The sequence below is a fragment of the Sesamum indicum genome, linkage group LG13 (genome assembly GCF_026168435.1).
Source record: "Sesamum indicum cultivar Baizhima isolate 11 linkage group LG13, ASM2616843v1, whole genome shotgun sequence".
Classification (NCBI taxonomy): Eukaryota; Viridiplantae; Streptophyta; class Magnoliopsida; order Lamiales; family Pedaliaceae; genus Sesamum; species Sesamum indicum.
The window spans coordinates 1,498,254-1,642,432 of record NC_142669.1 but is presented as its reverse complement, the minus strand read 5'-3'; the positions used below and the strand labels follow the sequence as shown (position 1 = coordinate 1,642,432).

Sequence of the window (144,179 nt, the reverse complement as noted above, 5' to 3'; positions counted from 1 at the left end):
TAGAAGGGTGTTGATAATTTTTCAAACAATAAAGGGATGTTTATAAGGGGAAAAAAATTTAGTCCATTAACTTAGCTTTCGTTAAATTTTAGTCCACTAACTATGATAATTATCACATTTTACGCACTATATTTAAAAATTACTTCAATTAGGTCCAATTTAGGGTTTTGGTGTCAATTTTCCTATCAATTGAATGAAAATTAATGATGTAGCAGGTAATTGCTTATTTGTCCGGCAAAATGAGTCATGTCATTATCTAACATGGCTAATATGTACACAACACATCCTACGTGGCATAATTGAATATAAATATATACATAATTATAAAGCAAAATTATATATATAATAATATAAATTTAAAAAAAATAAAATTCCTACCCTCCAACTCCCCCTCCTATCGGTCCACCTCCGCCGCCCCCAGAAGAGGAGGCGACGGAGGTCGCCCAGTTGTGCGTCCCTAGGTGTCGGCAAGTCACCTAGTGGTGGCGCGTCGCCCTCCGTCTACTGGAGGCGGTGTCGCCACCTTCTGTGGCGGCAAGAGCAAGCGAAGGGGAGGGGGAAGGGGGTGGGGGGTGGGTGGATGGGTTATTTTTTATTTAAATTTATATTATATAAAATAATAGTTTTCTTTTTCATAATCTATAATTGTATATAAAATAACAATTTTTAGTTTTATAATTTTATGTATTATATGATATAAAATAAGAATTTTATTTTTTATAATTTATAAGAATTTATAATTCCCTATAATTTTATATACTTTTAATAAATTAAATCTAATGTATTTTTTCCAATAATTTTTTAATTAAATGAATAATTATCTGTAATAAAATTATTTATAATAATCTTTAATTATTTATAAAATAATAATTATTTTTATAATTTATAAGGATTTATAAAATGATTATTTATAATTATTTACAGTTTTTATGAGTTTATATTTTTTTCAATAATATATTTCTTTGAAGCTAATATATTGAGTTATATATTTTATTCTAATTTATGATATATTTTAAAGTGTGTAAGATTATTTATTATAGGCATGCATAGACGACGTGTCACGAAAGTCAATATAAAATATAAATTCAAAGCTTATTTTTATACAATTTGACCTTTTGTTTATTTAAGTGTTTATGTGGGAGAGAAGGGATAAAAAAAATATATCCACTTCAAATGCCAAGGTATTCTTTAGTGCCAGATGTGACAATTAAACTATGTATAAAATTAATGGACTAAAAAATTTAATTATTCAAGAACATAAATCCATCTCATCTGCTACGTCAGACTTTAATGCCACGTGGGATAAAAAAATCCTCAAATTGAAGCAACTACAGCGAAAATTAAAAAAATCAGCCACCGAAATATCTAATTGAAGCAATTTTCAAATAAAATATACAAAATGTGATAATTATTATAGTAATGGATTGAAATTGAATAAAAGTCAAGTTAATAGATTAAAATTTTATTTTTTATTTATAATTATGTCAAACGTCAGAAAAAGTTACTGTAATTTGCCCTATATATATATATATATATAAATGCCAAAATAATACAAAAGTATTTACATACAATAACAGAGTTGGGTTGTATTCTAAAATGTTAAAGGATTATCTTATCATACTATCATATTTGTGTGACTGTGTTTATATTCATACATCATACTATTAATCCCAAATCACTAACTAATTGTTTGGTTGAAAATTGTTTTGAAAATAAAAAATATATATATATATATTTGGAAGAAATATGGAAAAAAATGTGGGTGGATAAAATAAATAATTCATAAGGTATATTACTCCAGAAAAATATTTTTAGAATATCTAATATATATATATATTAATTAATTATGATTTATAATTAAAAAAAATTGTTAGTTCATCATTAAAATTAAATGAAAAGCTTGTTGTTACATTAAGTTATGAATATTAAAATTAAAAAAAGTATTATAATTTATTAAAATGTCCAAATTTGTAGTCTGTCCACGTGTACGTAGATCTTCAATCATTCCTTGGTTTTCTCTTCCGTTTCTACCCTCCAATAGCTCGCAACGTCCAGAAGTACCCGTCTAGAAACAGGGGCACAACAGTAAATCATCGCTGTTTCTTGCCAGCCTCACATATTATATTTCCAGTTATTCCCCGACATTGTCGTCAGTTCCACCCTCATTATTCATCTGCCTCCGATATATCAGTCCAAATTCTCATCTGACGGCCATAAATCCACCAACTGTTAAAGAGCTCAAAACATCAAACGGCGTCGTCTCAACCTCACCAGCACGAAAACGGCCGCCGTACAGACAGAGTCATCAGAAACGCGCACCTGCACCTGTCATCCGCCGTACCGTCCGTCACCCTCTTGCACTCCGCCACGTGTCCCCCACCCCATATATATATATGTATATATTTCTCTTTATGTAGGGAGAAAATTCATCCATTTCAACTTGCAGAGTAATGGAGGACGAGTTTCAGTTTCAGATACAGCCGCCGTCGCTGCTCCTCAGCGGCGAAGCCTCCTCCGCCGTCGATGAGGCTTATATGAATGGCGTCTGTGCTGGTCTCAGCTTCCGCTCGTTGCTCGCTTACGGTTCTTTGGACAACGCTGCCGCGGAAACCGACAGGTATCCCTTCAAGATGCCGAAAACCGAACCGCTCTTCTCCATCAACGACGGCGTCCCCGCCGAGGCTCCTCCTTACAACTTCTTCTCTGAAGCGGCGTCATCTTCTCTTCATCACCAGCTACCAGGCCTCCTTTCTCTGGAGCTGCCTCAGAACACCGCCGTTGTTGAGTCCCCAATGATGAACCCTAGAATTGAAACGGCGCAGTACGGGAAGCAGAGGCGGAGGCGGCAGCAACAGAGGCTAAGCGACAAGACGCGGTGTTTACAGAGGCTGCTCCCATGGGATGAGAAGATGGACATGGCGACAGTACTGGAGGAGGCGTACAAGTATATCAGGTTCCTCCAGGCGCAGGTCAGGGTACTCCAGTCCATGCCCTGTGAAAGCGGCGGCGGCGCCGCCCCGGCTTCATGTGGTACAACAGCCAGCATTGGCTGTGGAGATTTGGGGAGGCTGAATAGGCAGCAGCTGCTTCAGGTGGTGGTTAACTCTCCGGTGGCTCAGACGCAGCTTTACTCCAAAGGCTGCTGCCTCTACTCGGTGGAGCAGCTGGTTTTGCTGAAGAAGAATGCTGAGAGAAAGGCTCTATATCATCAGATGATGTTAGAATCTTCGAACCCTAATCCCTTCCTTTCTTGAAAATTATATCTGGTGGGCCCCTGGATTTTGAAAAATACTCTTCATCTTCTTGTTGGTGTTTTTGTTTCAGACTGATTGATCTGTTGAGGGCTTTTGTGAATGAAATGGTACTTTGTGATGGAAGTGGCATTAATTTGTGTAGATGGAAAGCAGAACTAATAGTAGCTAAGTGAAACTGCAAAAATATGAGTAATTAAAAAAGATGATCAGTTTCTCAAAATCGGAGAATGTGTTGGTTTTTGGGTATAAGCATAATGGATCACTTGTTCATGTAATTCTCTACATTTTGCTTCCTTTCTTGTTCATCAATTTTCTAGACCATGACGTTATGTACATTGTCTGAAATTTCATGCATCATGCCATAATTAAAGTTTCAAACATACATATATAATTAAAGTAAAATCCAAAAATAGAACAAATCCCCTCAAACACAAACACTGATCGAATCAAGTCAAGTACGAATATGCATGATTCACCAGTTTTGTATTAAATCCTCTAAACTATATATATATATATATATATATATGTTTCTTTTGAGCTGCCACAACGTTAATATATACCTTTAGCAATAGGGTTAATTATTTTTTTATTAATAAAAAATAAATAAATTATATTAATATAATTTAATTAAATAACCTAATATTATTATGACAAAACACGACTCGAATTAAAAAATTATTTCTTTTTATAAAAATACCCATGTCGTGGTTTCATATTTTCTAATTTTTTTTAAATTTTATTGAATTAATTTTTTTATAAATTGATTATATAAAAATAATTTTTAACAATATATTAAAATCTAAAAAATTATAATATTAAAATTGTATTACTGTAAAAAATTACAATTAAGTATACAAATGTAAATAGTATATATTTTTTTGTACAACTGTAAAAAATACAATGAACTACACAATTATTCTTGACAACTCCGGACCGGCACATTTGATTGTGTAGAAGAATTTCTTTGTTGGGCTTGTTGCCTTGAACGCTTTTGTGTCCAATCCATCTCGTTTGTGAATACGTGATGTTTGGTTTCGATCAGGGCGTGAAGAGATACGAATAGTAGTGTCGTGGACCAACTCAAATTCTGGGACATCCGAATAATCTTCGGAATGCACAGGTTCAAATAACTTGGAATATATATTCCTGTAAGCCATTAAATCATAATAATCCTTCACTACTGATACAACATTAATCATGTATGCAACGCATACTTTTTTAGCGTGACTACAAGGAATACCAAATTGAGTCAACTTGCTACAAGAACATTCTCGGTTCGTAATTTTAAGGACATAGGTATTGAGTCCGTGTCCATCTGACTTCTTGTAACAATTGAGGCGAACTGTTGGAAATTATGGTATTTGGTGATTGCTTAACAGAATTTTTTGCCAACATGTGAACATCTTATATACAAAATCCATCCACAGTTGGTTGTTGGCCAACATTACACTACTTTTCGCTAACCTCTTACAAAAATAATGGACAGTTCGTTAAAGTGTCATCTCAGCTATTATTGTCAACGATAGACAGCGAGCCCCTTTCAATAATCCATTAATGCATTCCAACATATTTATCGTCAAAATACGGCATCGCCATCCACCATCATGAGATGTCCATTTTTTCCTTGTTAATCTGGTTCTAAAAATTCAAACACGACTAGTTTCTGGCTCTTTATCTCTTTCATAATTCGATTGAATTTTCTGATTTGATATTCAGAGCCAGTTCTCCAACAAAGATCCTTTAACACGATATTTTTGAAATGACTGTTGAAATTAGAACATACATGCCTCAAGCAATACTGGTACACGCCGTGAGGTGGCACAAAATCCAAACTTTCATGTACTGCTTTAATGAAACTAGGAGGACGGTCAGAAATAAGGCAAATGCCACGTCACCCCCATATAACATATATGCTTAATTGTCTAATAAACCACTTTCAAGATGAATATGATTCTTCATCGACATTTGCAAAAGCAAGAGGGAGTACCTATTGATTTCCATTCATAGCAGCAGCAATTAACATTTTGTACTTGTACTTTGTATATAAATGGCTCCCATCTACACTGATAAGTTTGCGAAAGTGTTAAAACCATTCAATACACGGCTTGAAAGCCTAGAAGACGTATCCTTGCACGTGCGGATGGTACTTTTTGGACCCATTTTTAACAACATAATCTTTTCGTACGTGTAAAACAAATCCTACACCAAATAGAATTTTATGGCGTCTACAGGTGCGGACGCCTTCAATTGAATTGCCATCTCATCACTGCATTGGTGGAGAGATGACGATCCGAAACACACACTTCTCATTTTCGTATAGGGGAATCCACAATTACTCTACAAGATATCCAAATAATATGGGCCCTCCAAATAGATGCGAGCAGGTGATAGGAGTTGATTTCGACCGAACAACACAATAATGGCAGGAATACTGCCTGACTTATTTAAGCTTTAGCCCGGATGTAAATGCGTTCAAGAGTTCTAGACTACAAACGCAGACAATTATATCCCATTTAGCGGCGGTCGAAATTACTCATAACACTCCCCAGGAAATCATCATCCAGTACACACGTGCCATTGTGTTGCTCCTATTGGGTGGGATGATGTGCCCAAATTCATCACGTAACCTGGTATCATTACTATATCTTTCAAAATTAGAGGATATAGAAATAGCCAGGAACTATAGCTGGGGGAGCGCTGTGCTGGCATTTTTATATCGTGAACTATGCAATGTCAGCGCAAAAGGCAAAGCTGTAATTGGTGGTGTGCTGCAATTGTTGCAGGTAAAATTTAATTATTAATGTATACACAATTTTTTTGTTATGAATATTAATTAATAACAAATATTTGTTCGTACAGATTTGGGCATAGTCACGGATCACTCCACTCAGCTCAGGACTTGGTCCGGAACAACTATTTATGGGCCAAGTCCAAACGGACAACAATCGCTGGCTCCTAGCACACCATATGGTGTTATTTGGAATTGTGAGCACATGTTCACTAGAACAATACGAGCCACTGTCCGGGTAATAAGAGACATATTGGATGAGATGCGGGTGGATCAAGTAACTTATATTTAATATTATACGTACATTTATACCGTGAGTTAAATGCGCATTAATTTACGTCTTTTTATTTATTACAGTTCATCTGGAAGCCATATGACATGGACTCAGATGTCATTATAGCTTAAACGGCTGATTTGAACCCCCAGCTATGGAGATCCTCATGTCCATTAGTATTCTATGCAATAGTGGAAATGCATTGTCCTGAACGGGTTCTTTGCCAATTCGGGATGAGGCAAAATATTCCAGAAGCGACGGATACTCGGGATATGAGCCTCCGTCAGATCTCCAAAAAAACTACATGGGCATAGACTGACACCTGCAGCACATACAATACATCACTAGATGACAAAGACGATATGACACGATTTTTCACCGACTCACGATGATTGGTTTCAATCGGCTCCATATATGCCAACCCAAACACAAGATTATTTTTCACAAGTACATTTTGACATTGGTCTTGGTATCAATCAACCATATGCACCAGGATACAATATTTCACCAATTTCATTTCCATCGTTTGGTGCATACAGTGATAATGTGGAGTCTAATTCTACAACAATATCAAGTCGGTTCGGTGGTGATGTTAATGAGGCGCAAAATGAGCCAATCCAAAATGTGGGCGAAAAAATAAGAAGATCTCGGTGTCAACGCCACAAACGCAATTGTGGAACGGGTGGACATTTTTGACATTTGGAATTGTAGAGTTCATTGTATTTTTTACAATTGCATAAAAAAATATACGCTATTACATTTGTATACTTAATTGTAATTTTTTTAAATTTATACAATTTTAATATTATAATTTTTTGAACTTTAATATGTTGTTAAAAATTAATTTTAATAATTAATTTATAAAAAATGTAACTGAAAAAAATTTAAAAAAATAAAAAAATATAACAAGTCGTGATTTGAAACCACGACATGAGTATTTTTATAAAAATAAATAATTTTTTAACTCGAGTCGTGTTTTCAATAATATTAGGTTATTTATTTAAATTATATTAATATAATTTATTTACTTTTTATTAATAAAAAATAATTACCCCTTTAGCAATATATATATATATATATATATTTATATATAAGATTTTACAAGTGGTTGCTAATTATACAATTACACAGTTCTTAATCTTAATCAATTGTGTTTTCCATATATTAATAAAAACACATCTATGAAATAGAATAAAGTAAATTGATGCATGTTCCAAAGATTTAAAATATTAAAACTTTCAAGACACTTAATCTTAATTATAAACATTAAAAATACGAATTATTTTGATTTTCAAAAGAATTACTTCTGTGTATTACATGTGATGCAAATGAAATATGTTCCTATTTTTTTTCATATATGCATAAATATAAGTAATAATAATAATAACAATAATAATAATAATAATAAGAAGAAGAAGAAGAAGAAGGGTAAAATACACTTTGCCCTTGGACTGGTACTGATATAATATTTATCCCCTTAAATTAACAAATATAACATTTACCTTCTTGGTTGGACGAAAATCCCCCTCATGCTTTTAATAATTTTAGTATATATATATATATTAATTTTTTGCATATTAAATCATTAGCAAGTTCTTTTTTAATAAGGAAAGAATTTAAATTACAAGTGGAGTATAAATGCTTTTTAAAAGAAATTAACAAATATATATATGCTTAACCAAAAGCTAAATATTTTTTAAAAAATAAATAAATATAAATATTTACTATATTTTTTTAGAAAAATAAACATTTTACTATATTTTTTAATTAAAAAAACTATTTAATTACTCATTTTTATCTAAAAGAATAAATAGCTAATACCTTAATTTTATTATCAAATAAATAAAATCTTTTTATGAAATTATTTTGTATATTTTTTGTACTCATTCATTACTTCTCTAAAATATAAAAACATTCAAACTATTTAATTTACTAATTTTCTATTATTATTATAATTAAAAGACATTTTTTTCAATTGAGAAAATTTGAGTTAAGCTTAAATTACAAATTGTCAGAAAAACAATTCTTTGAAATATACATATAATATAAGGGCAAGATTGTACAAAAAATTAATTATAGAGGATAAATATTATATTTTTTAGTTTATGGGGTAAATATTACTTTTACATATAATTCAGTAATACAAAATTTATTTTACCCTAATAATAATAAAAGAATCGAGTTCGAAACCTAAAATCCACTCGCATCGTAACCCAGCAGGTTGCCATGGTCGATCTCTTGCTCACTTATAATGAATCATGTGAATCATGTGAAGTGTTTACTTGGAGTAAAGACTCCAACATAATGTTTGGTTCAGTTTTGCTTTATTTACTAGATGTGCTAAAACATGGACAATGTTTGTCTTGATGTATTTTTGAAAGTTTTGGTGGTGTTTTGAGATGTTTTTGAATGGGTGCCTCATTTGTTTTTTATCAAAATAAGTTTACACTAATTATAGGCCATACAGCTAAAAAAAATTATATACATACTCATACATATATATATATATGATACATGATTTCACAATGAACATTAGTTTTCGTCTCCTACTAAACAACATCAAACATACCATACTTATTTTATATTATCTCCAAAAACTAATCCAAATATACACACCATCTCTAACAAATACTTATTTATCTTTGTTTTTCTCTCTCTATCTCCACAAAACACACCAAAATAAATTAAAAATGAAACCAAACATAGTGCAAGTCTTTTTCTCCTTTTTTCGTAAAAAACAATATATATATATATTTTTAAGCCAGATGATTAACAATAAATTTAATGTTTAAATGTTAATTTTTTTAATACTTTTATTAAAATTGTATATAATTTTATACTGTTATAAAAAAGAATTTTTTGTCGTACCAATTTGTGAATACTCAAATTTACCCTTAAACTCATTTCTTTTCTTAAAAACAAATTTGGTCAAAATAATAATTTTAAAATTTTTAATAATCTCACTATTTCACAATTTTTTTTTCTCTCACCCATTAGTTCTCAACAAACTTCTCCATATTTTCTTTTGTTACAAATTTCTATACTTTTAACAAACTTATTATTATAATATATTTTTCTTTAGTCATCCCACTCCACGTTTCTTTTTTTTTTTTTTATCACAAATTTTTATTCTTCTCCAATTAATATTAAAATTCTTTTTTATATGCTCAGGAAAACTACTTTTGGAAGACAAGTTGAAAATAGGTACCAACCTGGATCTGCTTCACTTGGGCAAGTCGTCGTAGGGAGAAGAAAAAAGAAAAACCAACCCCAACGACACACTTGTGGCAATGAAAGACATTATTAGTTTTGTAATATTATCTTTTTAATACAAATCAGACAATATTATCTTTATCAATTACACACAATTGAACAAGAATAAAAATTTTATTTTTCTTTCAGATTCATTACATTTTATTTTAATTAAATAAAATTGAATTCTAATAATGTTTAAATATCAAATTTATTATTAAGATTGCCTACTAATATACCAGCTTAGAAAGTGTTTTTTTTTTTTTTTTTCTTAAGAAAAAACTTGGAGTCGTTGCTATGTAACGACTTCACTATATTTTTCCATTCTTTTGGGAAAAAAAGATTGAATTTTGAAGTCGAGACAGACAGTGACTGAGGACTTGGATTAGGATTGTAATGCTCAGGTTGGTTTCATGTTCTGGCATTTTTTTATACAAGATATAACACAACCAATGTTTGTTTTTATATTTTTTATACCATATCTGTGTGTTTTTTTATTTTTCAACTTTCTATATATAATATATATATACACTTATATATAATATAAAATAAGCATGATTTGACATAAACAGTATGTTTTGCCTCCCAAAAATACAACATTAGATATACTATATTTTTATATATAAAAAAAGTATGATTCGAAAATGAACAGTGATTTTTATCTCCCAAATCCCAACATCACACCTACACCATTTATTTTAAAATATTTTAAATTAACTCAAAACACAAAACCAAACATACCATAAATTTCTTAAATTTGCACCATTCGTGCGAAGTTTTTCTTTTTAATATTATTTTATTATTTAGGCCTTTTATATTCTTTATTTTTTTTAATAATAGATCGATACAACTGATACATCAATATAATTAAAGACGGATAAACAAATTATATCAATTCAACAAATAAGTAAAAGGAAATAAATTACAATAATGCGCATAATGTCTACAAATACTCACATGAAGCGAGATAAATACCCACACATCCGGTGGAACGCTGACCTTGAACTTGTCTCTTAATACTCACATAATGATAGATGATCTGTTTCTTAATACTTTTTCTTGTTTTCTTTTCTATGCTGAAGAACAACTTTACTACACGATCAGTGTTGAATCATAAGAAGCTAACTTTAAGAATCACATGGATAGTATCTGCCCTTTTTTTTCCCTTTCACAGAGACAGACACCAACAAAGTTGTCTTAACTTTCCTGATTCTTTGAGGGCAAGCCAAGATCAACTGATCCAACTACTCAACACAAATTTACCAAAAGAAATCAGAGGGAGACTGGGAAATAAACTATATAGCTTGGCTCCCATGAGACAAAATGCACTAAACTTGCATGTTCAGAATTTAGGCATTTAAATAGTAATCAAACTTGCAAACATTCAGATCAACTTAGGACACAACTAAAATTCGTCTTATGCTATGTCTGCTTTGTATTCAGAAAGATGATAACCAAGTATTCCAAAAGATAGCTCAGTAAATAGAACCTTGAGCCACACAATGCCCAAAAAAAGGTCTATAGTACAACATAAGTTTGCAATTATTGTTTTGTTTACACAAAGGAACTTACAAGGCTGTTAAGAATGTCAGTTCTTAATTGTTGGGAGGTTTCAGACACAAATATGTTGGCAAAATATTTTAGCGTCCGAAAGCAACATAAGCCAGAGACCAAAGAGAAAAAGAAGGAGGAGGGAAACAATAGAAAAAAGTATGAAACTAGGATAAATAAGTCATATCTCGTGTGATTATTGAGGAACTAGTTCGTTTGATCCAGGAAGAGTATTGGAGTTCTGCACAGCCTGTTCCAACACCTTTTCAAATAGGTGCATCAATTTTCAAGCAAAACCAAAACAAGCACCATAATTCGACAGTTCCTCTGTTCAAAGATTCAAACTAAGTGATGCCCTACAACCGAGGGGAGGGGGGGATGGTGCCAGACATCAAGCTTTTCATTTGTCAAACTCCCAGATGACACCTCCATCCTCTGTCAGAGCAGTAGAAATAAACATTACTCACATAATTTTAAACGCATATCATGAACATTAAATGAAAAACGAGTCAGTATAAATCTCCAGGATCATGCAATTAGTTTTCTTTTAACGACAAACTTTTACTGGTGGAATAAAAGAATCAGCATTTTCCAAAAGCAAGTCAGTTAGATCTAAAGTTACATTGACGGCATCATATGAGATCCTATACTGTGCATCTATATTATATAAACATCAAATACGTACAGCAATGGACTTAGATTCAAGCCATGAAAAACATTGGAAAATGCTGGATAGTATATTTCTAAACAGTTGTAATGGAATCAAATACAAAATCAAGAGAAAAATATTGACGAAACACAATACCTTTGACTTTTTTGTTTATCCAAATTTCTGTAAGCATGCCAGCTCCAACTCCAGCAGCTATCCATGCTCCATAAAATACAATAGTAGATGGTAAAGATCTTCTGGGAAGGAAATAATAATCTGGAATTTGCCTTATCTTTTTTGGTAGCCGTTTCTTTACAGCTGCTCCTTCACCAGACTCACTACTTACTGATTCTCCAATACTTTTCCAATCCATTGTTTTAGATACATCTTTCTCTTCCATGCCCATGATGGAAAACCAGTCTGTTACTTAGGGCTCTGCTGCAGATCCAAGCATGCAACATTTTAACCGTAATGATAGAATGTGGCATAATCAACAAAATCACATTAAGAAACAAACACAAAGTTCGGACTATGAGAAAAGTACAGAAACCACCTCATTAACCTGCTTGTAATGAATGCTAAAAGATAGCATGTATGCTCAAGTAAATGAGCATAAAGAAGACCAAGGCTCGTTGCTTGGTATCCAATTGGTGATTGAGTAGTCAGGCAAGAAAACAGGACTTTGGAGAAGAGGTTTATTTTCAGGTGCATAAAGAAATTTTTTTTCTCACCATAGATTCAGATAACAGAATATAATGTGTTGCCATGTGGGTTCTTTGAATTTTTAAAATTATTAAATCAACGAAACAGGCAGTCAATTGGAAACAAGATAGTCCTTTGGACAATTAAGAAAGAAGCCATCTCAATATTTCCAAGCAGTGCAAATATGGTGACCTACGAACAATATTTATAGGCTCTGATTTTTTAGGCCGATAACTTAAATCTAGTTTTATAATTTTAGAATTATCATAGCATTTCTGTCACAGGATGACCATCAATCGATACCATCATAGACTAACAATTTGGTCATGGCATCAAGATATAACCAACAGCCAGCAATGGGAAGAAAAACATAGCATTTTTGCCATTTCATTCTCAATAATGGAGTACATCTCAGAGCAGTAACGAGCAACCGCATCATGCATCAGAACAGTAGAGCAAAATAATGAATATATCTGCCACAAGTATTTAAGAAAAAACTTTGAACAAGGTGTGGATAATAGAAGAAAACGTACATAAGCAAGCACAAGAGCAAAGAAGTTGCACAGAGAGAGAACGGCCGAAAGCTTAAGCATAAAACATGATAGATAAACAAAGTGTAAATTTTGATATATAACTCAAAACAATCAAGAAATCATCATTACAATGTTGCAAGGTCTGTTTTTGCACCTTAGCTTGAAAGAAAGTTCTTTCCAGAATGGCTCTTTAAAACTAGAATGCTATCGCTTAACCAAAGCTAGTCGTAAAATCATGAAGGGCAACGGACGCCGGGTGCATACCTAATTGAGAGCCATAGTTGTTACATGCGCGCAGTGCGCCATGGCAATTATGGATCGACAAATTCACAAATTTCACAATCAAACCAATTTTTCATAAAATCAGAAATCATTTGCAAAGTCACAAATTCACCCGTCTTTTTAGAAATTCACAAAAATAAACCCAATTTTCATAAATTCAGAAATTATTCACAAAGTCACAATTCACCCAAATTTTCAGAAATTCATAACATAAATTTAATATAAGAAATTCATTAATCTGAAAACAAAAAAAAAAATAAGAAACTGAAAACGTACCTGATAATTTGAGAGAGAGAGATATGATAGTGGCGGCTACACTGTTCCTCCGCGTTACCTCAGCCGGTTGTGGTGGTGGCGGACCGTGGTGGGAAATTCCGGCGGGGGTCGGATGGTGGAGGAGCACCGGCGTGTAGGGAAAAGTTAGGGCTCACGAGGGAGCAGAAATGAGGATTAAGAGAGGTACGAGTGACAGTGCGGTGAAAAATGGGTTTACATGTTGTGTAGGAAAAAAGATAAAAATTATTACAGTGGTAATTATAAATTTTAATAAAGTTCATCAATTCCACAAGTTTACATATTCAGTACACCGTTGATGTTGACGTCGAGATCTTCTTTTTTCCTCACCTATTAGTTCTATTAGCTCGTTTATTTTTCAAATTGCGATCAACAACTATATTTCTAAAATAAATTATACTTACAACGGAAATGATACACCTATTAAAATTGACGAGCGCTATTAAAATTTATAATTACCACTATAGTGTAATATTTTTATTCCTTTTCTATTTTTTTAATTATTACTAGATAATAATTAACAACCATAAATCACAAATTTAAAATAATAATTCAATGATTAGTACTATTACTTAAATATTAATAATTAAGAAAAAAAAGAAAAAGTAGACCAATCATTCCTAAATTGACGACTCACATTACAAATACAAGTCTACATCAATTTAGGATAAATATATATTTTATTTTTTTTATAATATTTTAATAAATAACCTGTGGAAAATACTTTTGCTTAAGTATGATAATTTTCCGACAACATTTACAATAGAAAACAGTCGGAAAAGTCGAGCCTAAGCTTATAAAGTAAACTAGTGATTTGTGACATATTTTATGTGTGTGTAAATTTTATAATATTATTTCAAATAATATTCATTATTTAATAAAGTATAGGCAAAATAATATTAAAATCAATATCATAAAAAAAATTATGTTAAAAAAGGATGCATAGAGAAATTGAAGTAATTATAAAAAAAATAATGGAAAAATGGAAAGTTAGAAGAGTGGGTGGGTGGGGAGTGAATAAATAAATTAAATTTAATATTAAAAATGACATACCAAATTAATTAAACACTAATTCACTTATCTTCTATTATATATAGAGAGTGTTTGCGCGCGTTTTAAAAATGTGCTTTTTAACTTCTGACTCCAAAAAAGTACTTTTAAAATATTTGGGATACTAGTTTTTTATTCTAAAGAGGTGAAAGAAAGCGTTTTTAGGCCAAAAGTTAGAACCATCTTGAGGGGTGCTTTTAGCTGCTTTGGTTTTTTTTGTAAAAAAATTCAACTTTATTTTTTACTACTTTACCTTTATTATAACAATCTTAATTTAATTTTACCATTTTTAATTTATTTCTAAAAATTTTATATTTAAAGTTGACATTGTAGTTTTTAAATAATTTAAATTTTAACAATAATTAAATTTATACTTTCACATGTTTAATATTTTAAATTTATGATATTTCGTAAAAAAATAATTAATAGTGACAAACAACAAGTAAAATGATAGTAGGTATAAATAGTCTTTCATCAATTAAGTTTATTTTAAAAGTGATTTTTCTCCAAACACTATCCAATTTAATTTTTTATTTGCTTTTGACTTTTTTTTACAAACACTGCCCAGTTTTGATTTTGTTACAACTTCTAACTTTTTTTTATAAAAATCAATTTTTTAAAAGTAAAACTTTTTACAAATACTCCCACAGTATAGATACTAAACACAACGATATCGTTTTGACAATTATTACAAAAGCCGTCAGAAATAGCAAAAATCCATCCTAAAAGTTGTTCCTAATAATTTACCAAAATTATTTAATTATTTTAAAAAAATAAAAAATATAAATTTAGGCTATGTAATCATAACGAAGTATATATTTCTATTACAACACAATTGAATGACATATAAAAAATAAGGTTGTGTTTACTAGGTAGTATTAGCATGGATATCTGGCATTATCTATACTAATGGTTTGTTTACAAAATTTTTGCATGACCAGGTACTTTTACCAAGGCCCGGTACTATGCTGCAATATTTGCTGGATTAAAATCCGGCCTCCAAGGGTGGGATTAAATTATCCCGTTCAACTTGGAAGACTCCTTCATTCTTCTTTCCCTAATCTACCCCTTTAGTTGCGTCAAATAATATTACCAATCGTGTTAAGCCCCACTTTTCTGCTACTTCACCCCCAATCTTGTGCCAAATCACTGAGTTGTTCTCTTCTTGGAAGGAGGAAGAGTCGAAGCAGCTTGTAGTTAATGGGAAGCAAGAAATCTGGGGATCGCCGGAGCAATGATGAAGTTTTCTCCTCCAAGAGTGAAACTCTTTTGCAACCGGAAGAAGTCATTAGCTTTCTAATGTTCTTCTGCAACCCCATCATTTCCTTCAACACCTTCATCTCCACATCTTTCAAATATAGCTGCTGCAATACTCAACTCCCTAACCCCACAACAGGCGTTGAGGATTTTCAACTCAGCTTTGAAAAATGTGAACCTTGCGACAACTTTTAAACTCCATTCAGCCATCGTTCATATTTTAAGTTAGGCAAAGTTGTATGTGAAGGCCAGGTGTGTGATAGAAGGCCTGATCGAGATTTTGAGGAGAACCCGAAAGCCCAAAAAAGTGTGTTCCTCGATTTTCAATGAGCTTAAGCATGTTCAGACATCAGGGTATCGTCCAAACGTATTTGGAGTGTGATTGGTGCTTTGTGCGAAAGGGATCTCGCTGATGATGGGTATTGGGTATACCGCAAAATGGGAAAATTGCCTGCAGTCTAGGCATGCAATGCGCTTTTGAATGGGATTCTGAAGACGAGTCGTGTTGAACTGATGTGGGAGGTTTACAATGACATGGTTTTAAATGGTTTATTGCCTAGCTCGGTGACTTATGAAATACTAATAGATGCTTCTTGTGATCGAGGGGATATTGTGAAGGCTAGATTGTTGCTTGAAGAGATAATTGGAAGGGGATTAAAACCGACGGTTGTGATTTACACGACCCTTATACATGGACTATGCATAGAGAATAATTTGCTGGAAGCAAAAAAAAATTTCACAAGGATGCGAGAGTATGGAGTGGTGCCTAACCTCTACACTTACAATGCTCTAATAGATGGTTATGGTAAGAAGGCGAGTGTTGAAAAAGCGCGCAGGGTTTATTATGAAATGTTGGATCAAGGAGTGCTGCCAAATGTTATTCCCTATAGCATCCTAATATATTTGCTTTACAAGAAAGGTGAGCTTGTAGCTTTTAGGAGCTATTTTTTGCATATGGTGAAGTTGAATGTAATTTCTAACGTCTATATATATAATTGCTTAATGGATGGCTTCTGTGAGGCCGGTGATCTATCTGCTGCTATGGACATGCATCGGAGATGGAGATATTTGGTATTTTGCCAGATGTTGTCATGTATGGAATACTTATGAAGGGCTATTGTAGAATTGGTAGAGCTGAGGCCACAGAGAATTCATTTTGCAAGATGAACAAGGAAGGATTGATGCTGAACTCTGTCCTATTCAATACGCTGATTGATGGGTATTGTCAGAAAGGAAGCATGTAAAAGGCTGTGGAAATTTCTTCTCAAATGACAGAGAAGGGCTTGCAACCTGATATCGTTACATTTTGTACACTGATAAATGGCTATTGTAAAGCAGGGCAGTTGGCGGCTGCTATGGGACTTTATAATGAAATGACAATTAAAGGTTACAAGCCTGATGTAGTCGCTTATAATGCTTTGATTGATGACCACTTCAAAAATGGTTACACTGATGCAGCTCTTCAATTGCACAAAGAAATGATGGATGCTGGTATAGCTCCGAATATTTTCACGATTAGTTCTGTGATTGATGGGCTGTGCAAAGACGGACGGATAAATAATGCATTCAATTTTTTCTTGGAACAAACTATAGTTGAATTTTCTGCTGAAACAGGTCAGGTGGATAGTAATCATATGGTTTACCGCTCCCCCAATAATATTACATATTCAATCCTAATCAATTATTTGTGAAAATGGTCAGACTTTTAAGGCCAGTAAGTTTTTCTCGGACATGCGAAGCAGTGGGTTACAACAAGAAGTGTCTGACTATGCTGCCATTATCCAAGCGCACTTTGGAGCTAAGCATGTGCTCCCTGTGATCATGCTGAAAGTAGATATGGTGAAGATGGGGATACTGCCAAATGCATTCATATATAAGGTACTAGATAGAGGCTACTAGGAGACGGCATACTTTGCATCAGCTCAAAAGTGTCATGATCATTTATGGAATTCAGGTCTGGATTATACAAAACTTTCTTTTACACAGTCCCCTGTATAATGTAGATGATAATTCTGCAGTGATTCGTGAATGCAGATCAAGTCTAGAGCAGTTGTTACCTTCTGAGAAATTCCAGTTTGATTCATACAAGTGTAAATTCAAGACGAGAATAATATTCCAAATTCAAGGGTACAAGAAAGTAATTTAACAGTTAAATGATTCCACTTAATCCGGGATGTAAACACGTTTAGGCAGATATATTGTGGATTGTGTATGCCCTAGTAAACGTATGTGTGGTCTGTCCCATTTGGGACAATCCAATTTGTTGTCCCAAATCAATCCCAGGTAAGTATATCCTGTCCCATCAAGTAAACACGGGCCTAAGTATATTGTTTTCATATGTTAATATAATTTAAAGTTCATACTTATAAGTACTAGCAGTCTACACACATGCGATGCGTGGATAAATTTAAAAAAAATATCGATCAAATGTTAAATTACACTGATAAATTTTTTAAATTAGTTTTAATAGCAGCCGCACGCGGACCCCCGCGTATAAGAATTTTAGATATAATCAATGCAAACACAAAATCTTCTAATTGTAAACAAAATGATCCATAGCACATAGTCTTTTGTGAGCATAATATAATGCAAAAATAATATGTATTCCTGACTTTATTATATGAATTCTTGACTAAATAAACTTCTTGAAGTAATTCTCACAAATATTAATCCTGTCTGATATTAATTCTCAGCTTAAATATTGGCAAAAATTCTATTGAAATAGTCAAATAGTACATTATATTTTTAATAATTTGAGTAATTGCATCCGATATTGATCCAAACAATAAAAAAAATAAGATAACAAATTATACCAAAGAAAAAATACAAAATAAAACATAAAAGTTGCCAAAGCTTTAAAAAAGTCCTTTCACTAAAACAAAGGCGGGATTTGGGGTGGGTCTTGGAACGATTTCTTTTTTGTCTTCAGAACGGTTTCCGCGATACCGAACTTATTTGGAGCGAATTTTTGAATGATTGAAAATTCGTCCTTACAAATGGCATAAGAAAAATTTAGGAATGGTTCAGGCAAAACCGTTCCTATTTGGGACGACAAATGTAACACACTAAAAATTGTTCCTAATATTGAATTTATCTAAATTTTTTTATTTTTTGAATTGGAACGGGTTTTACGGATTTTGGAACGGCTACATCATTTTTGTTAGGGAACTTTTGGAATGGTCTTTATTTTGAAACTGTTTTTATTTGTATTGGTGATAGAATAAGAAAGTTTTTGGAACTGTATTCTGCAACGGGTCTAGGAACAGTTAGTCTTAATTAGTTATACGTATGTAGAATTGTTTTAGTAATGGTATTAGGAATATTCTTTCTTAGTTTGAAACACGTATGTGAAACTGAAATAGCAATGGTATTTGGAACAGTCAGCCACTAATTAGGAACACCTGTTTGAAATGGTTGTAACAATGGTATTTAGAGCGGTTTGTGCAGTTTAGGAACACGTCTTGTAAATTTGCAACGGAAGCATTAAAGAAATGAGTAGAACTAAATATTGAAGAAATAGTAATCAAATTCTTTTCAGAAAGATTTGAAATTGCACAGCAATTTGATTTGAGTTAAAGTGGGGTAGAATAAAATAAGGGGGGAGGGAGGGGGTTGATAGAATTGATTTGTTATGTGCTTAAGGATAAGCATGGTTTAAATGTGGGGGAGATTTGATTAGGGAAAATTATATGGTTATTTTGTCTTAATTTCCATCTTTTCTGAGATATGATGCTTGTTTTTTGTGATATTTGTGACATTGTAGGTGCTTTCGTAAAAGAAGAAGAATCATGCAAGAAATAAACTCGAGTGAGAAAAATTGAAGAAATTTAGTGGACAACATTCTAAATAACCAATCCCAATGAGTTATTAGAGATTGGCCCCGCATAAGCAAATCCAAGATAACCCATACCTACAAGCTATCAGATATCCTACTTACAGAAGCACATTAAGTCTAACCCGTGACCACGGGTTACCAAGTATGTTGTGTGGCAAAAATTAGAAGGTCCCAACTTATTTGCTGCTATAAAATTATTGTGGAACCACTAAATTACTTTGGAATTAATTCTAATTATGGTAGGAAAAGAATTGAAAAAGGAAAAAAGAGTTTGATTATATAAGAAGTCTTTCCCTTTATTACCATGGTTAGAGACTATTATGAAAGGGAAAAGCCGAAAGGAAGCAAGGGTTGACTAAATTTATGCGAAAATACACGTTCCAAAAGGGAAGAAGAACAAGGAAACATGTGGAGAAGTCGATCCGCCACCAGAGTGACAATCGATCTAGCCTGATTTTCTACTACATGAATTTTTTTATTTTTTTTCTTTATTTTAGATTTACTTAACATGAACAACTTTATTTTTTGCTAACGCTTTTTGGAAGCCTAATTGAGACAATGTTTTGAATACTATTTTGATCCATAAATTATTGTGCTTGTTATTATGATTTGAGATATTAATCACCTCTTAGATTAAATTAATTATGGTGATGAAATAGAAAGGGATTCTGCATAGTAGTTAAGGTAATTCATAGTGAATTGAATGATATGTAAGCATATATTGACATGATTCATCTGGTCATATAGGTTTTTCATAGATCCTAATGTATTATTATCACGAGTCTTAGAAAGGAGGAATCTATTTTTGGTAATACATTAATACATTAATGTTACACTTATTGGATCAATTAGGTGGACATATAGCCTTAGCATCTCATCCATTCTTGAATCTTTTCCAACATGTTTGTTTTCCATACTCTTTTCAGTAATTTCTCTCAGTAGTAGTAGTTTATTGCTTGATCTTTGGTTGTCCGGATAATTAGAGATTAGTCATTATTTTGGTAATTATTTCGTTATATCCTCGTAGGATTGATACTTATTATACTACTTAATAGGTAGTGCACTTGCTAGTAGCCTATACACATTTGGTAATCAGTGTTGATGATATTTTCATACACATACTTCTCAATATACATGATATCAAAGTTGTGCCGTATCAAGTGCGTGACCCAATATGGAAGACCCCAAAAGATATTTTTTTTCGCTCACTCGTGCACTTTATTGTAACTTGATATCTGTTTTTAACGGTTTTTCAACAACAGTACTATATTGTTCCACCCAACCACGGATCTCCTCTTTGATCAATCTCAGCCTTGTGTCCTTTTCGGTCGACTTTTTGGGGAATGATCTAGTAGCGCGTCTTCCTTTCGTGCTGCAGATGGAATGCCCATGAACGCTTAGTTCGTGGCTTGGTCGTGCATCCATACACCTACATGCCATAATTGCAGCAATTTCTTGATTAATGGTTGCATGGACACATAGATCAAACATTTTGGATTGGGCAGACCGGGGATCACCAATGTCAGGAACATGTACTTGGACTTCATACACATTCTGAGTGGGAGACTGTACAGTATTAGGATAACTAGCCAATATGAATACACGCGACCATACAGCTCTTCTCCATCTGATGAAAGATATGCCACGTCATGTGCTCTATCGTAGCGGGTGAAGTATATAATCTTTGCAAACTTAGAGTCAATGACAACCTAAGGATGGGATATGCAGACTTTTTACGCTGGGAGTTTTGAGCCCTAGTTGGTTTGCAGTTCAAGTTATCACAAAACTTGCAGTAGTCAAGCTCATTATCATCCTTCCAGTATAAAATGCATAATCCTCTCGACAAGTAAACCTAAATCTCTTATCATTTTTCTCATGTTATAGTAATCGGGGGGAAGGGTGTGACAAGATAATAGGTCACCAGCCCACCGAGACACCTCATTGTAGAATTTATGGGGCATGTGTACTCAACCTTGATGTTCACTACTTTGGCAACTGTCAACAATTGGGATTGATCACAACCATTGTACAACAGTTGATTGACTGTTGTACTACATAAAAAATCGATTCGATAAGTCGGACACATCATAGTCGTATGAACTAGGTATGGCCGCACCACCATTCATTGGAAAGCAGTTAGCACCCTCGAGTTTGGGCTCGGGATGCACCAAAAAGAACTGTCGGCCAGCAACATCATAAACTATCCCCCGATCTCATTCATCTGTTCATAATCACCCAAGTGCATCGCCATGTCAGGTGGAACATGACTTGGTGCACGAATCGGTGTGGGCGAATCGTCATAGTACTCCATCGCTGCTGCCTTGCCATAGGCAGTCGAAGTGTAATATCCCTCCACAAAACCCTTCAACATAAGTCAAATAGAATATCATCCGTCATTTTGAACTTACGGATTTTTGCACTTATAACACGAACACCTTATTGTCTCGTGATTCATGTATGCATGTTAATCCTTAGCCCAATTTAGAAAATTTCGAACACCATCCTCAAACTCCTGCCTAACTTCTATATTCCTCGGCAGGTTCTTCTCATGCATCACCTCCTTAATTGTCTTAATATTTATGCCCTATTACATATACACATATATTAATTATTAACACCTCAAGAATTATAATATATTAAAAATAAGAATAATATCATAATTTCAATTGTTTCATTTTTACCAAGACAATGGTGTACCTCCTCCACCTTAAATTTTCATAACAGAATGATTGTTCGCAATTAATTCTAGATTGCGTGAATTTGATATTTATAATATATATATATATGTGTGTGTATATATATATATCTATAACACCGATACAAAAGAATTGGAGGATGATATATATACAATATTGGGAGCTTTGATAGGTAGGATGTAAGAGTGGAAACACAAATGAGAGAATTATTCAAATTTATACAGTTTTTTGTGATGAAATTTTCAATGAAATTAGGGACAACAGAGCTTTTGAAATATAGTGGGACCTGGTCTCCCATGTTTTTCCTCTGTTGCAACCGTTAGGCCATGATTCATGTTAAGAGGCCAGGATAGTCATAATTTCTTGTTATTTCATTAGCTAATTTTCTTTGTAGAATTTGGTTTTGCCTTCGGTTGTGTTGGCAATAATACCTTTTGGTTTCTTCTAAAAAAAAAAAAGAAATATAGCCATCAAAAGTTATTCCGACTGTTTTTGCAACGGTGTTTGGAACCGTATAGCCATTAAAATATTCGTTAAAATTTCTCACCAAATAAAACTGTCTGAAAATCCACCGAAATACATTTAAACAATTTAAAGAACAGTTTATTCATAAAGCATGGAAATTTTATTGTTACAATTTCAATTCATTAACAAAATAAATTAGTTTTATTTTATTTATTTATAGAAAACATGATGTGTTGGTTTATATATCTTTATTCATACTTATAATATATTTTAAAATATAAATAATTATTTATTGTATGCATGCAGAGACGACATGTCATAACGGCTAGTACTATTAATAAGAGAAGAGGGCTTCTAAACAGAAAGTAGTAGTTTTGATACCATTACACCAAAATATTAATACCAGAAATGCCCTTAAACTTCCGAACTCATTTTAAATTTATTAATATTTATTGTTAATTGAAATTAAAATAACATATTAGCATTTATTTTGCATGTATATATAATCATTATTATCAATATAACATATATTGTACAAAGAGATTAATTTTTAATTTTATTTGAATAAAATATATATTGACAATCAATGCATTACAAAAGTAAGCAAACACTTTTTGTATATAAGCTTGTTACGAAATGACAAATTTTAATATAAAGAAACAAATTATAAGTTTCAATAAAATAAAAGTACTACTAAAAATTATATGCACAGATTCTGCATGCAACAGTATCTAGTAATATTATACAAGTAAGTTTCTCCCTCCTAAAAGCCACATAAACATAGAAGAGTTTGAGGGTGTTTGGTTAAACTTTTTTAAAACATCTTGTAAGCTCTTACATCTTATCAGATGTTTTAGAAGCTTATAAGATGTTGGATCATAATTTGAAAATAAGTTCGTAAACTGATTGGATAAAATAAGATGTTAAAACTTATTAGATGTTTTCACATCTTATAAGATATTGGGGTGTTTGGCATAATAAGAATTTTTTTTAAGTAAAATGACTAAAAGGGACATCATACCATTAGAATCAAATAAGTTGTTATTTCTTGATATATTTTATTTTTAAAAAATTAAAAATGATTTTATATATAGTACACATTAGTTTAATTATAAATAAAAATTTAATAAATAATCTTTTTACAATAACAAAAAAGTGATAAATTATCGCCTAAACTTTTGGGTAAAAATAATATATATGTAGATCCGTGCTAGTTGAATATAAATACGGATATATAATTGATATTTTCTTTGTCAATGCAATGATTATTTTAGTCGAATAATTTTTAATATCGTGAATTTATATTTTTTAGTAAATATAATATCAATGCCAATCTTATTTTTATTTAACTATAATAATTTATTATTAAATTCTGAAGTATTTTCTCTTTTTCGAATATTAAAAAAATTAAACAACAAACATATTTCTTTAATTCCTAGAATGTGTGTGTGTGAGAGAGAGAGAGAGAGACAGAGAGAGGGTGTGTATGAGAGAGAGTATGTGGATGTATGAATGAAGATATTTTTGTCTTTCAACATATTAATTTTATATAGCTTATAAAATATTATAAAAAAAGTTAGAAAAATTAATTTTTTCTTAAAGAGCTAGCTTATAAGATTGTATATACAATGTTGATGTCTATCTCTTATGCGAGCTCCATAAGTTAATTTAACCAAGCAATTAGCCAATTATAATACAACACAGATGCTTGGAGGCTTGACTTTATCCCAGAACCAATGACACGCATCCTAACATGCTCTATAATTAATATTGACAACTCTTCAGCACTATATGAAGTCCCTTTATAGCGTATATTGTTTCGTTCATTCCATATGAAGTGAACCAAAGCAGCTAAGAGTGAACATGATGCAACATTTAACTAGTGAGAGTTCCTCCACTTTTTAGTTCCCCATTCTATCCCCTTCTGCCAACGGCCATGAGAATCCAACTCTTCGACAAGGATTTGTCAAGCATCTCCTCGTATAAGTACATTGGAAAAGAGGTGGGTGTGATTTTCTTCAAGCTATTTGTCACATAAAACGCACCTATTGTTCTCTTGTTTGCACAATGGTATGTCCAAAGTGGAAAGTTTTTTACGAATAGCAATCCATAATATGAAAACAATGTCTAGGAGTGTGAAAAGGGCCTTGTAGAAGAGCATCCCATCCCACATGAGCAAATTGAGGTTGGAAAAGTTGTAAACCATCAGATATTGTGAAGTTACCAGTAGAGTTCCTCCAACAAATATGGTTGGTAGTACCAACATGGATTATACAGACTCCATTTTTCCTTGAATAACCTATCAAGGATGTTTCACCATAACACTTGATTAACATGAAGTACCCTCTCCTGAGGTTTACAGCAATTACAATGTAGATCCCTTGTGATTTGAAAAATCACATTTAGCATTTTTGAGTTTGCTTCTGTCTAATAAATAAATCTCTCTGTTAGTCAAAGTTTACCGAATTTGTTGATATTAATAAAAAATTCAGATAAAATTTTATATTTACAAACGATTGACTTATTATTGATTTATTGTAGGTCAAAAAAATTTATGACCAAATTACCCTCATATGTCTTCACACGTTAATGCATGTGAGGCGATATATTTTTGCAGTTATAAGTATCAACACATGTTTAAAGGTGGCCTATTAAGAATATAATCCATATATAAAATACATAATATTCTAGCCTCCAAAAAGTGAGGTCCAAGTCACTAAATCTTACGTCCTGTCTATTAGAATCGGCCTCTAGGATGTAATACTATTCATATAGTAAAGACAAGCACATAATAAATCAAATTCAAAGCTTTGAGTTGCGAGGAAATATTGCAATCCCAAAAATTTCACATCTTCTTTGGCTTCCTTGATACCAAATTTCAAAATCACCAATTATTTTTTCCATAAATTGGAAGAAGATTTTGCATCCAAAAAAGATTTCAACCTCTAGATTGAAATTTGAAGACAAGAATAATTAGGGAAACAATCATCATTTCTAAATCCTCTTCAGAGATTGTAACTTTTTTAAATTTAAATTCAAAATTAATTTATCCATATTTTTTAGTCTTAAAATTACTTTTTGCAGATTCAAAATTTATGTCACTACAAAAAAAAAGTATGGGATTTGGGACGGATAACACGATCGTTCCGAAAATCGTTCCAATTGGAACTCTTGAGGAACAGAATCAATTCATTGATATCAGGATCCTATTAAATTCCATCATTTAAAACTTTGGAATGGCCAAATCATTACTAGAACCGTTTACAGATTTAGTGTTACAAGTTGTTTTCCTATGGTTGTGCCAATATTGAAACAGTAGTATATTGTAATACATTTTGAAACGGTTTCGCAAATGTTGGAACAACCCACCAATTGCACATAGTTATCTTTCCAAAATAAGGTCCAATGTCCGTTAAAAAATAGATAGTTGAAAAAACCATTCCAAGATGAGGTACAATTTGAGACGGTTTAAGTACTTAGAAAATTTTGTATTACAATATCCGTTTCTAAATATAGTATTTGTGGGAAATTATATGTGTTTCAAGAACAGTTTCAAAGTGAATTATAATTTGGCACGGCCTTGCAGCATTACAACTTTGTCATTCCTACACTTGTTCTAGGACCTGTTCCTAAATGTGTTGCAATGGCTATATTATAAGGCTTATTTTTGGAGTTCCAAACACCATTCTAATGCCCGTTCCAAATTTTTCTATATATATGTTACTTTCATTTCATTTAACCTCACTTATAAAATATTGTATTTTTTTTCCATTAGGAATGATTTTTTTTTTTAAATTATCGTTCCACCACAAACAGTTTCAATCTGTATGGTATATTGGTGGAATTTTAATTTGGAATGGTTTGTTTTCAATTTTACCGTTCAAATGCCCGTTCCATTCCCCCCAAAAATGGTAGGAAAACTCAAACGTTGGAACGATTTTTTCAATTTGATCGTTCCAAAGTATGTTCTAATATAATTTCATTTGGTGGCTCTTGCAAAAAAGGGAGGAAAGTTCAAACGTTGGAATGCTTTTTTCAATTTGATCGTTCCAAAATGATTTCATTGGGCGCCCTAGCAAAAAAAAGTGAAAAAAATAAAACTTGGAATGGTTATATATTAAAATAACTATTCCTAATTACATTTTTAGAAAATCGTTCCTAACTATATTCAATTACTGTTCCTAATTATAGATTATCATTAACCGTTTCAAAGGTTGCTGATAATCGTTTAAAAAATATGAATACAAAATGTATCTCAATATCCACTTGTCGAATTAATTCCGAACTTAAACACGTATAAGATTCTGTCTATTTGAATATATGTAACAGTATGCTTTAAAATCACATGGTCTGGTTAAAGGTTGTGCCATTTTGAATCTCGCTTATTATGAATCAGATATGATATCTCGATATCCATGTACCAAAAATGTCCAAGATTTCATCGAATTTAGTCTTTTGTCTATTTAATCATATCTAACAGTCTGATCAAAATTTTAAGAGTCTGATTAAGTAATATAGTATAACAGTTTAAGATTCTAGTTACATCTATGTAAGACTAACAATTTTGGATATACAAATAAACTTGGCCTTATGAACATGTATCATTTTCATGAAAAAATTATATGTTTTCAATGATCTTCATTAATTTATGGTCTACTTTTCTTTCATCATTAATATGTCCGAAATGATTTTTTATTCATTATTAATTCGGTCAAAATGCATAAAACCCCCCTGTGTTTTAGAAAGTATGCAAAAAACACCCCCTATTTTCAGAATAGGCTAAAACCCCCCTCCTATTTTGTTTTAGTCAGCAAAAAACCGCCGTTCTGTTAGAAACTAACGGAAGGTGGAGGAGACGCGCGTCTGCTGCGTTTGGTAGTTATTTTATGTGGTTTAGGTTCATATTTAATGACACTTTTGACTAAAATACCCCTATATGGGTTTATATAGCATACAAATGACTTTTTTTGGCTTGTTTTGTGTCTTTCTTTTGTCATTTCTCACCCTAAAAAACAATAAGTATTAAATTTTGTCATATTAAATTTAAGTTTAAATTCAAAGAATTTTATATTTGTTAATTGTTAAATCCAAAATTATTTTAATTAATTAAAATATATATTTAATTACAATAATTATCATTATAATTATTCTTAATTAGTTAAAATATTTAATTATTGTAATTATTTAAAATATTCTTAATTAAGTAAAATATCTTTTAATTAATATAATTAAAATTAATTAAAAAATTTAAAAAAAGAAAAAAAAGAAGAAGAAGAAGAAGTCAGACGACGAAGCATTCGCGATGCTCAACGATCGAAAAATTGAAATGCATGTATAGAGTTGACGAAAATCGGTGGGAGGGGGCTAATTCGATCCGCAAGGAGGAGACGACGCGATTGGTGGTGGTCCGCGATCGTGGGTCGTTCCGGTGACGGCGAAAAGCTTCGGTGGTCGTGGTGGTAGCCCATCATATGGTTGATGAAATCCAAAATTGTTGGAGGAAAAATATTCGCCTAATCAAGAGGATTCGAATGATATATGTGGCGCCCAGCGACTCGCCATGACGGCGCTGGAATTTTAGAAAGAAGGTGGCGGTGAAATATTGGGCGAACCAATGGATTTCAAGGGTGCCGTGGTGACGCGTCTGGAGGAATTTCATGAAATGAGTACTATAGCTGGACCGGTCGTAACACGGCGAGTCGAAAGGTGGTAGTCGTGACGGAAGACGCGTCGGCGTTCGGCCGGCCGGTGGCAGCGGGGGAAGGGGTGGGGTGGGGTGGGGTTAGTTAGTTTATATATATAATAATAATAATAATAATAATAATATATTTTTTAATTTTAAATTATTTTTTTAAAATATAACGGTTAAGATTAATTGAATAGATCTAACAATCAGTATTTGATCAAAGAAGATTCAACGGTCATTAAAATAAGAAATAATATATATTAAGTAAGGGTATAACGGTTATTTTCTAAAAAATTAACACTGTTAGTTGAATTTAACGGAGAGGGGGCGATTGAGCTGAGTTTTACAAAATACAAGGGGGCTTTTAGCCTATTCTCATAACAAGAGGGTTGTTTTTGCAGACTATTTAAAACATAGGGGGGTTTTATGCATTTTGTCCTTATTAATTCTTTTAGTTGAAAATAAAAATTTATTTGGCACTTAAATTGAAACGGTTTATTAAATATAGAGAACGGTCATTTAAATGCCCTCTATAAACAACGTCGTTTTCGGACAAAACGACACCGTTTGTACCTTTAGGAATGGTTTTACGAACTGTTATTTTAATATATGACCGTTCTAAAATGAGTTCAAAATGTGACCAGTCCACACTATATAAAACGATGTCGTATTAGTTACTTAGGAATGGTATTTGGAACGAATTTTTAATACCTGAACGTTCCAAGACCATCCAAAATTTTAGTATATAAGCGTTACTTAGCAGATTTTTTCTCATTTTCCCTCTTTTCTCCTTCTTTCTCCACAAGCAGCGCGCCTGCACCTCCCCCCACCCCCCCTCTCTCTCTCTCCCCTTGCCGGTCGCCTTCATCTGCCAGTCTCCACCGTCGTTAGCCCCGTCATTTTTAAATGTTAGTTTTCTTGCTATTTTTTGTTATATTTTGGAAAATATTTATGATAATAGATATGAAAATATATGTTAACATATATTTGTTATTTTTTTCTTATTTCACCTAAAATAAGGTTAGTAATTTTATTTATGTATGTAATATGTGTAATTTTTTGGACGAAATTTTTATGTATAATATGTGTGATTTTTATATGTAAAATGTGCAATCTTTTGGGCGAATTATTGTATATAAAATGTGTAATATGTGAATGAATGTTTACTAATGTTATGTCATTTTTCGGGTGAATTATTGTATGTGAAATGTATAATTTTTGGGTGAATTATTGTATGTCATTTCTATCAAAATATTTAGATTTTTACTAATTTTTTAGATTATTCTATAATTAAAAATTTAGAATGTACCTATGTATGCCATTTCTGTGATTTTTCATATTTTTCTGTAATTAAATCTTTTAAATTTTTCAGATTCTTAGAATATGCAACTTTTTTATAAATTTTCTGAAATTTTTTTAAGAATTTTCTAAATATTTTTTTAAGTTTCTGATTTTTTTTTTGTATTTAAATATGCATTTTGTATTACAAAATTTTCTGAAAATATTTTTTTGAAAATATTATTTTTTTTTAAATATAAACTTTTCTTCTCAAATATTAAGTGCGCATTTTAGCAAATTTATTTGGACTTAATACACATTTTAACAAATATGTATAAATATATATTACTTATAATGACAACATAATTATTGTGAAAAAATTATTTTTATATAATTATCTGAGTTTTTTTTTTTTTTGTAATTTGCTGCAATTTTCTGAATTTTTTTGAAATTTTATGTACTTTTTCTATTTATTAAAAATTTATTCTATTTTTTTGTTTGTTAATAAAAGTGTTTGTTGAAATTTATCAAATTATTTTTCTACTTTTTTTAATTTTTTTTTATAATTTTGTGTAATTTTTGTAATTCGTGTAATTCTATGAATATTTGTGTAAATTCGAATGGGCACCTGGAATGGCAATGAGGAAGTTGAAACAAACACAATGTCTGATTTAGATCAAGCTGAGGCATCTCCTGTCGAATTATGGACAACAGAGGGATTAAGTACTGTAGCTAGTGGGGTTGGCAAACCACTGTACCCGGATGTTATTACGAGAGCATGCACGAGACTGGATTTTGCTCGTGTATGCGTCATGCTTGATGTTAGCTCGAAGTTGCCGAGGCATATTGTTATCATGACACCTGACGAGGATGGAGGGGAAATGCCCTGTAAAGTCGATGTGGAATATGAGTGGCTTCCCCCAAAATGCACCGGTTCTATAAGCCTGGGTCATTCCGCTAAAGATTGTGTGCTCAATAAACAAACAAAACTAGCCCCCAATTTCCGTATATGTTCCTAAGGTGGGTCCTCCGAGGGCACCGCCTAAACCCACCAGAGTGGATGAGGATATGCAGCAGACAGTTGTTCGTGCGACAATGGATGATGGTATGGAGCAGGCTGTTGTTCATGAGACCACCATTGAACGTGGAGGTCCAAGTCATGAAGATACCATAGTTATTTATAACACATTTGATGCCTTACAGCTTCTTGATGATACAGATGAGGCTACCCGGGGTCCTAATTCAAGCAGCCCCACTAGTGGTGACCTATGTTGAATGCGGCGGTGTTGGGATGTTCGTGGGCTGAACAAGAGGGACCATCAGCTCGCGTTAAAAGATCTCGTCACTGAGTTCAAGTTATATTTTTTGGGTATTTTAGAAACATGAGTTCCCATTAATAATGTTTCTTGAATCCAAGGATTTTTAATGCCTCAATGGAAGTGGTTTGTTGATCATGTTTCGGCTGAAAATCGTATATGGATTGCATGGGATGATAATGTCCTTGTTGTGCATGTGCTTGACTTGGGTGCACAATATATACACAATGTTACTGTTAAAGCTGTGCAGGAGTCAGTAGTTATTACTGTTATTTATGGTGCAACTGAGGTGGTCGACCGCCGCCAACCATGAAATTCCTTAGTCACGCTTACTAGCCAGTCTGTGAACACTCCATGCCTCGGGGGGGGGGGGGGGAGGGATTTTAATGCTATCCGGGATCTCAGTAAGGTATGTGGTGCATCCGGGGATATAAGGATGGCTATGGAGGAATTTAATGCATGTATTCAGGATACCGATTTGCTACATACTGCCCACGCAGGGAGAATGGTACACGTGGCAAAACTGTAGTACGAGATTACGTAACCTTTGGAAGAGGTTGGATCGGATGCTTATTAATGATGCATGGCTTGCACGGTTTCCAATATTGTACTATTCTTGCCTGACCCCACGCACGTCTGATCATTCACCGCTCGTGTTATTTGGGGATAGGCAGCAACAACTTGGAGGTATATTTCGTTTAATAACTACCTTACTCTCTCACTAGATTTTATCCCTAGCGTGTAGAATGTGTGGCAAAGTGGGAGTGCCAATGTATACGGTGACAAGGCAACTCAAAGCACTGAAACCTGTTTTTCTTCAGCAGAGGAGGAATAAGGGGGACTTATCGCTAAATGTCCAGTTGGCGAAGGGGTTTCTCGAGTCAGCCCAGATCATCGTGAGTTATGATAGACAGAATGAGCTTTTCTTACTATTGGAGCATTGTTGTCGGCTTGTATATGTTAAAACGGCTAAACTTGAACAGATCATACTACAACAACAAGCCAAAATGCAATGGATGAAGGGGGAAGATCAATGCTCCCGCGTGTTTTTTCGTAAGATTGCTCAGAGGCGTACTGCAAGGAGGATCCTGCAAATTAATGATGAACAAGGGACCACCCATACAGACCTGGGAATGGTTATTCATGAGTTTGTCTCCTTCTATCAGAATCTGTTGGGTGGAGAGCCAGGAACCATGTGATCGATATTCGATATCTGAGGCCATGGGCGAGACATGTATTGACAGAGAAGGACACTCTCAATCTCCTCTCACCTATCACTGCAGCTGACGTGAAACAGGCAGTGTTTGATATAGATGAGGACAAAGTGCCGGGGCCTGATGGGTTCTCATCAGGTTTTTATAAAGTTGCATGGCCGATCGTCGGTAAGGAAGTCACGAAGGCCATACTAGAGTTCTTTGCTATGGGGAAGCTGCTAAAGCAAATCAATACGACACTTTGGTGCTTATACCCAAGGTATACTCCCCTATGTTAGTCACTGATTTTCATCCCATATCATGCTGCAACATATTCTATAAGATTATTGCTAAACTTATTGTCTAAAAGTTGAGTGTGGTATTGGATAAGTTGATTAGTCCTTGTCAGGCTTCCTTTGTTCCTGGTCGGAGCATAGGGGACAATATCTTGCTAGCACAAGAACTGTTTACTGGTTATAAACAGGCACGCCTACCACCTAGATGTGCACTGAAAGTGGATATTAGGAAGGCGTATGATATAGTAGAGTGGGATTTTCTCCTAGCAATGCTACAATTGTTTGGATTCCCGGTTACTTTCATAAGGTGGATTGAGGAGTGTGCCACATCCCCCTCGTTCTCGGTTGGGCTAAATGAGAAACCACATGGTTTCTTTGAGGGTGCAAGAGGACTACGGCAGGGTGATCTCCTATCGCCTTATCTCTTTGTTCTTGTCATGGAGGTTATGCACTTGTTGTTCCTACAGATGCGAGCAGGACCTGTTGTTCTCTTTCCACTGGAAATGTGAGGCTGCTCGGGTGTTTCAACTTGGATTTGCAGATGATTTGCTATTGTTCTGCAGAGCTGACATGGACTCTATTGGGATCTTCAAATAGGGGCTGGACCGGTTTGCTACCCTCTCGAGACTCACCCTTAATGTTTATAAGAGCCACCTTATTCTCTCCAAGTCAGCACAAGGGATGCGAGACCAGATGCTTGTTATGCTTGGCTTTCAGGAGGGGCATCTTCCCTTGAGGTGCTTGGGACTTCCCCTCCTTTCATCTAGATTATCCATTAATGACTGTCAGCCTTTATTGATGAAGATAGACCAACGCATTGCTGGTTGGGAGGGTATGGGATTATCGTATACGGGACGAGTCCAAATTATTAAATCGGCACTCATGGCTTTCAGTATCTATTGGTGTTCTGCTTTTCTATTGCCTAAAGGAGTTATAAGGGAGATTGAGAAACGCCTACGAGCATTCCTATAGAAAGGCACAAGGAACAGTGGCTATGTAAAAGTGGCATGGGAGGACGTTTGTAAGCCATTATCGGAGTGAGGTCAAGGCTTACGGGACGTCGCCAATTTGAATCGGGCTTTAATGAGTAAGAAACTATGTGACAACATTCGTTGTGATAGGACGTCCATCTGAGTGGAATAGTTGTACCACGGGCGATTATGAGAAACATTAGTTTGGATAGTTTCTGACCGTGGGGGTGGAAAAAACTCTTACGACTACGTACGATCCTGAGGCCGATTGTTGATTACCAGATTGGTGATGGGAATAGATTTTATCTCTGGCAGGATCGATGGCACCACCTTGGCCCTCTTATTGATAGATTACCACAAGGGCCAGGTCTTCTTGAGCTGTCGGTACGGACGAAGCTCAACAGTGTTATTAGGGAGGGGCAATGGCATTGGCCCCTCATCATTGAAATCGAGTGCTTGGAGATTACATAGGCATTGCCTCAAATCCATGGAGGGAATGATCGCATCATCTAGCACTTTGAGACGGGCCGACCTATAGCCCAAGCACTTTATCGATATTGGAGCCATTCAAGGTAGGCTGGGCTTCTCTACTTTTAGGCTCCCTGAAGATTCCTCGGCATACTTTCATCCTTTGGCTTGCTATCTTGGAAAAGCTATCTATGACTGATCGATCGTGGTTATCACACCTCGGTGACTGTGTTCTATGTGAGGAGGGGGCAGAGACCCATAACCACCTATTATTTCAATGTCGTTATGCCTGAAAGTGTCTCACAGCTATTAAAAGGGTTGTGAGCTTCGCCTGGCCTAATCGAGAATGGCCACGGGACGTTGACTAGGCTGCGTGAAAATGGAGAGAGAAACACATCGTCAACGCGGCTTACCGGACACTCCTGGCTGCTTGCGTATACCATATTTGGAGAGAACGGAACTTAAGACGATTCGAGTAGACTAGGCGGCCATCATCTATTCTTGCCGCCATCATAGTTGAAGATGTTAGACAGAGGATCCTTTGTAAAAGCTTATCATACTCAGTTAGTTCATTTGTTATATAGACTATGGCGTATCCCTTGGCCAGTCGAGGGAGAAACCAACCGTTGAATACTGTTGTATTGTACTATTGTACATTTTTCTTAATGAAACTTACATTTACCCAAAAAACAAAAAAAAAGAATATTTGTGCAAATTCTGTAATTTTATAAATGTTTACGTAAATTATGTAATTTTATGAATATTATGTAATTCGAAACTTAATATTTATTACAATTTTATAGATTATGTCTAGTGGTAACCCGCCTCCTCCTGGATGTGGTTCGAGAGCTTAAAGGTAATTTCTTTTAAATGCTTAATTATCGTATAATTTGATTATTTTTAATATTTTAACAATTTTGTAATTTTATGTAATTATTGTGTCATTTTCTGTAATTATTATGTAATTCTCTATATATAGTTTGAGTGTAATTTTTTGAAATTATTTATGTACTCTTCTATAATTATTCGGTATTCTTCTGTAACTATTTTATCATTTTTTTTGTAATTATTGGGTAACATTATGTAATTATTATGTCAATTTTTGTAATTATTAGTAACATTCTGGATTTTGTTTATTTATTTCTGTAATTTAGAACTATTTAGTACAAGAATTACAATGTCCTTTTATTTTAATATTATTTTATTTTAAAAATCACTAATTAACATGTCCTTTCCGGTTTGTCGAAAATTCCACGAGCGCATTAATGCGGTTGTGCGAGAACCCCCTGCCCCAATCGAGGACGATATGGACGTAGCTGATGAGGAGGGTATTAGATTAAATTTTTTTATATTTTGTAATTGAATAATTTTTATTTTAATATAATATTTTTTTCACTAATTATTCATGTTTTGTAATATTTATTGTATTTAATTATTCAATTAATTAAATTCATACATATATTAAATTTAGTAATTAATTATAGATTTTAAATTATTATTTAAAATTATACAATTAAAAAAATTAGAAATAATTTTAGTAATTGCAAACAAAATATTACAAAATTTCGAAAACAACCCAAGAACCATTACTGAAATGGTTTTATAAAAGTATTCCTAAAAGGAATAATAGTTCCTAAATATATTCCAACTCAAACTAATGCGTACACCACTATGTGTTCTAAAAAATACTCCTACAACATTTATAAAAGACCATTCCAAATAAATAATCAATCGTGCCTAATAGTATTTCAAAAAATGCACACAATACAATTACAATGATTATTCCTAAATATATCATCATCTTAAATAACAACAGTTTCAAATTTCAGCCGAGCATATTCCAAAAGTCGTTCCAAAATTATAACGATTTTATTTGTACAGCCATTCCAAAACGTATCCAATGTGTTCCAATCAATCAAATCAATTTTTCATATTCAAATACACTATTAGGATCAGTCAAGAATAATGTGGCACAATAACCGTTTCAATTTAGGAACAGTCCTGCACAAATCGTTCCTAATTATTAGGAACGACGTCTATAGCGACGGAACGTAAATTATTTCAAAATCCACTTCAAATTGATTTCTTCAATTTCCATCCGTTTCAAAAGATAAGAAGAAATCGTTCATAAAATCCACCCCTAAATTTCATATATTTTTTTTTTTTTTGTAGTGTGTGAACAATATAAACATCAAATGTAATTTGCTACTTGGTCCAAATTTAGGTGTAAACGGATTTATAATATATTTTGACCTAATCCATATATATATTTATAGTAAAAGTGTAATTAATTATCTGAATTTGCTTTTGGATCCCAATGATATAAATGAAAATTACTATTGGTGTAATTTAATTTCCCCCTAAAGGAAATATTAACTAATTATTAAATGTAGTCACTTCCAATATTTGAATAGATTAATCCATAATTATTTGGAAACTTATAATGGAATTAACGAATTTTTAATCAATCTATTGACAACCCTAATTTATCACATATAATGCATCCCCGTTCTTGTTAATTTTCTAGACATACCTATGAGCACACACAATTTTTTTCTATTTTTTTGGGGTTTTCACCGCAGGTTTTCTCATTTCACATTGGAGATGAAACTAATCATATTCGAAACGGGAACGAACGAGTTAAACCCGAGTTAAATTCCCATCAATAAGTGTGGCTTCAAGATTTCGAACGCGTTTATTGCTGTTTAAATCAATATATTAGGAGTCAAAAACCCTAATGCATATGCACCCAACATCAAAGATGCCTAACCTGCAGTAGTCACACTACTCCTTAGTTGTTTTATACCCTACTTTACTTCTTCCTCTATGGAAAGAATCCCCCCAAACAAAAGAAGGTTAAAGTAGGTATAAAAGCAAAATAAAGTCACCATTCTAGTGACAAAAGAAGCTTTTTCAAGAATATTTAGGTATAATTATTTATTAATAATTCTATTCATATATATATATATAGAAGTCCCTTGTTGCCCTATGTCACATTTCATTTGTCATATGATCTATAAAGGTGTTCTTGAATAGGGTATAGTTTATTACATTCTTGTTCGTCTTGTCCCTCAAGACCCCACACACATATTCTTGAGGGAGAAAATGAATAAATTTATAGGCATTTTTGCATGTCTCCTGATTGTGGCATTGGATGTCACTGCTGGAATTCTTGGAATCAAAGGCGAGGCCGCTCAAAATCAGGTGTTTTTTGCGTTTCAGATAGTGTTATAACAGTCAAAACACACACGGTCGGTACCATGTTTGTTAGTCATATAAGTGTAACACATCGGTTTATGCATATCGCTGTCTCTTTCTGGTACTGAATTTGTGTTTGTTGATCGTTAGGAGAAGCATTTGAGGCTGTGGATATTCGAGTGTAAAGAGCCGAGCCACGAGGCTTTCGTTCTAGGCGTAGCTGCCGCAACCCTTCTTAGTTTGGCTCATGTTCTTGCCAATTTGCTCGGAGGGTGCAGCGTCTGCACTACTCAGGAGGAGCTTCAGAAAGCAGCCCCCAGCAAGAAGTTGTCAATGGCATGCCTTGTTTTCACATGGTACTCCTCACACCTTCCCTTCTCTTCTTGTCATTGCAACGCCGTATGAATTTATATTTACATATTTAGATTTTTTTTAAAAATGCGAAATCATATTTTTTTTCCATAATCATTTTCGAAAATTCATCATTTATACCTGAATCTTTTTTTTTTCTTTCTAGAATTTGGATAAAAAATATTAGATCTTAGTAAAAACATTACATAAATTTCTAATTTTACCCATTATATAATATTTTCTTATAATAATTTTGTACTTATAAGGGAAAAAACGTAATGAAGTTAACCTCACTCCCTATATATATTGCACTTATCCCCTTACAGTATAAGAATATACATATAAATATTAAATGAGGAGCATAATTGAAATTTTATGTATTTTTTTTTATTGATGTCAACATTTTTCATCTAAATCCTAATGGAAATGGGTCAGATGTAAACGGAGAATTTTCAAAAGGGATGTAAGTATAATTTCGAAATATTTTTGGGAAAAACTGTAATTTCATAATATTTTAGAAAAGGTCTTATTGTAATTACCCCTATGTATATTTATTTTTGGTTAAAATCCAACAAAAGGTAATAGAAATGGGGTGATTTGAATTAAAGAATTTGAAATCAGGAATTTATAAATCTTGAAACCTTGACTAACTGTCATTAGAACTATTTTAAGTTTATTATAATAAATTTCAAATCCATCAAAATATAAGCATCATCCAATTTCTATATGCACCCCAAATCATTACTTGTGAATACAAATTAACTTCATCTTCAAAGATGTACTTGAATCAAATTACTGAGGGTCCAAAAATGAAAATCTCAGATGGCGAAAAAAAAAAAAAAAAAGATTTCATTTTTAAAAATATTTTTCTTTATTTTTAATATTCTGCTTTCTCTCTCTCTTTTGCTGATGACAATAGGCTGATATTTTGTGGGTTGTACGCATGTAATATGTTCAGGATCATCCTGGCGGTTGGTCTATCTATGCTGGTGATGGGAACAATATCAAACAACAAATCAAGGGCATCCTGCGGCTTCACGCACCACCATTTCCTATCTACTGGTGGGATTTTGTGCATGGTCCACGCCGTGTTTGCCGTTGCCTATTATGTTACCTCCACCGCCGCGCTCCCTTAAAACCGGCCAACATGTTTCCTTAACTCCCCCTTTTGTCTCCTAACTTTACCTGTTAATTAATTGATCCAAACCCAAATTCTCGTTTTTAACTAAAAATGACTCGATTCGTTTCAACTTTTTCATCACTCGTTTCCTTGGATAATATTCGATCATGTTCCCGATCTCCTGAGACTATGTCTTGGGTCGTAGTTTGATTTTTGGGGTGTTCATGTTGTCGCGATTATTATCGTTTGCATTTTGTTCTTGAGAAATTATGTCGCGGGTTTGTTAGGTGGTGTTTGGCTAATTTTGTCTGAAATTTTAGATTAATTATAAAGACTATTTCTGTCTGAAAATCATGTTGTGTGTCGTTACCATGCTTCTTGTTAAACAATTCAAGGTTTCTCATAGCATGTTCCAGGTGACTTTTTTTTGGGGTAAAAGAAGGTTTAAGTGGCTTATCTCCTATTACCACCACGGGTTAGGACATGCCCTAAAATTATAGGACTCTTTAAGGGTACTTAACATTATTCCCTATCAGTACAACCTTATAAAGAATATCGAAACTCATCTGACAAATTTCTATTTGGCAATTGAGAAGCAAGATACTGCTATCGATAATGCTTATGATCTTAAGAATGAGGGCACTGTGAACAACATTTGTACCTCTGATTTTAGGCCAAGATCTTACATCTAGCTCTATAATTTTAGGAATATCATAGGATTTCTGTCAGAAGATGACCATCAAAAGATACCATCGAACATTAACTGTTTGGTCTGGCATCCAGAGATGACAGGATAATATGAACAGCCAACAATGGGAAGAAACGGGTAACGGGCAACCGACCATCATGCATCAGAACAGTAGAGCAATATAATGCATAAATCGGCTGTAAGAATCTAAGAAAAACCTACAAACAAGACGCAGATAATAGAAGAGAACGTACATGACCAAGCACGAGAGCAAAGTTGCACGTAGAGAGAACTGCTGAAAGCTTATGCGTAAAACATGACAGATATCCAAAAACAAAGGGTAAATTTGATAAATAAATCAAGCCAAGCAAGATATCATCGATGCAATGTTGCAAGGTCTGTTTCCGCACCTTAGTTTGTGAGAAAATTCTTTCCAGAATGGCTCTCTAAAGCTGGAACGCTATCGCTCAGCTAATCACAAAACCATGAACCAGAGCAACAGACGCTGGGTGCATATGTAATTGTGAGCATGGAATCTAGAGATAATCAGTTTGCTAGGCGGCTAAACTTCAGATCGAACATGCATTGAATTGCACATAGCTTTCTGGAATCATCAAATCAGAAACTACAACATTCATTAATGTATATCGTTAAGTATACAACTCATCTTTTCATAACGCTAGCTTTGCTGCTCATCGTTTTGTCGACTGGCACTTCCACATAGTTAATTTAATTCACAAACTCAAAATTTAGTCAGTCACCAGAAATAGAAACTCATTTAATTCGCAAAGGATCAGGTCAATCAAAGAACACGTTTTGTTTCATGGAATATTGGTGTATTGAATTCAAAATGATCAGTTTCTTTAAAATGAATGTCAGAAATGAATGGAGTATGAATTAAACATTGGACTCTAATGTCACAAACCGAGAAAATAAGTCCATCCTAAGCATCAAAGTTCTTCATGGCTCCACTCATACCATATAAACTAGTGAAGTACGACTGTATCAATATTAAGGGTAACAACTTCTCATTTAACAGGCAAAATCAGACGTAAAGTAATGAAGTTGTATAAAGGGAGCAACTGCATAAACAACCTGAACTCAGACCAAAAGGATTTTGAAGCTCTGGGTGTTGGATATCTAGTCATTCTCCACACAAATAACATATATTATATCAGCAGGCAAAGGGATTTTCATGGAGAAATGTGTTTTAGCCAAGTTGGACTTGTTTATACACCATTACAACATACAATCAGCTTAGTCTTTATAGATACATTGGCAACTAAAAGTAGGCAACAGATGAGAAACCGGAGGAGGAGCATTTATTTTATCCCCATGTCAAAATCACATAATATCAAACACGTAAAAAAAAGTTAGTTGGACAGATAGGATTATTCTAAACAAAAAAGGTAAACAGCCCTTAAGAAGGTAAAGTGATCTCAAACCACACAGCAGGCGGAAGTATAATCCAAGAAAAGTGTAATACAAAGCCTAAGCATCTTTAGGCAATATAATAATGGGGTAACAAACAAAATACTTCAGGAACCACCTTGCAATCTGATTTAAGCAGTAAAAACGGAACGAGACTTTATTTATAACCTATTTATCACCTCGAGTGCTTTAAATGTAATAAAGAATGGGAAAATCCAAGCAAGAAGGTAGTTCTATTATCCAAAACAAATTGTGTTGCTTTAAAGATCTTGATGACAAGATTCCACAAAGATTCAACATTTCTTACTCATTGGCATTGAAGGTACCATGGGATTCAGCATATCGTGCCATCATTTTATGTAGGATATGCATCAGTCAGTTATAAGCCAAGCAATGCTATCTACTTATTTGACAGAATTGCTATAATAAGTAGACGGCACAGGTAACACGTCTCAACAATTTTTATATTTAAAAAACTGAACTCATCACCAAAACAAAGATTGCTAGACTACGAACATAGCATCCAGTTGGACAGAATCTTAAAAGCTCCATTACCCTAACGAAAAGAAAGATGCAGCCCACAACTTAACTCATATGGATCAAGAAAAATATGAACTTGTGACTACAAAATTATACCCCTATTTACTGACCGAAAGCCATCTTTACTTGTTCTGTCATCAAAGCTAACATCTTGTAATTTAGCTCAGCCTCGGCCGCAATCAATTGCTTCCATTTGTCATCCAATTCCTTGGCCTTCACGCTCCCAATCAAACTCAACCTTTCCCTCACAAAACTCATCCCAGCCTCGGACATCGCCAAAGAGGGAAAGTTCCCCTCAATATTATGAAATGACTCATTTACATATCGGTACTTGGACCAAAAATCCTGCTCTCCACCTTCCTTTTCCTTATTTGCAATCTCTTTCTCGTCCACCCCAATCTTTTCTGCCTTCAGAATACCTTTCTTTGCATTATCACCTTTCTTACCTCCTTCACTATTTCCAACAGCAAAATCCCAGATTTTCTTGGAGAGTTCAAATGTCATATCCTCATGTGGCTTGGAAAACACAGGGTCCAACCCATTCCCACCTTTCTTCAAAGCATTCAAGAACCTCTTCTTCATCCTACTAATCTTAGTTCTCAGCTGATCCCTTGCGAAATCCACCTGCAATTTTCCCTTAACGAAATCGTAAAAAGCCCCCATATCCGCATTCGGGTCCAGCCCTTTTACATTCGTGAAATCAATCATTCCATTCAGCAAAGCAATCTCATCCTCATTACTCCAGAGCCTGGTGATACACCCAACCCCTCCACCAGGGGTGGCAGAGGATTGTTTCTCTCCAGTTCTTGACTTTTTGCCGCTTCTCAAAGACTGTTGATCGCTATCACCTTCTTCATGGGCGCGCTTTGCTGAGACCACAGATGACTTAGCGATGGGCTGCAGCTTGTAATCAGAAGGGGATCCTTCCGAATCAGGGTCAGAATCCGACCCATTTTCTTGAACAATTGATTTCGAACCAAATTTGGCAACTGAGATTGTAGTTGTATTACTTTTCACCTTTTCCTGATCTTCTCCTTCATCGTCAGATGACCCTTCTTCCTCTTCTTCATCCGAAAAGTTTCCCTTTTCTTCTTCAGAAGGGTCTGATTCCTCCTCCTCCGAAGAGGGTTCTTCCTTCTCTTCTTTCTCTTTGGTGGGCTGACGAGAGTGAGAGGGGGCTTTGGGCGCCATAGCCTTCTTTCTTACTGTGTGGGTGTGCTTTGCTTTGTGAAGGAGGAGAAAAGAGCGTCCTAGGGTTTATGAAGTATTTATATTGGTGGTGTTCTGTGTCGCCCTTTCTACGCGTTAAGGTTATTTAATTTAATTACTAAAAAGAATTTACGCCATGTTTGAGTTAGGGATAAAACCAAAGTTATTTATGCAATTTTGATTCTCAAATAATTTATATTATAATTTTGGACTTCAAATTATTATATTTTTAGTGTTTTTAGTCTTTTTGTAAATAAAATCATTAAAATAAATGGAAAAAGTAATTATTTTCCTCCTATTTTAAAGTATTTTTCAAACTTTGGTCCAATGCAATTATTTCTTCCATTTTTCTCAAGTTTCAAGAGAGATTAAATCAAAAAAATGAATTAAATCAAGAGAGTTCAGATTACAATTTGTAGGCCTTCTTGAAACGCGTGTACGAATTACTATATTGCTCGTATACAATCTTTCTTACTGCCTCAATGGAAGTGGTCTGTTGATCCTGTGTCTGTTGAAAATCGTACATGAATTGCATGGTATGACACTATTCTTGATGTTAATGTGATTGAGTTAGGAGATCAATTTGTACACTGTCGTGTAACTGTTAGCGCACTCCATACGAATGTGATTATTACTGTTGTGAATGGTGCCACTGAAATTGTTGAGCAGCGTGAGTTGTGGCCATCATTGGGGGTGCTTGCGGGTCAATGTGTGGATGACCCGTGGATAGTAGGAGATTTTAATGTTGTTCGTGACCTCAATGAGGTGTGTGGTAATTTTGGTGATATCAGATTGGCGATGGATGAATTTAATGCTTGCATACAGGACACGGGATTACTACAAATGCCCATGTAGGGTGAATGGTACATATGACATAAATTGAGTTCGAATTCACGAAGTTTATGAAAGCATTTAGATCGGATGCTCATAAATGACATATGGCTTGAGCGTTTCCCTAACTCATACTATTCAAGCCTCACCCCACGCATCTCGGATCATTCACCACTGGTGCTTTGTGGAGATCGACAACAACAACTGGGAGCTATGTTCAGATTTGATAATTACCTTACTCTTTCACCAGGTTTTATTCCCAGCGTGCAGAATGTCTGGAAACACGACATTATTGGAGTGCCTATGTATGCGATTACACGGAAACTAAAAGCTTTAAAGCCAGTATTCCGACAGCAACAACGCAATATAGGAGATATTTTGGACAATGTACGACTGGTTAAAGGATTCCTTGAGGAAGCATAGATCTTGGTTAGCTCGGATAGACAGAACGACCTCTTTCTACTTTTGGAACACTGTTGTCGTTTGGTATACGCCAAGGCAGCAAAAATGGAACAAATCATGTTACAACAGTGAGCTAAGATGCAATGGATGAAGGATGGGGATTAATGCTCAGCGACGTGCCACTCGGAGAATCTTGCAAATAAATGATGAACACAGGACCACCTACTCAGAGCCAGGAGCGGTTATTCATGAGTTTGTCTCCTTCTATCAGGCTCTGTTAGGCGGAGAAAGATGGAGGTAGGTGATAGATATCCAGTATCTGAGGCCATGGGCTAGACATGTCCTCAATGAGGAGGAAGGGCTTCAGCTCCTTACACCCGTCACTGCAATTGACATCAAATAGGTAGTGTTTGACATTATTGAAGATAAAGCACCTGGACTGGATGGGTTCTCATCGGGTTTTATAAAGTTGCCTGGCCAATCGTAGGTCCGGAGGTTACGAAGGCAATCTTGGAGTTCTTTACCAAGGAAAAACTGCTGAAGCAAACAACACCACACTTCTGGCACTTATCCCTAAGGTACATGCCCCTATGATGGTCACAGATTTTCGCCCTATTTCGTGTTGTAATGTTTTATATAAGATTATTGCCAAACTAATTGTGCAAAAGTTGTGTAGTTATTCGCCTCCTGGTCAGGTCTCCGGCTTAATGTGTATGAGAGTCATCTTATCATCTCTCGATTTGCACAAAAGATACGGGAGCAGCTATTAGAGATGCTCGGCTTCCAGGAAGGGCATCTTCCGATGAGGTACTTGGGACTTCCTCTACTTTCCTCTATATTATCATTAACAGACTGCCAGCCTTTATTATTGAAAATTGAACAACGTATTAAAGGTTGGGAAGGAATGAGATTATCGTATGCTGGGAGGGTACATATTATTAAATCTGTCCTTATGGCGTTAAGTATATATTGGGTTTCTGCATTCACCCTACCTAAAGGTGTTATAAGGGAGATTGAAAAGCGTCTGAGAGCTTTTCTGTGGAAGGGCGCAGGAACCAGTGGATATGCCAAAGTAGCATAGAGGGATGTCTATAGGCCGGTGTTGGAGGGGGGTCAGGGCCTACGGGACATCACTACTTTAAACCGTGCCTTGATGAGCAAGAAGTTGTGTGATGTTATTCGATGTGATAGAACATCAATCTGGGTAGAATGGTTATATAACGGGCAGCTACGTGATAAATCTGAATGGACGGTCACTAACAATGGGGGTTCGTGGGGCTGGAGGAAACTCCTTCATGTACATCCCTTGCTTCGATCGATGGTAGACTATCAAATTGGTGATGGAAATTCATTTTATTTGTGGCATGACCCATGGAATCATCTTGGTCCCCTTATTGAGAGATTCCCAAAGAGTCCACGTCTACTTGGGCTTCGGACGGCAGGCAAGCTCAATAGTATTATTACAGAGGGGCAATGGCATTGGCCTCTCATTATAGACATGGAGTGCTTGGAGATTTTGTATGCATTGCCAATAATTCATGGCGAGATAGATCGCATTATTTGGCAATTTGAGACGAGACGACCTACAATTGCATCTCTTTACAAGCTATTGGACCCACCGGGACCCAAGGTAGGTTGGTCTTCACTACTCTCGGGTTCCCTAAAGATCCCCAGGCATAATTTCATCCTATGGCTTGCGATTTTGGGGAAACTATCCACAGCTGATAAACCATGGCTATCATACCTAGGCGCCTATATATTATGTGATGAGGGCGCAATGGAGACACATAATTATCTATTCTTTCGATGTCGTTATGCCAGAAGATGCCTGACAATGATTCGGTGGATCGTTCAGTTTGAATGGCCTAATAGAGAGTGGTCACGGGACGTTGAGTGGGCTGCAAGAAAATGGAGAGGAAAACATATCATTAACTTGGCTTATCGTGCACTCCTGGCTGCTTGCATTTACCACATTTGGAGGGAATGAAATTTAGGACGCTTTGAGCATACGGAGCGACCACCGAATATCATAGCCACCGCTATTGTGGAAGATATTAGATAGAGGATTATCAGTTTTATTTATCTCGTTCTATTAGTTCATGTGCGTTATATAGATTATGACGTATCCCTTGGCCTGTCGAAGGAGAAACTACCAGTTGAACACTGTTGTACTGTACAATTTTATTTTATTAATAAAACTTACGTTTACCCAAAAAAAAATAAGTGATAGGATAATTCAAAATTAAGTATAGGATAAAATAACTCGGAATTAATTGCATGTTGTCTACTTTATTTGATGCCCTCTATTATTGAACATATCAAATCAATTTGCAAAGTTTATTCAACTAAAATGTTTATAAATTAATTAAATACAAAATAATTATTTCAAATTTGAGTGTATAAATTGTCATATTGATAATTAGCAAAAAATTTCGAAATTCACTAATTTTAAGTTAACGAACAAAGATGTATTTTTGCATATTAAAATTTTACCCACTGGTGTTTTATTATCCAAACCTAAAAAAATTATTACCATAGATATGTGTCCAAGTTTGGATATAATGTAAAAATATTAGGTACTGAATATGGGTCATAATTATCAAAATAGGTTTTGGGTTTAGGTTTGCGTCTAGGTATTGCACACCAATTGACAGGCCTAACTTGTTGAACCTAAGGTTAGGTCAAGAGGTGAAATAGAGTTACTACGTGAAAAGACAAAAAATGAATAACCTCATTAACTCTCAAATTATCTTATCAGACATTTGGGTGCCAAAACAATATGTTCGACGACCACTTGCAATATTTTTGTCATTAAAATTATATCTAGTATAATGCACAAACACAAATTTAAAAATTTATTTTAATTTTAAAAGTACTAAGATTGAGCTTATCAATATGTGATTAATTCAATATTAATTTATTAACACATAAATGAATAAAAACTGAAGTCAATTGATTGATACGTTTAACTATAGAGGGCATTATAGTGAATATATCATATTATTAAAAGTCAAGAGTATTTTTGTTCATTTTTAGTTTAATGGATTATCATAAAGATAGGGGGGGGGGGGTACTTGAAGGTTTCTTTAGTTTAGAGGGTAATTGAGAAGGTGGTATACTTTAAAGGTATAAAATGTATTTAACCCAAGATTTAATCATTTGTATGCAGAGTATTTGTGTTCCCAAGAAAATGGTATAATGTTGGAGTATTAAGATGATTCGAGACCCATGGGTTCAACCTAACCCAACTAATTTTGGATTGGGTTGAATTAGTTATATTTTAAAATGAGTTGAAATAGATTGGAATTAAATAAAATTATATTTTATATGGTTGTTTATGAATTTAAAAGAGTTGTTGATGAGCCTAATATGGATTCTTAATCGATGCAACCCATAAATTAAAAAAATAAATAAAAATGAACTAACAATCTTCTCTTTTCTCAATTGGGTATACTGACAACTCTTCATACACACATACACACATCACATACACACACAACCCTCTTTCTCTACCCCACAAACACACATATACACACACACACTCACAACTCTCTTTCTCCATATATTTTATATTTTGGATAAATTACAACCTCTCCTGAAGCTTGGGTATAGTTACGAATATCCCCTTGTTATTTGAAAAATTATCAATACCCTTTTAATTTTGACGGTCGTCTAACAATTATCCTATTTTGTTAGTCTCAGTTAGGTTGCCATTTTTTTTTGTGGTGAACTAACCAAATGCCTCTGTGGACAAAGAATTATATTTTATTTATTTTTAATTTTTTTTATTTTTCTATCAACTAAGTGAAAATTTTTTTAATTTTTTTCATCCATTCCGTTTTATTTTTTTTATTTTTTTATTTTTTTAAAAATACAGATATGGCATAGTTAACAATTTTATACCTCCGTCCATGGATTACATAATTCCATCAAACATAACAAGGGAATGCTCATAGTTATGTCAAACCTGAGGGAAGGTCGTTGTAATTCATCATTATATTTTTTATTTAAGTTTTTTTTATTTCATATTACAGCTTATGATTCTGAAGGTGATGAAAATAAAATTTTCCTTTCAACAAGTAGAATTTAGTTGCACGACTTGGTGCTCATTCAAGATGAACATCCAAAATTTTATGAATTATTTAAAATTATTTTGATAAAATATAGTATTTTGTTAGATATTTAGTAGATTTTTTACATTATGATTTAGCTAATGAATCTTAACGTACATATCGTTAGTCAGAAATGACGTGCAATACAAATTTAATCGTATTGCATTACAAGTGAGAGCTACATGTTTTAGTAGTTCAAATATGATCTTTTCTTCTTTTCATTGTAAAATTTTTTAAAATATTTAGATTCAAATTAATAAAATGATTTATATTAACCCGATCCAACCCCAACTCATTTGGACCCATTTGAACTTGATTCATTTCAAATCCAACCTATTTGAACCCAACCCGAACCCAAATCCAAACCCAATCCAACCCGTCCATTTCCCACCCCTAGTTTAATGTAATGAATTATTTCTTGTCATCCGAGTCTGATAAAGACTGCATAACAGCAAACTAATAACAAGAACCCCAGCAACTGAAGCTACAGCATTAGTGTCTTCAGAAGAACCACCCAATACCTCAGGCAGAAGGCTTTTTTTTTATGGAAAGTTTCGCATTTGAATCTAGTGTTTGAGTGTGTATTTGAATCTTGTGTTTGTGAGTGTGTATTGGGTGCGTGAATGTAAAAATTAAAAGAAAAACAAAAGTTACGGCAGTAGTATTAACAAATAACAATAGACAAAAAAGCCTCCTTCAAGCGGCAAACCGTACTGAAGAAAAATGGCAAACACAGCTCTAGAGATCAATTTCGGTAACGCCAAATTAATACATCAGTGTATAATCCCTATGTTTGCATAAAGATTGAGGTAAACCACAACTAAGCTCGTAGTTGAAAGTGTCTTGACAACACTAAAAGAAGAGGCCAAGTAGGTGTAGGTGTATTCCAGCTGCTGCTAAGGGGATTTCACACTGTAAATAACAAATGTTTTACCTAAACTCAACATGTTAATTGTTGGACGAGCACACAACGCACTTCTTTGTATCCTCATCTTTGTGAAAATTTGGCAAAGAAGTAAACAACAAAAAACAGTAAGAGCGCAAACAGAACTACATGCATGACGTGGCTTGATCCTTCCCTTATGATGCTCTTGTTGAGTCTCCTCATGTTGTTTTTCATCCCTGCCTGAGCTTTGATCAATGTCATTTGCTACAAAGAAAAGAAACAGAGAAAGGTCATTCCTTCCCCATCATTGCTTTGCTTCCTAACATTTCAATATCTAAGTAGTAGAAGTACTAATCTCAATAAATCTGTTCAGAAAGCAAGAAATCGAGTAAGAGGAAATTAATGCGAAAAACTCTTTTACTCTGCAAAAGGAAATAAATAAAACGAATCCTCATCAGTTTTTTAAGGACAATTTATCAATTAAGAAAAATTCCTTCTCCTGCATAAATAGGTGCATCAAGAGCGCCTGTTCTTAGTAGATGAGAGGTCATATAACATATCAAAACATTCCCTTCCTCACCCTGATCGTCCACTAAAATGAAGCTTTCTACCTTCACCTTCCCTTGATAGCTCTCAAATGTGGAGCTTTAACAAGTTCACCAAGTTATTTCAAACAGGCTTAGTACGATAACCAGTTATCGCTTCAGCACCTTATTAAACTTGTCAATCACTTGATTCCTCCAGGAAAAGAGGGGCTGTTTTTTTACTAAAACCATAGCTGAGCATATCAGTTCTCAATTTCGTTTTCTCAATATATTTGTATACGTAACAGTTCAAGAATTACTTGAAGATCAATTCAAATTCTGAACTTATGAGTTCATGACATACCAGCTGATTCAGGAAATCATTTTGGAACTTTGCTTCGGTCTCAATTTCTTGAGCTACCTGCACATTGAAAACGTGAATAATAAGACTAGGCCAGTAAAAACAAATTATAAATGGAACAGAGGACTTGTAGCAGGATCTGCAGGTTACATGTTAGCAGCAAAATGTTTGATTTAAAGCCACATTGTTCCTCAACATGCAGTTTACCATAACTCTAAAACAGAATCTTTGGAAAACTTGATAAATGCACGTGGGTGCTTGCACATCGCGAAAGTTCTATAAATAAAGAATTCATTGCCCTAAATCAAAGCTACAATAAAGAAGAAAAAAAAATAACTTACAGGCAAACATCACCACCTAATAGCAACATGCTCATCAACATACTCATTGACTGTAGGGGTTTAATCTAAATTCAGTCTAAACCTTACAAAAGCTAATGACTTGAATGAGGTCTAGATTACAGGATAATTGCTCCTCTAAGTGATGCATGTACAATAAAAACATTCATCAACTCTTATACAGTATCCACAGCTTGCTTGCCAAGTGTCATACTCATGCAACCATTTACAGTGATAGGAGAATGCTCAACAGCAAAACAAATAGAAACAGGAAATGAAAACTGCGAGAAACTCACTAAAGGAAAAAAGTGACCGAAGGCGAAAATTTTAGGGCTTGAACATGAAATAGAAAATGAGCTAAAGGCATCACCAGTGAGCATGCACATAATATAATACAGAAACTAAAATGGGAATAAGGGCAAGAATCAAAGGGCACATGTATGCACCTAACCAACTCGCGATTTGTATTTATCCATTTACTATGTAAATATTATGAGAGTCACCATTTCCAAGTTTAACTACATCATGTATTATTCTCCATATGACCAAGAATCACAAAGTCATCCCAGAAACTAGATTTCGGATCAAAAATTGGAGAAACTAATCTTCTTAATATGCAATATAAAGTCACTTTAGCATACCAGATTCACATAGACATGAAATTAAAGAAAATGAATGGGGCTTGTAAGTTCAATCAACAATTTTTGAGACTCATTTCCATACCATACCATTTAATAATAACCAAATGACTAATATCTTCATGCTAAATTGGGCAATGCAGCATAAACGAGCTACCAATCTTAATCTCCTCCACTTTCAAGCAATCAGTTTGACAGAACCACCTATTCACATAAATTACGAGAATAACACTTTACTGTCTAAAGCCAAAAATAAATAAATAACAATTTAGACCAAAAACAATTACATCACGTAATCGCCGAACTTGCTTGCGAAGACCGGTGACCTCGTCATCAAAATCTGGATCGATTCGCACCTGAACCTCATCCGAATAACCGCCATACGCCGCCGGCCTCGTGCTCAATCCTTCTCTGTGTTCAATTGTTTCAATTCAATCACAGCCACAGGTAAAACTATCCATGACTAAATTCAAAATAATTAGCGGATATGCTTTGTAACAGGGTAATAGTTGAAATACCTCGATCGATACGGGTCAGCCATCGAAAAGTAATAAAAGCGCCGGCTAAAACCGGCCGGAGTTGCTGACGGGAAGTAATTCAACTGAGTAGGGGAGCGGAAAATTTCTCTAACCGTAAACTTCTCCCCTCACTTGAAGAGAAATTGCCTTTTTGGCATCATGGCGACGGGGTCTTGTAAATCAGGTACCACACTATATAAAAGTCATTTTTTATGTTGTATTTTACAGGAATTTGTATTTTAGGTATTTTTTATTTTTATTTTGACCCCTAAATTTTCTAATAGTATCAATTTGATCCTAACAATTTTTTTTCCCTTATGGGAGAAATACTCATGGCTATTCATTCATCAGGCATAATATGCTTTTGAAATAAAAGACTAAATTACCTTTTTCGTCCCATAAAGAAGGGATTTTTCCTTTTTAGTATCACGGTTTATGTGATTTTCATTTTAATCCCATTTTTTGCCAAAAAATTTTCAACTTAGTCCCCAACCCGTTTCCTTCAAATTTTAATGAAAGAATGGATAGCCCGTTAAAATATGGGACTAAAAAGAAAATCATTTGGACTAAAAAGGAAAACTTCCTTCTTTATGGGATGAAAAAGGTAACTTAGCCATTGTTTTTTAAATTAATTTTAATTAATTTAATAAAAAGGATATTGTATTAAAAATATTAAAATAATTATAAATTTACATACAAAATAACATTTTATTGTTAACAAATATCTATATGTTATTTTAAAATTTGTTAAGTTATAAAACTTAACAAAGTTTAATATTATATAGTATTATATAATGTTTATAATATTATATATAATAGATTGGAGAGAAAGGTAAAAATTATCAAAAAAATGTACTTTCCAGACTCATAGTCGTAAACAACGTGCGTGTACGACCAACTCTGGCCTCGATGGTTTTTTTGAATTTTTCTTTTCATATCACATGGGGTATAATTGATATTTTATTATTTATAAAGGATTTTTTGAACATTCGCAATATCATAGGGGACCTTGTATATTTTTTTGGCAGGCTCTTCTTTTATCCCTCAATTGCTAGTTGTTTGTTTTTTCGCCTAAAATGGAGGCCAAAAATATGGAAAAAAATATAAGGATAGGCCTCCTTACACCGTAGGCCTTCTTCTTCATAGGCTTTCTTTATTACAAAATTTAAAATCTCACCAAAAATTCTATTTTACTTTCATTATAATGGAAGAAAATACCAATCAAAAGTCGGGAGAGTACATAATTGGGGAGGAAATCAAGCCTTAATATTCCAAGACATAAAACGAGAAAATGAGAGATATAAAACAAGGGGCACACAGGCCCACCCAAAATAAATGAAAATACATACTAACGATCAAAGGGCTTTGTAATCATACGTTGTCATCCAACTAGCATAATAATCCAATTAAACATGCTAGACATATATCATGCATACCATGCATAATTGAAAGATATGATAGCCAATATAAAAGAATAATTATATGAAGAAAACACAAATTTAAAATTGCAGTTAAAAGGATGATCAAGACATGTGCATCCACAATCCACAAAATAAACCAAAATAATTAAGGAACTTAATCTTAGAAAAAATTCAATTTAACCCAAAAATTAAATCAGCAAAATTAAAATTTTCAAAAAATATGCAGAATTCAAAAAATCGAATTTTCTACAAAAACGGCGAAAATGGCTCAGTCGTTTGCCGTCGGCCTGCAGCTTGCCTAGTCGGCAATGCGTGCGTGCGGCCCTGCTCTCTGCGCGTTCCCGGCCAACAGTTCACTGCTACAATGCTTTTAAAATTTTTACTTTTTTATTCTACACAATAAACTGAAAATAAAAATCAAGTATTTATAGGAAAATTCAATTTTTCTTAAACATTTAAATCATCCAAATAATTACAAAATTAAACAAGTTAATTTCTACACATAATTATCAATAATATAAGCAATAAAACCATGCTTAAAAAAAATCGTAAAACAAATTCTCATACTTATCACACAAAACCAATAGCCTCTACATCGAACTGAGGTTTGATACCACTTGAAAGATGCAAGCGGATCGGCCCTGGAACGCGCTAGCGAAATCGAGAGATGAGAAATTGCAATTTAAAATTTAAACGGTTGTATCAAGGGGTGTACCCTTGGTGTTCCAGGCGTTCGGTGTAGTATGAAATAAACAACAATAAAATAATTCATATGAGGCTATGGTTGAGAAAATAAAGGGAGAAGCACTAAAATCGAAATTACCTCTTCAAATTTCAAGCTTCCAACTGGCTAATTTCGCTGAATAGTCTACTCGAGATTCCAACGTAGGAATCATCAAAGGATGATCCACACCACATCGAAATGAACAAGGCCTGGAACCCTTTGCTAGAACGGATCAAGCCAAGCTCTCACCTAGCGAGTGAAAAAGGGGCGGCTGAAAGAGAGAAGGAGAGGATAGATTTCATGTTGTGTATTGTGTAATAATTATTTTCTAAATAATTATGCACAATCCATATATATATATACCTTGTATAGTTAAATAGGAATGTGTCTAGATACATTCATTTATCTATAAGCTCTTCCATATATTCCAAATAAAGAAGATTCTAATTATGACCAAGTTTGTATTTTTCAAAAATACAATTTCTTGGTCAACTCTCTTTCCATCAATTTTGCTAGTGGGCCGATTTTATTTAAAATAAATTCAAGGCCCAATGAATTTTCATTAAATCCAATTTAATAAAGTCCATTTAACTCAATTAAATATATGAACTCAAATTATCTCTTATTAATTAATAAAATCTAATTTATTAACTAATAAGGAGAAGCCCAATTTAATTAATTTAATTAATTTAATTTTGGGCTATCCATCAATGGATCCCCATGTGTGAGTAATCTGATTACTTACACCTTGTGAAATTAATCCAAAAATAATTCCTTGTTCATTTCTCGGTAATTTGTGTGTGACTCTTTAGGTTCACCTTTCAACTAGACTTGGGCTAGTGTCTAACACTACCGATTAATTAAATCTAATTTAATTAGTCGTTCTTAATCAACCGTTGATCAAGTAAAGCCTGCTATCATGGGTGGCCGTCTAGGAACAGTCCATGGCACTAGAGACTGGGTGAATGCCCGTGTGAATATTTAGGCTCCCGATTCCATACGGGTAAGGTCCCCATCAACCGTCTCCTGGCCTTAGTTTAGGGCATGGAATTTGGTGCTGGTTTCCATCTTGGACTAGGTGTCTATGCTTAATATTCGAGACTGCGTTACACTAAGTTGCTTGACATAGGAACCTTTTTTTCCTATTTGATCAACTACTATGGCCACAGATTTATAAGGCGTGAACGTCATCTCCAAGTGCATAGGAAATACATCTGTCACATACTGACAGGGGAAGGATCCTCTTCTTGGAACTCACCGTCCTCGCTACATACTTCGATTGCGCTGGACAAAGCTTATGATATTTATGTCTGTGACACAGTCAGCTTTCATACAGATCCAAGATACAGTCATCGTATGCACGTGACTGCCAAGATTTCTCAAGTTTGACGACTACTCCGGTACTATCGGAGTTGGGGACTCAAGTTATACCGACCAAACCTCCAAAACTTCCATATGACAATCTCCGCGAGTCAGTTCAGTCAGTTGACCACCTTGTCAACTAACCCACTGAATTGCATAAACGTCCAATGTATGTCGCCAATGAAACACGATACTCATCCAATGAATGCAATACTCAGTGCAAGTCTCAATAGGATTCTCAATACCCAGTCTTGAGGTACTCGACTTGGAACGTTTTAGATGAACCCTCAGATGTTGGTTTCATAGCCGCCATCTAATGCGCAGCCCAACTACATGGTTTATCTACATGGTCTGTAGGCATCTGTCATGACGTCAAAGTAGTGCTTAACGTAATTGGTAAGCACAACAAACACATGTACCAAAGACAAATACTTACCATATTCGTTGGGACAATATTACTTAAATAAAATTTGTTTGAATAGTTCCCAAAACCGCCAATCGAATTGGCTTTGCTCACCTATTCCAACAGACGTCTGACTGCATTCCCTGGTAGTGTATGTTGGACATGGTAATTTAGCAACCAATATTCCTCTGTTTCTTCTTTCGTGAGAAGATCTAGTTTAATCCTTCCTGAACTGTTGTCAAATTTTTCAAGAATTTTCATAAGAAAAATCCTTCTCTGTATTTCGAGAGTCTAAAAATATTTTCTATTGTCATTGTAACTCATATTTTCATTCGATTCCATACTTTGAAAAGTCTTCTCAGTTAGTGGTTAAAATATCAATATATAATATAAACAACTATTTTTTCAATAAATCTATGCTCTGATACCATTTTCAAGCTATGGGACTAATCTGCAAAAAACACCAACTTAAGAGAGTAAAATATATTATCAAAAGATAGGGTATGGTACTGAAATTGTCAATCCAGAAGCTAAGATACTATAATCGTAACTTCCATAAACTACAGTATCAATTTTGCCATATCTTCTATTTTGGTACTAAATTAGGATATTTTAGAACGTATGTTACCGGAGTCGCAAAGTAGCCTATAGTATAGTACCAATTTTGCATTTATCCCCTCATTAACTAGAATATAAATAGATATATTATTTAGTATGAATATAATATATATAAATTTCACCGGCACCTTTTGAACTTAGATCTAAATACAGAAACATTCCTTATCTTTTCTAAAATTATATAAGGGTGTTAGTGTAATATACTTTAGGTAGTGTTTATGTAAATGTTGTGCATAAACAGGAACCTCAAAAAGTGTAACTATAATTTTAAAAAAATAGGGGTATTTGTGTATTTATCTAACATCAAAGGTTGTCAATGATATACCCAAAAAGTAAGTATATGTTTCAAAATGAGATAAGAAAAGTCATACATATTTTATGTTTCTTCTGAAATTGCCCTTCAGTTACAACACTAATTTGTTCTATGATTTTGATACACTACTCAAAGTTTTTAGAATCATAATGCAGTTAAAGTTCAGATGGTGATATCTACATACATACACAAAGCTGAGAAAGAAGTTACGAAGAAACCATGAAAGAAGGCATTGATATTGATGTAGTATAAATTTGTGACATTGCTATCCTGACAAGTAACAACCATTCAGATTCAAGAGACACAAAAAGGTTTGGACCTCATCACAAGCATGATCAACAGGTGTTCTCATTTACATCTTATAAGAGGAGGGAATTCCTTAATTTCGTCGCTTAATTTCTCATTTACAGAAGTATCGCAATAACCTTTCACACTTGTATATTCTTGTCATCGAGTGGCTCTCTATCATCCAACAGTATGATCACCTCCCAAGATCGCATCTCCACACGAGCCCAAGTGAGCCCCAAGTATGAGAACCTTCAAAAGTCAGTCCTGCATGGGACTATATCTGTTACAAAGTTAACTCAACCCCCACGGCAATCAACGAATACGGTTAGATAGTGCATTCACACAAGACTATTTGTGTTACAAGGAAAACGATGATATGATTAGCCGATGACACGTAAAGTTGGCTACAACCGGCCCAAAAGGCCTATAGCTGCACAAAGTGTAATTCCAAAACCAATGAAATTTCTGCTTACAGTGAAATGAAGAGGTCAGCTTTCATCATCCGAACTGAAGTCGTCATCCATTTGCTGCTCCCTCATTGACGGGAATAGTTGTCGGTGCATATCCAACGATGATTCAGACTGTGATTCTTGAGAAGGTGGCGAAGATGATGATGCTACAGTCTCTTTTCTTGCCGTCTTTGATGGCAACGCTGAGGAGCTTTTCACATCTTTACATACCTTGTCCAACATTAACAAGAAATCACGGACAATTGCAAAGACATGCAAGCCCTCGTCCTTTCCGGCCTTACCGTGGAAGTAGTCTCCTGTCTTTCTCACCAGATCCATTATCCGTTTCTCTTCTTCTGCCAGCCATATCATATCGGATTCTGATTGTTGAATAAAACCACAAAGATTACTGTGGAACTCACTCTCTCCCTCGATACTTTTCAAGTCAGTTTCAAAAAATTGTTTTATTTTCACAAGTGAATGATTGAGTTTCACCACTGCTTCACTTAGATTTTCGTTATCAAAGACTGCAGCCTTTCTTACATTCGCAAGCTCACTGCTAAGCCCAGAAACAACTTGAAGACCAAGGCTTCGGTGGTACTCTTCAAGTTCATGTGAAGGATCCTCAGCAAAATCTTCTGTCTTCGCACTGGACATACTCCGGCTCTCTTTTAATCTGCGAGCAGCTCTTAAACCTTCCGATTTAATTATTTCGTGGATGACAAAGTGAAGTAGTGTGGTCTTTCCATCTGTTCCTTTCACATCTGATAATTTCAAGAGAGTGTCGAGCTTGAAGGCCATAGCACCACCACGGTATGTGCCATCATTCATGCGGTTTCCGGTTTTGAGAACAGCTTCCAAGAGTTTCAGGAAGAGTCTGCTGTTTTTGAGCTCCGTGCATGCTACCTGAAAGCGATCATATAATGTTAATTCCACCAAAACATCACAGGTAGGATGATCTTGCCTCACAATAACACCAGTAAAAGCAACAAATGAGATAAGGGACGACACAAAATGTATGTGATGGTTTTAGCATACTGGAAAAATAAAGATATATCTGCAGGCCAATATGGTCCTCTGCTGGTAAGATGCTAGCCATGAAAAAGTAAGCAAATCTAATGGTAAAGCGTTATAATCCTTGTCATTCTTCAAATGATTTTTTGACACCTCAGATAATAAAATCATAATAGTCAGTGTAAAATTCTTATCCAAAGAAAAGCATCATTGTTCTTCCTAACTAGATTACACCATATGTATTTGAATCCCTGGCAAGAGTTCAGTTGGAAATTCATGGATTAGTCTGTCTAAGTTCCTATTAATGATATATTTATGAAAAAAAATTCATACTTGAAATGCGATTCGTATTAGGCAAAGGAAAGTGTGTTTTAGTAATAGGCTGCAAACAAACCTCTAAAGATGCAAAGGCCTCTTTGAGTGAAGAAAATTCCTCCTGGAATGTGCTTACAAACAACAGTGCTTCCAGACGTTTGAAGGCAAATGGAATCTCAACCAAGACCTTGAGGAACCTCTCGGCTGGGCCAAGAAGAGCAAGATCTCCAGTATATAACCTAAGCTTTAGCTCTTCGTCCGTTGTTGGTGCCATCTTCAACAAAGTCGAGACGAGCTCCGGTGGGAGCTCATTACCTGATGAATATTATTTATAACACTCCATCAAAGAAGTTAAAAGTGTATAAACTAACTTACAAACGGATAGAATAACTAAAATGGAATGTACAAAAGGGCTGGAGAACTAATAATATATTCACCAAATGATTCTACTGCCCTACTGAGGTCTACACTATACTCGGGGAAAAATGGAAACTAAATTCACTACTATGCTAATCTGTTGTTGTGGCTGTAAATTGTCAGTTCACATAGTCCTGTGCCTGTACTTCTCTCTTCCTTTCCTTCTTTCTTAGAAAGGAATAAAATGATCGCTTTCTGCCAAAAATTATTGTTATGACATGTTTAATAATTTGAAACGGAGGATTAGAGAAACAGAAGCAGCTATGATGTAAAAGCAACCGGTTCAAGCGATGTTTTGCTTAGTTAGACTGGTGTTATAACAGACAATGCAGCAGCGAAGTAAAATTGCTCTAATCTTTGTGTAGATAGAGATTGAAGTTTCAATATATTTTCCTGAGGAAATCCTAGAGGAGGTAATAGTAAGGATATTAATTTTAAGAGCATCCGGCATGGGACATACTTTACTTGTCCAGATAAACAAAGTAATTTCCTTTCCCATGTTCATCTCTTATACACTAGTCATCTAAATACAAGATAAACATTGATTCAGTGCATTTGAATGAATTGCCAAATCTATAGAAGGTACCTTCGTTGAGAGCTTCACAAACTTCTTCTGTTGTGACATTTAATGCTCTTAAAAGAATTGCTAGGTTCTGCGATTTTCTAGGATCAATAATCTTAATAAACTGTGGACCAGGGTCAAAGGAAGGTGAATCTTTTCTTTGCTCATTTTTGTTCTTATCAGCTGGGACATATCCAAAGAGTGTTTCCATCATCTCCTCATTAAATCTGCAAATTAGAAAGTGTCCTTCAGAAACATCATCCAAAATCTAAGTCTAGTCACAAACTCAGTAAAAGTACTTACTGAAATGACCCTGCTTTAATCTCATGCCAGACCATTGTTTGATCCGGGTTTGCAAGAACCTTATCCCAGAAGAATGGCTTTAACTTGGCCTTCGGAGCATCAGATTCATCAGAAACTACACTCGTCCCTCCTGTAGAAGATCGCCGATGGTGTGGGGGGGGAGGCTTTGCAGGCGCTGGTGGATTTGGAGGACGACGAACATTAGGAGGTGGTGGAGGGGCGGGAGCAGGGGGTTTAGGTGGAGGTGGAGGTGGAGGTGTAGGTGGAGTTGGTGGTGGTTGGAAAGTTGGAGGTGGAGGTGCTTGTTTTCCTGGAGGAAGTGGTAAGGTTGAAGTTTTTGTATCTGATTCTGAATTACCTTTAATTGACTGAGATCTTGACTGAGATCTTGACTGAGATTTTGACTGAGATTCTGACAGAGATTCAGCTTGTGAAGAATTGAGATTAGCATCCAATGAACCGCCAGCAGTTGAAGAAGGCTTGAAATCTTTACTGCCGGTATTACTATGCGTGGCTTTGGACTTTACTGCAGCACCTGAATTAATAAATTATACCTAGGAAGAATGAAACATAACCAACAGGATCTATGCTAAAAACTCAACCATGGTCGGTAAGATACCTGCAGAAATATTACTGGTGCTTAAGTTGAGAAGAGGCTTCACGTCTCTTTGCTCATCTTTTGGCTCAATTATCTTAGTTTCCTTCCCACAGAGAAGTACGATTAGAGCAAAAACTGCAAGTGCCGCTACTGCACTTGAAACTGCAGCAATTAGAATATACTTTGCATGACTCTTGTTTACTTGTGGGGGGGATGGAGGTGGAACTTGTTTTGGTAATTTTGGAGGACTATCCACGTCTGGTAATTCTGGAGGACTATCAACGTCTGGTAATTCTGGAGGACTATCAACGGCTGGTGGCGGTGGTGCACGAGCTCGTCCACGATCTGTAGGAGGTGGCGCCTTAACTGGAGAAGAAGGGGGCGCGTCATCTGAAGATGGAGGGGGCGGCTTAACTGGAGGAGAGGGGGGCTTAACCGGAGACTGAAGAGGTGCGGGAACTGGGGCAGCAGCAGCTCTTACAACTTGTTTGGGCACTTTGCGCCTCAGTAACCTTCTTGGTATACTAGCCAAACCAGAAAGCAGCTTTTGATATTTAGCTGACCAAGTTTCTTGCTCATCTCTCAACACACGGGATGGAAATTTTTTCTCTCTCAGACATGCCAAAGCAGTTTCCTTCTTCTTTGGAGGCAGATCAGCTATAGTCTTCTGTATAATTCTTTTCACCAACGAGGTTGGATCAAATTCAACTTCATCCTGACTCCTGATTGGCCAGTTATGTAGCTCCAAATCTTTTAACTCTTGTCTGCAATTCTTCCATACTTGTTCAGCCTGCCAGAAAAGATGTCATAAAATATTTTGGAAGCAACCTGTCATATTCTCCGACCAGAACTTCATTGAAGATACAAGTTCAGAAATGCAGTATCCATAATTCGCATAAATTGAACAAGTAAATGTGGACCTCGGTGGTGATTTGTATTCATTAAGATATCTTTGCAGGAACAAAGATACAACTTTATAGCTTTGATACTCTTTCAAGAATATTAACCTGATATATAACAATTTAACAAACACGCTCGTGCATCTTTGCCTTTTCTGTAAAATAAGATCCATTCTAATTTTTTGTTGTGTTTAATATTCATTTAGCATTGGCTAGCGTATGTACATGCGGACAAAATTAAAATCTTGCACATTGACTGTACATAGCAGTCTCACTGATTGTATCAGCTTACACATTACAGAACTATTTCAACACAACTAGTTCTTCATCTTCTGTTAATTTCTCATAAACCAAAACTCAATTTGCCAAAGAAACTGGTGCATTTGTAGCAGCATAACTTTCGTCCTGTTACTGAACTAAACCACTAGTTGAGGACCTCACTTGAACAGAAACTGCTGAGTATTCCACAAAGATGTACATCAGATTATGCAATAAAAACAAAGGAATAACAGTCATCCAATCACAAGGAAGTGATCATGGCACCATAATTAGCAACCACAGAATCTTAAACTACTCTTATTTATGGAAAGGTTGTAAGTGCCGCAAGATGATATGCTAGTTCTTCATCACCCAACTTGTTAATTCTGTCCGCTGGATCTTTTAACATACGTCGGTGATATGACTTCAGTTACTAAACTTTTAAACCAGTTCAAAATTAGGAAAAAAGTTACCTTTTCAAAAGTTCACTGAAATGATCACGGATAACATAAAATCTCTTGTATTGGCCTACAACTTAATATGAATTTATCGAGAAATCTCTAGCATAGAGCAGAATAAATGAGGAACAAGAGCAGCCTTCAACCCTGCAGAAGCATGAAGAAGTCCAAAATCTAGTTTTCTTGTTCACCTCCGAACGTACTGAAGATAAAAGGGTCGATATCTGTTTTTCTGTATATGGAGAATACACCTCAAGATATGCAAGGCAAGTATGACCAACTTGGACATAGAACCTCACCCGATTTTCTGTATGCTGCATTTTCTTTCAACATTATCTTTTATCAATAAAGCATTTTTTACAAGAGAATGCAGACTATAATATAGAAGCCAGTAATTTTCATATATCCAGTATCACAATCTGCTGCATAATGGTAACATCAACACAAAAGCAACAAATGCACAGACAAATTGCAATTTCTAGCACATTCAGGGGGGGGGGGGACCCGAATTCACATACCTTGTCTTTATCGATTTCCTGAACATCCAGAGAACCTCCATTGTCTAGGAAACTTTCTGCTAATTTCCTATTTCCTTCTGAACCATTTGCCGCAAAGACAGAGATAAAAGCAACAAAAAAGACCACAAATTTGATGTCCATCGCTTCTCAAATGATCACTATTCCGTCCTCATTGGATTGGACCCAAACGAGAACACACATAGCCATATCTACAGCTATGCATGCACATACCAATAAATCTTCTTTGTTTCAATGCGTTGCCCCCCACAAAAGGGAGAAAAGAACACCAAAAGGGGAAAAAACCCAGAAAATTTTCAGCTTATCTAGCAATTCCCAACCCAAAAAACAAAGGATGAAGAAAGATTCTACCTCAAGCACACAAATACAGGCCTCTTTTTTATATATTCTTTCAACGTCACAAAATTCCCAACAATGCTTCAACGCCCATTCCTAACCCCACAAATTTGCATGCGACCTCTTTGGATTCTTGCCTTCAATGCAAATGAAGTTCACTAATGGAACCCAGAAAATAATCCTTTTCTCTGGCCCTCCAAATGAAGGAAAAAATTTGGAAAAAAGAAAAAAAGAAAACAAAAATGGGGTCCCTTATTCAGAAACGGGTTTTGATTCAAAGAATTTTGAATAAAAATTCATCAAAAAGGGTTGTTTAAGGCTTCTTCTACAGAGGATTTCGGGCAAAAACCAATGCGTTATCGGGTCAGCAATTGAATTTCCGTTGGGAGTTTTGTTCGTTGAATTGCTGCATGTATTTCGGAGGCGAGGAAGAGACGAGGATGTGAAAATGACAAGAAAAGAAAAAGAAACGTGCGAAGAACTACGGGGAGAAGAAACACTTGCGATTAATTAAAAATAAAATTAAATATTTTTTTGTCTATTTTAATCAAATAATAAAACTTAAATTAATTTGCTGAGTTATAAAAACAAAAATATAATTCCCCCTGTCCCACTTTATCTTTCTTTACTCAAAACAAAATTTAGATGATCGTCCGGAAAAAAAATAAATAATATTCTAAATGTAATATTATTTTCAAAAATAAAAATTAAAAAGCATTAATTAAATTAATTTTTTATTTTTTAAAAATAATATTCTCCTAATCCCATTTTTCTCTTTGACTCGAATAGCAATTTACCCCTCTGATATTGAAAATGAATACATTACTTCCCCAAAAAAAATACAGCAATTTATCCCCCTATACTTTTAAAATAAGTAATTTACCTTCTTATATAGGGAGGTAAATTGCTCATTTTAAAAACAAGGGAGATAAATTGTTGTATTTTAAAAAATACAAGAATGTAAATCGCTATTTATTTTTTTTTATAAGGAGTAATTTGCTCATTTGCGATATCACAAGGAAATTGTTTGTATTTTTTCCTTTCTTAATATATATATATATATAGAAATTAGATCTTGGTAAAATAAAAACGCGTCAATGTTCTTTAATGTGAAGTACACTTGCCATGACCTTTCTGTCTTCGATCACATCCGCTTCCTTTTTATACTTTTTTTAATTTATTTAGTTGTAGAATTTATAAATTTAATTTTCTATTTAAAACTCTACACAATATTTCATTTATTAGAAAAATTCATTCATATTCACAAATACTGGTTAATGATATCACCACACCAATTTTTTATAAATTCAAAAGTATCTTTCATGATAAAATAACTAATTATTCAATTTTTCAAAATTTGCATTAATTGCTAAATTATTATTTCTTTCTTTCTTTTTATCAATAATTTATATATTTTATTCTTATTTATAATATATCTTAAAGCGTAAAAGATTATTTCTTATATGCACGTAGGAACGACGTGCCACAATGACTAGTAAAAAAAAAAAAAGTCCTACACTCACAAACAGCGGTTAATGACACTGCTGCATCAGTTTTTTTGTAAAGTAAAAAATGCCATTCATGATAAAATAACTAACTCATTCATCTTTTCAAAGTTTACATTAATTGATAAATTATTCTTTCTTTTTATTAATATAATATAATATACTGACATATATACATTTATCTTATTTAAGATATATTTTAAAACTTGAAATATTACTTATCATATTCACATAGAAATGATGTGGCACAACAGCTAGTATGTACAAAGATTATATCATTTAGTTTAGGCCAAAATCCATTTCACCCCTGTACTTTTTCGAAAAGACTAAGTCCTCTTGTATTTTAAAAATAAGCTAAGAATCCCTTTTTTGATAAAGCCTGCGCAAAACTTTTCTTCGGTTTAGGAAGAATTTTGCGCGGGTTCAGTGCAAAATAGATTGGTTTTTGACAGATTTTGACCCATTTTTGGAATCTGAATGAAATATTCTTGTTGATCTTATAAGATCACACTCCATTATTTCTTTTATTTTGAGGTTATTTTATGATTGTTTTTAGATTTTTATCCCGCCTAGCTAAAAAAGTAAATAATTTTATTTTTAAGTATATTTATTTAAATATAAAAATGCAAAAAAATTCTGATTTAAATTAAAAAAATTAAATTAAAATCACAATAGAAAAATTAATATACTAAAATGTATTTTCCAAATTTAAACATCTATATGAATATAAATCATAATAAATTATATTTTTTTAAACACAGGTTTTTGCCTTACCTATTTATTAAATATATAGGATTTTTTTTTTCAGGTAAATGTAATTTTCATCACATAAACAGTACCGTACAGTACAACAGTGCTCAATGAGTGACGTCTCCCTCGACAGACCAAGGGATACGCTAAAGTCTATATAACACACAAGAACTAACAGAGCGAGCTAAAGAAGCACTAAGAATCCTCTGTCTAACATTTAAGGGTATTATGCAATTTGACCTTTATTTTATATTAAAAAATATTTTGCATACATATTGTGTGTGTATATATATATATATATTAAATGATGAAATAAAAAATATAACAGAGTCTGAGATAAATAAATAAATAAATAAATGCGTATAAATTAGGTCTTGTAATTAAATTACAAAGGAATATAGACAAGAGAGAACAATTAAGGTCAATGGTTGGCACCACTGCAATGAATAGCAATGTACGAGGAGACCAACCTAAATATAAATCAAATTGGATTTTTTTACTATGTGTTGTATCTTTTATTTTATTTTTGTGTATAAATATCATGTTATTAATTTTATTCAAGAAAAAAAATTGTAAATAATAAATCGAAATAGAAGATGCAACGTAAATTACAATAGAAAATCCAATATGTACATAAAACGCCTCAATTATTTTTTTATTTCTAGTATTTATTTCTTAAAATTTTATATTTTTGGTATTTTTAATTTTGAATTTCCTCTTATTCAATTTTCGTATAAATGTACAAATGTATATATATATATATATAGATTAGTATATTGAGAATTTTGAAAATATTTTTGAATTTATATGTTTTTATGTACAGAAATACATATTTAAATATGAGAAGTAGATCTAATAGATTTTATAGGTTCAACTCACCAAATTTGAGAGTTCAACTTTGTGTTCTTGAAATCGTTATCACGACTAAGCAGAAGAGGATAGGAAAGCTTTCTCCATTGATTGGAATTTGTGTTCTTGAAATCATTACTAGAAGAGGAAGATGATGGATCTTCTTCGTTTTACATAGGGCTATATATACATATTTATTTTAACTGTAATTAACAGACAAACTGCAGCTGACAACTAAACTAACTAAAATTGCAAAACCACTTATAAAAGCGTTATAACGACTAAGCAGCTAAGAAGCCAACGACTAGTTAAAAGCGCATTTCCTCAACTTGAAGTCTAAGTAGGCGAGTGGGCTTCTGCTGTGCATCTTATTCCTTCTTATATCAACTTGATGGGTAAAACCCATTTTATATGCAGAATACCTAAATTATTCTTAATGAAGGGCAATTTAGTCATTATGCCATATCAGACCCGCGTACCTTATAAAGGTGGGTCGAACAACTTGCAATCTGGATCCGAATCTTATACGAAGACCCCGACATGAGATTCGTCCGATTGAGAGTGACGGTTCACTAGATGGCGATACGTAGCCCATACAACAGTATCCATCTGGGCCCTATAAATACCCCAAAATGCTATATTTTGGGTAACTGATTCATAGACTTTTCTACCTACTATTTCTAATCGCACATTTTTACCTCGATCACACTAACTTGAGTGTCAGAGGGTTGTTGTCGGGGACGTACCCGACGAGCTTCACGTTCTTGTTTCATTCTCAGGAACCCAATACTCGATCTTGGTGGAGTTAGCAATTATCCGAGAGGTCAACCTTCAAGGTCGTTGAATTCGATCAAGATCAGTTGGCGCCGTCTGTGGAAATACTTGAGGATTGCCAGTTTTAAGATGGAAGGCTCATCGAGGAGGAATGTGGCAGAGAAAGATACGCCAGTAAGGGGAGGAGCTCCAATGATACAATTAACAAGAGATGAACTCCAGAGGATGATGGAAGAAGAGAGTAGAAATGCTATAGTGGCGTATGAGAGGAGGGCGACCACGCCCATGGTTAAGGATACAATTAAGAGGCAATTGTTTGGAGGCAGAGATGTTCAAAGATTGTCAGGAGAAGCGAGCAGAAGAGAGTACGGGAGAAGTCGCGGACCAATACCCTCAGAAGCGGGTTCGAGCAGCCAGGTCAGAGCTAAGGCAAGGGAGCCTGTGATATCTCGCGCAGAAGTGGAAAGTGTGGGAAAGCAAATTGAACTCCTTGGAAAACAAATTGACGAGCTGAAGAGGCGAGGAGAGCTGGTCACTCATAACAAGAATTCTCCTTTTTGCAACAATATATTGACTCAGGTGGTGGAGTTCGGGTTTAGAATGCCCGATCTGCAGAAATATGATGGAACGAGGGATACTCATGAACATGTGGCTGCGTTCGAACTTGTAATGAATTTAAACGGGCAATCAAGTTCTATAATGGCTAAGTTGTTTGTAACTACCCTCACAGGTAAGGCCCAAGAGTGGTTCACTAGTTTGCCCAGCGGAAGTATTGAAACATATGAACAGTTGGTGCAGAAATTCAGTTTTCACTTTGCTAGTAAAAGGAGGCAAAAATGATCAGCAACTCATTTATTCAACATTCGCCAGAGGGAAGACGAGTCATTGAAAAACTTCATGGGGAGGTTTAATAATGAAAAATTGGAGGTGCAAGATTTGAGGATTGATATGATGGTAAGCATCTTGATACATGGGCTGAAGAAGGGTCCTTTTACTTCTGCGCTAGCACGTGACCCCCCGGGCGATGTGGAGCAGTTGATGGCGTTAGCTCAGAAATATATTGATAAAAAGGAGATGAATGCAATGAAAGATATGGAGCGAAGGAAAAGGGATCAAGCGTTTCGTCGACCTAGTGCACTCGTGAAGGTGGCAATTAGAGGTCGAAAAACGACAGAATTTGCGAAACACCGGCCCAGATATCATAACTATACGCCTTTGGCAATGACATGAATTAAAGCTTTGATGATAGTGGAAAATGCTGATGTGCTGAAATGGCCAAGACACACCAGGTATACCCCTTCCAAAAAAATTTCCAACAAATATTGCAGATTCCATTGGGAAAGGGGACATGACACAAAGGATTGCTTTCAACTAAAAGACAAAATCCAAAGGTTGGTCAGGCAGGGGTATTTCTGGGATCGTGTACCTAGTGGTTGCAAGACGAGAAGAGATGAGACAAGGAGAAGCAGGTCTAGAAGTCGGGATCGCAACCCAGGCCCTGCGAGAACGGATAAAGCGCCGGTAGACAGAAGTAATGCACCAACGAAGGGGGTGATCTATACAATAGCAGGAGGTTCGAGTGCAGGCGATTCCTAGAGAACAAGAAAGAGGTATGCGAGAGCTTCGGGATCGGATAGAAAGAGGGAATTTGTATTGAATGTGAAGGAGGAAGAGGCGATCTCTTTCAGCAATACAGACCGACCTCAGGACACAGGCTCGTTGAACGATCTAATGGTTATTAAGATGGATATAGCGAACTTCACAGTTCATAAAGTGTTGATTGATAGTGAGAGCTCAACAGATATCATATTCAAAACTGTGATAGATAAGATGGGGCTTGATAATGCTAGGCTTGAACCGGTAAAAACTCCTCTTATGGGATTTGGAGGCAGCAAGGTCGTTTCGTTGGGCATGATAGAATTACCTGTTTCTATGGGAGATGAGCCTCGGTGCCGAACGATGATAGTTAAGTTCTTGGTGGTCGAAAACCCATTCACTTATAATGTGATACTAGGGAAACCAAGGTTAAACTCCTTTCGAGCAGTGGTTTCGACGTATGACATGAAAATAAAATTTCCAACGGATAATGGTGTGGGTGAAGTGTCATGCGATCGAAAGGAGGCAAGAAAATGCTACAATCTCGCGGTAAAAGGAGGATCCGAACAGAAGAAGAGAAAGGTTGTAGAAAACCCCGAACCAAGACCTTATGAAGCAAACCACATGAAGCCAAGTGAGGAGCACAAGGCAGTTGAACTCGTTGAAGGGGATCTAAGCAAAACTACCCGAATTAGAACTTGGATGGGAGGGTTGGAGACTATTATGATCGATTTTTTGTGAAAAAACGTGGACATGTTTTCCTGGAGCATGTCAGATTTTAAAGACATCAATCCAGAAGTTATTGTACATAAGCTCAATGTGGACCCCACTGCACAACCCGTACAACAGAAGAATAGGCCTTATCATACATCAGCATAATATATCGATGTACCGACACCATCAGAATCATTTAATATTTTCAAGTAATATTGCACATACAAAAATTAAGTTTTTCAATATGTATGTGATTTATGAAACATATAGATATATTGTTGAGTTGATGATCATATGCATGAAAATCAATTATAATTGTCAAAACTTGGAGTGCTCAGCTCACTTCCCTGCAGCTTCTTGAAATGCTTTTGTGCTTCTATGAAGCTAAGACTTAGATGAGGCCCCATTGATAAGCTTGTTCCATTCTGATCTTCAATATCCCTCATTGAATTCATCCTGAAAACAAAGCCATTTATGCAGCAAATTATTTAAGAAATTATTGAAATTTGATCATATGGGAAAAAAAAAAGGAAATTTTTCATGTCTTAAAAATGTCGAGGAAATTGCATATTTCGTAACATAACTTAGGTCCAGTACATTTTCAATTCTATTACTTACTAAATTACCGACAATAGTCCAAAGTTTTAACTTCGATCTATCTGCCAACTTTAGTTAGGAAATTGACGGGACAACGACGTGCAAGTCACGTGCTCGATATCATTGCAGAATGTAGGGACATGGCTACATTGCTTGCACGTGATTTTTTCCCTTCAATTTTCTAATGGAAGCTGACATGATGACTGAATGTGATAATTTTTAAAGTTATGGAATTATCTTCGAGAAATCTGTTAGCAATAAGTCTAAAAAATGTATAGATTTATAGAACGAACAATGTAATTATCCCTAAAAAGTGTATTTTATAAAAAAATATCGTTCTATTGAGATGTAAATACATTTCTTTCTCCATTTTTAGTTTTCGTATTCACGATGTTAAGAACCACCCAATGTATTTTCAAGTTTAGAAATAATTAAATCGATATTTCCTTAATTATATGCAAATCAAAGAATATATTTTTAATGTTTAAATAATTGTATTAAGGACATTCTCAAAGATTGATGTTTTAATTAAATTCAGGGGTGTTAGTATAATTTTTCTAACTCTAGGGACAAGGTTTATAATTTTATTATAATCATAGGATACATAATTGAATTATCCAGAATTAGAAATAATCTCATTCTCATATTCTTTTTCAGAAAGCCATTTTCCTTAAAAATGAAACCAAATAGAACCTACAGGAAATTCTAGTCTGGATCTAATCCGATCAAATTTGAACCAGTGTGATTGGTGTATAGTTTGATGAAAATGAACCATCACATAATAAGTGTGATACACTTACTCTATGATTGGTTTGATCAGCCAAACCTTATCCGAACAAGAATTTTCCTAGAACCTACATTATTATGATCCAATTTATTTAAAGGGTAAATTACAACAACCTTTCACGAGGTTTGGCATAATTAATATATACCCCTTCATTATTTGAAAAATTACAAATTACCTCCTGATATTTGATGAAATTATGTAATTCTTGTATGAAGATATAAAATTGTCAACTTTACCCTTACTGTATTTTTCTCAAAAAAACAATAAAAATTTGTAGAAAAATCAATCAGGGTGGATGAAAAACTTTTAAAAATTGTACAAAAGATTATCCATTCAATCTATTAAAAAAGTCAGAAAATTTTAAAAGATAAATAAAACTAGAATTTTTAATACACAATGGCATTTTGTTTAGTTCATCATAAAAAAATGGATGAAAAACCTAATTAATTCGGCTAATTGTTAGACAATCGTTAGATTCAAGGGCAATATTGATAAATTTTTCAAATAAGAAAAGGTATTCGTAATTTTGTCAAACCTTAGGAGAAGTCATTGTAATTTACCCTCGTTTAAAATTTAGAAATACGTTCTAAAATTCAAAAAGAAAAATAAAAAATTGAGGGGTTATAAAACTAAAAATACCCATTTTGGTTCCCATCAATAGAGTGATCAGTCACTGAAACAGCATCCTCCATCTGGACTGTTGCTGCCTGCATCTACCAATTTAACTGCTAAATATAAAACATATACATGAAAAAATTATATTTTTGGTCCTTCAATAATATCACCAAACCAATTTTAGTCCCCTTGTTTCATGAATTACATTTTTTATCCCTAAACTTGTCAATTTCGAACAAAATTGCCCCCAACCGTTATACTAATGGAGATGCGATGGACGATAAAAAGAGAGGAAATACACTTGATTTTGACACTAAATTTGCTGCTAGCAATGTATACCTGATTTTGATGTCAAAATCAAGCCTATCTATTTCCCCTCTTTTTCACGTCCACGTAACACCTCACGTGCATATTTCTGTTAGTATTTTAAGGAGACATAACGGTTGGGACCAACTCTGTTCAAAATTGACAAGTTTAAGAACCAAAAGTGTAACTCGTCAAACAAAGGGGACCAAAATCATTTTAATAATATCGTTGAGGGACCATAAATGTATTTTTTTTCCCAAAATGTACACACACATATATTTATAGGAAAAAATGCAAGCAATCCCCTTGTGATATCACAAATGAGTAAATTACCCCCTTATGAAAAAACAAATAGCGATTTACCTCCCTGTATTTTTAAAATACAATAATTTACCCCCCTATGATTTTAAAATGAAGTAAATTGTTAAATTTTTTTTATAGGGGAGTAATGTGCTCATTTTCAATATCACAGGGGGTAAATTGCTATTCACCCTATATTTATATATATAAATACAACAGAACTCCCTGTAAATATAATAGTAGATAAAAAGACGTCCCACGAGAAGAAAAGAGATCAATGTGTCTCTAAACTTTAAAAAAAAGGGCAACACGACTCGGATAATAAATTTTCTTTTGTAAAATTCAGAGATCACGTTGTCATTTATTTATTTTATTTTTTTTTTTATTGAGAAAAGTTTGTCTCTATTAAAATTTTTACGGGGGAGTAAAATAGAATTTACCTCAGCATTTTCATTCCTTTCATGAATAAGTTGGTTGCCTAGCAATTTGGCCTACAATAAAGGATTAAACAACATGAATAAATGCTCATGCATGATCAAGGTTCTTTTTTTTTTTTTTAAATTAAGAATTTATTAGTTATGGACTAAATTCGGGGTAAATAATTATTATTAACTATAATTAAATAAAATTGCTGCAAAAATTTAGATTATCCACCATGAAAATTATTTTTGTCATATTTATAAGCCACAATAAATATTTTTGTCATAACTTTTAGCTATGACAAATATTTTAGCCACACTTCCAAAGACTACGGCTTAGTCAATAACTGTGTACTATGGCTATTTATCTTTAATCATTACAGTTAGCCATGATCAAATATTAAATTTCTTCTAACGACACATATATTTCGCAATGTACTCGACACGAAAAGCTTAAAAATTGATACTACCATTCACCACTAATTCTATCCCATAGTTTTCTAATGATTAATTGTTATGATCAAAAGTAAAAAATCAAGAAGAACACTAATTAACAACGACTATGCAAATTATTAGCTATTTTTGTTACAGGGACGAGGTCAAAACATTGGTTGTAACACGAAAATCATGACAAATATTTTGGTTATAGCTAAATTATCATATTAAATATTGATTAAGTATGGTCAAAACTGAAGCTTTTCGTATTAGTTTGTTTGATTACATCAAGTAGTATTGATTTACTTTAGTTCTTACATCGTCGTCATTTATAAAGTATGTTGTAATTCAACTTTTTATAGTGAAACAGAAACTCAGTACGGCAGAAAAAGACTACAAAATTAGAGGAAAGTCGCTATTTTCTTCCACCAGACGGCCACGTGCATGGCACATGCACACTTCCGTCAACATTAGCGACCCACTAACGAAAACAACAAAAAATGCCAAAAAAATAATAATTCGAGGATCAAAATTTCAACATCAAATTATTTGAAAACAAAAATAACAAATATATTCGAGGACCAAAATCGTAATTATTCCGTAAATACTACGTCAAAAATAGTCGAGGGGCCAGGACAAAGTGTATTAATTTCACCCTTTTTTTGTTTAATCACGTCGGTTCATATTCAAAAACACATGAAAATCGATCCGTTCACACATATTTTCATTTTTCATACCTATAAAAAATCAAGTCAAATTCTTTTATCCAAACAAATTCATATTTTCCATACAAAATTCAATATCAGAAAATACTGAAAATTAGATTTGAAAATAAAAACACTAACCTTGGACAATTGTATACGCTGAAGGGCGCTTGTGAGGAACTGCTGGTACACTCCACCTTCCAGAACTGAATTGATTTTCTCTATATCAGGTTCATAATACCTGTTTAATAAATAAACAAACGTAAATTTTCTTCCATTTTATCCCCCCCCCCCCCCAATTTCGTAATAATCACAAAAAATAAAAAAATTGATGTGGTCGAGAGTTTTACGAAGGGATAAAATTGAAAATTTTACTTACGGCACAATTATACACTAGGTGGAACACAATTTTCCAGGAGGTCTTTTTGTGAGAAAAATGACCATTATTCATTAAAGGGACCATTTTTCTCACAAAACAACCTCCCTCGAAAATGGTATTTCACCTGGTGCATAATTGTGCCGTAGGTAAAATTCTCAATTTTATCCCTTTGTAAAAACCTCGGCTACATAAAAAACAAATAACTAATAATATATAAGTGTAATTAATATTTCTAACCTCATTTTCTCCTGTGACTCACGTTGTTTCCTGTTGAGTTTATCCAGTTTTTCTTCAAGATCCTGAATTTTAATTAATTTTGACACTGGTCAAATGCAATTTCGAGTCCCAGTAAATATATATTAAGCGACAATAAATTTTATATTGTTATTACTAACTGCCATGGCACGTCGTGCCTGCGGCATATATACAGTAAATAATTTTTCATATTTTCAAATATATTAGAAATAAGAGCAAAATAAAATGTATAAACCAACAAATGATATTTTCTTTTTTTTTAAAAAAAAAGAAAGATATAAAAGAAACCAAGTTAAGGTATTATCAACACAATAAAAAATAACAGTGTGGTGGTGTTAAAACTGATGTGAATTCACTTTTGTTAACAAAAAGGAAAAAGAAATTACAATTAATTTTTAAGATTATCTGATTAGGTATAATTGTCATACTTAAAAATTAGTGCGACCGTGTTATTAACCGTCATTTATGATATAAGCTTGTACACAATAATAATCATTAATAAAATCGAGAAACTTATTATTTTGACAAAATAATTTTTTTTGTCACTAAATATATATAATTAGTAACAATATTCAGTAGAAAAAAAAAATTACTATTACCTACAATATTAACAGCTATGGTTGGTAAATGTCAACTACTATTAATTATAATTAAATAAAAGTGATGCAAAAAATTAGCTTTTCCATCATGAAAAAATTATTTGCCACGGTTAAGAGCCATGGTCAAAATATTTGCCATGGCTAAATGTTTTAGCCACCCTCACAAAAATCACAACCAACAACCGTTAAGTGGTCATGGTCAATAACTATTTGCTATGCCTATTTGTTATTAACTACAACAATTAACTAAAATTAAATATTATGATTCTTCTAGTGATTAAAAATATGACCTATTTTTGTTGTTAGTAATCTTCTCTTGTTTTATTGAATACTAGTCATTTCTGCATGTATATAATAAATAATTTTTCATACTTTAAAATATATTATAAAAATAAGAGCCAAATATACAAATAAATATATTACATTGAAAAAACAAAAAAAAAAAAGAAAACTAATATATTAGTTAAAGTATAATTTGGAAATTTGAGTATGTTAGTTATTTAATTAGTTGGAGGGCATTTTTTACTTTACGAAAAAAGGTGTGGCAGTGTCATTAACCGTCATTTGTTAGTATGTATCTCCTTTTTCTTTTATATTAGTATAGATTATTATAAATTAAAAAATAAAAAAGAGAATTATTTCCCACGTTATAAGTGACTATAACTTAAAAACAATGATAGAGATCAATATATATACTTTCGATCACGACCAAACAAAATCAATACAAGCTTAGGTATCGACCATGGCTAGCCAACATTGTCATGATTTTTAGCAGTGTAATTTCACTTTTCGTACCAAAGTATACCCCTTTTCAGTTTGAGTACCCCAGGTTTCCAAATCATTAGATTTGATATCCAATGTTTATAATTTTCATCCACCTGAGTACCCTCTATTAAGTTGACTGTTAAAACAAACGATCAACCCAATTTTAGAAATAGGCGTGAGCTTGTCTATATAAGGACATATTTGGCTGCCATTTTATTCAACACACGAAAAAAATTATACTTTGATTCATTTTAATTTTAATTTTATAGTTGAGGACAATAATTTAAAATAATACATATTTAATTCAAATTTTAGCAAAAAAAAATACTAATTCAAATCGTTATAGAAATATCAATTCAAATATTCCTCCGAATTCAAATTATTATGAAAACAAAAATGTGTAGTGAATGTAAAGATAATCGCCTAGTAATAATTCAAATAAACTAGCCGTGCAAAAAGAAAGAAAGAAAAGAAAAAGTGCTTTTTCTAGTAAAATTGGTATTTTTTTGATAAAAATTGGATTAACTATGTATTTATTTTTAAATTATTGTACTTAATTATGAATTTGAAATTGAAATGAATCAAAACATATTTTTTTCGTGTACCGAATAAAATGACAGCCAAACATGTCTTTACATAAACAAGCTCCTGCCTACTTTTTCCTCTAAAATTGGGTTGGCCCTTTGTGTTAACATTCAAGGGAACTCAGGGTGCTTAGGTGGATGAAAATAAAAAAAGTTTGAGTACCAAATTCGATAATTTGAAAACTTGGGGTACTCAAACTGGAAAGGGGGTTTATTTTAAGTACCAAAAAATAAAATTATCCCAATTTTTAGCTAAGGTCAAAATATTTGCATAATATTTTGCCTCACTCATCCAAACAATGACTAAGAGTCGCAGCACAATTATGATTAACTAATATTTTTCATAATTTTTTATTTTTTAATGATAATTAATTCATAATAAAAAGATGGTACCTCGATACTGGAATTTTTGGACAGTAGATCAACAAGGCGATATAATTTTCATGCGAAACAAAGAGAAAATCTGGTCAGAAATGTAATTATCTTAAGTAATGTAAAGGGTAAATTACAACATATTCACTTTAGGTTTGTGGTATAATTACGAATATCTTCTCGTCGTTTGAAAAACTATAAATATCCCTTAATAGTTGATCAAATTATGTAATTTTTGGATAGATGTATGAAATTGTCAACTTTGCTCTTACTGTATTTTTTTTTAAAAAAAAAAATCGGATGGAGTGGATGAAAAATTTGAAAAATTATAATAAAAATTATCCACTCAGTCCGTAAAAAAATTCAAAAAAATTTTAAAAAATAAATAAAATTATAATTCTTAGGCCACAAAAGCATTTTGGTTTGTTCACCACAAAAAATGAATAAAAATCTAAAGGTGATTAACGGATTGGACTAGTTTTTAGACGACTAATAAAATCAGAGGGTATTTATAAAGGAGTTTTTAGACGACTATTAAAAGCATTTTCATACAACAAAGGAGTATTTATAAACAGGAAAAAATATTATTTTAGTCTGTTAAGTATGCCTAATTTTAATTTTAGTCCAATAACTATGTCTATTTTTGTTTAGGTCAAGTAACTTACGAAATTGCTTACTTTTAGTCCCCTGGCATATTTTCGGACAATTTTACCCCTATGAGTGCATGTGGACATGTTGTATAAGGGTAAAATTGTCCGAAAATCTGACAAAGAACTAAATGTAAGCAATTTCATAAGTTACTGGACCTAAACAAAAATGAACTTAATTATCGGACTAAAGTTAAAATTAGGCATACTTATCGGACTAAAATAATACTTTTTTCTTATAAATATGCTAATTTTCAGAAAAGATCGTTATAATTTGATTGAGTGTAAAATAAAATTATGTGTATGGAAGGAGAGAAGGGGTATAGTTACGTACATTGCTATCTTTTCCAGCATTTCTCCTTCGTACTTTAATTGCTTGAGCCTTTGAGACAAGAACTATACGTACAAATGAAAAAGTCAGTACATACATCAAAATACAGATTTGTTATCTCAATTTTCAATTTTTCATATTTTCAAGTGATTTTTTTTTATTATTTTGGATTATGATATTTTTTGTGGCATGTTTTTTCAAATATAATGATATGTAATAATTTTTTCTAATGAAAAAACAAGGTATTATGTAATAATTTTTTAGCAGCTAATTATATTTAAACTCCCTCTAAAAATATTCTATTATATTTTTTTAAAGAAGTTTTTAAATTATATTTATACCTTTTCTGAAAATTCTCAATTTACACCTGACTCCATTCCGTTAGAGTTTGAATGAAAAGTATTGACGTAAGCAAAAAAAGAATTACATAAATTTTTAGTTCTGCCCTCATTTAACATTCCTATGTCTATTTTTGTAGTTACAAAGGGATAAATATAAGGATAAATTACGAAAACATCCCCTGAAATTTATCATAGTTACGAATACCTCCTTGTTATTTGAAAAACTACAAGTACCCCTCCTGATGTTTGAAGAAATTATATAATTTTTGGATGGAGGTATGAAATTGTCAACTTTTTCTTTATTGTATTTATTATTTTTTTAAAAAAATTTAAATATTTATAAAAAAATCGAACAGGGTGGATGAGTTTTTTAAAGATCATGAAAAAATTATCCACTTAATAAAAAAATCAAAAAATTTTAAAAAATAAATAAAATTATAATTTTTAATTCACGAGGGCATTTTGGTCAGTTCACCATAAAATAGATGAAAACCTAATGAGGTGGACTAATTGTTAGACTGCTATTAAAATTAGGGGGTATTAGTAAATTTTCAAACAACAAGGGGGTATTCGTAATTATGTACGAAACCTCAGGAGAGACAGTTGTAGTTTATCCTAAATGTAACATAGATATATGGAATGAGGATAATATTATTACATTTTCCTTCCATACGTACAAAATTATTACATGAAAACGTTAAATGAGGGTTAAAAAATTGGAATTTCATGTAATTTTATTTTGCTAACATCATATTTTTCATCTAAATTCTAACAAAAAAAGAGTTAGCTGTAGACAATAAATTTTCGGAGACGGTGTAAGTGTAATTTCAAAACTTTTATAATAGAAAATGTAAACTTAACACTTTCAAAAAGAATTTAAGTGTAATTAATCCTAACTTTTTATATAAAAATATGTATTGATTTTCTGAAATTTATGATCAAATCACACAAGCAAAACGCCTAACGAGACATGATATCACAATTTAAAATTTATATAACTGAAATCGCCTTTTGAAAATGAAACCAAACAAAAAATCTTCTATTTTTCAGAGGGAAAAATACAAACAACTCTCTTGTAATATCGTAAATGAGCAAATTATTCCTTATAAAAAAACAAATAACGATTTACCTCCTTATATTTTTCAAAATAAAGTAATTTACCTCCCTATATAAGGAGGTAAATTGTTTTATTTTAAAAAGTATAGGGGGGTAAATTACTATATTTTTTTTATAGGGGGATAATATGCTCATTTTCAATATTACATGGGGATAAATTGCTATTCACCCATTTTCCAAACCATAGTGTTTGAAACACAATGTTAGGTGTTCCCTCAGAGCACAGCCTAGTAGGTGGTTTGAGCCTCAATACCTCTAAAGTTCAAAATCTGAACGTATGCGTGAATGAGGATGAATGCATGCAGAAAAAAAAAAAAAAAAAAAAAGAAAGAGAGAGAGAGCACGATACGAAATTATTATCGACGTACGTTACGTACCTCTTCATTATTAATAGGCCTGCATGGATGTGAAACAAATCGTAGAGAATTGTTAGAACAATTATTTGAAATAAATAATATATTATTTTTAAGTAAAAGCAATTTTAATTGGATGAAATAAAAAGGTTAGAACAATGATGGTAGAATTAAGCACACACCCTCCTCTTAGCTCATCAGGCCTGTCAACGAAACGAAGGAAGATATCCTCAACCCTGCTCATCAACAAATTAAATATAAGTTATTCTCAACCAAAAACACTCATTAATTCACAAAGAATTAAGCACTTATTACTCAGCTTATACATCTGTCGAAAAAAGGAAAAAATGCAAGCAATCCTCTTGTGATATCGCAAATGAGCAAATTATCCCATTATAAAAAAATAAATAACGATTTACCTCCCTGTATTTTTTAAAATACAATTTTTTTTTAAAAAATATAGGAAGTAAATTGCTATATTTTTTATATGGGGTAATATGCTCATTTTCAATATCATACGGGGGTAAATTGCTATTAACCCGTAAAAAAAATGTTATTTCATTATCTCTTTTTTAATTTTTCACCATCCGACTGAATTAATTGCCGCAAATTCTTACTAAATTCAGGAGATCCTAAACTAAAGGGTGGAAAGGGTGGAAAATCCAGGATGATATATCGAATTGGATTTTTTATTCAAATTCCGTTATATCTTTTATTTTATGTAATATATATGCCATGAATACAAATATTACGTCATTTGTTTCATTTAAAAAACAGATTTTGTATGTACGACACTTAGACTTCCTCTGAAAATGCAAAATGACATTTTCTATCAAAAACGTTTGAAAATTGCATTTACATGCCCTTCGAGAATTCACTATTTAAACCTGATCCTCTTTTCTTAAGATTTAGAAGAAAAATGCTGAAATAAGCAGAAAGTTTGATGTAATTTTACCCCTCATCAAATATTTTGATGTAATTAATAATTTTATACTTCTGAAGAAAAAACTGTAATAATGTGAACCTCACTCCATGTATATATATATAAATATATTACGATTTATTCCTTTATAAGTATAAAAATATTTATGAAAATATTAAATGAGGTGCAAAATTAAAAATTTATGTATTTTTCTTTGCCTACGTCAGTATTTTTCATCCAAATCCTAAAAGAAGGGGGTCAGGTGTAAATCTAGAATATTCAGAGGTGTAAATGTAATTTCAATTTTTTTTTGAAAAAAAAGTATAATTTTAATAATTTTAGAAATAATTTAAGTGTAATTAACTCTAAATAGAATAGAAGGTATAATAAAATTTGAAACAAAAAATTTCAGTCTGATGATTTATTATATAGCACAACTTAGAATATGTCTCAACCTTCCGTTGCTAGCGAAGCTAGTGAGGCGGCCGGTGGGCGAAAACATGATTAGGGCAACATCCGTGTCGCACAAGACGGACAGCTCGTTGGCCTTTTTGACAATGCCATCCTTGCGCTTCGCGTACGTTACTTGACGGGAGGTCGGGTTCTCTATTCGCCGCATCGCGAGCTTCTTGCGCCCCATGGTGGGAGAGTCACATAGAAGAAAAGAAGAGGAGTTGAATTGAGAGAGGAAGGGCAAAATTTTATGGCTTTGCTGCGACATGAAAAAGAGTCAACTCATTTAATGTTGATCCAAGCCATAGATTAAATGCTCTATGATGACTTGTTGTGTGCCAAAATTTCGAGGACACACAATCAATGGAGAATCTGTGTTGGGGTTTGAATTGCCCAAGTGTTGGTGAGTTTGTGAACAAAAATTCAATACACAATCTCAAACCGAGATCAGTAGATACCCTCTGGGCTTTTTGCTGGGAAGTATTTAGGGTATGTTTGGAATGGTTTCATCTTCTGTAATGGAAATAGAAATAAGTACATTATTTTTTATTTTTGGGTTGGAGTTCTTATACGTATATTTTTTGTAATTTGAGAATTTATACCTAATATACCCAACGTTTGTTACCGTTTAATCAATAGATCCATTTATTAGTAAAATTTATGAAATTTCCTGATATCAACAAAAGAGTTGAATGAAAAATTGGGATAAATATAGATTTTCATTCATCAATTCTTTTGTTGATATCAGTGAATTTCGTACATTTTGACTAACTGATGTATCCATTTGTTGAATAGAAGTAAATTTCAAAAGACAGTGGTGTAACTATCTCATGAAATAAGCTGTAGAAAAAATTATAAGTTTAGCTGTAGCGAAATTTGAGAGGGTTTTAAAAACAGAAGTGGAAAGTGGAAAAAAGGTAAAGTTACAGTGTTTGAGGAAAAAGTTTAATATGTACAGTTTTATTAATAAACCGTAAAAGTTGTCTAGAAAACTCTTAGGGCATAATTGGTATATAAGAATGGAATGAATTTAGGAATTGAATAAAGATAAAAAAACAAATCATATTTGAATAGCATTCATATGATTAGTATACATAAAAAATTAAAAAGCGATGAAATTGTCATTCCTTAATTGATTTCATTCACACAATTAATAATTAGAAAGAAATGATTAGTGATGGAATAAAATAATTTTTGTGGTAATAGTAATATTTTAAAAAATTACTTATAGAATGTTATAAGCAATTTATAAAATATCTTATATGTTATTAAAAAATATATATGAAAAAATTAATTTATTTATTTAAAAAATAATTTATTGCTAGAATCTACACATAGATAGTATTTTCTGCAAAAGAAATTGCATTAATTTGAGCAAACAAATGAATGAATCTATTGGATCACATTGCATTTACAATTATGTCTCAATACTCAAAAAAAGAAATATTTTAGATTAATAACAATTAAAACTAAATATAAAAATCAATGAATTAATTTTTTGTTCCCAATAATTTGTTATTAATTCAAAACAATATTTTGGATTAATAAAAAAACCATACTTGGTAAAATATACCCCAGAAATATTAATTCTTTGTATAATGAAATGACAAGGTTTGTTAAGAAGAAAAAAGTTCCATTCCCAAGCTCGAGGAATAGCTAATACCATGTTTTTGGGATGGAATCACTAATTCCTTTCCAAAGGCAATGAGAATTTCTACGAAATCATTAATCCCTTTCGGTACTTATACCAACCATATATAATTTTTGGCTTAAATAAACTTAATTTGTGTCGTTCAAAAGTATAACTGTTCTCAACTTATTTTTAACAAAAAAAAAATGATAATTAATTGTACACTATAAAAAATGTGAAATTTGTACCGGATTTTGGAACATTTTTTTGCCTTTTGGAATGATTTGAAATTGAAGAAACTAATTTGAATCGGTCTTTGGAACGATATGCATTCCGTCGTTATAGACAGGTTCCTAAAATTTAGGAACAATTGATGGAGGACCATTCCCCATTGTGTCACATTGTTCTTCAGTCTTGACCCTTCCTAATAGTGTATTTAAATATGAAAATTTGATTTGTTTGATAGGAACACATTGGATAAATTTTGGAACGTTATATAATTTAATTCGGGATAAATTTGGAACTATTTTTGTAATACTTTTGGCTGAATTTTGGAATTGTTGTTATTTATGATGGTGATATATTTAGGAACGGTCATTGGAATTGTATGGTGTTCAATTTTCGGAATTTTATTAGGCACGATTTTTTATTTATTTGGAACAGTCTCTTATAACTGTTTTAGGATTTTGTTTTGGAACACATTATGGTGTATGCATTATTTTGATTGGAATGAATTTAGGAACAGTCAAAATTTTTTATGAATACTTTTGTAGAATTATTTTAGCAATGGTATTTGGGACGGTGGTGTTTGTAAAATTTGTAATATTTTATTTAAAATTACTAAAATTGTTCCTGTTTTTTTTCATTATAAAATTTTTAAATAATTAGATTTTTATAATTATTATTAAATTTAATTATATGTATGGTTTTAAGTAATTGAGTACATATTAAATAATGGAATGTAATAAACATTATGAATATGAATCATTAGGAAAAAAATATTATATTAATATAAAATATTATCCAATCTTCCTCATCAGCGATGTCCATATCGTCCTTGTTCGGGACAGGAGAGGTGCTGTGATGGTCCCCAGTCAAGGAGCTGGCCTGCATGGACCTCATTGTGGTCATCATGTCGACCATCATCATCTCCACCCGAACCATGTGATCCTCCATGTCCAAGTTTGGCGGTGGCGGTGGAGATGGTGAATATCCGGTTGGAGGCGTAGGCCTCAGAACTAAGGCCGAATACACGACTCTTGTTCTTGCCCTCGACTGCAGCTAGCCATAATTGCTGCTCGATCATCGCCACCAAAAGCGTTTGATACGGCCAGAGTATCATGGTCGTCGACCGTGGGCTGGGTTGATGATCGTCCATCAGCTTCTGGAGCGTCTCGTGCAAAATAAACAAAATTATTAAAACATTACAACAAAACTCTCACCCTGCTATTCCTTCTAGACATTCAACCTAAGAAACTATTAGGCCTACTACCTCAAAATTCTAGGGAATAAGAATAAATCAAAATCTTGCACAACCCATTTATCAAGATTATGAGGATACTGGACCTCCGAATTCTGCACTCCCACAGATCCTTACTATTACAAAAAATTGATAAAGATTTTCTTAAAAAAGACTCTCTTTCAGAAGATAGGAAATGGTTCATGAGTAGTTTTTCTGAATCTCAACGAGCAAACATCAAATTTCAATGGTATGAGTCTATGTCATACATTAAACAAAATATTCCTTTTTTCTCTTATTTATGTCAAACATATGGAGAAGATAAATTAACACTCATCCAAAAAACTCTAAAAAAAATGGACGAAACTTGATGGGTCAACAGTCTCCAATGAACATCCACCATTAGAGGAATCGGGAATCTCCATAAAAGGTCAAGTCATCAAGTGCCTTCCTGTTAGTGAGCCAACCACCAACGAGGTAAGTACTGTTATACCAAGCAAAATAATTTCTCAAATTAAATTCTCCATTCTATAGGAAAATAATTGATCGAAATGAAACTAAGGTTGAAGAAATTTCAGAAAAGGAGATCTGAATCCCTCATCTTCTTCCATAATTACTTCCAAAGATCCAATCTTTAATGTTACTGCTGATAGTCTTCCTTTTCAAATTTATGATTATATACCAAAATTAAATTAAAAAAAAATTCATTCTTTTAGGAATCCAAGAAAGACTAAGAGATCTAGGCAAAGACAAAATCATTAACATAATTGAACAAAATCTTGAAGCTTCTGATAAAAACAAATTCCAAATTCAATTTACCCTGTCCGAAATTTGCAATCTTACAGCAGTTATTACAAACAAACTCCCTCTGATCTAAGGATAAAAGAAGTCCAAAATTTTAGATCCTTTAATGGAAGTTTATGAATGGAATTTAGATACCTTATCTGAATATCAAATTCTTAGCTTATGTAAATAAATGGTTATGGTATCAAATATTTATAAAGAAAGGGCATGCCTATCAAATGAAGACGCTGCAAAAAATCTTATTTTAGGGTTTAGCAGTCGATTAAAAAGATGGTGGGATAATACCATAACTCCTGAAGCAAAAATCCAAATTCTTTCAACTGTTAAAAGAGATGCAAAAGAAAATATTGTTAATAGTGATGATAGGAGACCAATTCATAATGCAATATGCTCTCTAATTATACTATTATCATTCATTTTATCGGTAATTCTGAAATATATCAAGAAAGAAGTACAAAATTTTTACAAAGTCAGAAAACTCTATGGTTTTCGATGGTATAAAGATGTTTTTCTATCAAAAATATATGATAGAAGTGATGTAGATAGTTATTTTTGGAAAGAAAAATTTATTTTAGGTTTACCAAAATTCTTTACAGAAAAAGTCCGTGAGAAAATTAAGAAAAAATATAGAAATATTGCATCTCTTTCTTATGGATAAATTATAATAATAATGTTAATTTGGTAGGATTACAATTATGTAATGATTTTACTTTAAAAGCCAATTAAAGAAACAAAACCTTACTACCAGAAAAGAACTGAGAAGTTAGTGTGAAAAATTTGGATTTAAAAACATACAATCACCCTCTTCAAAAACAAAGCACCATAACACCCATAGGTATAAGTTTTCAAAGAAAATTCCTTTTTCTAAAATCCCTTCTAAGTCTAATTTTCAAAGAAGAGTTTCCCTAAGAAAAAATATTCAAAAGTCCCTAATTCCATTATCTGTCACAAGTGTCAAAAGCCCGGTCATTATGCCAATAGTTGTAGGACGAGACAAAAAATTCATGAATTAAGTTTAGGAGAAGATTTAACAAATCAATTGTTGAATATCTTATATGAAGAAGACTTAAAAATATTTGAAATGGTATATGAAAACCCCAATCTATAAGAACAATTAGATTAAGTCGAACAAGAAGAAGGGTATACTTCTTCAGAAGAAGAGTCCCAGAATTCTAACCCAGAAGAAAATAATAAATGTATTGGGTCTCCCCCAGGATTATACTTTTGTAATAAACAAATAGCTATTTTAACCAATCAATTTTTCTTAATCTTAGATCTTATTGAAAAAACTCAAAATCTTGAAGACAATGACACTTATTTTCATAAACTCCAAGAATTAATCTCAAATGAAATTCCTTAGAAATCGAAACCTCCTCCCAAAACAGATTTTTCATAAATTATGAATATGTTTGAATCCTCCAACTCTAAAGTCTCCATATTATATTTAAAACATGAAGTTAGACAATTAAAAAGAGAGGTCAAAACTCTAAAAGAAAATTATGACCAATTACAACAAGAGTTTTAATTATAAAACTCCAAAATCATATTTATAGAGAAAATTCCAGTAAAGCATCTCCATCTAAGACTTCTGAAGAAGAAGAATCATTCGTCAACTCTATCTCTGGAATTGTCTACCAAAAATGGTACGTAAAAATTAATCTAGTTATTGATGATTTTAAATTAACTGCTATTGCATTAATGGATTCAGGTGCTGACATGAATTGCATCCAAGAAGGGTTAATCCCTACCAAATATTTTGCAAAAAACCAAAGAAAAACTTTCAGCTGCTAATTCAATCATTGTTAAAATTAATTTCAAACTTTCAAAAGAAATATTTTCAATGATGGAATTTGTTTCCAAAACCAGTTTTGTTCTAGTTAAAGACCTTAGTACTCCAATAATTTTAGAAAATTCTTTCCTTCAAATGCTCTATCCAATAAATGTTTGTTCTAAAGGAATTAGAACCAAAGTAATGGGAAAGAAATTTATTTCAATTTCAATTTTTTGTAACCCAAAGAGACATCAAAGTTGTCCAAGATACCTTCATATTCCAAGAAAACATTAATAATAAAGAAAAACAAATTCTTTTCCTAAAAGGATGAAATTTCTCACAAGAAAATAGAAGAACAAATCTCTGCTCCTTTTGTGCAAAAGAAAATCCTTGAATTCAAAAGCCAAATACAAAGCCAAGTCTATTCTGAACTACAAAATACTTTTTGGGAAAGAAAAAAATATTTTATCACCCTCCCATATGAAACTGATTTTGATGAAAGAACAAATTCCAACCAAAGCTAGGGAAATCCAAATGAACCAAGAATTATCAGAATACTGTAAGAAAGAAATCCAAGATCTTCTTAACAAAAATTTAGTTCGTCCTTCAAAATCTCCTTTGTCTTGTTCAACCTTCTATGCTCAGAGAAATGCTGAATTAGAAAGGGGAACTCCTAGGTTAGTGATAAATTACAAGTCTCTAAATAAAGCATTAAGATGGATCAAGTATCCCATATCCAATAAGTCAGATCTTCTTAAAAGACTTTATAATGCAATTTTTTTTTTCTAAATTTGACATAAAGTTTGAATTTTGGCAAATTCAAATAGATGAAAAAGATAGCTATAAGATAGCTTTTCCTCTCCCTTTTAGCCAATTTGAATGGAATGTTATGCCATTTAGTTTTAATGCTCCCTTAAAATTCCAAAAGATTATGAATGATATTTTTACCCATATACCTCTTTTACCATAGTCTATATCGATGATGTCTTAGTTTTTAATGAAAAATATAGAAAAACACTAGAAAAATCTGCAAATTTTCCTTAAACTCATAAAAGAAAATGGTCTTGTTGTATCAGCCCCAAAAACAAAATTCTTCCAAACAAATGTCATATTTTTATGGCATCAAATCCACCAAGTAACTATTTTCCCAATCCAAAGATCTTTACAATTTGGAGAAAAATTTCTAGAACAAGTCCTAGATAAAACACAATTACAAAGATTTCTGAGTAGTTTTAAATTATGTCTCATAAACCTTAACCTTAGACAAATATGCAAACCATTATATGATAGGATAAAAACTCCTCCACCACCATGGTCATCAACTTCATATTGATTTAGTAAAGAAGTTAAAAAGAAAAATTAAAGAAATTCTTTGTTTAAGTATATGTCATCCCACTGCACCTAAAATTATCCAAACAGATGCATCTGAAATAGGATATGGAGGCATTCTTAGTCAAATTATTGAAGAAAAAGAAACGATAGTACAATATTATTTTGGAGAAGACTGCAGCCAAAATTATCCTATAATAAAAAAAAAATCTATCTATTGTTTTATGCATTTCTAAATTCCAAGATGATTTATTAAATCAAAATTTTCTTTTAAAAATAGATTGTAGGGTTCCAAAAAATGTGCTTACGAAGGATGTCAACAATTTAGTTTCAAAATAAATTTTTGCTAGATGAAAAGCTTTATTATCAGTCTTTGATATTGATATCGAATATATTAAGGGGACTCGCAATTATATTCTTGATTTTTTGACAAGAAAATTTTTGCAAGAATGTCAAAATCAACAAAAGAATCAAGGCTAAAGGTAAGTCCTTTAGAAAAAGTCCATCTCAAATTCTCAAATTATAATACTCTTCTCTCAAGACTCCAATACACCAGAAAAATTGCAATTGCTGAAACCCCAAAGTCCTCAAAATCAGAAACCTTTACAAATTCTATCCCCTTCAATTCAATCAAAAAATCCTACCCAATTGCCTTAAAAAACATTGTCCCAACCACAAACTATTGTGCAAATGACAAACAGCTAATTGGGAGGAATGTTTACATAAGTACACATTTTTGTTTACATAATGATTTGAATTCGGAGGAATGTTTGAATTGATATTTCTATAACGATTTGAATTAGTATTTTTTTGCTAAAATTTGAATTAAATATGTATTATTTTAAATTATTATCCTCAACTATAAAATTAAAATTAAAATGAATCAAAGTAGAATTTTTTTCGTGTGTTGAATAAAATGACAGCCAAATATGTCCTTATATAGACAAGCTCACGCCTATTTCCTCTAAAATTGGGTTGATCATTTGTTTTAACGGTCAACTTAATAGAGGGTACTCAGGCGGATGAAAATTAAAAACATTGGATATCAAATCTAATGACTTGAAAACCTGAGGTACTCAAACTGAAAAGGGGTATACTTTGGTATGAAAAGTGAAATTACACTGCTAAAAATCATGACAATGTTGGCTAGCCATGGTCGATACCTAAGCTTGTATTGATTTTGTTTGGTCGTGATCGAAAGTATATATATTGATCTCTATCATTGTTTTTAAGTTATAGTCACTTATAACGTGGGAAATAATTCTCTTTTTTATTTTTTAATTTATAATAATCTATACTAATATAAAAATAAAAGGAGATACATACTAACAAATGACGGTTAATGACACTGTCACACTTTTTTTTTGTAAAATTAAAAATGCCCTCCAACTAATTAGATAACTAACATACTCAATTTTCCAAATTATACTTTAACCATTGGGGAAACCAATTCTTCTTGCTCTTTCCAAACTTACCCAAACGTACAAAAATATTGCAGGGACTTCTACTACTAGACCAACCAGTTCACCAACAAATTCCACACCAGCCAATTTCCCAAATTCACCATACCTTGAAAAATCATATTTTCATCTTGATGTAATTATTGAAGATGAACGAATCAACGGATAAACTTAAAGTGATCCAGCAGAAATGACAAACATTCCTTGATCAAAGGCATAACAGGATCTATGAAGATCCACCAAAAACTCAACAATTTTATGAGGACATCTTTCAACAAAATCCATTTTCATTCAAAATATGCCCCCTAAAGGAGCCCCAGCCAACACCTCACAAATTGGCTACTGAAAAATTTTCACAAATTGCATCCTCTGATTGTCTAATTGGGGAAAAAGTCCATATGAATTCAAGAATATTCGCAACAAAAACTATCCACTAGTATCTTGTCAGGATTATCAAAGCCTTTCAACATTTTCTCCTCAAACAAAATGAGAAAAACACCATGTCTTTTTACTTTTTTTTCGGCATCAAATTCACTCCAACAAAAATCCAAAATTGGTTCACTAGATGGAGGTAATTGGAAGAGAGAAAACCAAAATTTGAGCATTTTTCACACACACTTACTACTCTCTAGCAATAGCTTCTTGCCAAAAGTATTTCTTCTCAGTTCTTTTGTAATACACAAGAATATAGAAATCGGATTTCTTTGATAGTTCATATATTTGTACATCCAGTTTATTCTATAAAATTCCTTATGTATCCAAATTCGAAAATTCAGTAAGTTTTTCTCAACTATACTTGTCTCAAACTCTTGTTTCATATTTTGTTAATTAATTATTATTCCATAATTATTATAATATAAATTTGTATATTTATCTCTTTTGAGATCCGTTGTATTTCCTTGCATAGTTTCAGTAATGGTTGTTATACTCAAATTTATCTCGGTTGTGATATCCTAGTACTTGATGGTATCAAAGTCAAGCAACTCCTGGATATATCCATATAAAGAAATTCATAGTTTGTGAATCAGACTTAATTCTTTGGTAATTGTGAGAATTTGTGAGGGTCCAGAATACGGAGATCTAATTTCTTCATAATCTTAATAAATGAGTTTTGCAAGTTTTTGATATATTCTTACTCCTTGGAATTTTGAGGTAATAGGCCTAATAGTTTCTAAGGTTGAATGTTTAGAAAGGAGAGTAGGGTGTGAATGGTCTCAGAAAGGGTAGCAAGATGAAAAAATTTCTAAAAATATTCAGCAAAAATAATAGAAAATAAAAAAAATATAAACTAACCTAGGCACAACGAGTGGAGGCGGAGGAGGAGGCAACAAGAGATGGACGACGACGACGACTGGGTATAATGGAGGAAGAGGAAGGGGCAGCGAGGGGGGAGCCCAAACGTTGTCGGTAGAGAGAGAGAGTGAAGAAAAATCTACTAAGTGTCACTTATATATTAAAAGGCAAAATTTCACTTTTAGTCCCACTAGATAGGGTCATTCTCACTTTTGATCTCTCGCTTTACGTGGTCAACACTTGTAGTCCCAAAACCCTAAATTTTTAACACTTTTAGTTCCGTGACGTTAAAAACTGACGGAAACGGCATGTGACAGTCACGTGTCGTTAGTCAGCTGCTAAATTGGTGCTGAAAACAGACTACAATGCTTGTGTACAGTGTTTGGAGGAAAATAATGGCGCCAAAGACACATTTTTTTGCTAATATATATCTAAACAACCCACAAACACCAGACAACATTCTCATCTTTTTTTCATAGGCCAAAAGATGTCACAAACATCTCAAAATTCTTCAAATATTGAATGCTATTGTCAGAAAGCTGCTCATTTGAGGACCTCATGGACAAATGACAACCCAGGTAGAAGGTTTTATACTTGTTCTTCGAGGAGAGGTAGAGGTGGATGTGGATTTTTTTTATGTGGTTTGATCCACCAATGTGCTTAAGAGCTACCGTAATAATTCCCGGTTTGTTGCGCCAATTGAATTTGCAAGAAGAAGAAATTCAAAAATTGCGTCGAAGAAATCAAATTTTGAATGGTTGGATTTTTTTTGCTGTTGTTATGTATGTTGGTAGCTTGAACAATTAAGTTATTATGCATTATTTGATGTTCTTATATATTACTAGATGACCTTTTAGTAATGGTCAATTATGTGTAAAAGGACTAATGAATATGCCTTTTTTGCAAGTAATTATAGTTTATGTTGTGTTTAAATGTGTAAGGATAAATTCTGAAAGCAATAAAAATGGAAACTAAATTGCACAAAAGCAATAAATTAAATTGAAAAAAAACAAGAAATATACTCAAATGCACTGGTTTTGACAAAAGTAACAAAAGTCTTCTTATAATAACTAGCAATATTTTGTTCCTTGAAACTTCACAAATTTCCCTTGTTAATACAAGCAAAAAACCTGATGCTATACAAACCAAAAACGGCTGCCAACAAGTCATCAAAAATCTATTGCTATACAAGCCAAAAAACTTACTGCCAATGCATCTCATTTTGCCTTCTTAGCTATTTTCTTCTTCTTCTTTTTAGTTGCATCCAATGCTGCACTTAAGTTTATCATTGTGATAAAATTCTTTCCTCCTTTTGTGAGACAAGGGACTCCACTAATAGAAGATTGGTTCACTTTTTGAGCATTGTGTAAAGTTGTGGAGCATGTGTTCACTTATCTACAAAAAATCAGCTTAATGAGATGAACATGGACTAAGAAAAATGAGTTTAAGGAGATGAACATAGAATTTTTTTTACCATTCCAGTGGTATTTGACTGAGAAGTTGCAAGATTTGGTCCAGAGGATGACTCAATGAACATAGATCTTGTAAGTCTCCTTGACTGCACATAAATAACATTAGTTTCAACTACATAATTAACATTCTTTCTAAACCCCTTCACATTCCTTTTAGGATCTGTTCTGAAAGCATCTTCATATTTGGTTGACAACCATTTGCTATTCACATTCTTCACATTAAATGATCTAGCACATTTATGTGTTGGTTATACTGTCTGATTTGGAATGTACTCTCTTCCCCAAATTTAAGTGCATGCATTCTCCATTAACACCCATCCCCGAGACACTTAACATAAACTCTTCTTTTATCATTCTTGAATATTTTCAAACTCCTCTTTGTACACACAACATGATTGTGGATTGCCTCTCTCAATTCTGTTTTATTACTAAATATCATCCCAATTTCAAAGTGAGGATCATATTTGTTTACAGAATTGAAAACATGATCAGGTTCTTTTTTCTCCTCATCAAAACTAGCAACAGAGTCAAAATCATCTCCACTTGAGCATACATCATCACCTGATGTTGTATCCTCTTTGTCATATGATTCAACATCCTCCTAACCACTTTCCTCATCCCCACAACCATCTGAATCATCACCCTCCCCATCATACTCAGAGTCCTGTAAACTATCATTCTCATCATCCCCTTCCCTTCACTTACCCCAATCTCATCATCATCATCTGTCCCAGTACCCTCCCCCTCATTACCATCTGCGTACATATCCACTAGTCTGCAAACCTCATCCCATTCTACTTCATTCAATTCAGAATCATTCCCATCATCCACTACTACCCCCTTCCCTTTTTGGACATTTGTTTGCATTTGGGGTTCAACATTAGGGTTTGAGGAACCAAGCTGACTATTTGGGGTTTCTACGCACTCTAGATACAACGTAAAAATTCTGTTTTTGGGACTGTATGCTTCAGTAAATTTGACAATATCAGTTTGATACTTGAGTTGTGTAAATTTATTCAAATGTAGTCTGTAAAATTGTTTAGGCCCCATGTAATCCAACTTCTCACCAAGTTTGTTCAAGTACTCCACAGTAACATTAAATACATCCACAAAGTCAAACTTACTTTTAATCCCACCCACATATTTAGGTTTAGGGCTATGAATAATTGAACCCCCATGATACATAATGATAGTGATAAAAGGTTCATTCCCTGAAAAATATAAAGAAAAAAAAAAGAAAAACAAAAGAGCATGCATCAGAAAAAGGGACCACAATGCACAATAATTTATCATCCCCAGAAACATAAAGCAACATTACACACACAACAACATGCCTTTATTCTGAGAAACAAATGCATGGACCACATGCCTTTATTCTCAGAAACCAAAAACAATAACATTGGGGGACAAAAAATATGTTTAAAACACAACACACACAACAACATATGGACAAAAACAAACCCATTTATCCTCAGAAATTGAAAACAATAATATCGGGGGACCACAAAATATCTCAAAAATAACATACACAACAACATATTTCTCGTAAGCCTTCGAAATTATTTTAACAATATTCCCGCAGCCTTGTTCTCCAAAAAAATGAATTGGATATAATTCTCATCTCCAACTTTAAAGTCTGCCTGAAAAATCTATTCATAGTAGGAAGATGTTAAGGAAACTAAATTGAATTTACTCATTCTGGTGAAAGCTATTTCATTTTCAAAATCTAAGAGAATTGACAACACATCTAATCAAAGTTAATTTAGAATTTCTAAAGCATGTTCACAGCTATAGCGTTTACCCTACCCAAGTTGAAAGCTATCCAACATTTCAGATTGGCCCAGCAGAGTAGTACATGTTCCTCAATATCATTGAAATCGTAAAAAGAGTTTGCAAGTTTACTAATTGTATTTCTCGTACTTAGGGTCTAGAAAATCGACGAGCACTTGGTGCCTCAAGCTCATCTTCTTCCGCCACTCTTTACTCCAAAAACTGGGATGATTGTTTCAGATTTGGGGAAAGGGGATTTGGGGGATTAGGGATTTAGGGACTTTGTTTTGTGGACTTGGGGAAAAGGGGAGAAGAACATTTTGCCTAAAGTCTGAAATAACTTACCAGTTGACCAATTTTTTACGATAGCAGCTGACTAACGGCACGTGACTGTCACGTGCAGTTTCCGTCAGTTTTTAACAGTGCGGGACTAAAAGTGTTAAAAATTTAAGGTTTTGGGACTACAAGTGTTGACCACGTAAAGCGAGGGACTAAAAGTGAAAACGACCCTATCTAGTGGGACCAAAAGTGAAATTTTGCCTAAAATTTGGTACGGTCCGGGAATGGTCATTTATTTAACTACATTACCAAGATCATTCCTAAATAAGAAAAACGATGTTGTTTCTTGTATAGTGGATTGACGAAAATTTGGACTCATTTTGGCATGGTCAGGAAAAGTGTTCCTAAAATCGGTCCAATACACACAAAATGATGTCATTTTATCAGAAAACGACATCGTATGACGAGGGCATTTAAATAACCGTTCCTATATTTAACACGACTTTTCCTAGTTTAGTGCCAAATATATTTCCTTTTCAACTGAAAAATAATAAATGAAGGAAAAATCATTTTGGACATGTTAATGATCAGAGAAAAGTAGACCATAAATTAATTAAGACCATTGGACACATATAATATTTTTTATTAAATTGATACATATTTAGCAGATCAAGTATATTTGTATATCCAAGATTGTTAGTCTTAAATAGATGTAACTAGCATCTTATATTGTTATACTGGATCGCCTAATGAGACCATTACATATAATTAAATCGACAAAAGACTACATTAGATGAAGTTTGGACATTTTTGTTATACGGATATTGAGATATCGTATCTGATTCACAACCAACGAGGTTCAAAACGATGCAATTGTCAATCAGACCATGTGATTTAAATCAAACCGCAATATATATTAACATATATGTAGTATTTATATGTGTTTAAGTTTGGAATTAATCAGGCTCGTGGATGCGCAAATATAGTACCCGGGAAGTGAACTATGAATTTTTTGTTATGATTAGGGACGGTTTGTTTATGCTTTTAGTCACGGTTTGCTTTATATTCATATTAGGAACGGTTTGTTTATTCTTTTATGCACGGTTTAAATAATATTCATATTAGGAGTGGTAATATTTAACAACCATTCCTAAATATAAATTTTCCTCCACTTTCTATTTGGCGCCAAAATAAATTTGTGTTGAACTCCATTAGAAACGGTTATTTTATTTTGACTGTTCTTAGATTTTGAATTTCCCTCGCTTTTCTATAGAATGTTGTAACATTTTCATGAATGGTTATTATTTATTTGTCCGTTCCAGCTTGATATTTAACATTATTCACTTACAAAAAGGAACGGTAATTGAAAGGACGGTCTTTTTGTGGATTGTTTCAAATTGGGAACGGCGTGGGCTACTTATAACCATTCCTAATTTAAACTATTTTGTAAAAGATATATATAATTATTAATACAGAATAATTATAGAAATATTTAATCAATAATTTTTACAAAAATTTTTACAAATGTTTGATCAGAGAAACAGTAAACTTTCAATCATAATTATTGTCTTCTTCAATCTCGTAATCCTCGTCAAAGCTATCTTCGTCAGATTCGCTATCAGATTCACCATTTTTCGAGCAGGATGTACATTCTCCTTGATGATTTGCAACAAAAAGATCAACGGCTAATTGTATACCATTTGGGTCATGTTGGTCATAACTATGTTTGTCCGTAACAACTTGTGGAGTAGGTATTGTTTCCTCTTCTTAAAATTCGACTTCAGTCCATCAAGAGTCATCGATGACTCTTCAAGCTTTGGTTTTGCATACAACCATCCAAGCAACTCTGTCTCTCTTCATGGTAGGGTATTTCCTGTAGTATATTTGTACTAGTTGTGCTAGGATGAATGGTTCATCCTTTTGGTATACCTTCTTGAAATTTATATCAACAAGGTGATCGATCCAACGGAATTCGAACAAAATGATGTGCATGTTCGGATTAAGTGGGTAATTTAACTAAACTATCTCTCGAGTATCCCGTAGAAATCAATGTCTATGTTTATATAAAATGAGCTTTTCACACACGCCCGATAGTTTATAGTTGACTTGCCTACGCTGTGACGTTCAATGTGGAAATTGTAACCATTCATAAAGTAACACAGGAATGTTGTGACCTCAGCGATAGGACCCGAGTAATGCAACTTCAACAGCTCGTTGTCTGTGTAATTCAATTCAGATTTCACCTGCAATGCACATATTAGAGAAAAAATTGAGGACTGATGGTTTCACTGTTATGACACAATTCATAAGGCATTACTTACACGACGTTTGAACCAATCCTTAAATTCAGTAGCTACTAGTAGTTCAATGTTGGGGTCTTCCGAATGATGGTGCTCGTAGAGTTCATTCAAGAATGACCTGTATTAAAAAAATAGAATACATATCAATATATAGGTTAAAACTCTAAATAAGAATTTTATAAACTATTGATATCTTTACACTTACTCGTAGTATGGTGTGACTACCTCACAATTGTACAAGAGTTACATTTAGATTATGTGATGCTCTGAGGCGCTAAGCCACCTCTTCTTTGAGGCACCACTTGCTCGGTCAGGGTGATTGAAAATAAATTGTTGGATATGATTGTCATTCATCGTGAGGTCATCACTTGTACGAGGTTTGTTCCATTTGCAAAGAGTCTGCAACTCGAAGTAGTGAGAAGTGAATAGGCCGATTTCTCCAACAAGATATGCCTCAACAATTGACGCCTCGAAGTGTGCTTTGTTTTTCACCTTTATTTTCAAGTCTCGGAGAAATCTATTCGAATGAATATTTATTAAAAATATATGACAATAGAACTATTTAAAAAAACTAAAATAACTCGTGTACTTACCTCTCAAATGGGTAAATCCACCTGTATTGCACGGGCACTCCCACGCGCGCTTCATATGATAGGTGAACAATTAGGTGCTCCATTGATTCGAACAAAGATGGCAGAAATATTTTCTCGAGATTGCACAAGATGGTAGCGACATTACCTTCCAATTCTTGTACCTTGTTGAAATCCAGCATCATCGAACATATAATTTGGAATAGAAGGCTGACTTTTGTCAACGCACTCCACACATGCTTAGGAAGCATTTCACAGAAGGAAATTGGGATCAACTTCTGTATGCATATGTGACAGTCATGGCTCTTCATGCCGTGCATCCTCAGCTCCTTAATATCGACACAATGAGCCAAATTAGATGCGTAACCATCATAAAACTTAAGATGACTAATCCATTCACATATCCTCATCTTCTGCTCCTCCGTCATGGTATATACGGCTTTGGGTATCACGTTCGGTCTCCTTTCGTCCACCTCGAGCTCCGGTCGATTAAAGACTACATATGATCTTCAGGTTCTTCTCTGCATCCAGATTGTCCTTCATTTTTCCATTTATGTCCATCACGGTATTGAATATATTGTCAAACATATTTTTCTCAATGTGCATGACACCAAAATTGTGTCATATCAGATGCGCTCCCCAGTACTTAAGATCCTAGAAGATATTTTTCTTATTCCACTTATGCTCGCTACTGTAGCTGGGTGGGAGTTCCAACGGTACTCCAACTATAGGACTGGACTCTGCAACCCAACCGCGGATTTGTTTTGACATGCAATCTTCCTTTCTACTCGGTTCTTAGTGGATGGCTTTTTCTTACTACGGTACAGATGGTCTTGGATGAGGAACTATTTGTAGCAGTAAAGTAGCACACCTTCCTACCATTCTACAAATAGAATGCACGAGTGTCATCCATACAAACTGGACAACCCATAGCTATAAGGAAAAAAACAAGTGAATCGGCCCGGGAACGCATGAACGAAAGCGCGAAAAAAAATAAAGCGGTAATAAAATATGCAAATTAAGATTAATCTACGACCAACCAAGGGGTGTACCCTTGGTGTTCTCGGGCATTGGATGTAGTATGTGGATTTAAAAAAAAAAGAAATAACAAATCCCAATGTACAAGACTATAGATAAATCTAACAAAAGAGAGCGGTATTTTAAATGAAACTTTACCTCATTTATGTTTCAACCCGAAATCGTGCATAAAGGTTCACCCTAGGCTCTGACATAGGAGCCTCTACAAATGATCCACACCACACCATGGCAAGAAGGTTTGATCTCTTTGGTAGAAGAAATCAAAACCGGTTGGAAGAAATGATCGAAGAGAACTACACTATTAACTAGTGTATTCCCTTCATCAAAATTCTCACTACTCATCATTTAATCCTAGATGAAAGAGAGTTAGAGAAACAAAAGGGATGAGAGAGACAGAAAGGGGTGGTCGAATTTCATAGGGAGGAGAGATGGAGCGTATGTTCTCTACACTATTCACTATGTGTTATCATCTTACGAATAATGATGATAACACATATATATACTTTGTATGAGAAGGTGTAAATGTATCTAGATATATTCCACCTACCTATAAGACAACCCCCTTCCTATATGGTATAATCAAATCATGTCATATAAGAAGCGCTCCAAATATGGTCAAGTCTACACTTTTCAAAAGTGCAATTTGACCAACCCTCCTTCCAACAATAAAAGTCAACTCTATTGCTAGTGGGCCTTAATTCAATTAACTAGGTTTCATTTAATCAAATTAAAATAAATCCAAGGCCCAATGAATTTAATTAAATCAAATTTAATATATCCAAACTAAATTAAGCCCAATGTCATTTAATCCAATTAAAGACATAAGTCCGATTCTCTTTAATTAATAAATCTAATTTATTAATTAAGACAAGTTCAATTAAACTAATCCAGTTAATTTAATCTTAGGCTATCCATTCAATACATCATCCCACATGTAAATAATCCAATTATTTACATCTTTTGGAATTAATTCCTAGTCCTTCCACAATTATTTTTGTGTGACTCTATAGGTTCACCTTTCAGCTAGACTTGGGCTAGTGTCCAACACTACCGATTAATTAAATTCGATCTAATTTGGTGTTAGTTCCCATCCTAAACTAGGTAAATATGCTTTAATACCTTAGACCTTATTTCGCTTAATTGCTCGACATAGAAAACTATTTTCTATTCAATCAACTATAGTAGCTACAGGTTTTGTGAGGCATAAACACGTCTCCAAGTGTATAGGAGATGCTGCTGTCACATACAGACAGGGGATTGATCCTCTTCTTGGAAACCATTGTCCTCGTTACACATTTTGACTACACTGGACAAGACTTATACTGATCATGTCTGTGACATAATCACCTCGTGCATAGATCCAAGATACAACAATCGTTCGCATGTGACTGCCATTGTTCCTCAAGTCTAAAGACTACTTTCGTACTATGGAAGTCGGGGACTCAAGTCATACTAATCAATCCTTCAAGGCTTCCATATGACGATCCTCGCGAATCAGTTTAGCCAGTTGACCACCTTGTCAACTAACCCACTGAAATTGCATAGACGTCCAATGTCTGTCGTCGATGAAACATGACACTCATCCAATGAATGTACTACTTAATACAAGTCTTAATAGGACTCTCAATGCCCAGTCTCAAGGTGCTCGACTTGGAACATTTATGACCAACACTCAGAAGTTGGTTTCAGTCGCCATCCAATGCACAACCCAACTACATGGGTTATCTAAATGGTCTGTGGGCATCTATTGTGACGTTGAAGCAATGCTTAATGTAATCGGTAAGCACAATAGATACATATATCAAAGATGAATACTTAACATATTTATCGGGAAATGTTACTTGAATAAAGATCGCTTGAATAGTTCCCAAAACCGCTAATCCAATTAGCTTTCTGGTCACCTATTCCAACAATAATGCCAGTGGTACTCCATGCAGATGCAATCCCATAGACGGGTAGGTAGTTCATGGTGCGCATCATGAATGTCTCATTCTTTGCATTATCGTGCATCAATATACCCACATGCCACAAATTCTGCAACTCCTCGATCAGCGGCTCCAAGTAAACATCGATGAAACGTTTCGGATTGAAAGGGCCAGGGATCACCACCATCAAGAACATATAGTCAAAACTCATGCACATTCTCGGTGGGAGATTGTACGATGTAAGTATAACTGGCCACATGAATATATATGACCATACTGTCCGTGCGGTGCGAACCCATCTGTGCACTAACACAGTCTAACACTAGGGGGCTTTGCTACAAAACCAGGATATGTCCGGTCAAAATGCCTCCATGCCTCTACATCAGATGGATGGCACATGGATCCCGCACTCGTCTAATGGTTGGCATGTCACGTCATTTGCTTGATAATCGCTTTTAAAACATACAACCTCTACAGGCAAGGGGTAAGCAACATGTACCTAAGAATGGAATACGGGATTTTCTTGTGATTAAGATTTCGCTCCCTGGTTGGCTTGTACCTAAATTCTCCACAAAACTTGCAGTAGTCCAGATGAATCTTGTCCTTCTAGTACAACATGAAACTATTCTTACACTCATCAATCTTCTCAGCAGGTAAACCCAAGTCCCTTATCAACTTCTTCATACTATGGTAATCGAGGGGCAGGTGTGGTCGCTCGCGCAATATATTATTAGCCCACTAGGATATTCGATCATATGTTGCTCAGAAAAATGAGTCTTGGACTTAATATTCACCAACTCAATAAATAGATGCCATTTGATATTTGGTCCAACCATTCCACAACGGCTGCTCGGTAGCATGCACTACATCATAAAATCGATCTACCAACCCAGACACATAATCATAGGGGCCCTGCCGTAATATGAATTAGGCCCGACATCAGTAGGACAAGACCTTGTACCATCATCAGGCACACCATCCTAGTTATGATTAGACCAAAAAGCCAGCCCGACAGTATCGAAAATAATCCTCTGTGCCCAATCCATCTGCATCGCATCACCCCAGTGTGTATTGGTACCTTTCTCCTCATGAGCAATGGAAATTTGCTCCTCCTGCAAAAGGGGCGCGGTGACGGCCTCAAAGTACTCCTGCACCCTCTTCTTACCATGTGAACTCCAATTATAATATTCCGACATAAAACTATACAAGTCAAAATTTACCTCATCCGGGATTTTGAAAATTTCGTTTTTGCACTTCCGAAATGTAGACTTAATTTTCTCACCATCCATATATGCATGTTGAGACTTGGCTCATTCTATAAATGCAATAACACCATCCACAAACTCCAGCGTATGACCCGCCCTCCTATGCAAGTTCTTCTCATACATCTATCTGCTCATCTGTTTTAACATTATGAGTCCTACACTCATACACACACACATATATATATATTATAACATTAAATTCAATTCACAAAAGTACAACAAATATAAGCAATTGACAAAAGAAAAAGGGTGAGAGTTGTTACCTAATTAAAATAACTTTAAATATCAATAAAAATTTGAGAAAGATTGATGAACGAGAGTATGCAACTATTAATGGGATAGTGAGAGATCAATAAATATTAGAGAGATTTAGGAAATAGAGAGAATATAAGAAGAATGGAAGAAGATAGTGAGATTAAATGGAAATAAAGGAACATATATATAGAAAAATTTTGAACGGTCGTTGGAATGATTTCTGGCACACAAAAATAGCTGTTATAAAATAGTCGTTGATGCATAATCTATAATAGTCTTACGAACACATGCACGAACGGTTATATATCCGTTAAAATATAGTCGTTGTGCCCTTTTTAGAACGGTTTCAGTAATATATATTATTAATACATGAAAACCATTCCACATTGTAACAGTTTCTGTCACGATACTTGTAACATATTTTGTTTGAAATAAAACATACATAGGAACAGCCGTTATAATACTCATTCTCTTACGTAATAAAAGTATCCCAAGTTGTACTTCAATTTGGAATAGATTTATCAACTGTTATTTTTATCACGTTTTTTCTCACACTTAGGATCAGTCTTCTCTTGTCCGTCCCTACCTTTCATATTGCATTCCAAATTGAGTTTTAATTATTTATCGTTACAAGTTTGGACCGTTTTTAAGAACACAACTTGTAACAATTTCTTTAGAATACCCTTGGTAATGTTTTTGCTGTCTCAAAACCATAAATCAAAAAAAGGAGGATCGTGACATCAGCAACCTATTTCAGTTCCTCAAGAGTGCCAAGGACTGTTCCTATATGGAACGGGCTTTGGAACGATCGTCCAATCCACCCCAAATCCCGCTTTTCTTTTTTCGTAGTAATATTAAGCTATTGCAAATACTCTTACTCGAATAGGTTCACACACTTAGATGGTGAGACTGAATTAATATTGGAATTCATATAAGGGATAATTGCACCGTATTTCATTAAAATTTGGTGTAATTACACGTACATCCCTATAGGTTGAATAATTGACATTTGTTGCCGTTATGCAAATAGATCTTTCTATTAGACAAAATTCACGAATGATATAACAAAAAGTATTGAATGAAAATCCATATTATCCCCTCATGTATATGTTAGTAGTATCCATTTATTTACAAGAGTAAACAAGTACTTTTATACATTCAAGCCACATAATAAAAACATACACCCTACCACATTCTAAAACTATCAATACCATTATAAATACCCCATATATTATTTCTTAAACCAAGTTCAATATTCATTGACATGACAAACAATGTACAATTAACCTTAATTTTTAAATTTCCTTTAGTGATAAAGATAAGTCAATTTATCAAAACTTATCTACTATTGCCAATCAAAATTCAACATTACTCAAAAGATAAGAAGTTGGGAATTATAAATAATAGGTTTGCAAAAGCAATACAAAATAAATCATAAGGCTCTGAAATCTTATGCTATACATCTCCACTTTTCTCCCTGAACTTATACTTTCATTGAATGTGAAACCAATATGTACATCAGCACATGGATGTATCTCATATCAATGTTAATGCCTAATAATTTACAATTCTATGTTCATTGATAAGTTTGGTGTTTATTGTGCCCTTTTATGTCTCACATAATAGCAATTTCTCTAACTTTATTTTTTCCCCAATCTCTAACTTTATTAATTTGCTTTGTCAGGTATGGCACTACAGGAAAGAATTGAAAGTAATTATTTGTCAAGGATATTATTATGGCAATTCAATAGTGAAGAATCCCTCCCATGTGTCCTTTTCTTTACATTTAAAATAAATTTAAGTGCCTTAAATAATTTAACATAGTCGTATGCCAGAAATTATTGATTGAGAATGAACATGTATTCCAGGTTGATCAATTTAATATCTTTGGCATTCTTCTTCCACTTGATGATTTAGTAAAATTTCTCTTGAATTGGTTTCTTGAATTTTGTGATTTTTAGGAAAAGAATAGAAAATCTCATGCATATGTTGCAATACACCGTAAATTGACATATACCAATGCGGTAATCATAATATAATTAGAAATTGATAGGAGCCTGGAGTTGGAAAATAACTGATGAAATAGATGGCTGCACTTTTACCTATGATTTAGTATGTTGTGCGCAATGGAAAGAGCATTTGATTATGATAGGATCTGTAGCATCCATAAGCACATTGATCCACCATTTCTATAGAGTACCTTTGGTTATAGGGTAGATGAGCAAGCTAAACTGTCCTCAGTCATTCACAATGTGAATTGGAGGTGGCCTAACACTGCAGCAGTTGAAGTCATTGATGTTTCAACTTATCTTCCATCGGTTCGATGTTATTAAATGCAAAGGTGGTACTTGGAGGTTTTCCACAACTTCAGCAATGCATCGTTTTCAGTGGGCAATCCCTTCTATGAGGTGGAATTCTTTGCTCCTTGGTCCATTAAAGATTTCAAGGAATGTCTTTATCCTTTAGTTAGCAATTTTGAAACGATTGTCGACTTGTGACAAACCTTGGTTACAATAGGTTGATCCAACGCCTTTATTATGTGATCATCAAGCCACAAAAATGCATCCACATTTGTTTCCAGTGTACATACGCAACACAATTCGTTAGGTGTCGGCACCTTCATAGGCAGATTGAGTGGCACTGGCCTCGGCAACAATGGTAGGAAGGTATTGAGTGGATTGCACAGTGATGGAGGGGAAAACACTTATTTGATGCAACAAAATGAGCAATGTTGACCTCATTCGTTTATCACATTTAGTAGGCTCGAAACTTTAGGCGCTTCCAACAGAAATCCAAACAGCCGCAATTGTTAGTTTAAATTGTTGTGGAGCAAGTTACACAAAAATTACTTTTACACTATGATCCTAATTCTTTTGCTGTAATTTTTAATTTTAGAGTATTAATGACAATACGATAGGTGCCGTAGGGGCTTACGCAGTGAAAATATAATTACCACCCACTATGTCAGTCTAGCACTCGCAAACTATTAAGCCTTTCGCGCACACACTCACATAGTGTATGCTGATCTAGTATGAATTAAGAATCACCCCAGAAGTGTACGCGATATTGCTAGAAAAGACACAATCAAGCAAACTAAAGAGTTTTACAAGCTAAACTCAAATTTTATAATTTATTCCTCGATGTTAAATACAAGGGACTGCTTGCACAAAAATGAACCTACATTCACCTCATCAAAGATGCATAAAGCAAGGCCAATAATAGAATATAGCATCTTGCAGTTGACATCCCTAAAAATACTGGGAACCTATCTAAACCGCCCACATTACGTGGACCAAATTGCAGCCCCATGCTACCATGTAGATAAGCAGTTTTCAAGCATAACTGTATGTCACATGCTTTCCACATATTACTTTGGAATAGTCATGCTTTAGCCATTAGCCAATCACCATGACTTGGTTGTGCCAATAGTTTGCCAAGACCTATTGATCATGTGTGCACACCGTTAGGCCCATCTGCGCACACCATCTATTATCTGTCGAGGATCTCGCATATTAGGTGCTGCATGCACACACCCTTTGCCTTTCTACCGTGGAATGCCACAAAAAAGGCACTTTTGTGTACATCGTTTGCCAACAGTCCCCGTACATAGCACCCAGTTCCACCCATGTGCGCACACCATGCGCATCTGCTTGTCGTTTCCCACTATGTCTCACATGCATGCCTTAATGCACTGACGCATCAATTCATTATGCCCACATAATGCCGACAATCGACTAAGGATTTTCCAAGTGCGCCCAAAGCCTGGACGTCTACCTGTCGTGAACTATCACCCGACGTTCCTCAATCGACCAACATTAATGCATCATTGTACCATGTACTGCCCATACCGAATGATGTTTCAAGGAGATATTAATAGGCCATAGAAGCCATGATTGTGAAGTTTTATACTATTCTACCTTATCACTGCAACTTACTTTTACCAACCGCCCTAAAAAAATAGTACAACTGATAGAATGATTGGTCCTAAAGGATATAAGATGAAATCATCAATGAAAAATTTATATGTTAAAGAGTTTCTCAATGATAGACGATTGAAATATTTGTACACTTTCATTTATCAAGGTCAAGGTTTCTATTAAGTATTAAAAAAAACATGAATAATTTATGAAAAAAAACTTAAAAGTATTCATTTGAAATCATTATTTTTTATATAGTTATGTTTCTAACTTTGCATACTACCTTCTATTAATATATGTTATTTTTGTTCATTAGGTAAATATTACAGATGCAACAAAAGATTTAAAATTTTTTTATTCAAGCGATTATTGACCAACTTAGAGCAAATGAACCTTGACTTTTCTATTTACTCAAAATGAGGAAAAATAGTATAGTTGGTCCTTTAAATATGTATTTAGAATCACTTTAGTCCCTTAAATTAATTTCTTGATTTTAGCGTCCTAAAACTTTTAATATCGTTAACATTGACTAGTGGAAGTAACACATAACCTTCATTCAAAAAAAATCTACAAAAAGATAATTTTACAAAATCATAACACTAATTCACCAATTAAAATATAACTAGAATGGGAGCACACATGAACCGTTTGCATAATTACAAAATTTATTATAATTTAGTTTATTAAACGAAAGAGAAGGAACATTAACTGCTCAAAATTGATAAAATTAATTAATATTAAATATGCATGAACTAAAAATTATCAATCAAAAGTAACTTTAAAAATATGGTGGTGAAGAGTAAATATAATTGAAGATATTTTAATTTATACATATTTTGTAGACTGATATTACAGAGTTACTCTATAGTCCTCCTACTTAATTAATAGCATAGATGTAGAATGACAAATTCTATTTTTAATCCTATAAGTAGGGGTGGTAATGGGGCGGGTTTGGGTGAACGCAGGACCCATCCCACCCTGATTATTCTTAAGCCACACCCCGCCCCAGTAAAAAACTTGCCGAGGCGGGTCTAACTTGGTAGATCCCATTATTTTTATTTTTTATTTATTTTATAAGTATATATATTAAAGAAAATTTAACATATTAATTATAAATAAAATTGTTCATGACCTAACTCAAATATTTAAATCCAAAAAGTAAATTATCAAGTACAAATAAAATTATTCATAACAAAACAATTCAAACAATTTGTAGTAATTATACATTATTAATAACTTCATGTTCCTCTTCATTAAGTACAGGTATATATATTGCTTTTTTGGTCTATTATTTCTTGAAAAAATATATTTGATCCTGTCAGTTTTATAATTTTGCGGTACTTTTTTCATATACTAAAGTAAACATGGTCTAGGTATACTTAGTCATTTGAAAGAAAGATGCAATTCCTAATTCTATAAACTCCTTGTGTTGCCTCAAACCCTAAAACCTACAATCCTACTAGAAAATGCCAAATTTGTAATGAATTAAGCCAAAATCTCGTCAAATAAACACCTAAAATCGTTGTCGAGCTCTTAAGAAGACGATAATTGATGCAAATGTGTATTTGAAACCCGTTATTGTAGATTGAGAGAAAAATTCTTTGTGTTTAAGGATGTTGCAAGCATAGACAAAATTGAGAGCAAGAGGGAAAGCTGAGAATTTAGGATTCTGAACCATTTTATTTGCATTAGACCTGCCACATCAAGGTATGAGGAATAAGAGTTTTTTTCCCGCCAGCATCCTAACTCCCTGACCAAGCCCATGACTAAAAAATGCCAAACTTAATAAATTTAATTATTAATAAGTTTTATACAAATAAATGTATGATTTAATTTGTTCATTATGTAATTACATGACTAAATGGCCCGAAATTATAAAATTTTCAGGATCGAATGTATTTATTCAAAATAAAAGACAAAAAATGCAATATATACCTATTTTTATAGGACTAAAAATAAAATTTTGTTAATTTATGGCCTGTTACATGATTACATATATACCCACAAAAATAGTAAAATTACTTACACAAATTATTCATAGTTTTTAAAAAATTATATGTACACCTTAAAAAGTATTAATATTCTTAAAAGATAAATAGGAAAAATTCCATAAAACCCCCTGGTGTTATGAAAACTCGGCCAAAAACCCCCGTGTTATTTTTATATGCAAAAAAGACCCCCCTGTAATTGTAAATGTTTATCACTTGCACAATTCCATCAGTGCCAGCTAACAGAGTTAATTTTTTTCTTAATTCCCCATTATACCCTTTTTTTCTTCAGACGCAAGTTGTGAAAAGAGGGGGGGAGACGACGACAGGTTAGGGCTTGCAATTTTGGGTTTAAATCTTGCAAAATTTCCCATTATTTGCACAAGTTTAGTAGTTTTAGGTATGAGATCGAGTGTTGTGATGTTGTGAAGCTATTGATTGGGAAGACGAAGTAAAAATCAGGGTTCACAGGGTCGGGCACGGTGGGTTCGCTAATTTGGGTTTAATCTTGCAAAATTCCCCTTTATTTGCACAAGTTTAGTAGTTTAGGTTAAAAGTCGAGTGTTGGTGACTGTTGTGAAGCTTTTGATTGTGTACCCGAAGTCAAAATCAACGGTAAGAATGTTCTTCGATTTTATACCTAATTTTTTTTAAACTTTTAGCTTTTTTAACTGTACAAGAAGGAATCTAATGATGATTTTTTTTTTTATTTGTATTTGGCTTTGAAAGAGTTGTTGAGACAACAAGCTCATTCAGAGGCATAACAGTATGAAAAGATATGTTTTCCTACCTTTTTGACTGAATATTTATTGAAAATTTGAATCGAATGCTTGGAACAGTGGATTCTTCCACAGAAGCATGAAGTTTTTCAAAGTTTAAGAAGGCCAACTTTTGTGCCACCAAGGTCTGCACAATTCAGTTCACCATTTGAGGTAAGTAGATTTATAGAACTTGGACTTTGGTTTCATTCATAATAATATTTCACTTGTAAATTAATCAAAATATTGTTGGTTTAGATGCCCCCAGAGCCTAAACAAAGACATGCAACTAGCCAACCACAATCCAACAACAATGTGCCAGTATCTAATTCTCCAAGAAGGAAAACAACCAACCCCAACATCTACATCATCAAAAATACAAAAAAGATCTGAAGGTTCAAGTACGAGTACCTTTCTTCAAAGACAGTATTGTCGATCCAACAGGCCAACTTTGACTAATCAGTTGAAAAGCCTTTCTGCCTCGTATAGGCGAAGCACTGGGTCAAGCTCATCCAAGGGGCAGGATGCATCTAGGAAGAGAGATTGAAATGACCGCAAAATTGTATGCACAATTATTGTATACACATCATGCAAGTGTTTTGGTATGAACATTGGAGGAATTTAAGTCTTTTGTTATGTTATGCATAGTATATGTTATAACTAAGTATTTTGGTAGTAGCTTTTTCAATGTAAGATGGGCTTTATTTAAGTTGTGGTACAATGAAGTATTAAGTGTTTTGGGGGAAGTTTTGATAATCTAACATGGCATGTTTAAGTGTTTTTTTGTGCTACAGTGAATTATTATTTAGCTAAGTGTTTTGTTATGCTACAGGGAATTTAAGTATTCATTTTTTTTTTGTTATTTTTTGTACTACTTTGTTCTTCAAGTATATATTATAGGGAATCAATTTAAATATATCCAAAATGGAATCAACTTCAATTGCAAACATCCAAAATATATGTAGCACCCCCTATCACTATTAGGGCTATATCCTCCCTAAACGTCATACTTAAAGTAACCCCTGTATCCATATATATAAATATGCACATAATCATCTAATCAATACGCATACGTAATTTCAAAGTCATAACAGGTATAATCAACCTACAACATTATATATATATATATATATGTATATCAAACACCACAAGGTGATTCATCACAAGTAATCCCCATGCTTTTACGTTCTCTTTATACAATTAAAATGTGATTTGTATTTAAACTGACAACGAGGAGAATATTGCGTACTAGCCCGACCTGACAGAATATAGCGTTTGAACCTAGTCTTCGACAAGTAGACACCTCAAAGTCTATTCCTGAAAAAAATGTCAGCAGAGGAATGAGTCTGCCACTCAGTAAGTAAATAACCAGCCCTATCTACATATGTATATCAAATACAACGCCAAACAAGATAAGTAGGATACATGCATAGAATATAGTTGGTTTAATTCTAACATAATCAGTTTCATTGCACCACATAGCTAACTCGCAATAAAACAACCAATTAAACTCCCTTCTTTCCTAGTTTGCTTACTAGAAGGTGATATCGTGTTTTTCCCATTAATTCAATCTCACCATTATATAAGTTCAAGTGAATCCCCTTGATAGCTGGCTCATCGCATCATAGCTCTTTCAATTCGCATCATAGCTCTTTTCATATCGAATCAAAGCACTTTTCATTTTGCATCATAGCTCTTTTCATATCGCATCAAAGCTTTTTTCATTCATTTCCTTTCTCATATCGCATCACAGCTCTTTTTTTCTCACTTCGCCTTACAGGCTTTTCAACAACATCAAGGGGTATTCACACCACAATTATATTCAATTCCAACCACTCCCTCATTTTCACATATTACCATTCTTGTAAGCAAATAGTACCGTAAAATCATATATCGATACACTCTCATTTTTAGACATCCACAACACATCAAACAACAGACATAATGTTTCAACGTATTTTCTCATTTCACATACATAATATCGTCAATCAAACTAAATCATTCACCACTCATATATTTTCAGATAAATCAACGTCAGCATGAACCACACATCTATATAGCAGTAGTATCACAAATAAAGAAAATATATATAGATAATACTAATCATTTACTTACCTCGACCTCACAACGCCTATCTACTCAATCGATAATTATCAGTTCTTTCACCTTATCCCCGTAACCTGTAATGAGTTATACCACATACAATTAATATATCGAGAATATTGTAATTTCTTTTAAATATAATATTAAATATTATTCGTGTAATTTTTAATAATTCTCTAATATTTCAATTCTATCAAAATATAAATCTTCGTTCTAGTTCTTCTTAATATCTATACACTTTTTAGGCTTCATAAAAATATTTATAATTTATCAAGTAATTCATAGGAATCATTTAACCAAACCCCTTATAAATTTATAACTATCGTTTTTAATAACATTCCTAAATTATGTTATCATTAGAAACCTTATTTTTCCTCTTTAATAACATAATATTTCTTAAATATAATTTTCAGAATATTTATATTAATTTTCTACCAACTTCTCGCTATTATATAATTTAATTAAACAATAATACATAGAGTTGTGTATTTGGTTAAAAATTATGATGAAATTGTATAAATTAGCTATAGTTATATTCAAATCTAATAAATTTAATAATCTAATTAACCAACGATATCATTTTCATATTCGATTTGATATTCAATTCAACATTATTTTAAATAGCCAAACTAGTAAAATATTCTGATTAAATAGTAAATCGCTCAATATAAACAATATTTAATAAACGAACTAATTAAATAATATAATAAATTAATCAAAATTTAAATTGTATTTTCGTATCTCGATTTCTTTATTTTTTCGCCGGAAGAACTGCAATTTTAATGTGTGCATTCTGTGTTGTGTATGTGTGCATATGAGGAACAACAAACACCAAAGAGAAGAGAGGTGAGGCGGTAGGGGTTGGTGGCGCCACCTCCCACACTCAAGTCTCTCTCTCTCCTCTTATATATATATATATATATATATATATATATATATCTTATTTACATATATATATATAATAGTATTATAATTTTATTTGTTTAATTAAACTTTTATCAAAATACCCATTACATCCGTCCTAATTTTTTTAATTAATATAAGTTATCCTCAAATATTATAATGAACTCCAATTTAATCCGTTCAAGTTTTATTGTATTCTAATTATGACCTATAATTTATTTACTAATTAATTGAGTTTCATAAGGATTTATCAATTAGTCCTACAATTATATATTATAATCTTTGGGGCATACAATACATCCGTTAAATTACAACATATAACTACTTGAATAATATTGCAACAAGCAAAACAACAAGAACTAAAAAAAACGCCTTCATCATTTGTTCATTTGCTTCAAGTCTCTTGATAATAGATGTCAAATTCTTGCATATAGATAGTACTTCATCAAAATCGTCCTCCATTTTCATCTGTCTGGAGTGGGCCTCTTCTTCGAATTTAGTAGATTGTGTTGACGTTGACTGTGAAAACTTTCCAAAAATACTAATAGGGTCCAACCAACAAAAAATGTTTCATTCGTTTGTTTTACAATTACAAAATAATTTCTCCTCACTTTTTTTGCTTGGACCTACAACTGTAATTGCGGCATTTTTTTAGCAAGAACACTTTGAATTTCTATATCGTAAAATCAATTGTTTCATCTTTCGAAGTGGATTTTCGAGAAGCAAAAGACATGCTACAAAAAGAACAAATAAATATCATAAATAAATAATTTTAAAAAAATTAATGTTAAATAAATAATTAGAATTTTTTTTTACCTAGAGAAAAATAAGCTTGCAGCAGCCCAAAACCTAAAATTTTGTGTAGTATGTTAGTGAGAGGATGTTAAGTTGTATATGTAGTGGAGGAGAAGGGTATTTTGGACCGTTATACTATCAAAAATGTTGAAATAGGAAAAAAAAAAAAAAAAAAGGCCCCTACTCTCATTTCCCCCACGTGTACAACACCTTCCGTCAGTTTTGGATAAAGGGAGTGTTTTTTGCAGGGTTTCAAAATTCACAAGATCTTTTATGACTATTTATTTAACATAGGTAAGTTTTGTGCAATTTTGGCATAACACAAGGGGGTATTATGCAATTTTTCCAAAAAATTATTCCTGTTTTTCAGCTGTCAGGATGATGTAAGTAATTATACAAAAGAATGACTGGTTTGTGTAAATCCCAAGTGTAATTATAATTGTCAGTAACTTAATTTACGAGAACACTAGCAGTTATGATACATCGTTCCTACATGCATATAATAAATATTTTTTTATGTTTTGGGAGATATAATATGTAGCCCGATACATTATATTAAAAAAAAAATAATAATTTATCAATTAATATAAACTTAAAAAATTGAATCCGTTAATTATTTTGAAGGCAATTTGAATTTTTCAAAAAAATAATATTATTATATTATTTACAGTTATTGCGAGTACGAAAGCCCTTTAAGTTTTATATTAGTATAGATTACCACTAAATAATATTTTTGCCTTTCGGCTTTGAGGATATGACTTCGGACATTACTATCCTCTCTGGCATTATTCTTACAGAGCCCCAACCACCCGGAAAAAGACACCGTATGAATCATCCCGATTCATCAATCGATCTCCAGCATCCCGGCTTCAGATGATCCATCAATGGAGAGGCACGTTCAGGTATTCCTAAACAGGCTCTCCTTCGCCTCCATAACAGTCGCCACGCTGATCCTTCTCCTCCTCTACCTCCAAACCCCCGACACCTGCTTCGACCCGTCCGACCCAGACCCGAAACCCCACACTCGTTTCCCCAAGTCCACCTGCGACTTCAACCACCGCTCCTACACCTCCCATGAGAAGCGCAACCACCGCCTCTGGTCTACCAAGACCTGGGCCAAGACGGTCTCGTCCTACACTTCCCTCTTCAAAACCCTCGAGGCCCGGAATTACCTTTCGAATCACTCTCGGGTCCTGGTTGTATCAGCCGGGCCGGGGCATGCCGTACAGGCTTTGAGGGACTTGGGCGTGGAGGACGTCACTGGGGTGGAGCTGGTGGAGTCCTATCCGCTGGTGAACCGAGCGGATCCGCATAACTTGCCTTTTTTTGATGGGGTTTTTGATCTCGGGTTCGGTGCGTACTTGGATCGCTCCCTGTTTCCAGGGCGGTACGTGTGGCATATCGAGAGGACCGTGAGGCGCGGTGGTGTCTGTGTGGTGTCTGTTGAGGAGTGTGGGAAGGGTGAAGTGGAGGAGATCGTGAAATTGTTTAAGAAATCGCGATTTATTGATGCGAAGAACTTGACTTTGGCCGCGCAGAGAAGGACTAGGATTCTCATGGAAGTTGAGAATCACTCTTGAGCTTCAAATTATCATTCTCTCTCTCCCCCCTTCTCAGATCTCCCCTTGGGTTGATGATATTTGATTTTCTTTATTATAATCTTTACAATTAATTTTTTCTAGAGCAATCTCTGGAATGAAGTTGAATTGTGTATTCATGCAGATGCTGTTGTTGTTTACACTTGATATTCATTATTCTTTTGTAAACTGAAATTTGGAATGCTCATCAGCTTCTAATGCTTACAAGATTACCTGGGGTACTTCTAACTTTTATTAGTAACTTTGTACATTTCTTGCAGGTTTTCTAGTTATTAATGTGCTACTTGCGTACAGAAAAAGAAGTATAGCTTCTTCGAGTTTCTTTATGTGAACTTGATTTTGGAAATTCGATAGTCTGTTGTTTGCAGACTTATATAGGTTTTTCTTCATTGCTAAAGCAATTTTTCTCACCATCTGAATTTATATTGATCAAGTTTGATTCTTCATTCTTGAAGTGTATTTAACTGCCGTTGAGACATGAGCTTTTGACTGCAGACTACCTGTGGCCTGGAAATTCCCCTTGTTGAACTATGTGATATGTGAATGCAAGTAATTTTGGTTTTGTTTTCTGTTGAAGCAAGAAACCTCTAGCTAAGAATTGTTATTATGTGGTTGGTTTGTTTGTGGCATAAGAAAGTTTTGATTTATATTGTTGCCGGAAAAACAGCTTGATATCTGACTTGCGCTTTTTCCCCATCTTAGAGCTTCATTAGGGTCGATCTTGGTGGAAATGCATACTTCTGTAGTTGTCAATTCAGTTTTTGTTCTGTCAGTTAACTGCTTTTTGTTGCTTGCCATCTTTGAGAAGATGTTCTTGGAATTTAGTAGTTGATATCTTTCATTCTGGTTATGGCAGGTGGATTTAGTTTTATTACGAACTTTGTTTACATTTGTTTCGTTGGTTAATGATTGATGATGAGCTGCTATTTGAATTATTATGCTTAAGATGATATCAAGATTGGATTACCTTGTGAAATTGACTATATGCTTCTTCTATTATATAGCTTGTTCTTAGAGCACTCTAATGATCAAAAGTTGCTTCCCAAGATTTGGTATCAGTTACAGTTTAATTGCTGGACATCAGTCAAGAGCTATGAGAGCATAACAATCTTCTCTCCCCAAGGTTCATCTGCTTGTGGAATACGGGGAGACGTTTGCATAAGCAATTTTTCATTGTGCGAGATCTGAGAAGAGTGATAATCATTCTCTTTCGATTGCACTCCATCCATCCTTTCTATTCTAATCTGCTTCAATAATCAGATTTGTTATACAAATTTCTTAGAAAATGGTCAATTTGGTGTGCTTTTGTACGCCAATGATTTCTTTGGTTGTCATTCCAGAGGCCGCATACAGTCTGCTGTCAATCTTGATAATATGTCTTGAGTTGATGCAATGCGTTTGTGGAAAATGGACACAGATGCATTTTAGGTTATATGCCAAAGTAGTAGCGCACTTGTCGATTCTGATTTTATGTTATAGGAACTGGAATGTCTTCTCCATTGCAGCTATCCACATGTATGCCCAGAATGGGCTGCCTTTTGAGGCATTGAGGAGATCTGGAGGCAAATAGAGGATGGGGTGTGAGGCTGCTGGATTTGAAATAGCCCGGGCTGACTTCTGACTTCTGATTTCTGACTTCTGACTTCTGATTTTCCAGTGTGGAGAGTTTGGAGCAGGGAAGATTCTTTAATGATTGAGAAATAGGAGTTGATTTTGAGCCTGACTTGTGAACTGCACACACTTCTTTGTATGCAGATGCGGACAATAGCGGCTGTAAGCTTCTCTGTGAGATGCTATAGAACTGTTGTCTTGGCTACTGCCCAACTCGGATTAGTACAGCAAGCCACATGGATGGATAACTTGCTAATAGTAGTTTGTTGCGTTCGGGTGGATCCGGGTAGCATATCCAATATGTGTATGCTACCCGGTCCCAAGCCCACAAGAACAGCTGCGCGATTAGTCAGTTTACCAGTCTCATTGTCGGTAGTAGTTTGATCTGTTCAGAAAGGGTAGTGTCCAGGCTAGGGGACATTATGGTCAAACTCAATCTCGGACAAGACAACGAATTATACTTGTTATATGATTAACACACACTAAAATAAATATAGTTAATTATATAACAAACATAATAGTATTTATAATGTAATTGATTTAGGGCAGCAGAACTTAATTTTGAAATAATTTTCTGTTCAAGATATTACCAAACTGACTTACCTTCCTCTTTCTTTACTTTACACTTCTTTCTTCTAAAAAGAATACAAATGTGAAGAATCAAAGGAGGATTCACAAGACTCCCTTACTCTTTGTTAACTTGCTTTGTTTATATATATTGCAAACAGTCTGCTATAAGAAAAGCATTGTCTTAGAGCCCAGGAACTGTACCTTTCACCTAGTAATGAGAAATTACTAGTAATAATTAATCAAGAAACATCCAAAAGCAGAGCAGAACTAACTAACAATTATTTTTCCTCTCAGATTCTCCTTCGATGGGCTTCACGTGATACAGTGCATCTCTCCATTCCCAACCAACCAAAAACCACCCCCACCCCTCAATCGTCTCCCTCACCATGCCCAGAACCAAGAAAAAGAGAAAAGCACAACACCGCACATCATAATTTTGGAAAGGAAGAAGAGGAAAACAACACACAGGATTGCGAAAGAATCCATATTCCTCTACACATATATACAAAAAGACCCCAACTCATAATAATTACCCTATACATACTTTTTCGAGCTAGAAAAGAGTGAGAGGAACTGCACAAGAAATCGAGTTCATAGTTGAAAGAAAGAGAAAGAGAAATTCCAGGAGGGAGAAATGTGTTACGTGGGCAAAGCGACGAAGATCTTCATCTTCATAGTCACTGCTCTTGTGGTTACTGGACTTGTATTGGGATTTGGGCTGCTCCGCCACCACGGACTTCATGGCAAATCCCACAAATGCTCGCCCGATTCCTGCCCGGAAGCAACCCCCGTGATTTTCCCTAGTCCAAATTCCGATCCCAGCTCCAGTTTCACTCCTAATCCTTCGACCAATCCGAATCCAGCTCCATCTCCGCCGCCGCCGTCGCAGGGAGATAATTCAGGCCCTAGCGTTCCGGATTCGCCTCCGCCTCCGACGTTGTCTTCCCCACCGCCGCCTAGCGACAATTCAGGCCCAAGTGGCCCTGATTTGTCTCCGCCTCCGACATTCTATTCTCCACCCCCTCCGCAGCCGCCAGCTTCATACCCACCGCCTCCTGTGGTGGTCGCGGAGGCTCCACCGCCGGCGTTTAGTCCTCCTAGCCCTGTTCCGCTGACGCCAGGTCCAGTGAGTAATTCATAGCTCTTCGTTTGTAATTTGACCTTTGGGGTTTTTATTTATCAGCTATCAAAAAATTCCATTTGGATTGATTTGTATAGTAGAATTGGAATCTTAGTTCAAGATTTTGAAAGGGTTTTGACTGCTTTTTCTACTCATAATTGATCACAAATGAATGAATACTGAGTAATCAGTTCATATCGATTTGCATTGCCTATAAATTTATGTTAATTCTCCTTTCCCACTTTATATGTACTTAGACAGAGCACAGAGCAGGTTGAACGTATGTGATAATTTAATTTTTTTGTTATGATTAAATAAATATTTTAAATTTAAAGTGTACATCAGTAGAACTATAGATAAAGCCAAGTAATTAAACGCCACATTCTATATGTTTAATTTCTATAAATATTGTTTAATATAAAATATTTATTATTTAATAAAATGTACATAAAATATAAATTAATATTAAATTTATAAAAAGTTAGTGACAAAAAGAAAAGATGAAGGAAAATTTAAAGGAAAAAAGAAATAACTATCAAGATATAATGAGGGAATGGGAAGTTAGACAAATTAAATGTAAAAAGACAAATAAAAAAGGGAGAGACATCAAAGATGAGATAAAATCCATATTTTCCCATGTGATACCTAAAATATTCAAATAAATCCATGTGACAGGGTAAAAAAAAAAAGACCACATAACCTTCTGCATAATCTTAAAAGGTGCACATTAGGGGTGGCAGATGAGTCGAGCTGGCTCGCGGGCTCGATTTTGAGATCGAGCTCGTTGTGTGTGTTCTAGCTCGCGAGCTGGCCTTTTTTTTATATATATATTTTTTTATTTTTTATTTTTTTATATATTAATTTTATATTTAATATTTGATCAATTTTATTATCAAAATTGACCATATATATTATAATTATTAATCAATGTCATATATTTTATGTTGGATAATAATAAATTATGGTACTTTTATTTATACAAAAATAAATTTAATCAACAACTTAATAATTTATAATACTTTTTCTAATTAAAATTATTATTTAATATGACATATATAAACTTTATATTATATTTTAATATAAATTTGTATTATGTTATATTTTTCTTAAATTGACAAGTAATTCACTTATGATTTTTTATTATTTATACATTTATGTCAAAAATTAGTAATTCCTATGAATTAATCTAAAAATAATAATGATGATGATGATGATGGTTGAACAATTCTAATTATTATTTTATTATATATATAGTAAGATTAAAAACTTTAATTAATAATTATGATATCTTAAAGTTCGGGCATCCGATTCATACGAAATTTAAATATATACAAGACTGTGTCCATTAGATCATATGAGATGGTATGATTTAAAATCACATAGCCTGATTCAACGATACACTGTCTTGAATGATTACTCTTATGTTTCGAGTACGATATCTCAACATTCGTATATCCAATAAGTCTAAAATTTTATCAAATGTATTTTTATGTAAGTTGATCATATCTAACGGTCTAATCTGAATTTTGATGGCCCGATTAACCCATGTTGTTCAACAATGTAAGATGATAGTTACATCAATGTTATACTAACATTTATAAATATATAAATTTTTTAGATTGTGAACATATATCAATTTCAACTATAAAATATTTTTATGTATTTCAATTGCATTATTTCAGATAATTGATACTTTCCCAATAACTTTAAACTGTTTCGAATGATTTTTTTTTTTTGTACAATTTCCTAGTTATATTACTACTAAACTAATCAGTAGTTTATATTTATAACAATAAATTAGAATTTCATACTATATTTTGGTATATTTATACTAAAGTATACATTATACAATCTATTTTATTACTTAGAAATTTATGTAAAAAATTGGTGATTCTCATTATTTAATCTAATAATAATAATAATAATAAATAATAATAATAATAATATAGTATGTATTATACAATCTATTTTATTACTTATAAATTTATGTAAAAAATTGGTGACTTCCATAATTTAATATAATAATAATAATAATAATAATAATAAAGAAAAAAAAACAAAAAACAAAAAAAAGAATAAAAAATAAAAAAATCAGTTTGCGCTCGAGCTCGAGCTCAACACATAGGAGTCTAACGATGCTTGAACTGGTTGAGCTCGTCGTCGAGCTCGAGCTCGAAATTACAGAATCGACTCGAGCTCGACTCGTGTCCTCTAAACTTGTATCCCACGCACGGAATTGCTGCTCAGCATTCATTTTTTGCCTCTTAATGACCAAAACACTCTTGTCTTCCCCAAATAAGATCCCCCTTCCCCCAAATGCAATCTGCCATATGTTTTTATGAAGAAACCCCTCTTCCTTCTATTTTTTTTTCTCTTTGTTGCTTACTTCAAAATGTCAAATAATTCTCATCCGTGTGCAATAAAAATGAAGCCTATCAAGCAATCACTTGACCTTTCCGCACCAAATTGTAGCTACAACATGAAGTCTGAAATCCAGACAGTGGAATTTTTGAGAAAATCATCATTAGGTAAGTTATAGTACTGCTGTGGATTTCAGACTTGCAATTTTTTTCATTGGGCTGAGCCAATAAATGCGCTATGGGTTCCTAGTGGAATCCCAGTGACTTTTTCCTATGAAAATTCTATAGTGGAGGAAAATTATGCTATGCCAGAAATGTTATGAAGACAATGTTGTGGATGAAGAAGTTACATCTATGATGTCAGGTATTGGCACATCAAAGAAGGCTGTTGGAAATGTTGGAATAGGTGACTAAAAATCAATTGAATTGGCAATTTTGGGAATTATTCAAGTAATCTTTATTTAAGTAATATTGTTTCGATGAATATGGTAAGTATTCATATCTGGTAGATGTGTCTGTTATGGTTACGAATTACTTTAAACACTACTTTGACGTCATAATAAATGCTCATAGACCATTTTAGATAACCCATTTAGTTGGGCTGCGCTTTGGATGGCTGCTATGGAACCAACTTCTGAGGGTGGGTTTGAAACATTACAAGTTGAGGACCTTAAGACTGGGCATCTAGAGTCCTATTGAGACTTGCACTGAATACTGCATTCATTGTATGAGTGCCATATTTTATCGGTAATGAACGGTGGACGTCTATGTAATTTCAGTGGGTTAGTAGACAAGGTGGTCAACTAACTGAATTGACTCGTGGGGATCGCCATATAGAAGCCTTGGAGGCTTAGTCGGTATGACTTGAGTTCCTAGCTCTGATAGTACGGGAATAGTCCTCAAACTTGAGGATCACGGCAGTGACGTGCACATGATGACTGTATCTTGGATTTGCGTGAGAGATGATTGTGTCATAGACATGATCATTATAAGCATTATCCTATGCAGTCGGAGTATGTAGCGAGGATGGTGAGTTCCAAGAAAAGGATCTGTCCCCTATCAGCATATGATAGAGGTATCTCCTATGCACTTGGAGAAACGTTCATGTCTTATGAACCTGTGGGCACATTGATTGATCGAGTAGGAAAAAGAGGTTCCTATGTCGAACAACTTAGCGTAACCCCATCTCAAGTATTAAAGCATAGACACCTAGTCCATGATGGGAACCGACACCAAATTCTATACTCTAGACTAAAGCCGAGAGACACTAGACTAAAGGATCGTACCCGTATGAAATCGGGAACCTAAATATTCACACAGATATTCACCTATTCTCTAGTGCCATAAACTTTTGCTAGATGGTCAACCATGATAGAGTCTTTCTTGATCAATGGTTAATCAAGATCTATTAATTAGATTGGATTTACTTAATTGATAGTGTTGGACACTAACCCAAATCTACCTGAAAGTTGAACCTAAAGAGTCATACATAAATCACCAAGGAAGAACAAGGAATTAATTTAGAATTAATTCTGGAAGGTGTAAATAATTGAATTATTTACACGTGGGGTGATCATTGGATGGATAGTCCAAAATTAAATTAATTGGATTAATTTAATTTAATTAGTAAATTAGATTTATGAATTAATTAAGATATTTTTGGGCTTTATATATTTAATTGAATTAAATACATATTGGACTCAATTTATTGATTTTTTATTAAATTAGATTTAATTAAAATATATTGGGCCTTGAATTTAATTTATATAAATCCAGCCATGGAATGTGAGTTGACCAAGAAATTGCACTTCTGGAAAGTGCAAATTTGGCCATGATTAGAACCCTCTCTATATTGCATGATTAGATCATACCATATAAATTTAATTTATATAAATCCAGCCATGGAATGTGAGTTGACCAAGAAATTGCACTTCTGGAAAGTGCAAATTTGGCCACGATTAGAACCCTCTCTATATTGCATGATTAGATCATACCATATAAATTGAAGGATTACCTTATAAATGAGTGGAATGTATCTAGACACATTTTCACTTATCTATACAAGGTATATATGTATTGTGTATAATTATTTAAAAAATAATTACACAATACACAACAACACATTGTCAGTGGTGTAGAGAGAACACACCCCTCTCCTCTCCCTCTCTCAAATTCGACTGCCCCTCCCCCTTTCTCGGGGTTTTGTTGTTTGTGTTGTTATTTGTTTTGATGTATAAGTAATTTTTAGGTTGTAGAAATAAACTTAATGTAATGTAAGATGCTTTATTTTTTATGTCATGTTTGTTTATTGAGCAATTATACAAAATATTGGGATTTAGTGTTTTAAAAGAACTAGTTTTAACTGCAAAGAAAAATTGGGACTAACATGGGCCAAAAATCTGGAAAAAAACCTATGTACAAAAGTTGGAAAAGACCGAAACATAATGGGCAAAAACTCCAAAAGTCTGGAAAAAAAAAAAAAAACAGGGCAATAAACCAAAAAGACGTATATACAATTAGCACTACTTTGACATCACAATAGATGCCCACTAACTAGTTTAATAATCGTGCAATAGTTGAACTGCGCATTGGATGGCGATCATCAAGCTAACTGCCAAGGGTTGGGTCTAAAATATTCCAAGTCGAGGACCTCGAGAGTAAGCATCTAAAGTCGTACTAAAACTTGTATTAAGAGTTGGATTCATTTAATGAGTACTGTGTTTCATCAGCGACATACATGGGACGTTTATGCAATATTAGTTGGTCGATTGGCTAGGTGTCGAATCGACTACACTGACTCGCGGGGATCGTCATATGGAAGGTTTGGAGGCTTGGTCGGTATGACTCGAATTCCCAGCTCCGATAGTACGGGAGTAGTCTTTAAACTTGAGGAATCACGACAGTCACGTGCATGCGATGATTGTATCTTGGATTCATGCGAGAGGTGATCGTGTCCCAGACATAGTCATCATAAGCCTTGTCCAGTGCAGTCTAAGCATGTAACGAGGACGGTGAGTTCCAAGAAGAGGATCGGTCCCCTGTTAAAACGTGACAGAGGTATCTCCTAGTTAGGAGATGCGTTTGCGCTCTGTAAATCTGTGACCATAGTCATTGATCGAATAGGAAAAAGAGGTTCCTTGTCGAGCAATTTGGCGTAATGCGATCTCAAGTATTAAGCATAGACGCCTAGTCCAGGATGGGAGCCGACATCCAATTCTGTGCTCTAGACTAAGGCCGGGAGACGGTAGACGGAAAGACCGTACCCGTATGGACTCGAGAGCTTAAAAGTTCACATGGATATTTGTCTAGTCTTGTGCGTTGGACAGTTGCTAGATGGCCACCCATGGGGACGGGTTTTCTTGATCAAGGGTTGATTAAGAATTATTAATTAAATTGAACTTAATTAATAATAGTGTTTGACACTAGCCTAAGTCTAGTTTAAAGGTGAACTTAAAGAGTCACACACAAATCACCGAGAAGGGACGGAATTCCATAAGTAACTGGATTACTTATAAATAAGAGGGATTCATTGGATGGATAAGACCAAGGATAATTAATTAAAATCAGCCCAAACCCATTAATTAAGTTGGTGGAAATTATTAGAAAAGAAAATTATTGACTAACAAATTTACTTTTGTAAAGTGCCATGTTAGTCATCCTTTATTTGGAATAAATGATTTTATTACCTTATGGATGGTTAAATGTACCTAGATATATTTTAATGCATTCATACAAGGTATATATATGTGTATTAGTTATTGAGAAAAACTAATGAATGAATACATAATACATAAAATAATTTCCTACACACCATACTCCACTCGGCCGCCCCTCTCTTGTATACACACTTGGTGTGTATTTTTCTCCCTAATTTTCTTCTAGCAAAGAGGATTGAGGAATCTCAAATTTCGGTGAGGTGTGGACGCAACTTTAAAGGGTTTCTATGTTGAAACATGACGTCAACGGATCAAACGAAGGAGGTTGGACATAAATTAAATCGAAAGGTAATTCTTGATTTATGATTTATGCACCTCTCATATTTCATTCATCCATTAGCCCCCATTAATTTATTGTCGTTTATTATTAACTATATTGAACACCCAGGAACTCCAAGGGTACACCCCTTGAAATTATGATTTTATTACATTTCATTTTTAATTTACGTATTTTATTATTATTGCTTCTGCTTGTGCGTTTCCGGGCCGATCCACTCGCATTTCGCGATGCTTTCATCTATACTATATATTAAGGCAAAGTATCATTTGGTGTCTTTCTTTTTGTCTGCTTTTTTTATACTAGATAAGGTGGCACGTAATACTTGCGCGCATAAATTTTAGTAGTACTTTTATTTTCTTCAATCTCGTAATTTGTTTGTTTATATTAGATTTTTTCATCGTCCCTACAACATCACATACAAAAATTGTCTGATAATATTTTTTTAATGTACTAATTATTAATACATATTTTACTCAAATTAACTTAAAAATTGACACTTTGTTGAATATATATATATATATATATATATTATCGATAGCAATGAGGGTGAGGTTGCAGCAACTGAAAGGATGAATGACAGGAGGATCCTCCTTTCCCAAAATACCAGGGTTCTCTATTCAAGGAATAAGAGGATACCTTCATTCCTTGCGAATGAAGAGGGGTCCTCCCTTTAGAAGAAACGAGAGTTTCTACTCTAAAGATGTAGGAGGCAACCATCATCCTTAGAGTGGGGGGGGGGGGGGGAGAGGGGAACTGAATGATGGGTACTGTCCAATAGAAATTGGCCCAAAACAAAGTACTAAGCCCACGTAATGACCCACTAACCCATGAGAAAGGCAGCTTGTCCAAACTGTTATGTTTGGCCCAAGAAGGGGACCCCGTACGATCCAACCCAGCATAGAGGAGAGGCCCATTCTGCTTAGCCCAAAAGCCCCCCCCCCCCCCCCCCCCTCTTTGCTCCAAAGTCCAGCAATGGAGCCTGGTTTAGGCAGTGCAGTGAGGAAACCCAATCCAAGGGCCCTCTAAGCCAAGCCGAAAGAGGCGAGGTGCCTTCAGAGGGATGGACTCCGCAACTTGAGGAGACTCCTCATCAGACAGTAGCCTACTTGAGTAAAAAGCCCCTTTCTCAGGAGTTTGTTGCTAGAAAAAATAAGGAGCACTATCCCCCAGATCCCATTTTTTTTTTCTGTCGGAGAGGCAGACCCTTCTCACTAGATTGACCTCCTTGGACTCTTGCCATAAAGGAACTCTTCTGCTATAAATACAAGAAATACCCCCCACCCCCAACAAACCCTCTCAGTTGAAAAAGGAATTCTTTTCTTCTTGCTGCTTAATCTGGTACTCTTACATACAAGATTCTCATTTTCATCGTAATTTCTTGCCATAATTTATTCTTATATTTGTCTATTCTTGATTTGGGGACTAACTTAAGCATCGGAATGCTAATCCTTTGTTTTACAGGTCCTTTTCCTCAGGAATTTTTAACTTGAGTGACCCATTTCCATCTTCCCAATCCAAGAACTTTAGACTCGTGCTAAAATCGCACGCATAAAATTATTTTGAATAATTATAAGTTATTATAATTTTTTATTGTTAATTTATAATAGACAATTAGAACATAAAAATAATATTTTTTTTGAACTAGATATAATAAACTTAGAATCTGTCAACCAATCTTGGGGTTTTATATGTTTAATAAATATTTTTCAAAAGGGTAAATATATTGACATTTCTTAAAATTAGGTCTAGTACAGAATATTTTCTTATCTTTTATAAAATTATAAATACACTCATTAAGGTTGTAGTTATAATTATAAATATACCCCCTATTTAGTAACAAAAATTTATACAACACCCTTTAGGATATATTACACTAACACCCTCTAATGATACTTGTAATTTTAGAAATGGCAAGAAAATCTCTATAAATTAATACTCGATAAATTAATAACTTCTAAAAAATAATAATTTTTCTTGGTCCTGACTTGAGCCCTAGGTTTAAATTAATAATTTCGATAAATTGATAAGATAATAATTTTTCAAAAGACCCTTATATAAATTTATGGTCCCTTCAATATAATAAATTATTAATTCTTTAAAATTACAAATATATGATTCTATTGTTATTTGCTTCTTCTTAAAATTTAAATCTGGTTATATTCTATCTCTAACTCTCATTACTGCATTCAAAAGTTTCGGTGTTGCGTTCTCATACTGTAATAAAATATTGCATGAGTTGTTGCTGTTATAAGTAATTCCTTTCGCATAATTGGTTGTACATGAAGATTATTTAATTAGTCAATACAATATATATGTTTTATCCATTAAGAATAATGTTGATTCATTGAATAAAAATAATTATTTAAATTAAAATATTATTAATTTATCGATTAATTAATATCTCTTTAAATTAATAAAATTACGTAATCCCAATATGATTAATTTTTTTAAAAAATTTACTCTATTTATGTATTTAAATCTAATTTCGAAAGGTATAATTGATCCTTCTGATCAAAATCACAGGAGGCAACATACTCATGTCACCTTTTGACAACAAACATAACATATTTGCCCTACATGTCCTTTCACTCTCATCCTAGCAAATTTTGGGCTTTGTAGCTTGCATGTAATTCTCTTTGGTGTAATAGTGCCCAAGAGTTGTTTCTGGTCCTACATTTGAAAACTAGCTCTTCTTTTTCTGTTAGAAAAGAATCATTTCGAGTGCCAATAATCGGGTTTAATCCAATTTACCTTTTTGTGATATTGCATATGAGTAAATTATCTTTTTATGAAAAAATAATAGTAATTTATCCGTCTATGACTTTCAAATAAAGTAATTTACCTCTTTGTCTATATTTTGAACCCTATGTTTTGACAAGCTCACGATATCCTTAATTTTCTTCAGGTGGTTATGACGTTGATCACAGGTTTCTAGGAACTAACTCTCTAGAGCTCTAAAAAAATTGGGTTGTTGGTGTGGATAAGTCTTGGGCTTCTTGATTTTGAATCCGTGGACTTTTTGATGGGCTTGTTGGGCCTTTGGTCGATACAATTGGCCTCCAAATGGGCTTGGTGACCTTAGTCAAGTGGGACTAATGGGCCTTCTAATAGATAATCTTTCGGGCCTAAGTAGGTGAGAAGGCCTTCACATGTTGGCCTTTCTTCCTTGCTGTCTTATTGCATTAATGGGCTTTTGGGCTTCTCCAGAAAGGTACCATTACTCACCTTACTCTCGTAGCTAATTGGAAGAAGAGATGCCATAGGAGAGTTTTTTTGTTGATGAGCCATCTACCTAGCTGCAACACTTGTGATTGGAAATTTTAGTTCAAATCTGGTTTGGTCAAATCTAAATCAATTATATAACAAGTGTAATGCACTTGTCGTGTGATCGGTGTACAATTTTAGAAAAAATAATTAATCACATAGCAAGTATAATACATTTACTCTGTGATTGGTTCGACTCGGTCGAATTTGATTCGGACAGAATTTTTCCACTTCACATGCAGAGACAGAGAGTCTACAGACACAAGCAAAACGACAAATGACAAACACAACAGGAAAATTATTCGGTATTCACAGTAAATCATAATTTGTGCCGTTATTCAGGTATGATAGAAAAGAAATCGAAATAATATGGTTAAGGGAACCATATCTGAATTATTATTTGAAAATTGAGTAAAATTAATTAAGATATTATTTTGTTGAAATTCTTTTATTTTAATTTTAGTTAAGATAATAAAAATGGGCTATTTAGTATCAATAAATTATACAGTTGGCAATTTTCTAAACCAAACTTGTATTACATGCAACAAATCAAATTATTATATAATATATATTGTAATTTTTATCATCATAATTGTATTTATGTTCTCAAGGGATATAGTTTTTGTGTCGTTGAGTTTCTTGCAAAGTTGGAATTTTCGCTGCAAACAGCCCCCACCATATCCCGGTTGAAAAATTATAATTTAAGACTATTCAGAGAAAATTAATTAAAATCTCACTATAAAGAATGCAATATTTAATTATGGACAATTGCCATAGTTAAAAATAAATAGTCGTACCAAATAGTTATTAATCACGACCATGCAACGATTGTTGGCCATAGTATCTGCAAGGGTGGCTAAAATATTAGCAATGACAAATATTTTTACAGTTGCTCTTAGTCATAGTGAAATAACTTTTGGGATAATTACACTCGTTTAGCCATGTCAAATATTTTTACAATGACTCTTAGTCATAGCAAAATAACTTTTGGGATAATCACACTCCCCTTCTCTGAGTTTTGATGTAATTACACAGATCTCATATGGTTTGAAAAATTACATCTAGCACCACTCATGTTTGTGTCTGTCTAATAAATAAGTTCCTCCGTTAGTTAAAATTCACTGAATTTGCTGATATTAATAAAAACATCATGAAAAGATCTATATTAACCCCAGATTAACGTATTACTGACTTATATTGCAGGTTAAATTAAATATTTTTATAACCAAATTACTCTCAAATATCTTCACGCATTAATGAATGCGAAGAGGTATAGTTTAATCGTTATAAAGGTAGTTTAGTTTGAAAAAAATTTTATTTGACCTATAGTAAATTAGTCGTAACAAGTGAATCTTAATACATAATTATAAATTATTAGTATGATAATATGAATAAGCGATATGATGATAAATTATATTTGGTGATTAATTAGTTAGAATTTTATTGGGTAGAATAAATTCTTGGAAGTGAACAAATATGTGAACAATAGGAATTGAGGGGCTACAGCGTAGAACTGTGAAGATGAGAGGGAACAAATACAATCGTCTTTTACTATATATATATATATCCTATACACTAAAATTAGTAAAATAAAATACAAATAAGATGAAAAAAATGGGATGAGGTGGTGGAATAAGGACAAGGTATAAAACACTCGTCATATCCTTATCAATATATATATATATATAATACTATATTAATACATGTACAACTACTAACATATATATATGTAGTTATTTATATATAAGTTAGTAGGTGTACATGTATTAATATAGTTTTATATATATATATATATATATACACGTAAATGATACTTTAGAAGAGTATAGAAAACCAAAAGAAAAGAGAAGAGTAGAGAGTAGGGATTTTGGTTCATATATTTATAATTATCTATAATTTTGTGGGTTCATATATTTGTTTTGCCGATAATATAGTTTTTCTAGAAGCTAGTATATTGAGTTATATATTTTATTCTAATTTATAATATATTTTAAAGTATGTAAGATTATTTATTATATGCATGCATAGACGTCATGTCATAAAAGCTAGTATAAAATATAAATTCAAAATTTATTTTTATGTAATTTGATATTTTTTTTTATATGGAGAGAAGAGATAAAAAAAATCCACTTGAGTCAAGATATTTTTTAGTACCACATGGGACTAAAAAATATAATTACTCAAGAAAATAAGTCCACCTCATCTACCATGTCAGACTTTAATGCCACGTAGGATAAAAAAATCCTCATATTGAAGCAATTTCGGCGTAAATTGAAAAAATCAACCACCGGAGTACCTAATTGAAGTATTTTTTTTTAAATATAATGTATAAATGTGATAATTTTCATAATTAATGGAGTAAAATTGAACGAGACCCAAGTTAATGGACTAATTTTTTTTTCCCGATGGATATATGATAAGAACCTTTCGGAGAGGGTGGGTCTTACGCTCGAGTGTGAGGATGGTGTTAAGATTTTCATATAATGGGTCAAGTGTCAATATGGATATGGACGGAGATCAAATTAGGTGTCCATGTCGGAAGAGCAAAAGTGAAAGATTCAAAACACCCGACGATGTCAGTTTTGACCTATGTATGCGATGGTTTTTGCCAGAATATTATAATTGAGTTTTGCACGACAAGGAGAAGGTGCAGAAGTACTTTGATGTTGCGATTGCCCCTCTACTGAAGGAGGAACAAACCCCAATTGCTTATGATGAGGTTAATTCGCACTCGAGTGATGAACAATAGATATTAGGCGTAGAGGATGGTTTTAGATGTACCTAGGCCAGGTTATCTTTCTTCATACCAAAAGGGTGTGCTTGATCATGGTACAAGCTCCTGCTCTACTGATGTCAATTCTAATTCTTGGTATGGTGCCCCTCTCCCCATGATTATGTGTTAGGGTTGTCAGATCATTTTTCGTGTAGTGCACGTTGTCAACCAACTGTTGTGGAGCGTTTGCACCCAATTCTAGTTGGCGACAATTGTTGGTTTGGTGACTATCATGGCCGAGGGCAATTTTTTCGAATGAACATATGATCAACTATCCCCATGGAGTAATTATATATTGCCTTACGAAAATGGTGCTGACAGGGAGCATGATCTAGATTAGAGTGGTTTATCTTTTATATTTTTTTGTAAATTTATATGTATATTATAAATACTATTTTAATTTTGTTAGTTTATATTGTTACTATTTTCTTGCTAGATAAATTATATAATATTCCACATATAACAAATTCAACAAAAAATTTACAACTAAAAATTCAACAAAATATTGTAAAAATGAATAGTATAACAATTTAAATATAAATAAATTATATAAAAATGTACTGCATTTGTAACGACTTTTATAATGCTTTTGAAAATACACTCCATTATCACAAAACCTGGAATCAATTCCTAAAGCCATTCCAATAAATTGAACGTATCGTTACAAAAATTGGTCAAAAAACCGTACCGAAATAAGATGCAAACACTAGCATGTCTCAACTTAAAAAAAGGTTATTAAAAAGGAACAAAAATGTTCTAGAGGTCATTACAAAACTACAACAAACGTTCACAACATAAGTCACAAAAATCATTACAGTATGTGTTAATAGTGGTATTACAAAGTGAGATACAAATACCGCTACCAAAAAGGCACGACCATTACAAATAGAGTTTAAAAGACCGTTTTAGTTGGGATATACACTTAGAATATGTGTTACAATGGCCATTCCAACAATAGGTCTAATGAATTCAAAGAGGCCGTTACAAAAAAAGGTCAAAGTCAATTTCTATATTCGGTCAATTATTATAACGGTGATATTGGCCGTTACAACATTCGATACAATTAAGAACGATTTCGTCAAGAGCCTTTACAATTCTTATGTGACACCCGTTAAAGGAACGGATGAGCTTCCGTTACAAGTGCTGTTCTAAATTTATAAAATTTATTATATATTTAAAGTTGGTTGTTATAAAAGGTGGTCCAATAAAATATTTTTTTTTCGGCTAAAATGCATAAAATCCTCATATGTTTTAGAAAGTGGGCTTAAAATCCATTTCTGTTTTAAAAATAGGCTAAAAAAACCCCTGTGTTTCTTAAACGTAGCTCAATCGCCTCTCTTCGTTAAATCTAACTAACAACGTTAATTTTTTTTTATAAATGACCATTATACCTTAATATATATTATTTCTTATTTTAAGAACCGTTGGATCTTCTTTGCTCAAATATTGATCGTTAGATCTAATCAATTAATTTCAACAGTTAGATTTTAAAAAAATAAAAGGTCTACATTCAACAAATTATTTAACTTATATTATATAAAATAATTTAAAATTAATATATATATATATAGCTAACTACCCTACCCCACGCCAACCCCACCTCCTCACCCCCTGCTTCCCCCCTACTCCCACCACCACCTTCGTCGCGGCGGCGAATCCTTCAAACCGTCAGATTCCCGTAAATACTTTATCAAAATGAGTGAGGCCAGTCTCGTCAAAATCTTCTTGAAGAGACGAGTTTGAAGATAGTTGTCTGCGATCGAGATTCGACCGGACGGCAAACGAATCAACAGTAAACAAGTTCGTCGGTCGTTGCTTAAGCCCAGTCTCTCTAATTGATGAAAACTCGAATTGGAGGAATGAAAATATTTCTCTTGAAGAGATGATTGTAATGATACCATTGGCGTTCGAAAACTCATTCGGACGGCTCCGAAAACTTAGAGACAAGTTTCGAGTGAAAAAGGGGGCGACGTTCAGTTTTTTCTTTTTTTAATTTTTTAATTAATTTGAATTATATTAATTAAAATATATTTAGTTAATTAAGAATATTTTATACCATTATAACAATTAAATATTTTAGCTAATTAAGAATAATTATAATAATAATAATTTATTATAATTAAATATATATTTTAATTAATTAAAAATAATTTTAGATTTAACAATTAACAATTATAAAATTATTTTAATTTCAATATAATTTAAAATTCAATATTAAATAAATTAAATATAATTTAATATTTCAATTTAAATTGTAAAAAAATAAAAAAGATAAAAACAAAAAAAGGCATTTTAATTTAAAAAAAAACTAAGAAAAAGATAAAAAATAGTTAAAAAATACCCCCACGTACAAAGAGTACGTGTAATGCACTTTTCATTAATTATTAACCAAAGGGGTGTTTTTTTGCTGAGTTTTACAAACTATAGGGGAGTTTTTAGCCTATTTCTAAAACGAAAAGGCTTTTTAGCCAATTTTTTAAAACACAAGGAGGTTTTATATATTTTAGCCTTGCTTTTTTTGTAGTGAAGTATACCAATATCTATATTTTATATTATATATTATAGATTTATTAATTAGTTAATATCTATATTTTAGTTTTAGATGATATTAAATATGGTATTTTAGTTTATATTAGATATCAAGCTTAATCAATAATTTAGTATACTTTGATAAATTTTTTTATAAGTAAATATTTAATATAATGCATATGATTTTTATGATTATAATTTCAATATCCACTACAACAACATGCATTTATTTTAAAATTCACCATATATCAGATTGTTAGTCAATATATCATATTATAGTTTTAGATGATATTGAAATATTATATTTTGATTTAATTATCTAAAAATAAGCTTAATCAATAATTTAGTATATTTTGATAATTTTTTGAAAATAAATATTTAATATAATGCATATGAATTTTATCATTACAATTTCAATCTATTACTACAAAATGAATTTATTAACTATATATTAGAATTATTAGTCCATATCTCAAATTTTAGTTTTAGATGATATTAAATATGGTATTTTAGTTTATATTATCTAAAAAAAGCTTAATCAGCAGTTTAGTATATTTTGATTAGATCAAATGTTTTCATGGCTGTCAATTTTCTTTCATCGTATTGCTTCTTTTCGTTCTTCTTGTCAATATTTTCTTCCTTGTTCTTATTTAAATTTTTGAATAATGTGTTCCAAATGGTACAATAGTCCATGCTTTTTTAAATCTAGATGTTTTAGGAAAAGAAATATTAATTGATCTCAAATGCACTCCCGAGCTAGTTTGTGAGCTTAAGCTCGAGTCGCCAGACAATTGCTCGAGCTTGAGTAAAGGAGCTCGAACTTGAGCTCAGATTTTTAGCTGAACTTAACTCGAACTCGACTCGTTTGCACCCCTACCCCACCCCAAATCCCCCCATCAGCCCGAAACCCATCTCTCCCTTCCTCCTTAGCCCCCAATCCCCACTTGACCGTCATCCTCCCCCCCCCCCCCCCTCCATCGCCTCTAGCTATCAATATCCTCAAGTGGTGGTACTCAAATCTTTTGGTTATAAAGTCTCAACTTCACCAGCTATGTTAGGCAATTTAATTATAAAATTAATGAGTACAGTATTCTTAATCTTGGGTATAAGTCACAAGTCCCTCATCACCCATAAATTAAAATTAGGATTCGGCCTTAATTTCTAATAGACTTTCCACGAGCCTACTAGCAATTGGACACAAACTTTATTTTAATTAGTCAAGAGTCCAAAAATTTAGATGTATATATTCAATTATATGAATTCAATAAATTAAAATTTATTGTTTTGTTGAATATTGTTTAGTACCGGAGTTTGACCCATTATAAAGATTAAGATATTAATATTAAATATTTTTTTTTTTCTAATGATAATTTATTTTTTTAAATGAGATGGTCATTCCATATGATATAAGAGTCAGGCAAAATAAGACTTTGAATTCGAATCTCATTTTTACAGAATTACATATACAAAGAAAAAATCACGTGCAGATTTTGTACATGAAGGGGGTTGGGTTCGAATTTTATTGTCACTCATTTATACTATTTATAAGAAAATAGATTTCACATGTAGAATTTGTTCGTAAAGAGAGCACATTCAGATATTGAGGAAATTGTAATTTTGGTCCCAAAGTATAGTGTGGTTCGCAATATTAGTCCCACACTTTAAGAAAACGCTCCAATTAATCCTACCACAAAAATAATTGCAACATTTGAGACTAACTTTGGAACTGACTTTGCAACATTTTTCTAAAATATGGAACTTAGTTTTCAATATTTTCCTAAAGTATGGGACTAATATTGCAATGATAAAACTAACTTTACAATATTTTCTTAAACTACAGAGATAATACAGCTATTTAAAAAAAAATATGAAACTAATATTACAGAGTATCTATATTTTGGGATCGAAATTATAATTTTCTCCTCAAATATTAACATTACATAAATTTTTGGTTCAAAGGAGCTAAACCTCAACTTTTTTATAGGTCGATCGTTGGACAATAAATAAGTTTGCCGACGTCGAATACAACAATGAGAATGGAATAATTCATACTAACAAAGTCTTCTTAGGATTGTCAATTATATTGACACAAATAACTTTTTGCGGCTGAGAATTAAATGATTCAGCTGTCTTTTCTTGGCAAAGTAGCTTCGACTTATAATTTAGAAAAATTAAAAAAATATATATATCTAGAATAATATGTTTGATGATTTTTATAATAATAAAAGAAATAAATTATATTTACATCCTTTAATTAGATTCAAATACCCAAAAACCTCACATTTTTTTTTTTTATAAAATTAAGAGTGTTAATATAATGTACTTACACAATATTTGTATAAATTTTTGATACTTAATAGAGGATATATTTGTAATTATAACTATAATTTTAAGAAAGGAAATTATAATTTTATAAAAAAATAAAAAATATTTATGCATTTGAACACAGGCTCAGAAGGTATAAATATAATTTATCCTAATAAAAATGTAAATAAATAAAATGACAAAGAATGTAGCATTAGTTATGTACAGTCTTTGAAATAGTTAAATTATTAATTTTATATTCCCCCCCCCCCCACCTCCTTCTTGTAGGAGCAATATTTTTTTATTTTTTTAAAGAAAAAGTCTAACTCTGACTTTGATCTTATCATCTTACATTATTAATATACACCAACTTTTCAACTGCTATATATTTATTTAAGGGCATTCGGTCCCAAGGGTGGTAATTTCTTTGATCTTATTCAAATTACAACTGCATCTTGGTCATGTGCTCTTAAAAAAACTATGATAATTTTAGTCCTTTACGACTGATTAGGCAGAAAAATTTCACATCATTATTAGCCATGTTGGTACTTAAATTTGGTATTTTGGTGAATTTGATGATGTGGTAGTCCAAGTTGTAATTTTTAACTGTACCTTTCATCTAAGGGGTTGGTAATTTTGATTTTCTTATTTTGGATGTAGCGATTTTTGTTCTTAAACACAATTAGTGATTGTTTTGAACTTTTATGATAAAACTCAATAATTCTATCACATGCTTTTAATCAATCCCGTTAAGTTTTTAAAATAAAATTAAGCCTTTGTGAACATGATCTTGGTTTGTCCCTTGCCATTGGTTCCAAACCCTAGATAAGTTGTTGAACTTTTGGCCACTTATATACGTGTACAACCATGTGCAATAACGTGGCCACGATATTATTTCAATATAAAAATTTTAGAAAAATATGTAAAATTTTGTAATTTCAAATTCTAAAATTAACTTATAATTTCAATACAAGTATTAATATAATAAATTAAGTTTTCAAATTAAATAATTATATGAATATATATTAATTAATTAACAAAATTTATTATTTAGGTTAAAATTTTCTAATTACTTGCAATCAAGTTAATTAATTACTTTAATTACTTTTAATCAAATTAAAAAAAATTAATTAATTAATTAAAGTATTTAATTGAACGTCGTCGTGCTGCTGTAGTGGAGGACAACAACGTCCCACCTCTCTCACCTCTGGGCGACGCCGTCGCCCAAGATTTATTTCTAATTTGAGTGATGCCGCCCTTTGCGGGGTTGCCAGGGGTGAGGAGAAGGGTACGTAGGGGAGCGACTAGAGGCAGGGGAGGAGGGACGACTGGGGTAGGGGGAGGAGAGAGTGGTGGAGGGGCGGTTACATTTTTATAAAAAAAAATAATAATAATTTTAGTTTTATAAATTTTAATTTAATTCAAAACATATCCATCATATGTTCACTTCATCTCAATTGTCACATAAGCTTAAAAAATCAACAATATATATTCAGCTGGCGTTCCACGTAGTATTTTTTATCATAAAACGAAAAGTCGTGCATCGAGGACCTTTTTTAATCAATTTTTCAAATTACTGAATTTAAAAAAACCTATAGGTATAATTACCGAACTAAAATTAATTTTAGACATATTTAGTTGGCCAAAAAAAAAAAATTTCCGAACAAATAAAAAGAAAATGGAGAAAAATTAAAACAATAATCCTTTTATTGAAAGAATTCACTCCACTCATATACATATTGATCTGGGTCGAAATTAGCGATCTCCTGAGACGATCTCAGCGCAGATGGTCCAACTCTTTCTAGATCAAATTTTGGGTTCCCTGAGAATAAAATACGAACCGTGAGCTCGTCGGGCACGTCCCCGACAATGACCCTCCGACGCTCAAGTTAGGTTGATCGAGAGAAAAGTATGCTATCTCAAAGTTCGATCTCAATAAATGCGTAAAAGTTACCTCAATAACGGCGTTTTGGGGTCTATTTATAGAGCACAGTTGGATACTGTTGACTGGGCCACGTGGCCTTATCCTACTGGCTCGCGTTCTGATCGAACGGCTGTCATTGTCCGGGTCTTCAGTCAGTTTGTGCGATCCGGGTCGAGTCCTCCGTGACCCGCCCGTTACAAAAGGCGCGGATCCTGATCGCGAAATGTCTCTAATGCCCTTAATAAAGGGTAGTTTGGTCTTTTTGCAGGGGTTACATGTGTATATCCATCATATATATGATCCAATATATTTTATTTCAATAAAATTATCATACACAAATCTCCTTACATTATTTTCTAATTAATAGTACACATACATACATATATATATTTATATAAACCTCAATTAATTTCAAAGATTGAGAAATGGATATATCTCATATCTTATGTTACAACTCCCACCAACAACTCTCCCACCTTGTTTCCCTCCACAGCACCTCGGGAGCTCATTCACAGCATCATCAAGGCATTTCTTGCATTCAGCCCCGGAGAGATCCCTGCTGCACTGCGCCATGCCGTAGATCTTCTCATATCCTGTAACCTCCACTTCCCCCTTCGCATACATTTTACCCGTTTTACTCGCATGCTCCGACAGCTCGCTCAACAATCCTCTCGTCCGCTGATTGAATTCTTGGGGATCAATGGTCACGTTCTGCAGATTCCACATGTAGAATCTGTTCTGCCCGTCGATCTTCCCCAAGAAATCACTGTCTGCGTATTTCAGCAAGCAGTTGTCGTACCATATGATCGCCCCTCTGTCGTTGGGACAACGTTTGATGATCTCGTCGCTTGCATCGACAACACAAGCCCCACAGTCCTTTGTCGAGACGTCTCCACGGCAGAGGGAGAGCCCGTATGCCCGGTCATAGCCCTGACCGGATGACCCGAGCCCGAACCCGGTTGGAGGGGTCTTGAAGTATAGTTCACCCAGGAGTTTGATGAGGTTTTTCTCGTAAGGGCTGTTGGCAGTGAAGTTGTGAGAGTTGGAGCAGATGCTGAACAGTGGGGTTGCGGAAATGGCGGTTTGGATGAGGAAAGAAGAGATTAGGAGCAGGAGCTGGAGGGAGAAAGCCCGGTCTGTAAAAGCCATGTTTGGGTGTTGATCATGAATCAAGGGTTTCTGCATATATATATATATCTTTGTGTGTGTGAGAGAGAGAAAAGTACTGAAAATTTTTGAGTTGAATGGTCTACAGTTGAAAATGCTGACTTGTTCGTTTGTCAAGTAGAAGGATATATTCAAGATTCAGATTTTTGTTCTTTGGAAACTTCTGAGGAAGTGATGAATTGTTCTCTTCCAGAAGGAACCTAACCAAAGATCAATCAAGTGTCGGATATATACAGAACATAAGTGTAATTCACTACCGGAAATAACAGTAATTACAAAGATAGGGTAAATTATATTTTTGATCTTATAAGTGGATTTATTTTTAATTTTAGTCCCACATTCAAATCAATTCTTACATTTAGTCCCATATGTGGATTTTTTTTTTCAATTTCAGGACCAAAGGGGGGATTTCATTAAATACTCAACGTCGGCCTCAATTTTTTAACGAAATCCTCCTTTGATCCTGAAATTGAAAAATAATTCCATATATGGGACTAAATGTGTGAATTGACCTGAGTGTGGAACTAAAATTGAAAATAGGACAACTTATGGGACCAAAAATGCAATTTACCCTACAAAGACATATACTCCTAGCAAATACTAGAAGAATTATAATATTTAATTATAATTAACAGTCACGATTAATAATAAATAATTATAGCAAATTAATAGTTATTGACTAAGGCCACAGTTGTTGGTCGTTACTACAAACAAATAATTTGATAGCAACAAAAAAAAATAGCCTCGAGATAGTTAGAATGTCTAATTATCGTTGTTAAATCACATTATTTTAATATAAGAATTTAGTTGCTAGTATCTAGCAACGAAAATTAACTTGCTAACAAATTTAGCAATAAATTATTTGCAATATATATTAAATGGTGTAGATTAGCAATAAAAATTTTACTTGTTAATTAACTCGATGCTAATTTTAGCATCAAAACTTTTTGTAGTTATTTTCTTGAAGTGCGTAGTTTTTGCAAGGGTGCTAAAAGTCATGACAAATGTTTTGACTATAACTCTTAGACGTGGCAAAAAATATTTTCATGATGGAAAAGCTAGTTTTTTGCATCGATTTTATTTAACTATAATTAATAGGAAAAAGTATTATTTTAGTCCACTAAGTATGACTAATTTTAATATTAGTCCGATAACTATGTCCATTTTTGCTTAGGTCCAGTAACTTATGAAATTGCTTACTTTTAGTCCTCTGGCAGATGTTCGGACCATTTTACCCCTATGAGTGCGTATGGACTAAAACTGCCTTTCAAAAGTTGCATAGGGGTAAAATTGCCCGAAAATCTGCCAGATGACTAAAAGTAAGCAATTCCGTAAGTTACTGGACCTAAACAAAAAATGAACCTAGTTATCGGATTAAAATTAAAATTAAGCATACTTAATGGACTAAAATAATACTTTTTCCTAATTAATAATAACGATTTATCATAGTTTTTAGCTCTATCTACTAATATTATAGTTAATAGTATTTTTTTTTTGATAAAAAAATTAGTAGAATTCATTGTTAATGTATGTGTAGAATCGATTTTAGTAAAAAAATTTACTCGTTAGTAAACCGACGTTGATTTTGATCCATTTTTTTTTATATAGTTATTGTGTCACTTTGTTGTACTAATTAATTGTACAAGGATTTAAGTACATGTGATTGATTTTAAATGACCTTGAATAATTAGGATGTCGGGAGAAATTTTAAATTTATTAGCGTCAGTCGGATCACTAAAAAAAAATTAAAATTAGAGATAAAAATGTGAATGAGAATATAAAAATAAGGATTAAAGGCAATTTTCGTCCCCTAATTTCAGGTTATTCTCGTTTTAGTCTCCTAAGTTACTAGGGTTCCATTTTGGTCCCATAAAATTGAAAAAATCTCAATTTTGGTACAGATTTGGTTGGAAAGTTGAGTCACTCGCCGGAAAAAGTCACATGCCAGACATGTGACTTTTTAAATTGGGGCTTGCATTGTGATTGACTGAAAATAAAAGGCTTAAAGGCAATTTTCGTCCCCCTAACTTCAGGCCATTCTCATTTTAGTCCCCTAACTTCAAGCCATGTCTTCATCACATCATCTTTTTCAGTCAATCACAATGAAAGCCCCAATTTAAAAAGTCTCATGCATCCATGTGACTTTTTCCGACGAGTGACTCAACTTTCCGACCAAATTTATACCAAAATTGAGATTTTTTTCAGTTTTATGGGACCAAAATGGAACCCAAGTAATTTAGGGGACTAAAACGAGAATAACCTGGAGTTAGGGGACAGAAATTGTCTTTAAGTCTAAAAATAATGGCCTATAAAAGTGAAAATATATTTTGTTTTATCACAGCATTGATAATTTTACAATAAGTGACTAAGACGTATCTAAATTTGGCATTTATATACGAGAAGCTGTAATTTGCATAAAATTTAAATTTCAATCTAAATTTATTTTAATTCATATGTCATTCTCAATTAACTGGTGCACAATAAAAAATGTCAATCCCTTAACTACTGGACTAAAATTATAATTTAATTGGGTTATATGCAAGTCACGTCCAATTTTTCGATTGTTGACATCGAAATATTTTGGAATAAATTACTAATTAAAGCCCAAATAAATTGGCTAATAATTGGGATCCAAAATAAATGTCCATAACAAAATTTGGGTTTTTCTTATTTTCAAGATAATGAATTCATGAGCCCATATTAAATTTGGGTTATATGTATTTTCATGGATCAATTCAAATATAGCCCATCAGGAAACTGGTCCATATCAAAGCCTGCGATGTACAAGCTCAAGGAAGTGAACCCAAGTTGCCTAAAGCCCCACTCACGCTTATAAAAAGGGGCCTTCACCTTTCAGAGTCATACATACGTACATTGCAAATTCATAACAAGAGCAAGTTCAAAAACTTTCTGCCACAACGAAGCTCTGGACTCACAAGGCCTTGATACAATATTTCAAAATAGTACATGATAGCCTTTCATAAGTCTGAAGGAGATTGCGCATCCGATTTGATCCGGGTCGAATTATTCGATCTCCTGAGTCGATCTCACTGCAGATTGACTAACTCTTCCGAATCAGATTTTGGATCCCGTGAGAATGAAACACGAACCGTCAGCTCGTCGGGCACGTCCCCGACAATGACCCTCCGACGCTCAAGTTAGGTTGATCGAGTGAAATGTATGCGATCTCAATTAATGCATATCAGTTACCACATTTATGGCGTATCGGGGTCTATTTATAGAACACAGTTGTACGTCAAGTACTGGGCCACGTGGCCTTATCTTATCGGCGTGTGTTCTGATCGAACGGCTGTCATTGTCCGGGTCTTCGGTCAGTCTGTGCGATTCGGATCGGGTTTTCCGCGACCCGCCCGCTATAAAACACGCGGATCCTGATCGCGTAATGACTAAAATACCCTTAATGAAGGTTAGTTTGGTCTTTTTCGCAGGGGTAACATGCGTATACCCATCATTACTCCCCCACTTTTTCAAAGTGCAAGTTCGTTGCCTTTGAGGAAGTCGAACCGTCGCGTCCGTCGGTTGGCAGTCCTCGAGGACACGTGGCGAGATCTTGTCGGTTGACCTTCGGCGCGTTTCTCCAGAACGGTCCTCCTATAAATACCCCACCATTTGAACTCTCGGCTCTACCCCACACAAAGACTTCTAGCGACCAAGACTCTCAACTACAAGTTCGTATTCGATCTGCGGCTTTCAGAGTCATCCTGCTTTAAGGTACGATGCCTTCCAGCTCTAGCTCGAATTCTAGGTTGCGATCTGGCTCTAGGCCGCGATCTGGTTCTGAGTCCTCTTCTTCTCATTCTGAGTCTACTTCTGGGTCCTCCTCTGAGTCCGGGTCTGGTTCGTCATCAGGGTCCGGGTCTAGATTGGTGTCTAAGTCTTCACATGGGTCGTATTCTACTTCTCCCAAGAGGAACAAGAAGTTCTCTGTCGCCAAACTTAACGATGAACGAACTGGTCCCTCAACCCTTGCCAAATTCCAAGATCGACTCGCTAAAACCCCTTGGGAGGCTGTAGTTAGCAAAGTTAGGGTGCCTGTCCATAAGATTAGGGAAAAATACCACATACCCTCCGATTTTGATGCCGTCATCCCTGCTACTTTCGATCGCATGCATCGTCCTCTCGAGGGGTTTTGTGCCTTTTCTATCAAGCACCTCGATGGCTGCGATTTCCTCTGGCTCCTCCTGTAGCCGCAATTTTGAAGAAGTTGGGGCTATGTCCCATGCAACTCTCCCCTAATTCTTTCACCCATATCATCCTTTTCGTTGTAATAATGCAATACGTAGGCTTAGAACCCAGTTTTGACAATTTTTGGAGTCTGTATTCTTTCACCACTTCAAAGCGATCTGGTAGTCATGGTTTTTTCTATCTCTCAGCCAGGCCCGACTGTGGGTATTTGAGTGCCTTAAAGTCGAATGTAGGAGCCTGGTTAGATCGCTATATTTTCGTTCGACCTCCTAACGGAGTCTGGCCCTTTACAAATGAGTGGACCAAGTATAAGCCTATCCCGAAAATGAGTGGAGGGGGGCTGGAGGGCGATCAGATTAAGAGATTAGCGTCCTCTAAATACGATCCCAAGAAGCTTCTCACTGAGAAGGTTTTGCAATTATCTGGGCTCTATCCAACGTCCCTTCACATCGAAGAGTCCTTAGGTGATTTTCCTCTTTTGGTCTCGCTTGCTTTCATCGCTGTAGTGCTCGCATATGCTCACTTCTCCCTTCTTGCAGATAGTATAATGATGAGCACGCGCACTGCTATGCGGAGGATCGCGGCCCAGAACAAAGCGAGGAAGGGGGATGAGGTCGCGAGTTCTTCATACCCGAAGGGGATGGGTAAAGCGGTTGCTGGTACTTCAGATTTGCCTTCGAGCTCACCTCCCCCGGTTCCTTCCAAGGCACTCGCGGTCGCGATTCCCGCCGGACAACAGCCCATTACGGTTGATAGTGAGGAAACGCCTTCCGCCCATGGCGGTCATCTTGGCTACAATTCTTCGGAGTTAGAACTGGACCTGGACGAAGCCAGTGGTGACCATGGGGCCGATCAAGGAAGCCAAGGTCCTCCACCTGAGGAGCGACCTAAGAAAAGGAAGCGATCCTCTCCGAAGAAGGGTCATGGGCCTAAGTCCAAGTTAGGGCCCGGCGATAAGGGCAAGGGGAAGGAGCTCGCGGAGGCCTCTCACCCTCCTCCTTCCAAATCACATAGCCCGAGCGTGCTAAGCAAGATGGATAAGGAAGCCGCAGACAAGACCAGCGTAGACGAAGATCGGGATAAATTTTTGAGGGTGGCACAGTTGGCCACATGTTGGGAGGAGAGCCGGGCAGCTCTTCGAGGAAATGTGCCACCTCCTGATTGGCAGGATATGTCGAGTTCGTCGCTGTATGGCGAAGCAGGAGACGATACTTTTGCTATCTACAACTCCTTCGTCTCCGTTCGTGATCAAGGGGCGCTTGTGACGAACAGCCCCATTCGGCTTGAGGAGTTCGCGGCTCACTCCATGGTCCAGGTATTCTATCGGTTTGGCTTCCTTCGATCTCCCTTCTATTCTATTATTCACTGTATTCGATCTTGCAAGCCATGACCTTCCTCCGAAGCCTGAGTCTTAAATGCACCCACTACCGAAGGAGTTATATTCAAACTGATCAGAAGGTGCAGAATCTTATGGCTCAGCTGGCAGAGCGAGACGAGACAGAACGCAAACAGGAGGATAATCTGCTGGCCTTGGGGGATGAGGTCCAAAAGCTGCGAGCCGAGCTCGATGCTGCCAAGAAGGAGAGGGAGATCCTCCGCTCCAAACAGGAAGTGGCCCTGGTGGAGGCCAAGAAAGAGGCATTCGAGGCTGGGCGTGAGGTCGGCCTCGTGGAGGGCCACAAGCATGGGATAGGAAGGCCAAGCCGGTCGCATTTCGGTCGAAGAACATCAGCGAGCCTTGGTCAGCTCTAGGATGTCCGCGGTTCGTGATTTCTTGAAGACCGATACCTTCACGACCGCTCTCGAGATCAAGTCTGCGGACTCGTTCACAAAGGGCTATGAGACCTGCTTGTCTCAGGTCGAAAAGCTCGGTGGATTTCATTAGTCTTTTGACCGCAGCAAACTGGACATCTCGCTTGATGGTGACCTCCAGCCCCTACCCCCAAACCCCGAGCTGAAAGACGATGAGTTTATGGTCCTGAGGGACGAGCTAGAGGCGGAAGCTGATGCCTGATCGATCCCGGTCTTCTGATTTTGTAATAGGATTTGAGCTGATCGATCTTAAAAGTGTAAATCCTAAGGATTCTTCTTAGAAATATCATTTTTTGTAAACAGGACATTGGGGTGAGGTTTTTTGATGACCCCTGTACATGACATTCCGTTAATGAAAAATTTCCCCAACTTTTGGCATCTCGCGTATTTGGCTTCTTTATTTACCGATTGTCTGTCTCTCTGATCGCATGGAACTTGTCTCCTTTTGATCGTTCTTCCAGTTGGCTCATGCAGTCTTTCTTGGACCGTATGTCCGAGGTGCGACTTTTTCAGTTCGCATTTTGTTTGAATACGTCTTTTTCGGATCGCATGTTGGACGCGTCTTTTTCAGTTCGCGTTCTGCTTCAATGCGTCTTTTTCAGATCGCATGTTGGACGCGTCTTTTTCAGTTCGCGTTTTATTTGGATGCGTCTTTTTCAGATCGCGTGTTGGACGCGTCTTTTTCAGTTCGCGTTCTGCTTCAATGCATCTTTTTCAGATTGCATGTTGGACGCGTCTTTTTCAGTTTGCATTTTATTTGAATGCATCTTTTTCAGATCGCGTGTTGGACGCATCTCTTTCAGTTCGCGTTTTGTTTCGGCAAATTTGCATAGTTGCAATAAGAGGAAAGATGAGCATAAAAGGGGGTAAAAAGGTGTACACGGTTTTATAAATCATGTCAAATGAATTACAGTGGGTACAAATGCTTAATAATAACAATGTTCAACATGGACACAATCTTCCTAACCTTAAAATATACAATTGGTAATCTGCTAGAAGTCTTCGCGTACGATTTCTCTGCTGACGGGTCCTTCGTTGTTTGATCTGTTCGTTGATGGCCTTTCACAGGCTCCTTGCTCGATCCGTCAGTTGATGGCCTTTCTCAGGCTCCTTGTTCGATCTCCTTCATTGAGGGCCTTTCCCAGGCTCCTCGTTCGATCAGCTGGTTGATGGCCTTTCACAGGCTCCTTGCTCGATCCGTCAGTTGATGGCCTTTCACAGGCTCCTTGTTTGATCTCCTTCATTGAGGGCCTTTCCCAGGCTCCTCGTTCGATCAGCTGGTTGATGGCCTTTCACAGGCTCCTTGCTTGATCCGTCAGTTGATGGCCTTGCTCGATCCCTCAGTTGATGGCCTTTCAGAGGCTCCTCGTTTCAAGCATAGAACTTCTTCAAGTTCTGTATGTTCCAAGGACGCGGTAGTTCTCGACCTTGCATGTCTTGCAGTCTATACGTGCCCTTCTTTCTAATCTCGATCACTTTGTAAGGGCCCTCCCAGGGCGGTTCCAGCTTTCCCACGTGTTTTGAGGCCTCTGCCTTCTTCAACACGAGATCTCCTACCTGCAATTGGCATGGTCGAATTCTGCGATTGTGGCTCTTCATCATTAAATCCTTGTGGTGTAAAATTCGAGCATATGCGGCCTCCCTCTTCTCTTCAATGACGGTGAGGTTGAAGCTTCGCTCGGTTCGATTCGTCTCGGGTTCGTACTGCATGACTCTTTGCGATTCCTCCTCGACTTCTGCCGGAATGATGGCCTCGGTCCCGTATACTAGGCAGAAAGGGGTCTCGCCCGTAGCGGTTCGTGGTGTGGTGCGATAAGCCCACAAGACCCCGGGCAGCTCGTCAACCCACGATCCCTTGCTCT

At 34.0% G+C, this 144,179-nt stretch overlaps 11 protein-coding genes and 2 pseudogenes across 14 annotated transcripts; 5 read left to right on the top strand and 8 right to left on the bottom strand.

Moving 5' to 3' along the window:
• The first annotated feature begins 2,177 nt into the window (after nucleotides 1–2,177).
• Nucleotides 2,178–3,529, top strand: LOC105162763 (basic helix-loop-helix (bHLH) DNA-binding superfamily protein). The gene has a single exon (XM_088877258.1). The coding sequence runs from the start codon at nucleotides 2,451–2,453 to the stop codon at nucleotides 3,252–3,254; it is 804 nt and encodes a 267-aa protein (XP_088733384.1). The 5' UTR covers nucleotides 2,178–2,450; the 3' UTR covers nucleotides 3,255–3,529.
• A 7,498-nt stretch (nucleotides 3,530–11,027) lies between these two features.
• LOC105162649 (krueppel-like factor) lies at nucleotides 11,028–13,770 on the bottom strand. 2 transcript variants are annotated; one of them, XM_011080732.3, is made up of 3 exons: nucleotides 13,562–13,770; nucleotides 11,925–12,206; nucleotides 11,028–11,554 (listed from the first exon to the last, which is right to left on the bottom strand). In XM_011080732.3, exons 2-3 carry the CDS (start codon nucleotides 12,172–12,174, stop codon nucleotides 11,520–11,522), a joined length of 285 nt encoding a protein of 94 aa, XP_011079034.1. In that variant the 5' UTR covers nucleotides 12,175–12,206; nucleotides 13,562–13,770; the 3' UTR covers nucleotides 11,028–11,519. The 2 variants fall into 2 exon arrangements, with proteins under 2 accessions (XP_011079034.1, XP_020549343.1); XM_020693684.2 differs by having other exon boundaries at nucleotides 11,925–12,203; nucleotides 13,562–13,769.
• A 1,997-nt stretch (nucleotides 13,771–15,767) lies between these two features.
• Nucleotides 15,768–17,884, top strand: LOC148784357 (uncharacterized; annotated as a pseudogene).
• A 19,202-nt stretch (nucleotides 17,885–37,086) lies between these two features.
• Nucleotides 37,087–39,110, top strand: LOC105162648 (protein VASCULATURE COMPLEXITY AND CONNECTIVITY). Of its 2 annotated transcripts, none has more exons than XM_011080730.3 (3): nucleotides 37,087–37,294; nucleotides 37,439–37,644; nucleotides 38,598–39,110. In XM_011080730.3, the coding sequence occupies exons 1-3, from the start codon at nucleotides 37,196–37,198 to the stop codon at nucleotides 38,773–38,775; spliced, it is 483 nt and encodes a 160-aa protein (XP_011079032.1). In that variant the 5' UTR covers nucleotides 37,087–37,195; the 3' UTR covers nucleotides 38,776–39,110. The 2 variants fall into 2 exon arrangements, with proteins under 2 accessions (XP_011079032.1, XP_088733450.1); XM_088877324.1 differs by having other exon boundaries at nucleotides 37,093–37,341.
• A 2,211-nt stretch (nucleotides 39,111–41,321) lies between these two features.
• LOC105162647 (STOREKEEPER protein) lies at nucleotides 41,322–42,666 on the bottom strand. The gene has a single exon (XM_011080729.3). The coding sequence runs from the start codon at nucleotides 42,607–42,609 to the stop codon at nucleotides 41,521–41,523; it is 1,089 nt and encodes a 362-aa protein (XP_011079031.1). The 5' UTR covers nucleotides 42,610–42,666; the 3' UTR covers nucleotides 41,322–41,520.
• A 6,020-nt stretch (nucleotides 42,667–48,686) lies between these two features.
• Nucleotides 48,687–51,425, bottom strand: LOC105162646 (bet1-like protein At4g14600). Its single transcript, XM_011080728.3, has 4 exons — nucleotides 51,238–51,425; nucleotides 51,007–51,130; nucleotides 49,747–49,803; nucleotides 48,687–49,122 (listed from the first exon to the last, which is right to left on the bottom strand). The coding sequence occupies exons 1-4, from the start codon at nucleotides 51,258–51,260 to the stop codon at nucleotides 48,961–48,963; spliced, it is 366 nt and encodes a 121-aa protein (XP_011079030.1). The 5' UTR covers nucleotides 51,261–51,425; the 3' UTR covers nucleotides 48,687–48,960.
• A 4,859-nt stretch (nucleotides 51,426–56,284) lies between these two features.
• On the bottom strand, nucleotides 56,285–62,969 carry LOC105162644 (formin-like protein 3). 2 transcript variants are annotated; one of them, XM_088876929.1, is made up of 7 exons: nucleotides 62,158–62,969; nucleotides 60,046–60,814; nucleotides 59,427–59,961; nucleotides 59,148–59,350; nucleotides 58,224–58,459; nucleotides 56,840–57,721; nucleotides 56,285–56,646 (listed from the first exon to the last, which is right to left on the bottom strand). In XM_088876929.1, the coding sequence occupies exons 1-6, from the start codon at nucleotides 62,296–62,298 to the stop codon at nucleotides 56,855–56,857; spliced, it is 2,751 nt and encodes a 916-aa protein (XP_088733055.1). In that variant the 5' UTR covers nucleotides 62,299–62,969; the 3' UTR covers nucleotides 56,285–56,646; nucleotides 56,840–56,854. The 2 variants fall into 2 exon arrangements, with proteins under 2 accessions (XP_088733055.1, XP_011079028.1); XM_011080726.3 differs by having other exon boundaries at nucleotides 56,285–56,630; nucleotides 62,158–62,968.
• A 6,035-nt stretch (nucleotides 62,970–69,004) lies between these two features.
• LOC105162760 (uncharacterized) lies at nucleotides 69,005–73,663 on the bottom strand. The gene is made up of 6 exons (XM_088877151.1): nucleotides 73,637–73,663; nucleotides 73,479–73,540; nucleotides 73,004–73,103; nucleotides 71,745–71,795; nucleotides 70,723–70,796; nucleotides 69,005–69,155 (listed from the first exon to the last, which is right to left on the bottom strand). The coding sequence occupies exons 1-6, from the start codon at nucleotides 73,661–73,663 to the stop codon at nucleotides 69,005–69,007; spliced, it is 465 nt and encodes a 154-aa protein (XP_088733277.1).
• Nucleotides 73,664–76,495: 2,832 nt separating this feature from the next.
• On the bottom strand, nucleotides 76,496–80,204 carry LOC148784356 (agamous-like MADS-box protein AGL104). Its single transcript, XM_088877150.1, has 5 exons — nucleotides 79,982–80,204; nucleotides 78,787–78,840; nucleotides 78,629–78,647; nucleotides 76,794–76,859; nucleotides 76,496–76,579 (listed from the first exon to the last, which is right to left on the bottom strand). The coding sequence occupies exons 1-5, from the start codon at nucleotides 80,164–80,166 to the stop codon at nucleotides 76,496–76,498; spliced, it is 408 nt and encodes a 135-aa protein (XP_088733276.1). The 5' UTR covers nucleotides 80,167–80,204.
• Nucleotides 80,205–95,055: 14,851 nt separating this feature from the next.
• LOC148784355 (uncharacterized) lies at nucleotides 95,056–100,388 on the bottom strand (annotated as a pseudogene).
• Nucleotides 100,389–111,827: 11,439 nt separating this feature from the next.
• Nucleotides 111,828–112,893, top strand: LOC105162643 (uncharacterized). Its single transcript, XM_011080725.3, has one exon. It carries the CDS (start codon nucleotides 111,968–111,970, stop codon nucleotides 112,661–112,663), a length of 696 nt encoding a protein of 231 aa, XP_011079027.1. The 5' UTR covers nucleotides 111,828–111,967; the 3' UTR covers nucleotides 112,664–112,893.
• A 137-nt stretch (nucleotides 112,894–113,030) lies between these two features.
• Nucleotides 113,031–116,183, top strand: LOC105162759 (proline-rich family protein). The gene has a single exon (XM_088877359.1). It carries the CDS (start codon nucleotides 115,497–115,499, stop codon nucleotides 116,001–116,003), a length of 507 nt encoding a protein of 168 aa, XP_088733485.1. The 5' UTR covers nucleotides 113,031–115,496; the 3' UTR covers nucleotides 116,004–116,183.
• Nucleotides 116,184–135,416: 19,233 nt separating this feature from the next.
• Nucleotides 135,417–136,364, bottom strand: LOC105162758 (Receptor-like protein kinase-related family protein). Its single transcript, XM_011080880.3, has one exon. It carries the CDS (start codon nucleotides 136,315–136,317, stop codon nucleotides 135,544–135,546), a length of 774 nt encoding a protein of 257 aa, XP_011079182.2. The 5' UTR covers nucleotides 136,318–136,364; the 3' UTR covers nucleotides 135,417–135,543.
• Between the last annotated feature and the right edge of the window lie 7,815 nt (nucleotides 136,365–144,179).

Coding starts and splice junctions, on each gene's coding strand:
- LOC105162763 (XM_088877258.1), top strand. CDS start 2,451: ATGGAGGACGAGTTTCAGTTTCAGATACAGCCGCCGTCGCTGCTCCTC.
- LOC105162649 (XM_011080732.3), bottom strand. CDS start 12,174: ATGGGCATGGAAGAGAAAGATGTATCTAAAACAATGGATTGGAAAAGT. Junction 11,555..11,924: donor GATAAACAAAAAAGTCAAAG/GTATTGTGTTTC, acceptor CTGCTCTGACAG/AGGATGGAGGTGTCATCTGG.
- LOC105162648 (XM_088877324.1), top strand. CDS start 37,222: ATGTCTCCTGATTGTGGCATTGGATGTCACTGCTGGAATTCTTGGAAT. Junction 37,342..37,438: donor TAACAGTCAAAACACACACG/GTCGGTACCATG, acceptor GTTGATCGTTAG/GAGAAGCATTTGAGGCTGTG. Junction 37,645..38,597: donor GCATGCCTTGTTTTCACATG/GTACTCCTCACA, acceptor TAATATGTTCAG/GATCATCCTGGCGGTTGGTC.
- LOC105162647 (XM_011080729.3), bottom strand. CDS start 42,609: ATGGCGCCCAAAGCCCCCTCTCACTCTCGTCAGCCCACCAAAGAGAAA.
- LOC105162646 (XM_011080728.3), bottom strand. CDS start 51,260: ATGGCTGACCCGTATCGATCGAG. Junction 51,131..51,237: donor GCTGACCCGTATCGATCGAG/GTATTTCAACTA, acceptor AATTGAACACAG/AGAAGGATTGAGCACGAGGC. Junction 49,123..49,746: donor ATGATTTCCTGAATCAGCTG/GTATGTCATGAA, acceptor TTTTCTTTGTAG/CAAATGACATTGATCAAAGC.
- LOC105162644 (XM_088876929.1), bottom strand. CDS start 62,298: ATGGACATCAAATTTGTGGTCTTTTTTGTTGCTTTTATCTCTGTCTTT. Junction 59,962..60,045: donor CACCAGTAATATTTCTGCAG/GTATCTTACCGA, acceptor TTATTAATTCAG/GTGCTGCAGTAAAGTCCAAA. Junction 59,351..59,426: donor ATTAAAGCAGGGTCATTTCA/GTAAGTACTTTT, acceptor TCTAATTTGCAG/ATTTAATGAGGAGATGATGG.
- LOC105162760 (XM_088877151.1), bottom strand. CDS start 73,663: ATGCCGCAGGCACGACGTGCCATGGCA. Junction 73,541..73,636: donor AGGCACGACGTGCCATGGCA/GTTAGTAATAAC, acceptor ATTAAAATTCAG/GATCTTGAAGAAAAACTGGA. Junction 69,156..70,722: donor ATTGATGGGAACCAAAATGG/GTATTTTTAGTT, acceptor CTTTGTTTTCAG/GATGAATTCAATGAGGGATA.
- LOC148784356 (XM_088877150.1), bottom strand. CDS start 80,166: ATGGGGCGCAAGAAGCTCGCGATGCGGCGAATAGAGAACCCGACCTCC. Junction 78,841..79,981: donor AGCTTCGCTAGCAACGGAAG/GTTGAGACATAT, acceptor GTTGATGAGCAG/GGTTGAGGATATCTTCCTTC. Junction 76,580..76,793: donor TGGAAAAGATAGCAATGTAC/GTAACTATACCC, acceptor GTTCTTTGTCAG/ATTTTCGGACAATTTTACCC.
- LOC105162643 (XM_011080725.3), top strand. CDS start 111,968: ATGGAGAGGCACGTTCAGGTATTCCTAAACAGGCTCTCCTTCGCCTCC.
- LOC105162759 (XM_088877359.1), top strand. CDS start 115,497: ATGTGTTACGTGGGCAAAGCGACGAAGATCTTCATCTTCATAGTCACT.
- LOC105162758 (XM_011080880.3), bottom strand. CDS start 136,317: ATGCAGAAACCCTTGATTCATGATCAACACCCAAACATGGCTTTTACA.